This window comes from Panthera tigris, chromosome D1 (assembly GCF_018350195.1).
Source record: "Panthera tigris isolate Pti1 chromosome D1, P.tigris_Pti1_mat1.1, whole genome shotgun sequence".
NCBI lineage: Eukaryota > Metazoa > Chordata > Mammalia > Carnivora > Felidae > Panthera > Panthera tigris.
The window spans coordinates 103754716-103869705 of NC_056669.1; the positions used below are offsets into that span (position 1 = coordinate 103754716).

At 41.2% G+C, this 114990-nt stretch overlaps 3 protein-coding genes across 7 annotated transcripts; 2 read left to right on the plus strand and 1 right to left on the minus strand.

Annotated features, from left to right (window-relative positions):
- Nucleotides 1-9097: 9097 nt before the first annotated feature.
- On the minus strand, nt 9098-84148 carry LOC102963138 (membrane-spanning 4-domains subfamily A member 4A-like). The gene is made up of 8 exons (XM_042958558.1): nt 84109-84148; nt 76309-76410; nt 21273-21432; nt 20058-20186; nt 18046-18102; nt 16686-16844; nt 12243-12344; nt 9098-9321 (listed from the first exon to the last, which is right to left on the minus strand). Exons 2-8 carry the CDS (start codon nt 76383-76385, stop codon nt 9250-9252), a joined length of 756 nt encoding a protein of 251 aa, XP_042814492.1. The 5' UTR covers nt 76386-76410; nt 84109-84148; the 3' UTR covers nt 9098-9249.
- On the plus strand, nt 62260-84726 carry MS4A7 (membrane spanning 4-domains A7). 3 transcript variants are annotated; one of them, XM_007092022.3, is made up of 7 exons: nt 62375-62476; nt 71122-71281; nt 75896-76030; nt 77754-77810; nt 79535-79741; nt 83232-83333; nt 84430-84726. In XM_007092022.3, exons 1-7 carry the CDS (start codon nt 62469-62471, stop codon nt 84475-84477), a joined length of 717 nt encoding a protein of 238 aa, XP_007092084.2. In that variant the 5' UTR covers nt 62375-62468; the 3' UTR covers nt 84478-84726. The 3 variants fall into 3 exon arrangements, with proteins under 3 accessions (XP_015397526.2, XP_007092084.2, XP_042814491.1); XM_015542040.2 differs by lacking the exons at nt 62375-62476; nt 84430-84726 and adding an exon at nt 62260-62368 and having other exon boundaries at nt 83232-83554; XM_042958557.1 differs by lacking the exon at nt 84430-84726 and having other exon boundaries at nt 83232-83554.
- A 7313-nt stretch (nt 84727-92039) lies between these two features.
- LOC102963415 (membrane-spanning 4-domains subfamily A member 14) lies at nt 92040-113637 on the plus strand. 3 transcript variants are annotated; one of them, XM_007092024.2, is made up of 6 exons: nt 92040-92309; nt 93620-93748; nt 99684-99734; nt 101565-101714; nt 104274-104372; nt 111230-113637. In XM_007092024.2, exons 1-6 carry the CDS (start codon nt 92175-92177, stop codon nt 113447-113449), a joined length of 2784 nt encoding a protein of 927 aa, XP_007092086.2. In that variant the 5' UTR covers nt 92040-92174; the 3' UTR covers nt 113450-113637. The 3 variants fall into 3 exon arrangements, with proteins under 3 accessions (XP_007092086.2, XP_042814489.1, XP_042814490.1); XM_042958555.1 differs by lacking the exon at nt 92040-92309 and having other exon boundaries at nt 93707-93748; nt 101565-101644; XM_042958556.1 differs by lacking the exons at nt 92040-92309; nt 93620-93748 and adding an exon at nt 94005-94023 and having other exon boundaries at nt 101565-101644.
- Nucleotides 113638-114990: the final 1353 nt, after the last annotated feature.

A 114990-nucleotide genomic window follows, 5' to 3' on the forward strand; every position in this document is an offset into this window, starting at 1 on the left:
ATAAAAGGTTAGTATCCAAAATATATAAAGAATTTATTCAACTCAACACCAACCAACCAACAAACAATCCAATTAAAAAATTGGCAGGACACGAACAGACGTTTCTCTAGAGAAGACATACAGATGGCCAACAGACACAGGAAAAGATGTTCAACAGCACTACTCATCAGGCAAATTCAGTTCAAAGCCAGAATGAGCTATCACCTCACACCTGTCAGAATGACTAAAGTCAAAAACAGAAGAAACAAGTGTTGATGAGGATATGGAGAAAACGGAGCATTCTTGCACTGTTGGTGGGAATGAAAACTGGTACAGCCACTGTGGAAAACAGGATAGAGGTTTCCGAAAAAATTAAAAATAGGATTACCATATGATCCAGTAATTCCACTAGTATTTACCCAAAGAATATGAAAATACTAATTTGAAAAGATATATACACCCTTATGTTTATTGCAGCATTACTCATGATAGGCAAATTATGGAAGCAGCCTAAGTCTTCAATGATAGATGAGTGGATAAAGAAGATGTGGTATATGTATATATGTGTGTGTATGTATATATATATATATATATATATATATATATATATGGAAAATATATAGTGGAATATTGCTCAGCCATAAAAAAGAATGAGATATCTGTGTCCCACATATATTATTGGTATTTGTTTAATGGCTTATATCTGAAAATGTTTTGAAATATTTCCCTTCAAATTTAATGTGGCCCAACTGATAAAGACAGCAGTTTTATGGGCATGCCAAGGTTTATGGCTCTCTGAATAAGTCAATATCTGCATTCAACTTCCCAGCTTCTTAGGGAAACATTGCTCTACCTGAAATATATAAATGGGTTAAACTGTGCCATGACAGACTAACACAAGATCTAGGCTAATGTTTTCATGAAATAATAAACATTAAAACATAATTAGGATTAATTTATTTAAGAGAATTTGTTACAGTTATGCCTTCCCAAGAAAGATACAACATTTATAGCTTGATCTTAGAGTTTCTGAGGAACTACATACTGGATTATTATATTAATAAATTTTGGGATATAATTATAGTGGTAAGGTTATATAGGAGAATTTTAGGCTTAGATATGCCCTGGGTATTTAGGGACAAACTATCATGATGTCGAACACTTACTTCCAAATGGTTCAGCAGTATATGCATATATGTGTATATCTGTAAAACGGTTCTGACCATCAGTTCCAATGTGTGTGTTGTGGGGCGGGTAGTGTTTATAGGAACTAAGAACCATCTAATCAGAGGAAGAGGTGGAATTATTTTAGGATTTGAGGAAAGGTGGTATTTAGGTAAACTTTAAATGTAGTATTTTGATAGGCTTAAATCAAAGCAGAGCTATATATAAAGGGGTTACTGCTAAGTTTGGGCTAGAAGTAGATTCAGAGTCCTATGTCCTTGGAAACCAGAAAGTTAAGAAAAAAATGTGGAATGCTGAATCCCCAAACCCTTATGTGGGTGACTGCTGTTTGTTTGTTTGTTTTCCTTCCTTTTAAACCGGGAATGAAAATTTCAATGCTGGTGCAAATTTTTGTCCCTGCATAGACAGCCTGAAGAAACTGATTAACACAAAGACAAATTTATGTGTATATTACATATTAGGTAAATCTCTTCATATGTAATCTGTTTGCATTGAGGATGCAGAACCCTTATTTTTAAAATTAACTTTATTTTAATTAAAATTTTTTAATGTTTATTTTTGAAAGAGAGAGAGAGAGACAGAGACAGAGAGACAGAGCATGAATGGGGGAGGGGCAGTGAGAGAGGGAGACACACAATCTGAAGCAGTCGCCAGGCTCCGAACTGTCAGCACAGAGCCTGACGCAGGGCTTGAACTCACCAACCGTGAGGTCATGACCTGAGCCGAAGTCGGACACCCAACTGAGCCACCCAGGCGCCTCTAAAATTAACTTTTAATGGTCTCAGCCCAAGTTGTCCCTAAAACAGAGCTGGAGACAGGGATTTAATGTTGATATTTTAGTTAGAGGACTATCAAAAGTGCATAAATCATAATAGTCCAGCAAATCACCATGAAGGGAATACACCTACATTACCCTCTCCTAGATCAAAAATTAGACAAGTGCCAATGCTCAGAGGCACATGGCCCTTGAGCTCTCCTCCAGCCATTACATCCCCAAAGGTAACCACCATATTGATTTCTAATATCAGTGATTTGTTTTTCCTGGTTTTGATATTTCAATAAATAGAATCATATAGCATGTATTCTTTTGTGTTTGCCCTGGTAAAGGAGAAAACCACGGGCCCCTAATGGAATCACTTGTGTTAAAAATCCCCACATCAGCGAACCCAGACTTAACACCTAACCAATAATGTAACCTCTAACCAGTCAACATGGAATTTCCTGGTCAGCTCTAGGAAATTTACTGATAGACCCCTCCCATCCCCCCTCAGGATCATGACCTTGTCTAAAACAATGCATTCTTTGCTAATAATTTCCTTTTTCTGCTCCCTCTTGGCCTTTGAAAGCCTTTCCTTTTCTGTATGTAGCTTGATGGAGCACCTTTCTCTTTGTTGGAACGTGTGCTGCTTGATTCATGAACTGTTCAATAAAGCCAATTGGATCTTTTAAACTACTTGGTTGAATTTTGCTATTTAACAGCCTTCTCTTCAATGTTATTGTGTCATATCACTGGGTAACACATAATCTCAGGACGGAGGCATTAAATTAAATGTGTATTAACTCCCCTGAGTTTGCGGGTCAGAGGGGTTTTAGTATGGAGAAGGGAAGTTAATTATAATGGGGAAAATGAAGTTTAGAGATGATGTCAATTTTCCGTGGTCACTTTTAACTGAGAATTCTCCATTGAATGTGTTAAAACTGTAACTTTGGAAATAACTAGAATGTCAGCTCTGTGAGGTCTCAGACAGCTTGGGGAGTTCATTGCCACATGCTTGGCAGGTGGTGGGTGCTCAATAAATATTTGTTGAAGAAAGATGTTATAGAGATGGAGTTAATTTGCAGCCGTGCTGGGAAACCTCAATCTTTATCCCTGGGGATTCCTGAATGTCTGAATGAATGTCTGGATTTTGACTCCTGGTTGAGACAAGAACATTGGGGTTTACGATGTGCTGTTTAGAATCCCAAACTACCTTGGTGACCAGCCCCCCGCCACCATATCAGTTTCTTGACTAATAGTTTGCAACTAGCCTAACTGCTTTAATAAGCCTTGCCTGGACTACTTAAGGAGATACTGAGAGATTCTTGCACAAATCTGGGCAGTTCAAGCCAGAGCTAGCACGGTTCATGTATCTGGTTGGGTCAATGAGGAGCATTGGAATGTCTCCAATGCTAGCCTGCACTGACTCTTGCTGCACAGTACCTTTTGTCTTTAGATAAAAGTCTCATGGGAGACATTCTAGGCAGTCTGGTGAGTCCTTTCAAATGTGCAAACTGGTGAAACAAGACTGATTTGGGAAATCTAAGAATAGAGAAGCAATGATATTTGCTAACAAACACTTCGAACCGATGTTCTTTTGGGCCAGATGTCTTCCAAACAGAAAAAAAAAAAAATTTGAAATATGAAACCCCCATTGGCTAGGTGAACTAAAACTAAAACAAATTTCTCATAAAACTTCTACAGAATTAAACTGAAAGGAGAATACTTGGGTTGTATGCACATGACGGATTTGAATGCAAATTTGTATTATTTGTATCCCAAGTTCATCCCTTGTTCCAAAATAAATTTAAGTAGCATGATATTCTAATTAACAAATTGTCGACCTTGAAGAGGTTCCAAAGGAAGCCAAACACATTGTCAGCTTTGTTTAGACCACATCTCAAATTTAGAAGTCATATTTTTCTCTATCCACCAAGAAATCAAAAGAAGGTGGCAATTTAACCAAGTGTTAAATAACAAAATTTTGTAGTCCAGATATAATTTTCATCTGGTAAAGATAGCCTTTGTCAACAAAAAAGGACTCTGATCTTATACCCAGACCTTGCCATGACTTCATAACTTAAAAAATATATATATACACATATATAGTATATACTTAAAATTTATGTGTTTGTATATATATATATATATATATATATATATATAACATATATATTATACACATGTATATATGCAATATGCAATGTACTTCATTTAAGAACCTTGTTATGGGCACAGCCTCTGTGGTTTCAGAACTAGAGGTACAGTGGGAAAATTTTTATTGCTCTACATCATCTTTAATCAAATTTGGGAGGGAAGGAATACTTAGAAGAAAAAACAACTTAAAAAAAAATATCAACTTTTTTTTTTTTTATTTTTTTTTAACATTTATTTATTTTTGAGACAGAGAGAGACAGAGCATGAATGGGGGAGGGTCAGAGAGAGAGGGAGACACAGAATCCGAAACAGGCTCCAGGCTCTGAGCTGTCAGCACAGAGCCCGACGCGGGGCTTGAACTCACGGACCGCGAGATCATGACCTGAGCTGAAGTCGGCCGCCCAACCGACTGAGCCACCCAGGCGCCCCAAAATATCAATTTTCAAAGGTAGTCAATATGGACTGAGGCACTCTGGTCTGGTAGCTGAAGGAGAACAGCCTGGATGATAGCTGGGCTGCAAAGCTCCGAGAGGTGCGTGACCCTCAGCCAGACTGTGACTCTCCTCCTCTTGACCGTCAGCCCACCTGGCCCAGCTGAAGAAGTCCATTCAAGAAGTGGGTGATTCTGTGCTGACTTCGCTGGGAACCTTCTTGGGATTCTCTCTCTCCCTCTCTCTGCCCTTCCTCCACTCATGCTCTGTCTCTCTCAAAATAAATAAACTTAAAAAAAAAAAAAAGAAGGGGGTGGTTCTGGTGAAGCTGTATGTGGTAACTGAGAAGAATTGGAACAAGATGTTTGACCTTTCTCTGTGGGAAAATACCACACTTTGCTAACATTCACGATGAAAATGGGAACATCCACATCTGTAGGTGATCAGGGGGCAACCACAGGGACTTTCAGAACTTTCTCTGCCTGATGTCCATACTTATTGGACATGAAAAAAAATGTCTAAATTTTAGCCTACAGGTTAATCAAAATTAGTTAAGTTCCTGGGAATCACATGAACTGTAGCAATCCCACCAAATATCAGACAGTAAAAAACAAAGTGTTGACCCTGAAGAAGTTCCAGAGGAAGCCAAACACACTGTCAGCTTTGTTTAGACCATACCTCTAATTTAAGAGTCATATTTTCCCCCATCCACCACGAAATCAGAAGCAAGTGACTTCATATATCTTTTCTGTGTTTATCATATAGCTATTTAAAAAATCAAACCAAGGAAATTTTGATTAATTCAAAAATTTAAATATTTGTCCAGAAATTTGTATAGCTTAGTCTCATTATGTTACCACCATTTGTGTTGGTTGAAAACAAAAACTTTTGAACATGGATCAAAACTGTCCAGATATTACTATATGAAGACATTGGAAAATATCAGAACTTAAATATAAAATAACAACTGAAAAGTGCAAGTGTCTTTCATGAGTTCATTCCTTTTTTTTTAATGTTTATTTATTTGTTTTGGGAGAGAAAGAGCGTGAGCAGGGCAGGGTCAGATAGAGAAGGAGAGACAGAATCCCAAGCAGGCTCCATACTCAGCGTGGGTCCTGACATGGGGCTCAATCTCATGACCCTGAGATCATGACCTGAGCTGAAATCAACAGGGGGATGCTCAACTGACTGAGCCACTCAGGTACCTCTATGAGTTAGTTCTTAAGGAATCTAAATTGGGTGGCTTAAGAAAATGAGCATATGAAAATTGTTACACTTGAGCTCTATGGTTGAAGATTTTAGATGATCAGACGAGTATTGATTTAATGATATTACCAATTTAGACACCCTGAAATGAATTTTAAATATTGGAAAACAAAATAAAAAAAATACAACAACTATGTTTATAGAGATCCTTTTATAATTGAAGGAAAAAAAATCAATTCTTCCTGTCATCATGGCACCTGACTTCTTCTGCAGACTACTCTGTACAATTAGAAAACTGAAACAATTCTAAACAACTACTTTCAGACATTTGACAGCAGTCAATGCAGGGCTTTCAACATCTAGCAAAAGGTAACAAATGTGAATATAACAATCGTGGTCTGGTTTTCTGCATGAAGAAATTGTTTAGACCATGGCCGGGGAGATGGTTCCCTGCTGATCTTGCTATATTGAGAAGGCAGAATTCAGAGGTTGAGGGAGTGAGGGAGCTAGAATTAGTGAGTGGAGAACCATAAAGGAGGCAGCTGGGCAGAGATCAGAGTTCCCCAAACATGCAAGAAAATCCCCTTGAATTTGTTGTCAGATACTGAGCTGACATTTATGAGTTGAAATTGCAAAAGTCCAATCAAAGAATAACAGGTAGATAGCAGTTGCAAGCTTAGTGATTACCAGAACTCACACAGAACTCGGAGACATTCAAGTTCCTATAACTTGGAATGTAGAGTCTTCTATGAACACTTAAAATGTAAGGACCTCCAGAAAAGTTAAGCCTTAATAATAAATCTATGGGGCGCTTGGGTGGCTCAGTCAGGTAAGGGTCCCACTTCAGCTCAGGTCATGATCTCATGGTCCATGAGTTTGAGCCCCACGTCGGGCCCTGTGCTGACGGCTCGGAGCCTGGAGCCTGCTTCCGATTCTGTGTCTCCCTCTCTCTTTCCGCCCCTCCCCCGCTCATGCTCTGTCTCTCTCTCTCAAAAATAAACATTAAAAAAAATAATAATAATAAATGTAAACTGGCCTAAAATAATGACTCTAAAGCCTCCCTCTAAAGACTTTTAAAAACATTAAAATACAGGCTTAGAAATGCCATATAAACCCAAAGCTATTTTTTTAATTTTTACATACATATATGTATATATGTAAATACATTAGCAAGTTAACAATGCTTATCTCTAATGGTAGGATTATTGGTGAGCTTTGTTTCATACATTCCTAGATTTTCTGTTTTTTTCTGTAGTGAACTAGTATTATAATTAGAAGAAAGGTAAAGGAAAAATATCACAAATCATACTTTACTTTCCTTATAAATTTTAGGACTTATAAGGACTTACAAGTTACAGTGTTCTGCTACAATAAAAACCTAGATTAGAGAAAAAAATGCCTCAAAAGAATCAGACTGGTCTACAAGTTTAACTGCCTCCCCGAAATAAAGTGTAATACTCCGAAAAAAGAAAGTTTGAGCACTCAACCACATAAAAATGACCGCATCTAGCATCCAAAGTTATTTTACATGCCAAGAAGCAGAAAAATGGCAATAACCAAGAGAAAAACGAATCAATAGAAACAGACCTGTAGGTTACTGAGAAGTTTAAAATGATATGATGCGAAATGCGGCAGTCTTCTCTAAAAGTTAGAACCAAAACATCTTCCTCTAATAGGCTGGAATGTTCATACAAACTTTTTACAACTGAAAATGCACTACTCTTAGAGTGCTTATGTGAATATAAATATAAAAAGGTTTATGTATGCAAACATTCTTACCAAAGACACTCTCTGGCCATTTAATATGAACTCAAAGCAACATCTCAGCAAATATGAGTATAGGGTATTTTATAAAATCCAAAAACCAGCAAAGAATCAAGTGATTTAGGGTCTTGTAGGACTTAGTAAGAGCTTTGGCTTTTCATGTTCAGTTATTTTTGAGGGAAAGAGAGACAGAGTGTGAGTGGAGGGGCATCAGAGAGAGAGGGAGACATGGAATCTGAAGCAGGCTCCAGGCTCTGAGCTGTCAGCACAGAGCTTGATGTGGGGCTTGAACTCATGAACTGTGAGATCATGACCTGAGCCAAAGTCGGATGCTTAACCGACTGAGCCTTCTAGGCACCCCAAGAGCTTTGGCTTTTATTCTGAATTAGAGAAGAAGCCATAAGAGGATTTTGTGTGGTTACTGCAGTACTTGAACAGATCTATTTTAATTTCTTTATATGTCTAAAACTTCAGGGATTGGCTTGACTCCAGAAGTTGGCCCAATTCCAGGGACACCTTGAATCAGAAATTTGAAGGACTTGTTAGGGACTAATCTTTCACTTGGAAACTCTCAGTGTTGCTCTCTTCTGTAAGCACTTGCCTCTGTTAGGACTCATACAGTAGCATGATGACTGCTAACAGCATCAGATTTCTATTGGCACAGCTCCAAGCCCAACAGGAAAGAGAAAAGAGGAAGACTCTCTTTCCTGGTCCGTGGGAAGCAAAAATGCTGGGATTAGCTTTGATCGGAAATGTGTCGTTTATACAATTGGTTTTTCTTAGGTCACTAACCTACTACAGAAACAGCCACTTTAGTAGGGCTGATGTAATTCTGCCATTGCCCATATCTGGGAGAAGTTGAGGGTAGAGTAAGCTTCACCCTATGCATGAACTGGGAGTAAGGGAATGGTGGTTCTTTAGAGGAAATTCAGGTCATGATATCAGAACAAATGGGAATAAATGCTGTGCACCAAAAACTGTACAGTGTAAATGAAATACTGGAGAAAAAATGATGAGTGAGGGAGGGAGCTGTCATTTAAAAAATCAACACACATATGGGGTGCCTAGTGGCTTGGTCAGTTAAGCACCTAACTCTTGGTTTCAGCTCAGGTCATGCATGATCTCACCGTTCGTGAGTTCAAGCCCCACGTGGGGCTCGGAACCTGATTGGGATTCTTGCTCTCCCTCTCTCTCTGCCCCTCCCTGCTTGTGCTCTCACTCAAAATAAATAAATAAATAAACATTAAAAAAAAAACAACCCACCTTGCACTTCCAAAGGCAGGAGAAGAAAGTTAAATCAGAAGGAGGAGTGTTGGCCAGGGAAGCAGAAAAATGTAGTCTTCAGGGAGTCCTCATTTCAGCAATATCTTTTTGACCTTCTGCTGAATCTAACTTACCAACTTAATGTCTTTATCTAAAGTTTTGAAGATGGATAAAAACTTTCAAGCACCAGTGACTCATTAAATGCATGATTTATTTATTTAATTTCTGCTATTGTTGATAAAGAGCCAGTAAATGAGTTGTTGAGGTCTTGGGGGAAAATGAGAACATGATTCTGAAATATATATATATATATATATACATACATATGTGTATATATATATACATACATATGTGTGTATACATACATATGTATATATATATATATATATACACACATATGTATGTATATATATCAGAGTTGGATTCTGGTACTTCCCCAAGTGGTGTCCTTGCCCAACTGGCAGGATAGGTTTTCTGGAACATTTTGCTGTTGATCTGTTGGTGACATCAGACCTCTGTAAATGGTGTGGGAGATGCTGTTTCCGCCACATGAGGATTTGATGGCAGAATCAACACAACCTGTGAAATCAATCAGAATGGTGCAGGTGAGTGAGTCAAACAAGTAGCCATATCATCATCAGATCCTACTCTCTCTTCTCTGGATTCGATCTCTAGATCAACTTGGTGGGGCTTCTCTGGCATTCTGGAGATCAGACTGGATCTTGGAAAAATATGCATTGATAGCTCTTGGCATGAGATGCTGACAGTGACCCTGTAAGTGGATGATGCTGCCCAGAAAGTGGAGTAAACCAAGGTGTTAAGGGAAATTTAGTGCTCTTCTTCCAAATTAGGTTCTTTATGTATGATGGCAACAACACACCCAAATCCTGATTTGCTGGCCATGACTCAATCATTTCAAAAACTACGCCGACTCAGAATGGAAGGAATCATCAGGAAACGGAGGAAAATGCTGGTCTTTCTTCCACAAACTCAGTGTGAAATTGTGTGGGGGTGTAGGGGTGCGGGATGGGATGGAACCGGGAAGAGACGAAACTTAGGCATCACATGCCTCAAAGACCTTGCTCCTCCGGATCCACACCAAGAGAATTGTGGGAGCAGCATTTCCAGCTCTGGAACTCCAGGGGCAGAAGGGAGCTCAGGTCTAGACATTACGACACTAAAGCATTTGCTCCCTTGTGCAAATGCTTTGGTCAATGAAAATAAGACGCTTCACCTAATGAAATTGCAGTCATTACGAATTGCTGAAAACCCTAACTTCTAGGGCCTTGACATGCAGACGTCCACTAATAGAGTTAGTCCATCTCTCTTCTGTGGGGCAGGAGATGTGGTGAAGCATGGAAACCCCAAAAGAAAGTAAAAAGGCACAAAATGGGGGAGAAGAGCAAGAGAGAAATAATCTCTCCAAGTGATTACTGTCTTATGATTTGCCTTTGGGTAATCAAATTAATGAGCAGCTCCTGGCATTTTAATTCAGTTCATGGAAGGGATCCTTCTCCTTTTCTTCCTGGTGCCTCTTGGTCTTTTCTCTCTCTCTTCCCATGTACCAATCCTCTCTCTACGTGATGTTCTTTCTGCTCAGTGGCCAGGAAGATCTGCTGCCAGTCTCAGGGTAAGAGATGGGCAGATGTGTGCACATTGGTAGAAAAGTTTGAAAGCCTGACTTTCTGCAGTAGCCCAGGGAAGGTTGCTATGATAGGGGTAATGGGTCGAAACCTGGCACTCTCTGGGGTCCTCTCCATTGTGAAGTACTCTCTGATCTGGACTAAGAGAGGAGGCCCTTTGTGGGAGCGAGGATGGAGGAAATGAGCTTTTCTTTATTCACTGTGGTAGGCAAGATGCTAAGATGACACCCAGTGACCCATGCCCTCGTGTGACTCCCTCTCCTTGTGTATGGGTGGGACCTGTGTATAATGGGATGTCACTCCTGTGAGTAGGTAACCAATCAGTTGACTTTGAGTTTATCAAAGAGGATATTACTCTTTGAACATTTTGCCAAAGAAGACATACAGATAGCCCGTAGGAAAAGACGCTTAATGTCACTAAGTATCAGGAGAATGCAAGTCAAAACCACAATGAGATATCACCTAAAAACCTGTCAGAATGGCTAGAATGAAAAACGACAGGAATTAAGTGTTGACAAGGATGTGGAGAAAGGAGAACCCTTGTACGCTGTTGGTGGGAACGTAAATCGGTGCAGCCACTGTGGAAAATAGTATGGTGGTTCCTCAAAAAATTAAACATAGAACTACCATATCATCCGGTAATTCCACTATTGGGTATTTACCCAGAGAACACGAAAACACGAATTTGTAAAGGTATGTGTTTACTGCAACATTATTTGCAATAGCCAAGACACAGAAGCAACCCAAGCGTCCACTGATAAATAAAAGGATAAACAAGATGGGTACGTATGTGTATATGGATGGAACACAGCTCAGCCATAAGAAAAGGATGCTGTCCTGCCATTTGCAGCAACACGGATGGTTACGCGAAGTGAAATAAGGCAGAGAAAGACAAAGACCATACGATTTCCCTTCCACGTGGAATCTAAAACACAACACAAAACCAGATTCTTAAACACAGAGAACAAACTTGTAGTTGCCAGAGGGGAGGAGGGTGGGAAGACGGGCAAAATAGACAAAGGGGATTAAGGGGTACCAACTTCCAGTTATAAAATAAATCAGTCATGAAGATGCAGAGTTAGGGAATATATCCATTATATTGTAAGAACCTTGTATGGTAACAGATGGTGACCACACTTCCTGTGGTGGGCACTGAGTAATGAATAGAACTGTCAAATCACTAAGCTGTACATCTGAAACTAACATAACACTGTATGTTAATTATACACCAGGGGTACCTGGGGGGCTCAGTCAGTTAAGCATCCAACTCTTGATTTCGGCTCAGGTCATGATCTCAAGGTTCGTGGGTTTGAGCCCTGCATTGGGCTCTTAGTTGACAGTGGGGAGCCTACTTGGGATATTCTCTCTCTCTCTCTCTCTCTCTCTCCTTCTCTCTGCTTCTCCCCCACTTGCTCTGTCTCTCTCAAAATAAATTAACTTAAAAAAAAAACTAAAAAAAATTATTCTTCAATTAAAAGAAGGACATTATTCTGGATAGACTTGACCTTATCATGTGAACTTTTTAAAAGGAACTGAAGGCATCAGAGGTTTTCACTCTCTTGCTGGCCTCAAAGTGGCCGTGAGTTGTGAGTTCCACCGCTGAGAGGAAATAAACTGTGTCATGGGAGCATGGAAGAGGACAGGAGGGGTCTGCTGAGACTGCAGCCCTAGCCCGCTTGTTGACTACAGGCTTGTCAGACCCAGAGCAGGGGGGCCAGCTGAGGTGTGCCCAGGCTCGTCACCCATGGAACCTGAGAAGTAATAAATGTGTGCTGTTTAAGCCTCTACGTTTCTGTAATGTATTACACAGCAACAGGAAACTAATACAGACAGCTTCAAGGGAAGCCTAATACTCACCCCGCCAGGATGACAACAGGTGACTTTGCATCCAAAGACAGATAGGGTCAGAGCAACGAAGAATTCTAGCACGGTTAAAAGGAGCGCCACAGCATCCAGACTCTAGGAACAAATGCATAGCCAAGAACCGTGAGGAACAGAGATGACAAGTTTAAAACACTGACCATCTGGGGTACCTGAGCGCCTCAGTTGGTTAAGCGTCAGACTCTTGGTTTTGGCTCAGGTCATGATTTCACAGTTTGTAGGTTCGAGCCCAGCATCAGACTTGGCACTGACAGTGTGGAGCCTGCTTGGGATTCTCTCTCTCTCCCCCTTTATCTCTGCCCTCCCTAGCTCGCACGCACTCTCTCTCTCTCTCAAAATAAATAAATAAACTTAAAGAAAAGAAAATAAATCAAGCGCTGACCATCTGATTACAATGCCAAAAGAGAAGCACTGGCCTGAGGTCAGAAAAAATGGCTCCTAATTGCAGCCATACCCTTGGCCAATTCTTGGCCTGTTGAGTACCACTCATGCTTCCAGTGTTTCCATTAATAAAATAATCACTTTTCCCTACACTCTACCTTCCACTGCTATTGTAGGTATAGAATGTGAAAACTATTTAAAGGGGCGGGGGAGGGGTTAGGGGCATAAAGATAACTTAGTTCTTTCAAGCACCAGAAGTTCCATAGAGTTGACACAACAGTATCATCTCCTGTCTTGGTAGTTATAGGCAGAGTCATAATTGTGGACAGAATATCAATAGACCAAAGAGGTCCACATCTTCATCTCCAGAAACTCTGGAGATGTCTCGTTACATAGCCAAGCAGAATTAACTTTGCAGATGAAATGAAGGTTGGTTATTAATTGACCTTGAGATGGAGGGATTATTCTGAGATTATCTGGGTGGGCCCCAAATAGTTAGAGAATCCTTCTAAGTGGAAGTGGGAGGTGAAAGAGTCAAAGTCCAAGAGACATTTGAAGATGCTGCACTGCTGGCTTCGAAGATAGGATTTGACCACAAGCCACAGAATGTAGGCAGCCTTGAGCAGCCAGCAAAGGCAAGGAAACAGATTCTCCCTCGCAGCTTCCAGAGAGGAATGTAGTCTTGCCAGCACTTTGATTTTCACCCAGTGAGAATCATTCCAAACTTCTGACTTCCAGAATTGTATGATGGTAAATTTATGTTGTCTCAGGTCACTAAATTGGCAGTAGTTTGTTACAGCGACAAGAAGAAACTAACCTAACAATGAACACCCAGTTAGTCAGTCTGTGACCCATCTCCCCAGAGAACTGGCTTTGGGCTTATCTTCAGCCAATACATATGGTCAGATTTGAGAAACACTAGGTAGTCCTCTTACTACCCTAAAAATCTGAATTGGATGCCTGGAATTCTTTGCTCTAAATATTCTTTTTCTCTCCATGGATAGGGATCGTACCTATCTTCTTGTGGAAAAGTCAATAGACCCAAGAGTCCAGACACAGTGACACAGTGTGACACAGACGCAGCTGAGCCTTGAGAATATTTGCATTTGTCATTTCCTTATCTATTTACTCATCTCTTCAACATATTGTAGCCTCTATGTTTCAGGAATTGTCATAGGCACAGAAGACAGAACAGCAAATAAATAGACGATTTCCCTAACCTCGAGGATGCTACAATCTGGTAGGGTAGACCAGGAATTGACAAACTTTCTACAAGGGGCCAGCTAACACATATTTTAGGTTTTACAGCCCATAAGGTCTCTGTCACAAATACTCAATTCTCCTGTTATAGTACAAAAGCAGCCATAGATAATATGCAATCAAATGGATGTGGCTATGTTCCAATAAAACTTTATATTCAAAAAAAGAGTCAGGCTGGACTTCCAACAAAAAGTAGCTAAAATATATATAATACATGAGTCTGAGCCATATAAAGCCGCTGTCTTTCTAGATCAAGCAGAGTTGATCATTGGCAATTTCATACTGTTCTGCCTAATGACTCCAGATAGTGTGTGCTCTACTCTTTCCTACAAAGAGCTCACTTTTTCACTCTTCTTACAATCACATTCAAAAGTAAGCCCTTGGGCCCTCATCAACCTCTAGCTGCTTTCCAATGTTTATTTCTTTTAAAAACATTTTTTAATGTTTATTTATTTTGAGAGAGAGAGGATCCCCCAAGCAGTCTCTGCACTGTCAGAACAGAGCCTGACACGGCGTTCAAACTCACGAACTGTGAGATCATGACCTGAGCTGAAATCAAGAGTCAGATGTTTGGGGCGCCTGGGTGGCTCAGTCGGTTGGGCGTCCGACTTCGGCTCAGGTCATGATCTCACAGCCCGTGAGTTCAAGCCCCGCATCAGGCTCTGGGCTGACAGCTCAGAGCCTGGAGCCTGCCTTGGATTCTGTGTCTCCCTCTCTCTCTGACCCTCCCCTCTTCATGCTCCATCTCTCTCTGTCTCAAAAATAAACATTAAAAAAAAAATTAAAAAAAAAAAGAGTCAGATGTTTGACCGACTGAGCCACCCAGGAGCTCTGTGCTCTCCAGTATTTCTATATTTTCCTCCAAGGAGCTTCCTACTGGTTGGAGCCTGGTCCCCTTCTTTCATCTCCCAGAGTGCCATCTGTAGGACCCACCATAAAATATGGGCTCACAGGTCTGTGGAATGACTGTGCAGGTGCCCCGGTAAGAACAGACCAGATACTTCAGATTCCAGGAACCCTTATGGATTTGCTCTGCTGTAAAGCCAGGCAGAAAAAGTGTTCACGCAATAGGGATACGTGACAGCCTCTAGGAGAAGGTGATTGAGAAGAAGGTGGAACCAGCTACTTTATTTATAGGGCCTCTTGTTCAAAAATTATTAAGAACTTTACGACGGCAACAGTAGAGCAGTAAACCAGGTGTATCACTCTTCTAACTGGTAAGCCCCCTGTGCCTGCGCGGGTCCCACACCCAGGCAGCCAGCCCCGCGCAGCTGGTCCATTCCAGATTTTGTCCTCGTCTACTGTGCCCTTGTAGACCTCAAGTGGAGAGAACTGCAGAAACTGGAAGTAGGCTTCTTCTTCAGGAGGAGGAGAGAGGACACTTGAATATAAATACAAACAGGGGCATCAGAGGCAAGAAGGCACAGAATCTCATCTTGCCCTTGTCAACTTCTCACCATCTGATCTTAGGGGGGAAGCATCTAAGTTCTCGGAAGAAACCCTCTGATTCTGAGGAAGCGGCAGGAAATAAACTTGCGCTACATAAGAGCCGTTAGAAATCTTAAGAGGAGTAGAAATTAGTTTAGCAGAGACACTCAAGAGATTATTTTGGTGTGACTGGATGGCACTCAGGATATATCTAGGACTAGAGGAGGCAGTGCAACTGATCTGCATTCGGGATAAGTTCGGAAGAATGCGGAGGTTCCACGTGTGGGTGAAGACAAGGGTCAGTGAGGGAGAGATGAGGCAGCACAGTGAAAGGCCGGAAGGTCTCATGCAGGAGAGACAAAAGGAATTCAGTGGTCCTGAGAATGGATACTAGACCTAAAAAATTTTTTTTTAAGTTTATTTATTTATTGAGAGAGAGAGAGAGAAAGGCAGAGGGATAGAGACAGAGACAGAGATAGAGACAGAGATAGAGATAGAGGGGGGGAGAGAGAGAGAGAGAGAAAGAGAGAGAGAGAGAGAGAGAGAGAGAGAGAGAGAGAGAGAGAGAGAGAGATTGAGAATATCCCAAGCAGGCTCTGCACGGTCAGCCTGGAGCCCCACACCGCGCTTGAGCTCCCAAACTGCATGATCATGACCTGAGCAGAAATCAAGATCTGGACGCTTAATTGATTGAGCCACCCAGGTGCCCCTAGACTTTTTAATAATAAAGATTCTATTGCATTTTGGTCACAGCTGTGCCACAATAGCGCCCCCCTCCCCGTGCTTACCCAGTGGCCCACAGCTTCACAACCCGCACACTCTGGTGGAAGCCGCAAATTGGAGAACAGAGCCATTACGATAATACCTAAGTGAGGGCAGGTGTTACAGCCAAGTAGTGAAATACAGAGTGGAAATTGAGAATTTGCCAGGAGTGGGATATTGAGGCTCAAAGGGCTTCATCTTTCAAGAGCATCCAGAGAGGTGGGGAGGGGTACTAGGTCATTCACCACTCATTGGATAATGTTCAAGACAATTTTACTCTATTATTAGAGAACCAGGTAACTCCATCAGGGAGCCCTGGGGACACAGAGGGATTGACATCTGGGCTCCCTTTTTACAGTGGATTGCAGAATTGGTGATTTCGAATTAAACAGAAAGGAACAACAACAACAAAAAGATGAGATGTGGGCCTGCCTTCTGAATAAAAGATGGCCCTATTCTTCAGTCATTTCCAATTTCCCAAAGTGAGTCATTTATCAGTTAGGGAATACAGTGTGGTACTTTTGCCAGGGCCAGGGCTCCTGTGCCTGGCTTCCCCTACAGTATCGCAGGAAGAGAGGAAGTGCTCACCATTAAAATGGCCATGGCCATGGAACAACTCTCCAACCTCTGATAAAAGATGCAGGCAGAGACACCTGCTCGTAAGTCTTCCAAGGAGGAGATAGCGAAGGGGACCCCTACTCCGGCCAAGACAGAACTGAAGATGTTTAATCCTAGGCTAGTTTGAATCTAGAAAGAAAGGAAAATCAAGTCAACAATCCAACAGTATCCACGGTGGTGTTTCCATTAGCCACGTTGCACACATCACTTCTTGCCCGCCCCCCACCCCCGCCGCCCCCCCCCGCACCGGTCCCCCTTCTCTATCTTGATGACTGGACTGTCTCCTCACTTGTTTCTTCCCTGAAACACAAGCCCTTTCAGGTTGTCTCCTGCCCAAACACAAATATGATTCTGTTGTTCCCAAGCTTGAATCCTTCAGACAACCCCTAGGCCCAGGAGATAAACTCTTTTTCACATGCCAGCTGGACAGATCTGTCTGCGCCCAACTCCCACGGCCGTCTAGGTCAGGTGCCTGGCTGCACATTCTTTTCCAGATGCTGCTTGCCTCTGACGCCTCTGCGCTTTCTGTGGACGACCTCCCTCTGCTCTGCATTCCTTTTTCTACATTCTCTTCTCTTGGTGAAGTTGTGGAAGCTTCTTAGAACAACCAAACTTCTCCAAGAAAGCATGAGAGGCTTAATGTGGCTGTAGCGTGAGGGAGATTTTAACAGTTACAGCTGGACAAGATGCTAGGGAGACAGACCGAGGTCAGATTTGGAAAAACCATACAGATCATGCTCCATCGTCTGATCTTTATCCTTTGAGCAAAGAAACTCAAATATGGTCTCTAGCCAGCAAAAACATTGGTTGAGATCTAGGCCTTTGCCTTTTACTGGCTTTGTGAAAGGCATATTGGCATGAGAGTTATGTTTGAAATTTGTTTTTCCTTACTGAACAGACTTAACGTGAATTCCTTCCCCTACCAACCAAAAGAAAATCCTCTCTGTACACAGTCAGAATACACATTTTAATCAATAAGTCAATAAATATTTTGCCACACCAGCACGTGGTGCCACTGTTATGGGCTGAGTCTCAAGGTGCAGGCTCTGTTTGACGGGTCCCATTTTGACATTCCTTTTTAGGAATTCTCTTTATTTTCATAAAGAGTTTCTCAGCAACTGCCTTCCCATATCAGAAATTTTATGATCAGCCATTTTTTTATTATAATTTCTGGAAGACCAATGCAGCTATGTAAAACTTATAATCTCTCTTGATTTTTAAAAAACAAACAAACTCTATTTTCTACTCGGGCAGAATACATACTTGGTTAATCCCTCTTTTGGAACAAAAACACACACACAAACAAATGAAGAAAGGAAATATTACTCACCAGACCTTTTGTAGTTCTAATTCCTGCTACAACTGACAAGGACCCTGAAATAATAAACTAGTAACAAGAGAAAAAAAATGCAGTTAAAAAACCTTTAAACAAAAATTTGAAATCCCAACTTACTAACACTTACCCCTAACTGGGATAAATATGTTAAACAGACCAATTATATTGGAAGAAACACCAGAGATTGCAAATAAGTCTCCTCTTTTCCCAGAAACAACAGAGAAATTTTACCAGATGGATTCACCGGAGAGTTTATCAAGGCTTTCAAAAAAAGTGTCTCTGCAATGGTATTTAAACTGAGGGCCTTGAAACATAGTGAAAGTTTCTAAATTCCTGACATGAAGGAACCCTAATATGGTACCAGAACTTAATGAAATATTATAAAAGAAGAGAAACTAAAGTTTCTGTCTTAAAATATGACTATTAAAAGTTGTAAATAAAATAGTAGCAAAGAAAGTTTTTCAATTACATATTAGATGTTGATTATATTATTCCGTGGGGCTCCATCATTCGGGTAATTATTTTCCACATAGCTAAAACAGCTGGAATCAAGTTGATTAGACCTGCTGTCTTAAACTATTTGACTGTTGAATTTCTGGGTTTGCTTTCCAAATTTGATTTCAGGAGTTTCAAAAATTGTATCTTAAACGTTTTTTTTTTTTTAATGTTTATTTATTTTTGAGAGAGAGAGAGAGAGAGAGGGAGAGAGCAGGGGAGGGGCAGAGAGAGAGGGAGACACAGAATCTGAAGCAGGCTCCAGGCTCTGAGCTGTCAGCACAGAGCCCAACGCGGGGCTTGAACTCACGACCGTGAGATCATGACCTGAGCCAAAGTCACAGGCTTAACCGACTGAGCCACCTAGGTGCTCCAAAAAATTGTATCTTAATACCAGAAAAAAGACTGATCTAATGAAACAGTTTGGTAGATTTCTTCAAACATTTCTCAGTACCAAGACATGGAAATGGTTAGGGTAAACTAAGTCACTTCTGGAAAAAAAAAAAAAGCAGGGAGAATCATCCATCATATTATATGAGATGCATCATGACTATGTGGGGTATTCTTTCAAATGTCCAGATTTTTTAATATTGCATATTATTACAATTTACAAACACAGATTTGAGGAGAAAATTCACATGCTAATTGTTATTTATGTTTACAACGTGAAGACATTTTATATCATTCAACATTCTTATTGACTTAACCATTATTTATAAAACATGAAGAGCTTCATTTGCTGTAACATGATGGAACATTTGTCTCTAATATTAGACGTCTTTATCATGCTAACAGGGAAACACTAGGGCCATCTCTATGAGAGTCAAAATCAAGATAACGATGTAGATGGTTATGTATTACTCTCCTTAGTATATTAACCAAAATAACTACATAAGAGAGATATTTGAGGAGAATGTTTACAATTACTGTTAGTTAAATATGAATATGTTATACTGCAGACCTCCAAGAGTATCAATTAAAAACAACTATAAATGCTAGGAAAATTCGTTAAGGCACATGGGAAGAACATTATAAACAGAAATTATACACAAATATGCATGTATTTGTGTGTTTAAAGATAAAATTTAATAAGAGAACCTCATTTAGCATAGCAAAAATATATGAAGTTTCTGAGAGAAAAAAACTTAACAAGGAATGTGAACAATACAGATGAGTAAAACTTAACAGTGTTCCAAAAACCCACCAAAGTCTACTGGGTTTCTTGTTGTGAAATAATCAGTGCTTTCAGTGTTTAATCTATTCTGGTTTGGGTCTTTTGCTACATGCTGCTGTGATATCCTGATACATATTAAATATTTAATCTGCCTGGCTCTACGAGTCTTATGTTAGTATTCCTACCCGAAATATGAGAAAATGCAGTCAAAAGAAGATTAGATATCTTTTTCAAAGTTAGAGAACTACAAAATAGGGTTAGGATATAATTCCAAAGCTCAGGATGTTAGCAACTATGTTATGCTGTCTCCAACTATATCAAAAGGTACTCTACTCACCATCACTGGCCTCCCAATTATGTACACGTCCAGCCCTGAAACAGAATGTGTGTCAGAAAGTGGCAATATGGCGCTCATCTTTATTATTTGCAGGCTGAGGTTCGTCATGGCAATCAGGATCTGCACGACCTAGAAATGATGAAGCAAGTAAAAACTGATTAGCTACCACTCCCTTTCCAACCACTAGGTCACCCCTCTTCTCCGTCTTCTGAAACAGTCAGACGGTCATGATATTTCCCTGTCACTTTGCTTTCCTATAAAAAACTACGGATATGTTAATTCACTCAAGTAGTTTCTGGGGATGTCTATCCCAGTTGCCTCGGTCATTTTCAAGGTAAAAAGAATGTACCAGGACCTACCCAGAGGTGCTTTACTGACCCCCGGGGCTGCTAGTCCACCATAGCTGTTGATCTCCTTTACGTACTACACTCTCAGACGGCAGTGACCCAGGAATCAGGAAACAATTAAAAATTATTCGAGCAAGGGAAAATAATGTGAAGGAAGGAGTGTACAGGAGAAGAAAAAGAGAAGTGCAACGTGATACTTTCTCGGTGTCTAGGGCCTAAGGACACGACTGAGTCCAGGGCTCTAAAAATCAAAGTGCTGGAGTACAGTCATCCCACGGCATAAAAAGGATCCAAAGTGTGTTGTGATGACTCTGTCCCCTTGGTTTAAAGCTGGGGCTAGAGATAAACCCCTGTACTCACTGTCCTTCCACCTGCACTAACCTGTCTTTCCTTAAACTCTCCATTTCTTTTAGGCACACCGCCCCGCCCCCAGACTCCAGACAGAAATGCAGAGGGAGCTGAAGAATTTTCATCCTCTGAGGAGCAGGTTAAGAAAATTCCCCAGAGATAGTAACAATGTGGGGCAATCACCTATCAGGAAGACGTGCTGGGTGGACACCAGCTGGCGGACATGTGGCCTTTTTTTTTTTTTTGCTGCCTCTCTCCGCTGAAGCTAAAGTTATCACAGATGACGCACCACCCTAGAATCCATCCCAAGCCACTATATTCTAAATACAACTAAATTAGAAGCAAGATATAACAGAATATCATATCATTTTTGAGTGATAGGGCCTGAACACCATATACCCAGGCCCCTAGGGCTGGCTGATGTATTGTGAGGCTAATGGGACAGAATATTTGGCATTAAAACTCATCGGCTATGAGTTTACAACCCGACTGGCCTCTCCCAGATCTGTAACTGACTTACCCCAAGGACTTTGGGCTCCCCCTTCAAAAACTTCTCTGGCATCCTTTTCCACAGATGTGACTGGATAACAGGGGGTTGCTCCAGCTGGTACCCACCAGGACCAGCCTCTGATATGGTCCCTTCCATTCCTTGCATGGTTGCCATGGCGGCAGAAAAGGGGCTGCGGTAAGAAATGTAATTTAGGATGAGGTCCTGGAAATGACAGGATAACCTGGGGTCTACATTCCCTTCCTGCATTATACAGCTATTAGAACATCTTTACAAAATGTTGTTCTTTTTTTTTTAATGCTTATTTATTTATTTTACAAAGGACTTTTTTTTTAATGTTTTTTACATTTATTTTTGAGAGAGAGAGAGAGAGAGAAAACTCAAGTGGGGGAAGGGCAGAAAGAGAGGAGGACAGAGGATCCAAAGCGGGCCCTGCGCTGACAGGGAGAGCCCAAAGTGGGGCTCAAACTCACGATCTGTTAGATCATGACCTGAGCTGAAGTGGGACGCTTAACCGACTGAGCCACCCAGGTACTCCAAATGCTTATTTATCTTTGAGAGAGAGAGAGACAGAGGCAGAGACACACTGCAAAGGGGGCAGAGGCAGAGGGAGAGGGAGACACAGAATCTGAAGCAGGCTCCAGGCTCTGAGCTGCCAGCACAGAGCCCAGCGCAGGGCTTGAACTCATGAACCACAAGATCATGACCTGAGCCAAAAATCGGATGCTTAACCAACTATGTCACCCAGGCGTCCTTGCAAAATGTAGCTCTTGCAAGAGCCAGCCAGGAAAGAGGAACAAGAAGCACCTTAAGGACAGAAACAGAGAGAGAGAGAGAGAGAGAGAGAGAGAGAGAGAGAGAGAGAGAGAAGAGAGAGAGAAATGCCATGTGTCATCAAGATACCAGAAAGCACTGAAGAGAGGGAAATCCAGAGAGAACTGAAGTGAATACGCGGGCCCCTCAAATACATGGAGTCCGCACTTATTATCTCTGTCCCTGTTATTGTATATCCCCTTGATGTCAGCCATTTCTCCTTCAAAAGGTAAATTTTATGATAGGAATAAACTGTGTTCCTGTGTATTGTAAAATCTCCTTTTTTGACTCAGAGCACAGTTACGTTCTCTGAGCTGGAAACTTTCTCCAGGTTCATCTTTACTAAATATGATTTATTTAATCTTGGATCCTACTTTATAAACTCTGGACTTTGCGGAGAGAATTTACAATCCCAAATCACAGCCTTGGCACTGAGAATTTAAATCTCTTGCCCCCATTAAAATGTTTTAAATCCTGATTTGCTAATGCATAGCAAGGGCACATAAAATTATTTTTCTGAGACTCAGAGCACAAACATAACACTCTTATGCTGCTTCCTCTCCTCAATAAAGTAATCCCAGTCAGATTATGTGGCAATACATTTAAACCACCTGAATACTTTATTCATTTGCATCCGTATTCAGATGTCGCATGGCTCACATCCATAAATTTTGAGGGAAGTGAAACTTAAGTCTTTGCAAAGCCACCATCAATTTTGATACCATTTATGCTTCCCTGAAGCTCCATAAAAGTCTCAAGTTTGGACATGTGTGCTCTTTCATTTGTAGCACAAAGTCAAAGAGTGAACATTTTCTCTGGAAAGCATTATTAACCTTATTTACACATGCTAGGCCAAAGGAAATACATTATTAGTGATCTAGCAAAAAACCTGGTGGAAATAAGAAAAACAAACGAGTTCATTTCAGAAACAGGGGAAAAAAAGTCCAAATGAAAATAAAGATTAATCACTTAAAACATTAAGTTAGTTTTAGTGACATATGTTCAAAGTCTGGAAAGCAGTAAAATGAACAATACAAAAGAGTAAATCAGAAAATAGTAAGCAAAGTAAAAACCTTAAAAATAAGATGACAGAAACAAATAATTAATTAACTCATAAGGAATACGTAATATGAAGGAGAATAAAACAGAGGATATAACCCAAAAGTCATTGTTTCTTCTTCTGTTCTAGAAGATTTCCAAAAGTACTACAGAGAAAGAAAATCAGAACTCCATTTTGAAACTGGGACACAACTAAAATGATCATAACTCAGACGAAGTAATTGTCAAAAACAGTGAAGGTTGCACGAGGATGAGTTTGGGGCAAATGCAGAAAGAATATCAAAGCAGGAAGACACCACGCCTCGGATTTCAGAGTACACTTCTCAAAGACAAGAAGCCCGCTGAGGTATAAAACACACACTCTTGTTTAGCATCCTGAGAATGAATGCCACCTGCGGACAGCTGCAGCTTCCCTGGGCAAGCATAGTGCTGAGAAGTCAAAGTTGGGAACACCAGAGAAAACACATCAAAAGGCCACTTTTGTAGACAGCCATCGGTGTCTGAATAATTCTTATACAGGAGTCCTCAAAGAAGGAAGCAAGTATTCTTGATGGAAATCTCCAAGAAATCCTACAGATTAGATTCATCTGAGTGTATCATCAGAATCAAAGACCCGCCAAGTGCACAAAGACCAAGAGATTTTGCTGAGGAGAAACACCAAGTGCCTCAGATATTATGATAGTCGGATACAGAAGATGTAATAACTATGGATGAAATAGTCAAATAAGAACAGAGTCACAAAAATGAGAAAGCACAGATAAAGTGCAAAAGTGATGTGACAAATTCAAATGGGAAGAAAACAATGTTGATGTTAAACAAAACAAAACAAAACAAAACCAACTTGGTAAATGTGTTACACAGCAATGGACCACTGAAAACAGAAGAAGTGAACTAGAAGATAAATCTGGAAAAATGACCCAGGAGCCACAGAGACAAGGAAATGGCCATAATAGAAGAGATGTGAAAGATTAGAGGTACAGAATTACAAGGATGTTGCACGATACGAGAAGGAATGGTTAACAAAGAAACTGGTAAACATGCATGGACACACATTGTTTGTACAAAAATAAGAACTACAATACCTAACTCATTAGGTTAAACAAAGGACAAAATATAAAATACTGGACCCCCCAAAAAATCAAAACTTGGGACTGGCATGATGACAATTGGTCTTCTAACATCCTTGTTTTATTTGGGTGATGGGTGAAGATAGTAACTTTAGATTTCAAGTAAGGGTAAAAAAATCAAGAGTTACCAATAAAGATAAGAAGTGGGTTGTGTAATTTTTTCAATAAAGAATGGAAAATATTATGACAAAAGTGAATGATAAAAGATAAATGTGCTCTAATCAGCTAAAAAGGCAAGAAGGGAGATAAAATAAACAAATATAAACAAGACCAACAGAAAGCAAAAATATGGTAGAGGGACAATTGCCTCCAGAATTTCCCATTGAGGACATCTGAAAACCTACTCTTCTCTAAAAGCACTGAGATCCCCCTGGAAAAATGTTGAAAATCAACTTTTTCAGAACTCTAGACATTGAACAAGATCTTGCGACAATCTAAAAAGCATTTATCCAAGGAGAGTGGTTGAAATTTTGGTTAGCATATTGAACTCTGTCATTTTTCCTTTGTGGTAAAATATTCACAGGATATAATTTGCCATTTAAACCAGTTTTAAGTGTATAGTAGCTTTTTTTTTTTTTTTAACGTTTTTTATTTATTTTTGGGACAGAGAGAGACAGAGCATGAACGGGGGAGGGGCAGAGAGAGAGGGAGACACAGAATCGGAAACAGGCTCCAGGCTCCGAGCCATCAGCCCAGAGCCTGACGCGGGGCTCGAACTCACGGACCGCGAGATCGTGACCTGGCTGAAGTCGGACGCTTAACCGACTGCGCCACCCAGGCGCCCCAGTGTATAGTAGCTTTAAGTGCACTCACAGGATTGTGCAAGAATTATCACCATCCATCGCCAGAACTCTTTCTACTTGAAGCTGAAACTCTGTACCTACTAAACTCCCTGTGTCCACCTATCCCCAGCCCCTGGCAAAGATTACTCTACTTCCTGTGTCTAAGAACTGAATTATTGTAAAAATCTCATTTAAGTGGAATCATGCAACGTTGTTCTTTTGTTACTGGCTTGTTTCACCTAACAAGATGTCTTGGTCTCACCTATGTTGCAGCCATGCGTCAAAATTTGTTTTCTTTTTAAGGCTGAATAATATTCCATTGTATGTGTAAACCACACTTTCTTTATCTGAGTATTGCGTTGGTTCTATTCAATACTTACATCTTAGCAGTACTAAGTCTTCCAGTCCATGAACATGGAATGTCTTTCCATTTATTTGTGTTATCTTCGATTTCCTTTAGCAATATTTGATAGTTTTCAGTGTTGCATGTCTCATCTCCTTGGTTAAGTTTAAGCTTAAATCTTTTATTATTTCAATGCTTTAATAAACTGAATTTTTTTCTAACTTCCTTTTCATATTGTCCATGGTTAGTGTATAGAAATGCAGTTGATTTTTGTGTGTTGATTCTGTGTCCTGCAACTTTCCTGAATTTATTAGTTCTAACAGTTGTGTGTGTGTGTGTGTGTGTGTGTGTGTGTGTGTGTGTGTGTGTGTGATTGTTAGGGTTTTCTACATATAAAAACATGTCATCTGTGAAGAGAGATCATTTCACTTCTTCCTTTCCAATTTGGATGCCTTTTATTTCTTTATCTTGCCGAATTGCTCTGACCGGGACTTCAATTTCTATGCTGAATAAAAGTGGCAAAAGCAGGCATCCTTGCCTTGTTCCTGATCTTAGAGGAAAAGGTTTCATTCTTTTACCATTGAGTATCATGTTGGCTGTGGATTTTTTATATCTGGCTTTTATTATGTTGAGGTAGTTTCCTTCTATTTCTAGCTTTCTGAATTTTTTTTATCATGAAAGGATGCTGAACTTTGTCAAATGCTTTTTCTGCATCAATTGAGATGATCACATGTGATTATTTATATCATTTTGTTAATGTGGCATATTAATTGATCCATTCTTATATGTTGGACTATCCTTACATACTAGGTGTAAGTCTGACCTGGTCATGGTATATAATCCTTTTAATATGCTGTTGAATTTGGTTAGTTCTTTGTTGAGGATATCTGTATCAATAATTATAAGGGATAGGGATCTGCAGTTTTCTTGTCATGTCTTTATCTGGCTTTGGTATCAGGATATTTCTGACCTTGTGGATTGACTTACAGGGTGTTCCCTCCTCTTGAATGTTTTGGAAAAGTTTGATAAGGATCGGTATTAATTGTTCTTTAAATGTTTAGCAGATTTTACCAGTGAAGCTATCTGGTCCTTGGCTTTTCTTTGTTGAGAGGTTTTCAATGATTCATTCAATCTTCTTTCTAGTAATAGATCTCTTCAGATTTTCTGTTTCTTTATGAGTAAGTCTAGATAGACTGTGTGTTTCCAGGAATTTATCCATTTCATTTAGGCTATCCGAGTTTTGGGGAACCAATTGTTCATTGTACTCTCTTACAATCCTTTTATTATTTCTATAAAATTGGTAGTAATGTCCTCTTTCATTTATAACTTTAGTTATTTGCCTCATCTTTTTGTTTTAGTTACTGTAGCTAAAAGTTTGTCAATTTTGTTGATCTTTTCACAAAACCAACTCTTGGTTTCATTGATTCTATTGTTTTGTTTTGTTTTGTTTTGTTTAGCTTTGTCATGTTTTAACTTTTCCTTTTCCCATTATCCGCTCACAACTGTGTTGCCCTGAAAATTAAAAGTCTTAGAACCATGGCAGCTATAGAAACCAGTCACTTAAGATCCTGTGGATGAGCTAGAACAAAATTGGAAATCCTTAAAAAGCCCCATCTCCAGAGAACTGTCACTGTTTGACCTGTTTGGAAGACATCTGGAAAAGCTCCACTTAAAGATCTTATCTTTACTTGAGTGACTCAAGGCTCATTCAGTTACAGAAGCCCTAGCCTCAAGGTGTTTGTTAAAAGCAATCATCAGAAATAGTTTAATTCACAGCTTCTTGAGGCAGTGATACAGTTGGAATAAAGAAAAATCTGGTTAAAAAAATAATTAAAGGAAATAAACAGGAATGATATTTTTGCAGGGATCTTTGAAAAATTCCTAATAAATCCCTGGGAATCTAGAAGGCCATGCACATACGTATGTTGTATGTGTGCCCAGAAAAGACCTGAGGATTCCCTAATTCCTCAACTAAGACTTATTTTGAGGCTCTGTGCAAACAAGAAGGAAAGGCTAAGTTAGAGTTATAAATTAGTGGAGCATTAAAATTGCCCAGTGTGTGCACACGCAGAAATAAGTGACATATAGAATTAAAAAACAATAGAAGAGATTAACCAAATTAAGAATTGGTTCTTTGAAAACATAAACAAAATTGACAAACCCTTAGCTAGACTAATCAAGGAAAAAAGAGAAAAACCCAAATCAACAAAATTATGAATGAAAAAGGAGACATTATAACTGATACTGCAGAAATTCAAAGGATCATAAGAGGCTTCTACACCGACAAACTGAACAACCTAGAAGACATGATAAAATTCTTGGAAACCTACAACTTACCAAGACTGAATCAGGAAGAAATAGAAAATCTGAATAGACCAGCTACTAGTAAGGAAATACAATCACTAATAAAAAAAAAAATCTCCGACAAAGAAAAGCCCAGCGCCAAATGGCTTCTCTGGTAAATTTTACCAAAAATTCAATTAACACCAATTCTCCTCAAACTCTGTCAAAAAATCAAAAAGGGGGAAACCTCCCAACTTCATTTTATGAGGCCAGCATTAGTCTGATCCCCAAACCAGAAAAAGACACTACCAGTGAAGAAACCAGGGACCAATATCCCTGAATGATCCACAATTTCTCATTAAAATACGAGGAAACCGCATTCAGCATTGAAAGCATTGAAAAGCATTATTCACCATGATCGAGTGGAATTTATTCTTGAGATGCAAGGATGGTTCAACAGATGCAAATCAATCAGTGATACATCATAGTAACAGAATGAAGGAAAAGAATCACGTTCATCTCAATAAGATACAGAAACAACATTTGACAAAATTCAACATCCATTCACGATAAAAACTGTTAACATAATAGGCATAGAAGGAACATATCTCAACCTAATAAAGGCCATATGTAACAAGTCTATAGCTAACAACATATTCAAAGATGAAAGGTTGAAGGCTTTTCTTTTAAGATCAGGGACAAGACAAAGTTGCCCATTTTCACCACTTTTATTCAACATGGTACTAGAGGTTCTAGCTGGAGCAATCAGGAAAGAAACAGAAATACAAGATACCAGAATTGGAAAGGAAGGAGTCAAATTGCCCCTATTTGCAGATGACATGATTTTATATATAGGAAATCTTAAAGATTCAACCAAAAAATCATTAGATATAATCAATGAATTTATATAGTTGCAGGATACAAAACTAATATATACAGAAATCAGTACTGTTTCTATAAACCAACCATGGAATTTATGAAGAAGAAATGAAAAAATTGATCACATTTACAATAGCATCTAACTAACTAGACTTAAAATAAAAATGTGACAAAAAAGACAATAGCATCAAAAACAACAAAATACTTATGAATAAATTTAACTAAGAAGATTAAAGATCCTTATGCTGAAAACTGCAAGACATTGATGAAGGAAATTAAAGACACATATAAGTGGAAAAGTATTCCATATTCATGGATTGGAAAAATTAATACTGTTAAAATGGCAACACTACCAAAAGCCATAGTGCATTCCCTATCACGAGGCTAATGGCATTTTTTTTTTTTTTTACAGAAGTGGAAAACTCCTAAAATTTATATGGAATCACAGAAAATTCTAACTAGCCAAAGGAAAACTGAAACAAAGAACAAAACAGAAGGGATCACACTTCTGATTTCACACTTCCGATTTCAAGCTATACTATAAAGCTATAGTAATCTGTCAGAAAAACAAACAGTCCAACAGAACAGAATTGAGAGCCCAGAAATAAACTCAAGCTTATATGGTCAACTACTATTGGACAAGGGAGCCAAGAATACTCAATGGAGAAAGGACAGTCTCTTCAACAAACGGTGCTGCGATAATGGACGTTTACATGTTAAAGAATTACACTGGACCTATATGTTACACCACTCACAAAAATTAACTCAAAATATATAAAGACCTCAATGTAAGACCTCAACCCATAAAACTTCGAAAAGGAAACACAGGAATAAAGCTCTTTGACATGGGTCTTGATAATGAACTTTTTGATATGACATCTAGGGCACAAGCAGCACAACAATGAACAAGTGGGACTACACTAAACCAAAAGCTTCTACATATCAAAAGAAATCATCAACAATGTGAAAAGACAACCTATAGAATGGGGAAAAATATTTGCAAACCAATATATCTGATACGGGGTTAATGTCCAAAATACGTAAAGAACTCATACAATTCGATTGAAAAAAAAAAATAACCCAGTTAAAAAATGGGCAAAGGATCTGCAAAGGCATTTCTCCAAAGAAAGGACACAAAAGGCCAATAGGTACATGCAAAGATGCTCAACATCACTAGTCATTAGGGAAAGGTAAATTGAAATCACAATGAGATATCACCTGACACTCGTTAGATGGCCATCATCGAAAAGACATGAGAACAAAGCTGGTGTGGATGTGGAGAAAAAGAAACCCTTGTGCACTGCTGGTGGAATGTAAATTGGTGCAGCCACTATGGAAAACAGTATGGAGGATCCTCAAAATATTAAAAAATAGAATGACCATATCATCCAGCAATTCCACTTTTCCTCCTCTGGGAATATATCCAAAGGAAACAAAAACACTAATTTGAAAAGGTATCTCTACCTTCATGTTCATGGCAGCATCACACACACACACACACACACACACACACACACACACACACACACTGGATTACTCAGCCTTAAAAAAAAAAAAAGGAAATCCTACCATTTGCAACAAAATAGATAGACCTTGAAGACATTATGCTAAGCGAAATATGTCAGAGACAAATTCTGTATGATCTCACTTACGTGTGGAATCTTATTTAAAAAAACAAAACAAAACAAAACAAAACAAAACAAAAAACCCCAAACTCACAGAAAGAGATCAGAATTGTGGTTACCAGAGACAAAGCGTGAGGGAGGGGAGAAATGGAGGAAGGTGGTAAAAAGATGCAAACTTCCAGCTAAAATGGCTACGTGAGTAGAGGAAAGGTGTTAAGAGAGTAAATTCTAAGAATCCTCATCACAAGGAGAAATTGTCTTTTTCCTTTTTCTTTTTTCTTTTTATTGTATCTATATGAGAAGATGGATGTGAGGTGAACCTCTTTTGGTAATCACTTCACAATATATAAATCAAACCATCATGCTGTCCTCCTTAAACTTATACAGTGATGTATGTCAATTATTTTTTAATAAAGCTGGAAAAAAGAAAACATGTCAGTTATTTCCTTCTTACATCAGAGAGGCCAAAAGTATTGTAAAGGTAACTACTGATAATTCTTCTTAGTCCAGCTGAATGGGTACTTTGGTGTACTTCTTTTTAATGCAAATAAACGTCTGCATTGATCTCTCAGACATACCTTCAGACTGAGGATTTAGGAAATGTAGATCGTGTCTTGTCTAACATCCGTGGTGGTTCTTCCTCTATATCTCATAAGACTGTGAGCTTCCCTGAGCAGACACTATATTAAAATAATGCTTTCAAATGACTCTAACGGTCTTTCCATCTTTCTGTAGTAACATACATCCTGGTTACTCGGGGCTGATGCTCTGGTCTTTCTAAAGAACTCTGCCTATAAATTTTGTATAACTGCCTACTATCTTCTTACCACAAAAATCCATGTGCTAATTACTTAGGGAAGGAAAATGCCCTAAGGACAAAGTGTGTTTACCCCAGGGGATTCAATTTCCCTATATTCAAATATGAAGGAAGCCCAAACAACAGAGAAATTTCAGGTAGGTAGTCTTTTCCTCCGGATTGGGGAAGATTCCAAACCACAGTCTCACCATATCATTTGTGACACACATTGGGCTATTGACAATTACAGCATCTTTCTGTTGTTGTTCCTGTTATAGGTGTGGAGAAACCTAACAAACTCCCCACTCTTCTACTGATACCAAATCTCCTTGTGGGTGAGCACGAACACCCGTCTCTTGTTTCCTAACATTTATCACCATTTTTCTCCTGGGTCATAACTGCCAAGGAGGGAACATGACAACGGAGGTCTGAAGGGGCCACCTCTCCTTCTTTGTCACACGTATAAAATAGAAGAGAGGTCCAAAAGGAGCCCTGAACTTGGACAGTTGGTTGGGGATGATAATGGGGTAGTAGAAACAGGAACCTGGGTAAGGAAAAAGTCTGGACTAGGAATCAAGACATCTGGGTTCCAGTCCTGAATCTTTTACTAACTAGTGTGACTCTGGATAAATCATTTCCCTTCTCTGGGTTTCACTGACCTCATCTGAGGAAAGTGCATTGGGCATAATTGCCTCCAGCTTCTTTCTGATCTCAGGGATGTCAAGAATCTACAAATACTCTTTCCTTAGCGGACTTCCTCGGTTTATGGCTTGGTGTCTCACAAACGGTGCCCAACAGGGTTGGGGAACTAGGTCAGGCCACAGCCTACCCCAGGGCTGGAGTGAAACTAGCCACCCACCTTTGCCTGACAGCATCTCCACCAAATTCTGCATGAGGCAGAGCTTTTCCGAAGCTGAATTATAAAAATGACGTCAGAGACAGAGAATAAAGACCAGGAAGAAGGGGCCTTGTCAAGAGTACATGAAATATCTAGTGAAAGGCATGAACTACTGCTTTCAGCTTCCTAAGAGCACAGGGATGGAGAGGTCAAAAGTAACTGTGAAACCACCTCATCTAGCATCAGCCTTTTGGAGCCTGTCCTTACCCCCACCCTCTGCAGCAAAAAAAATGCTCCTCAGCCCTGCCCCCCAAACACACATTTGAAGGCGCACTACATGCACCCCAACCCAGGATACCAGCTCGTGCTGTGAGAAGTGACCTGATCCTCTCTCATTCGGCTCCCAGGGATCCTAGAACCAGCCGATGAGAAAACCATCAGCCCCAGAGCCCAGGAAGGCAGGTGCCTACCTTTCTTCAAGACCGCAATATCTACAGCGTGTCTTATGAGTGCCGGAGACTCTGGGCAAGTGCCTTTAGTCCACACACAACGCTTGCACCCGCTACACACCTCAGTCGGGTCAAATCTGCATTCCTCTCCTGCAGGTTTTCTGAAGCCCAAAGGCAGTGCTGAGTATTTCTGAGATGCACAGCTGGTTCCTTTTTTTTTTTTTTCTCGGAAGCACTAACTGATTCAGTGTCCCTAAAATGGGTGTGGATGTCTTTTGTGAAATTTGCTGAACAAGCAGTGACTGCTTCATACGGTCTTTTATAGGAAAATAATAGCATGCGTGAAACTGTGTCTATAGTCTACAGTGTATTATTACTATCTTATAGCAGGGGAAATCAGTGCTTGATGATTGACTGTGGATCAGACTGCTCGAAGGTCTTTACATACACAAACTAATTTAATGGCATTTAAAACTCATTTCAAAAGCTCCTCTTCACAATTTCACACATTTTCACCTGTTCTCATCTCCCTAGAAAACTGCATGTTACCATTCTATACACAATTTAAATATATTATTTACATGAAAATCCAACATTAGGGATGAATGTCTGTAAGATGGCAACAAGTTCATTGCACAGCAATTAATAAGACACATTTCTAAATCGAAGAGGCATCCGATATCATAGAAAGAGCCTGGTATTTGACTAAGACAAAGCCGGTTCCAACCATTTATTCATGGCCTTATTATTTCTCTGAACATAAGACTCCTCATTTGCAATATGAACTCAATATTTTATATGGAGGAGAAAGCTAGTGGTGTTCAGTTCTTATTCATTAAACATTTTCTTAAAGAAAAATTACTTTGAGTCATCAGTGTGCTATGTACTGAAGATAAAATGGTGAAAAAAAGGGGTGCCTGGGTGGCTCAGTCGGTTAAGTGTCCAACTTCGGCTCAAGTCATGATCATGCGGTTGCTGAGTTCCAGCCCTGCGTCAGGCTCTGTACTGACAACTCCGAGCCTGGAACCTGCTTTGGATTCTGTGTCTCCCTCCCTCCCTCTCCCTCTCTCTCTCTCTCTCTCTCTCTCTCTGACCGTCTCCCATTCGTGCTCTGTCTCTCTTGCTCTTAAAAATAAATAAACATTAAAATTTTTTTTTAAATGGTGAAAAATGATAGACACAGTCCTGCCCCCGGGTAGCTTACAGACTACCAGGCATACAAACAAGTAAATACGCCACCATAATCCAGGATAACCAGTTCCCTGCAAAGTAGAGTAGAATAGTCTAAGAGAGCTAATAGAATTGGATTAATTAACCCAACTCTGGACATGCAGAAGAGACTTCCTGATGAATGAGCAGGAGAATAGAAGCAGAGTTAGGGGATGAAGGGCCTTCCAACACCATCAGTAAAATGAAGAAAAACCAAAGGGCAAGAGAGATCATGGGGCAGTCAAGAAACTGAAAAAGCTTCATAATCAGTGAAGAGCAGAACAGGAGCAGACAGTAAGAATAGTCAGATAACCCAGGGCTTTACATCACCTTCAGGACTTTGGAATTTATTCTAGTAATGAGAATTTATAAAGTCTTCGTGTTAACGAATGCAGTTAAATCTATATTTAAAATTGATGAGATATTTACTATGCATTAGGCCATATGCTTAAGATGTATGTCTACTCTGGTTTTCACGGAAGCTGAAATTGAACATCAGAGAGATGCATAGAATTGGTGCAGGTATGATTGAAATACAGTCCTGTCTAATTCAAAAGACTCTTGTTTGGAATCCGCTGGAGTTATCACTCTCCAAATGAAAAAAAAAAAAAAAAGAGTTTTTCAGAAATATTGTCCTGGGCACCATGTAGAGAAACAATAGGAAGAAATAATACTGAAGTCACGGAGGTAGACTCATGAAAGCTACAGTTATACATGGAACAGATGATAGTTACTTGAACCGCCACTGGGGCTAATGAAGTTGGAGAGAAGCAAATGCATTTGAAAGATGATTGGGGAGTAGAAATGGTCGTACTTGGTGGTAGGAAGGATGCGTGGGACAAAGATAAGGACAGGAAAGAACGACACTCAGATTCTGTTTTAGGGAGCTGAATGAGTGATAGGACCATTCACTAGGATAACAGACAAGGGCAGGGACAAAATTACAGGTACAAATAGTAAAATTTTGAGTGTGTATAGTTTGAACTTTGTCAAGACCTTCAAAGAGGGTTGGCAGTTAGGAGTTGGCTACCTGGAGGGAGCCAGGGAGTGAGAGCAGGCAGCTGTATCAGGCAGAAGGATGAAATCACCCAGGGTTATAGGTGCAGACAGAGAAGACCAAACCCTTTGAGGGAAGATAAAACCAGTATTAGCAGAAGTAGAAGTTCTCAGAGGATAGAAAAAGGGAGCTAGGAAGGTATTAGGAAAGCTAGGAAAATGTGCCATCACAGATGCCAGAGGCGACAGAGAGTTTCATGACTTCCAAAGAGGCTGGGATGCCAGACTGATGGCAAGGGTCAGTCTCCTCTCCCACTCCAGATTGCATGAAATGCCAAAAAAGTTAGAGACAGCAGTAGCTGGCAAGTGATTTTGAAGAATTATGGAAACACAGTGAGGAGTAGAAATGATTTGACAGAGAAGCATGCCTAGAATCTCTCTACCCCAAAGTAAGCACAGAAGAAAACTTCCATAGAAATAAGAGCAAACACGGAGTTCAAGTTCAGTGTCAGAAACTATAAATAACAGGGGGGTGGGGCCGAGCTTGGGGCAGTTGTTTAGGTCACTGATTTTTAAAATAATGTTGGAAAGATCTGGGTCAGTTGTCCCTTCCTCCCTCACCCAGGCACTGCACAGCAATGTGGTTTAGCCCCAAGGTTGAGAACTGTTTCCCAAGCAAAATTACAGTTCTGCTCCACGCAAATACACAGGATGGGAGAAGCAGAACAGAGACAGGAATAACTTCAAACCTCTAAAATAACAGGGGAAGAAGAGAAAGTAGGGAGGAGGGTCTTATGGAATTGGCGTGCACATGAAAGTCCTGACTATAATTATACCCTCTAGAGCTAGGATTCTGATGAAGGAGGCTCAGAGGGCACCTTGGTCTAGAGAAGCAGGGTGCTCTCCCACTTAAGTCACAATCTACCTGCACACATGACCAGGCTCAGGGCCTACTCCTCCCTCATGGTCATCAGATGTAGGCTGTGGTGAGCAGAATGTATATTCACTGACATGAAAAAAGCTATTACCAAGTTAAAGTGTGAATAGACACAGACAATTTAAGGAAATCAGTACCATAAAAGAGAGTAAATAGATTAAACACATGAACAAACAAAAAGTGGTTTTTATTTTTTTGGCAACTGCTCTGTATTCTCTTATCTCCTCTTTATTGTATTATTTTCTTTTTTTCAACGTTTTTTTTTTTTTTTTTTTAATTTTATTTTTGGGACAGAGAGAGACAGAGCATGAACGGGGGAGGGGCAGAGAGAGAGGGAGACACAGAATCGGAAACAGGCTCCAGGCTCCGAGCCATCAGCCCAGAGCCTGACGCGGGGCTCGAACTCACGGACCGCGAGATCGTGACCTGGCTGAAGTCGGACGCTTAACCGACTGCGCCACCCAGGCGCCCCTGTATTATTTTCAATATGAGTATTTTTTCAGTATTTTTTAAATTATTGTATTTCTCCCTTCCATTAGTCTGACAATTTTATAGTCTTTGACTATGTGTTTACTTATAACTCTAAAAATCACAGCATGTATATCTGATTTATCTAATTCCGGTAAGAATTAAAACTTTTACTTTTCTTCCAGGAAAGACAATAGTAAGACTGTACATTTAATTCCAAATATATGAGTAAACGTATTATGTGTAATAAGTGACAAAGGTTTCAAACCAAATAAAAAAGCCAAAACTTAATTACTTACTATTTTAAAGGTAAATCTTAATAAATACAACATAGTAAAAAGTAAAAGAATGAGAACAGATGTATCAGGCAAATCCTAAACCAAAGGCTTATTAATATCAGACAAATTTAACCTTATAAGTTATATATAGTATATAAATATATAGATATAATATTTATATCTATATAGTATAAATTATATAATCTATATAAATTATTATAGTCAAAATCTCCAGGAAGATGGAACAACTTTAAATGTGTATATACTTAAAAGCAGAACCTCTAAAAATATAAAGCAAAAATTGACAATCCACTGAATATTAGATGACATTTTAAATATACATAATCAAGAAAGGATATACAACCATAACATAGAAAGAACTCATGTAAGTATCAGCTAGAAAAGAGACAACCCAGCAGAAAATTGTTCAAGGGACTTGTCCAGGCATATCACACAAAGAGAATACCCAAATGGCTACAAAATATATGAAAACATGTTTAATTTCATTAGTAATCAATAAAATGAAAAGTAAAACCAGAGTTAGACGCCACTGGACATGCACCAGAATCAGCAAATGTCCTTGAATAAAAAGCATCCCAAATATCAGGCTCCCTTCTCTAAGTTTCCTTATTATTTCCAGTCATTAATGAAAAGTCCCCAGAGATGATGAGCCACCCTTGGCTCTATAAATTCCTCCACCTATCTCTCCTCCTGTTCTTCAATTCCTGCCACTGGTGAAGCCCAACCAGATGGCAGAGGTCACCTCGACTACGACCACTTGGTTCCAAGATGGATTATTCTGGTATTTCCAAAAGTGTTTCAGCTGAAAACTAGTCTCTTGAGATACTTTGAAGGGTAAAATAGGAACGGGCAGATTCCATGGATCATTAAGGTTAGAAGGTGCAGAAACTTCACTACCTTCTGGAAGGACACAATGAACAGTAACTCTAAGAAGTCCTACAAAATATTAACACTCAAAAAAGCAAGGACAAAAAAACGTATTATCTAAGAAACATCTGGACACAAAAGGCCACCTCAGAGTTGCTTTGAATTATTAAAGGATATAATCCAGCAAAAAGCTAGTATGAAATAATAAAACAACATGAAATAGCATTGAACATATAAAGCAATAAGACATTGAAGCGTAAGTGCTTTTTCATGTAAAATATAACATATACAACAACTGGAACTCAAGAACTGCATGATCCCAACTTAAGAAATAGAAGGAGTGAGTATAGGTATCCTAATACACCATTTGCAATTATGGAGGGGAACTTCTCTTTCTTTCTTTCTTTTTTTTTTAAGTTTTATTTATTTATTTACTTAGAGAGAGAGAGAGAGAGAGAGAGAGAGCGCGCGCGCACAAGTGGGGGAGGGGCAGAGAGAGGGGGAGAGAGAGAGAATCCTAAGCAGGCTCCACAGTGTCACTATAGAGCGCGATGTGGGGCTTGAACTCATGAACCTCGAGGTCATGACCTTAACCAAAGTTGGATGCTTAACTGACTGAGCACCCAGGAGCCCCATGGAGGGGTATTTCTAAGAGGAGAAAATCTGGATATGTTTTCAGAAAAATTAGAAAATGATGCTGGTCAAGTCATAGCCACATGTCCACTCTTTTCCATTCCTTGAACATCTAGTTCATAGACCTACAACTATCAAAAGCTTTATTCATCATTAATCTATCTCTTCTTTTTAAAAATATGCACATCTAATATAATGTAACTATCCCCCAGAGAAACAAAAATGCCTTTTTCCCTCCCCAAGGGGAGATAAAGCATAGACAGATTCATCATTGCATGTAGTCTCATTATTCTTACCCAATGGTAAATTTCAACACCTTAACACATTCCACATATCACAGACGGGGAAAGGAAGACAAAACCGAAGACAACATGAAAACAATAGGAGGCAGATTGTGATTTTTCCTATTGGCCCTGGATTTATTTGAAACAAAAATCAGAAAATAACAAGTACCTCCAAATTAAAGACAGCTTTGGGTCCATTTCTCCAGAACTTAAAAAAGTTAGCAAAACTACTTAATGACCATCATACCCAACAACCCTTTTCAGAAAATCCTAGAGATTCATCATCAAGAAGGATTTTTGAAGGGAATTTAAAGGAGTGTAGAAGTTTTTGGCATGTCTCACATTAGCCCTCACAAAAAGACAAGTGCGTGGTCAGCGAGGGAACTCTCTGAAAGTTTTGGAGGAAGGGGTTGTCAGAAGGCAAGTGCAGAATTTTACTTACTGAGGTTCAGAAAACCGTAAGTCAGCCTCAAGCTGCCACCAGAGCAGAGCATAAGCAAGGTCGTGTGTTAACTGGCACATGACCATTTGAGTTGCAATAGCTTAGAGATTCTTGCCTAACTTGGCCCGGAAGATGTCTGAAGACAGGACAGTGACACATTGCTGCCTATGGCAGAGGGAGCTAAAGAGTGGGGCAAACTACATTGGGATGCGTGGAATTCATATGGGCCAAGAGGTTGCTGTAGGAGGTGGCCAGGTTAGTGTTATTAAAAAAATAATCATGGAAATAAATTCACATGGCAATTTTGAGAATCAAATTATCCTTAAAGGAAGAGAAAGGGCCAGAGTACTAGGAATCATGAGTGTAGAGTCTGGAATCACACAGAGCTAGGTTTGAATCCCATTCCTTGTGTGAGCTGGGGCTAATAAACTCTCTGAACTTCAGTTTTTTCATCTGTAAAATGTAGATAATATGTCATACGACTCTTAAGCAGATTATCTTAGATAATATACATAAATTGCTTAACACTGTTAACACAGGAAGAAATATTTCCAGTAATACTAAAGAATTCAGAGAAGCAAAACAACAACAAAATGTTCATTGGATTTAGCCTGAAGGAGGTCATTAGTGTCCCCTTACCCTGGTCTCAACTAATTTCCTTTGTCTAGAAGCAAGTATTTAAATTTTTAGTTGTTCTCTTTTTGTGTGTACTTCCATATTTCTAATGTATTAGAATTCAATGTATTTAATACTATTTTTAATTTTGGGCTTGTATAACTAACTCCCCACTATTAAAGACAATGGACTAACCCCTACACCCCCCTCCGTTACTCTGGAAGCCCCCCCCCCCCCGCCATAACACTTTCTTTTCCCTCAATCTCCCAATAGAGTTTTATCATAATTTTTAGTTGGATCAATATATAGTGTCTTAGTCATTAGCGGCTAAATTACTACACATAATTGTATCTTCTTTCAACCATTTCTCTTCCCTGGAGTTAATAACTGCCTCACATTTCATACGCTTGGTTTTTCATATACCTAAAAGCAATTAATTCCCAAACATTCCACCATGAATGCAAAACTCTCAATGTCTACAGACTCAAAGGGCAATTCATCAGTTTCATTTTTTTCTGGAGACGTTCCTCTGGAGCCCCGTATTCTGCTGTTCCAGTTAGAACTGGTTACCCTCTAGGCCTGCTAAGATCTTAATTCATTCTTCTTAGTGAGTTTACTTAATTTACTGTATTCACTAACTTCTTAGAACCATCAATGCACCATGTCCAGTGACACATCCAACTGGGGGCACTCCCAATTCTTGAGTCTTACTGACTTCTACCAATGGGGATCACTCCTTTTCCAGGCTTCTAGCTCCAGCAGTCAGATTTATACTTTCTGTGGGCTGCTAAGTTATTGGCTACATACCCATCTGCTTACTGACATCTAAAAGAAAATGTGACACCATTTTCTCCCATAGTTTTTGGATTTGTAGATCTATAACTTTCTTCCTACCTCTTGCTATCATCTTTGTTAGGTTTCATGAGAGAACAGAATTAGATGTGTTTAATCCACCAAGAATAGCCATCAGTTTAAAATGATATTGTATCGGGGCACCTGGGTGCCTCAGTCGGATGTCGGCTTAGGTCATGATTTCGGGGTTCATGAGTTCGAGCCCCGTGTAGGGCTCTGTGTTGACAGCTCAGAGCCCGGTGCCTGCTTCAGATTCTGTGTCTCCCTCTCCCTCTGCCTCTCCCCTGCTTGCACTCTGTCTCTCTCTCACAAATAAATTAACGTTAAAGCCAACTAAATTAAACTAAAAGGAAATTATATTGTATCTGTTTTCTTCCCAGTCTATTATACCTTTGAAGGTGTATCTTACTTATTTGTCTGATTTCACTTAGTGGTGCCTGATATCACATGGGGACATTTCTATTGGACGTTATGTGGGTAAAACAGAGTCAAATAGAGGCGGTGGATGCAGGTGGTGCGTTAGGAGGCAGTTGAGGTAGCTGAGATATATCATCAGAGGAAATTATATTTCAACCTCAGCAAAAGAGAAAGGAAAAGCCTCAGACGTCTGCTATTAAATAGTAGAGCAAACAAAAAATGTGAGAGCAAATATATTAGAAACTGGGGGTCATGTAAAGTTGAGGTGATATATTTAAGCCCTGCTCTGCATTATTTTGAATCTAGGAAGGATATTGCCATGCTATCTCTCAAGAAAAGATTTTTTTCCCCAGTGTTTGTATAATTCCAAGTTAAAAACACAAACATAGCATATTTTTCTGTGTGGGCTTCCTCCATTATTATGGACAGAACAGTTTTGCAAAGAGTGGATATGCAGCAAAGAAAGGTACCTTTCTTAAGAAATCACTCTTGGGGCGCCTGGGTGGCTCAGTCGGTTAAGCGTCCCACTTCGGCTCAGGTCACGATCTCGCGGTGTGTGAGTTCGAGCCCCGCGTCGGGCTCTGTGCTGACTGCTCAGAGCCTGGAGCCTGTTTCGGCTTCTGTGTCTCCCTCTCTCTCTGACCCTCCCCCGTTCATGCTCTGTCTCTCTTTGTCTCAAAAATAAATAAATGTTAAAAAAAAAAAAAGAAATCACTCTTAACATGCTTAACTATAATCCCAGACACCTGTGCCTATACGTTACTAACACATAAAATAATTGTTAGAGATGCATAAGGACAGGGTCTGTTCAGTGACAATAGCCCAACGAACCCCTGCCTGCATCAAAGCAATGTACGAATATCACAGTCTTCCTTACCATTGTCAGCTCACTCAACTGCACTCATTTACTGCCCTGCAATCATTTTGCCGATTCAGCAAACTAGGTTTTTATCTCAACTTCTTAGAGAATGGATTTCAGATGAGTCAAACCACTGAAACTGAACAAATGTATATGTTTTAAAAGGAAACACAAGCATTGTTTCTTATTTTTTTCAAAAGATGAATTCTAAAGGCCTACAATTTTTTTTTCGATGTTTATTTTTGAGAGAGAGTGAGAGACAGAGCGTGAGCGGGTGAGGGGCTGAGAGAGGGAGACACAGAATCAGAAGCAGGCTCCAGGCTCCGAGCTGTCAGCACAGAGCCTGACACAGGGTTTGAACCCACAAACCATGAGATCACGACCTGGGCTGAAGTCGGAAGCTTAACCCACTGAACCACCCAGGCGCCCCCCCCCCCTTTTAAGTTTATTTATTCATTTTGAGAGAGAGAGAGAGCAGAGCAGGGGCAGAGAGGGAGACAGAATCCCAAGCAGGCTCTGTGTGCTCTCAGTGAGCACAGCAGGATGCGGGGCTTGAACCCATGAAACCGTGAGATCATGACCTGAGCCAAAATCAAGAGTCAGAAGTTAACCAACTGAGCCACCCAGGTGCCCCTAAAGGCCTACAACTTGAGGGAAATTTAATCTCCCTTTCTTTGAACACCGAATTCACAGAAAATAATAATCACCAACAGTCTACGGCAAATAATTCTCCCCACACTTCTGTTTTATCAAGAGCGATAAAGACATTATTTTTGGTACATTGGATTTTATCTTGTGACTTTGCAGCAGGAAAAAATAAATTCCCAAAAAAGCTAAACAAAATATCTTAGCACTTCTCCAAATCCATCTTCAGTGGCTTGATACAGTATTTCTCACAGTGTCATTTCCTCTGGCCCCTGAACTTGGAATGATCAGCTATCTCAAGCTTCCTAAAGTAGATTCATTAATCCAAAGAAATGCTACTCTCCAGCAACCATTCATTATAATTTGTTTTAATACATAAAATAGTAGGTGACTTAAAAGTATATACATTTTTTTTTTTTTTTTAAAGCTCAAGGGACTGGGGCTGTGAGTTCTGCCCCTGGATGTGCCATTGCAGTAACAGAAGTTGACTCTGGGGGTATCCGAATCTGAGAACTAGCTGCTGTTTATCGAGGGGCTCATCTGAGCAGGGGGCTAGACGAGATGCTTTACAGACATATCTCTGTTTAATTTCCTCAACAGCTCTACAAGGAAGGTTATCATTAGCTCCAAGTTAGAGCTGAGGCTCAGAGAAGTTAGGACACCAAGCTAGGATCACACAGCAAGGAAGTGCGAAGTCCAGATTTGAAATTAGATGGGTCTCTGAAGAACCCCCACTCTTCATGGGGGAGGACCTCTGCCTCTATGCCAAGCTCAGAGGGCAAGCCCTAAGAGTTCTTCACAGCCCCAGCACATGGCAATTTATCTGCCCTCCGCTTGAGCTCTGGCGAGGGAGGATCCTGTCTGTGATAAACCGAGACAAAGAACATCCAAGTGTTTTGTAAACTGTGGAGTGATATTCAAATGCAAACGGATTGAAACTTGTCTGCCCATTCACGCCCCGCCCCTGCCCCCAGCACAAGAACTCTTTCAATTGAATTAGGAGGTTGGATTTCTATATCTGATACTTCTTTTTTGAGAGATCGTTGACATAGGGCGTTATATGAGTTTCAGGTGTACAGGAGAATGATTCAACGTTTGCATGGATTGCAACAGGATCACCACAATGTCTGGTTTACGTCCCTTACTGCACACAGTTAAAACAGTTGTTTTCTTATCATGAGAACTTTGAAGATCTACTTTATATGGAAACATTTTGAGGGGCCAATGAAGCCTGAAAGCCTGATTCAATAAGATTTTAGCTCTTGCGGATGGCTTTTAGGAAAAGGGTATGAAAACCGTAGGAGCAGGAGCTAACAGGGGGCAGAGATGCGCAGTAGTAGCCAGAGAAAACCAGAACACAGAGAATCCGCTGGACTCTACCCCAGAACTCGTTTCTGTGAAGACTGAGGAGCAAGGGGGCCAAAGATGAGAAGGTACAGAACTGGGAGTGAGATGGCCCCAATTCTCATCTCTGCTCAGCGGCTACACTCAAAGCGACGTTGAGGTTTTTGTTTCTTCATCCTCCAAGTGAGGAACCGAAAGAGACACGTTCTAAGGACCAGCCCCCCTGGCCCCCAGTGCTTCCACATTTGGTTAGCTGCCACATAGATTCTTGCTCCTTCCCATCTGACCATCTCTTTGTCAGTATGAACCAGCTGATTGGAACACCTCCTCCCCTGCCGTCTATACCACCTTCCACACAGTATCTCATGACTACTCCTTCTGCAGACCTGAGCCTCTTGAGCCATAAAGCCCAGGCCTTGATACACCCTGGGGCCAGCTGAACTCTTGAACTGGGAGAGCTCGAGCTTAGCTATCTGCAAACACAGTAGCATTTGCACAGAGGACTCCAGGAGGTGAGGCCGACATCTTATCCAGTCGTGTGTCTCCTGTAACAAAGAGTAGATGGTGTCTAAGCCAGAAGCACCAGGACATTCTTCTCTGGTCTTTACCCTGTGAACCTGGTGGGGCTCCTGGAGGTAAACGGCACACAAGTGTGCCCCTCCCGCACTCTAAGTGAGCCGCAGCCTTGACCCTCTAGAAGGTGACTCTAGACACAAGAACGACTACATAAAACATCAGCAATAGCAATGGAGACACCGAAGTTGGTTTTTAGACTCACTGCCACCTCTTTTTTTCTCCCTGGAGGGGCAGGAAAGGAGCGAGTGGATACCCTGTCTTCCCATCCACCCGTACTGCCGATTTCCACATTCATTAGCCCTGTGAGCCAAGGCCAAGTTTCGTCTCATCATTTCTCCCAGGGTGGGACCCCATGTGGTACAATAGAAAGGTCCCAGGGCAGCAGATGTGAGCTCTAGACGTAATCTGGCCACTCGCCAACTGTGCCCCTGGGAAAATCTCAAATCTCCTATAAATTTGGGATAATAAAGGAAACCATGTGGCGTTGTTTGGAGAATTAGGGGCAAAGCATTTCTTCCCCTATGCTCTCCCTGCACCGGCACGGCCTCTGCTGTAGCTGTGCCCTTCACAGTTAGCCTGCAGACCATCTCCTCTTCCCCGACTCCTGCTCTCATTGGACTCCAGTAATGCGGTCGTCCTCTCCTGCCTTCAGCCCGAGAGGGGGCGCAGCTTTGCCATTTCTCATCTTGGGTGCCTTCCACCCCTTCTAAGTTTCCCTAATGGCCTTCATCAAAGCCCCTTCAAATGAATCCTGTGGGATGAATTGTTTCCTGGGGAGACCCTGGCTGATAACTGGGTATCCGATAAGGCTGAACGTGGGGAGGCAGAGGGGAAGAAAGAGAAGTGCCTAACCAGCCTCCCCAGGTTTGTTCTGAGCTGCCTCACTGTGGTCTGAACGACCACCCTCTCTCCTGGGCCACTACATAGCCTCCTGACCGTTCTCCCCACGTCTCCTCTTGCCCGCCTGTGGTCTGTTTTCAACACAGCATGGTGGCAGAGTGATCCTGAGAACCCACAAGTCAGATCCTGTCTCTCCTTGGCTCAGAATCCCCCGACGCCTCCCATGTCACTCGGAATGAAAGCTCGAGTCCTCAGTATCTTTTTATGATCTGGCCCCCAGCCAGGGCAGATGGGCAGACAACATTGCCCTGTCCCCTTCCACCCCCTGGCCCTCCACTTCAGAGTCACCACCTCCCCAGAAACACCAGGCGCACACTGGCCTCAAGAGCTTTGCTCTTTCCATTTCCTCTGCCCAAAGAATTGCCGGTGAGCTCTAGGGATCTGTATTATCAGGTTCCAGAAAATTGTTTGATTCCACTCACGATGTCCAACATTATTAGAAGAATAATAGTACTTGTATACTAAGTTAGATTCAATTTTATTCACCTCAATTCCTTGTGAAAAAAATCGTTTATTAGCTTTTCTTTTTTTAAATTTTTTAGAGATGAGAGAGTACGTGTGTGCCCAAGCGAGACTAGGGGAGGAGCAGAGGGAGAGAGGGAGAGGGAGAATCCCAAGCAGGCTCCACACTGTCAGGGCAAAGCCCGACAATGGGCTTGATGCCATGACTGTGAGATCGTGATCTGAGCTGAAATCAAGGCTCAGACGCTTAACCTACTGAGCCACCCAGGTGCCCCAATTAGCCATTTTGGATAGAGAGTGAGAACCGTAGGGGGCATTCGGGGAACATAAGGTGGTTGGTTATTTCATGGCTGGCCTAAGAAGGGGTGTGGGTAATTTAAAATTCCTGTGGAGGAGGCAGGGCTGCAGAAGAGTCAGCATAAAATGGTGAAGCTCCGCAGTGTGTGAAATAGCACAAGAAACCAAACGAAACAACAGAACACTCAACGGCGGTAACGGCCCAGCCATGAGGGACCTGGGTACTGCAGAACTATTCAAAGTCCCGATTTCATTTTACTTTGTAATTTCTTCCTGACTCTTCCCCTGGCCCACTCCATGGCATCGTGCAAGTCTGTTCTCATCTGTCGGCGTCATTAGAAAGGACCAGGTGAGCTCCATCCCTTCCGAAGACACCCCTAGCTCCAGAGATCACGAGTTACTCCAACAGCTCCTCCTTGACAGATTTCCATGGTGCGTGGTCCAGATGCCCAACTCCTGGCATGCAGGAGCCTCGGGCTCTGGTTCAAGCTGTTTCCTGCATCCGAGGCCAGTGGCTGCTCCACCAAGATGGAAGGAAGGAAGCCAGGCATTGGTGGTGCCACCTGGCCATTCATCCTGGAGCGTTCCTCAACCCTCACCTTCTGCAGCAAGGTCCACTTTCCACAAAAAGGACAAGAGGGCATGGCAGTGTTTCTGGTGTCCCATCCATCCACAATCCAAATCCCACAGAATATGAGATCAGGTGAGGTTTTAGTGTCACTCTCTCCTTCTACCTTAATCCAAGCCCACTTCCAGGCAGGTGCTCAGACTTTCCAGAATGTGGCGATGGGGAAGAGAGGAGACTGGAGCACATAACAATCAGACAAAGTCCAAATGATTCCTTTCACCTACCCTCTAGAGGATGAGATGTAGAGGATATGCAGAGGATGAGATGGGATGGAGGGCACAAAAAAGTGCTCATTGACATGAAAGCCTTGTCAGTATCATCTGTCATCATCGCGAACACCTATCTTGAGAATCAACTCTGTGCTGAGCTTTTTATCTGCAATCTCAATTATCCTCACAAACAACTTTCTATACACTAGTATCTCCGTTTAGCAAACAGAGGAAACAAGCTCAGAGGGCTAAATTAATTTACCCACTAAGTCCGCAGGTTAATATAGGATAGAAGTGGGATCCAACCAGATCTAGTAACACACAACCCCAGCTGTAGGCCTGCCTTTCTGGAGAGCCTCCCTGAGCCTCCAGACACGGGGGTTAGGTGGAAATTCAGAGCACGTTTTCTTGCCCACTGCCTCCCTCTTGTGGCTCAACTGCATATATGAACTCAATGTGAAGGAGATAAGGCAGGTTACCGAGGAAAAGGAACGGTCAGGGAAACTGGGTTACAAATCCATTACCTTCATGATCTGAGTTGCGTTCTTTCTTGGGGCCACGGTTTTCTCCTACTTCAGTTAGGGAGATCTCCGAGTCCCTTCCAGCCCTGATGTCCCATATTTCTAAGACGGATACTGGTCTCTCAAGTAGAGTCCAGTCCTGCACCTTTACATTCTAAGAACTGTGTGTGGTTGTGTACGCGTTTTAAGGGCCTCCTCAGTGAGGGTCTCCATGACGTTAGCACTGCTCTGGCACAAAAAAGGAAGTGGAACGTGCAGGGCTCTGCATTCATCCAGTTTATCACAGGTTCACAAGGGGGCAACCCTGGGCCACTCAGGGCACTGCCTAACCGCAGCGAACTTGGTCAAAATGGCTGGTAAGTTGCAAGATCCAGGATTTGAACCTAGGTTTTCCGGCCCCAAACTCAAGTTTATTCCTTCCACACATATCTATTCTAGACTGAGTAAGCTTCAAAATGAAGGAGCTACAGACAGAAAGAGGCACAAAGGGAACTAGGACGTACGGCGTGGCAAAACACCTCGACAGCACTATGAATGTAGGTCCACTATAGTATACAACACTAGGATTTACTCGAATCCTCTCTTGGGGTCATACAAGGCGTTAAACATTCCACGGATGTGAATCACGTACATGCTCTGTCACAGAAACAAAGCTGACTTAACAATAACTAGCTTGCGGAATTGTTTCAGGGCTAATACAGGTCATAAGAAGGTGCTTGGCAAGTAGCCATAAAGATGATTGTTTGTTTTTCTAAGCTTCTAGAAAAGCTACCCAAAGGAAACTGACTAGGAAGTTCCATCGTGTAGGAAGAAAAAAAAATAAAACAAAACAGAACTCACAAAGAATCTTGAAGGAGAGAGAACGGGGTGTGGCGGCCCTGAGGTACAGGCTAAGCCAACAGGGGAAGTTTTGTGAGGGAATATTCGGGGACAAAGGGTGATGAGAGGGAGGGAGATGGCAAGAATCAGCATTACAGGGCAGGTGCTAGCAGAACTGTGCGTCTTTGTGTTGCTGGGCACTTGAAGACGGCGCTGTTTTCCGCATGCCTGTAGTCGGTATGGTGCAGGCTGTGCCTTGAGCACTAGAAGAATTCTCCTGATGCCAGAGTTTGAGTTTCTATTGCTTCCCCCATCCTAATTCGTCCTCCAAACCATTATTTCACACGTTTGTTGCAATATGAACAAAATATATTCACTTCAGATTTTAAGTTTGGTTGTGGAGAGTTTAAAAATCTATACATTTTCATAAGTCTTGAAATTTTTTATAGTGGTAACAAATATTTGTGTTATTTATTTCCACTTCTCTTGCAATGGGGTTAGTGAATGTGACCTGGAGTTTTTTGTTTTTAATTGAATGAGGTCTTCTTGGGGATGAATTTATGGTGAATTATCATCAATGTACCAAGTGAGCTTAAAAACCATGTTTCCTTTATACTGGTTAAGTCAAGCATTTTATGATTCAAATACTGGGTTTTTTTGTTTGTTTGTTTGTTTGTTTGTTTGGGGTTTTTTTGCTTACGTTTCTCAAAACTTGCAAGACGCACGTTAAAAACTCTCACGACTGGTGTTTTTGTTAGTTTCTCATATCTCTAGGCAAATCTTCAAATTATTTTTTTTTATTATTTGTGTATTGTGTGTTTTGGTCATAAGGACTTTTTGCTGTCTAATATTAATATTACATGCTTTGCCCTTTTATTTTGCATCTTCTGACCTTCTTTGCCTCTCCTTGCCCTTGCAAACACTACTAATTAGGGACCTCTGGAAATACAATTGCAATTTTGTCATCACCGTGCTTAAATCCTCTGGTGGCTGCCGACTGCCTCCCGGACACAGCTCAGTGCCTGCAGGAAGCATTCAGTGCCCTGGGCATCCAGGACCTGCCTCCCTCCCAGTTAGGTCTCTCACTTGTCACTCTGTGTTAGAATCGTAACAAATTGCTTCTGCTTTCAAGGCGCTGACCTTTGCTCAGTGCCCTGGGCATCCAGGACCTGCCTCCCTCCCAGTTAGGTCTCTCACTTGTCACTCTGTGTTAGAATCGTAACAAATTGCTTCTGCTTTCAAGGCGCTGACCTTTGCACACACTGATCTGGATGGACAATGGTGTGACCAAGTGTCAAATGCCAAACATCCAAGCTGCGTGAAGCAGGGAAGAGGAGAGGCAGCAAATCTGTCTTCAGGCACCTCTTCACTCATGGAACAAAATGCCAACATTTTAAGGGAGCAATGAAGTGGCAGAGAAGATAATTTAAATTTGGAACAAGAGCGAAACAAGACAAGGTAGCAGTTGTAGGCAGCATACTTATTCGATATCAGCATTAGACATCCTCTTAACATATTTCTTTTGCGCCATCGAGCGCAAAATAATAAATAATCATGAATTGTCACTAAGCTGATTCCTCAGCTTAGTATCAATTTTCTACGGCCTGGAAAAACCTACCAGCCTAGGCACCGTTGGGTGAGCCGAAATTCCTGGTGGGAGGGGAGCCCAAATTTTCCCCTTGGTTGTACTAGAGAAGACAAACTCTACTGTCTCTTTCCATCTTCACTTCCCATGTCTTTCCTCATGAACAGCTGGTTGCTGGTCTTCTCATTTTCTAGCCTTAATTTCTAGGGCCCAGTGTACAGTATTTAGACAATTTGCCCATCTGAACTGCAATTTGAATCAGAGAGACAGTGATCTTTGTCACAGTAAACAAATCATTTTTGTGTTTTGTTTTTGTTTTTGTTTTTGAGAGAGAGAGAGACAGAGCACCAGTGGGGGAAGGGCACAGAAAGTGGGAGAGAGAGAATCCCAAGTAGCCTCTGCTCTGTCAGCACAGAGCCTGACCTGACAAGAGGGTGGGCGTGGGGGAGTTGATCCCTGAACTGTGAGATGGTGACCTGAGCCAAAATAAATCAAGAGTTGGGGGCTTACCCAACCGAGCCACCTAGGCGCCTCTGATCTTTGTGTTTCTAAAAGCAATAGAAAGCAATAGAAAGAAAGCACATTGTTTATTGTATTAAAAAAGCTTCATACAAATGTATAAGGCATATTTAATTAGTTTAAAATATTCTAGATCCAACAGAACACAGGTATCTCCCATGTTTCAAAAGTTTGCATTACGCCACTTGGCTTTTATGAGAGACCTACATTAGTATCTGTTTTCGCTCAACAAAATAAATTCGAAGAGGGTTTTTGCTTTTACAGAGGACTCTGTGGCTCTTAACCTCTTGATGGTTTTGTTTCTTCGGCTACAGGAGGACCTCCCAGCGCCTGTTTTTCTAGTGCTGCACACCAATGACCAAAGGAAGGAAAAAGTGATATTCTGTATTTCTGACTGATCACACCGGAGATATTTAGATTTTATACCAGGTTTGTGGGGTTTTTTTGGTTGTTTTGTTTTGTTTTGTTTTATGTCTATTTTGGTCGGAAGTTTTAAAACAAGACTACTGACAATCATTCTGATTGGACCCTGCTGGGTCACATGTCCAGGCCGAACCAATCACTGCCATGGGAGGGATCAAAGGCACTGACTGACAGCCTCGGACTAGAGCACCCTGGAAGGAGGGGAGAAGTCAGCTCCTTAAAACCACGTGGATCTCCAACCACAAGTCACGGACTGCTGAGAAGCACAAAGTGGAAAACGGATCTGAGGAGACCAGTGTGTTACCCCATTTTCATCTGGGCCGCATTTTCTGATCTAACTCTCACCCAGGGATGCTTCCCTCAGACTCTGCATAGAGTTGGGGATCCTTTGGCAGCATTCCAACTTTCCTCTGCTCCACGTTTACAAAATTTAGAAAACAAACCCCAAACGAACCTTTCAAACAGTTATCCCATGAAAAGCTCTGTTTCCAGATTCCCCATAGGTAACCTAGATCCTACAACACCGTTTCCTAACCAAAGGGGTAACTCGGAAGTATCTGAAGGAAGGATGGAGATGGAGAAAAAGCAACCTTGATTTTCATGCTCAAGGATGTCAATCAATTCTGGCTTTCTAGAATGGACGATGGCTGAACAAAACTGAATTTGGGCCCTTTTTTTAAAATGCTGTCTGCGGTTGGGTGAGGGGGCACGGTGCTTTCTCTTTCAGGGTAGGCTTTGAGACATTATGGGACTATGTTACCAGTTCTCTAGAGAAACAGACCCAATAGGAGGGAGAGGGGACGGGGGGCGGGAGGGGGAGAAGGGGAGGAGGGGGGAGAGAGAGAAGATGTAGTGCAGCAACTGGTCACGTGGTTATATCCTACAGGCCGCTGCCCGCAAGCTGGAGAGCCAGGAAAGCTGGCTGTGTCCTTCAGTCCCAATGGAAAGGCTTGAGAAGCAGGAGTGCCAATGTCTGAGAGAAGAATAAATGGATGCCTCCGCTCAAGCAGAGAGAGCACAGCCACCCTTCTTCTCTGTTCTGTCAGGCCCTCGGCATATTCAATGAGTCCGTACTTAGCAGTGGCGGCCATCTACTTTACTTAGTCACCCGATTCAAAATCCAATGTTAATCTCTTCTGGAGACACCCTCTGGTAGGCACCCACAGAAATAACGTTTTACCAGCGCTCTGGGCCTCTCTTAGCCTAGTCAGGTTGACACATAAAATTAACCATCACAGGTACTTCTGCAAAACATAGAAATCTGTGGTCACCCCAGGTTATGAAGTCACTCCGGTGGCACTTCTGTCCCATTGAGCTTATTCAGAACCTCTTCGTGTCCTTTTCCTCTCTGGTTTCTGCATCCCTGGAACCCTCATGCTGCATCGAGTGTGAGATCTCTGTAGCGGTATGGTCTTTTTCCACAGTAGCTGTGCCCACTTTCTCTTGCAATGGAATCACTTAGGCCTATAAAACCAGGCTCGTAGGTGCAGTTTCCTTTGTCCTCATTGTAATTCAGCCAAAGAATCCCTCTGATGGAAATCCTGGACTTAAACTTCTATCTATGCCTGTGAAGCCACAGGCTGGGGGGGAGGCTAAGGATGGCCGGACATGGGGCTCTGGGGCTCAACCTCATGACTGTGAGATCGTGACCTGAACCAAAATCAAGAGTCAGATGATTAACTGACTGAGCCACCCAGGCGTCCCTTTTCTTACCTTTTAAGTCCACAGGCGTTTAGTATGGTACTTCACACTAAAATACCATGGTCTCTCAAAGTAGTGGAAATGTTTCTTTTCTCTGCAGCCTCTTTTTCTGCAGTAATCACATATGACCCTAATATTCTATATCCTTCTTTCCTACTTTCTGAAAGACTCCACTGAGCTACGCCTCTTAAATTGGCCCATTCCCTTATCTATTCATGAAAGGTTGACGTTGTTCGTTGGTTAGACTATATTCTGTTTTCCTTACCCTTATCTTCTGGCCTGGGCATTTTTGTCTTCCTAAAATACTCCTGCTATTAGCCTTTAATACTCTCAACTGCCCCAGAAGCATCCATCGTCCAAATGAGGCTTGGTCATCTCATCTCCCAGCATTACCTGACCCGTCAAAGAGACATATTCTCATCTTGCCAACTTCTAACCAAGACTGAACTCAACTGATTATTGACCTGAAGCCACCCAATCAAGGCTCCAACACATGCCTCAAACTCCCCCAAATGCCAGTTTTTACTTTTATTTTAAAGTTCCTAGTCTCTGGAGACAGATTTTAGGGGGATTAGGGAACCACTAAAAAAATAACCCTTTCTTCTCATCCCATGGTTAGAAACCACTTGAAAAATAAGAGCAAATATTCAGGTGAAAACAAAACAAAACAAATCACTTTATTCGTGGCAAGCTGAAAGAAAAGCATTCCTTCAGTTCAAGGCCAAATAGAATTTAATCGATGTAACCAAACAATCACTGGCAGAGCTGAGACAGTACAGGTCTCTCCTCTAAGAGGAAACATCTAGTAGAAGAGGAAGGAAGGAACGAGTGAACAAATGAACGAATGAAGTCATGGGGGCTGAGCTGTATGAACCCAATCCCTGATTCCAAACTCTGCAGTTACACATACCACTCCTTCTCTGAAGGAGAGTTGGGGGTGAAGGAATGGAAAGAAGGTGTATTTCTCTATGGGAAGTTTTGCCACAGGAAATGTGGACTTAGAGATCAAGGAAGTTCCCTCCTCACTATGGACACCTCTAGGGAAGGAGGAAAGGAGACAAAAATAGAAGCTTTAAGGCTGTGTGCAACCGTTAATTTCTGAGCAGGGAAAGGGTGAATCTAAATAAATACAGAAAATAAATAATGAGAATGCTTGAATCTCTAGGGTAAATATGTAGCTATCAGTTTTTATCATTTCCTATACTTGTGTGTATTTTTTAAAATTTTTTTAATGTTTATTTATTTTTGAGAGAGAGAGAGAGAGAGAGAGACAGAGTGAGAGAAAGGGAGGGGTTGAGAGAGAAGGAGACACAGGATCTGAAGCAGGCTCCAGGCTCCGAGCTGACAGCACAGAGCCCGACGCGGGCTCAAACTCACAAACCGCGAGAGCATGACCTGAGCCGAAGTCGGACGCTTAACCGACCAAGCCACCCAGGCGCCCCAACTTGTGTGTATTTCAAAAATGTCATTAATTACAATATGAACATTAAAAATTCTTCTCAAACATTTATCATCCTACCGTTCTGTGAAGCAGACCTGATCCTTTCAGAACCACTACAAGAACAATAAAAGAAGAAAAAAAGAAACTATAAGTCTCCTATGGACACTGGAATTATGTCATTATTGTTCAACATACCAGTTTCATACTGCTTTGCAGCTTATGAAAGTCTCTGAATGGCATGTATAAATATTTTAAGAAATTTAGGATATTCAAGAAAGAATGTCAAACAAGAAGCATACGTATGTGTGTGTAGACATATATTAAGTACATGTGTTAGGTGTACATAAATAATATATATACTTCCTTTTTAAAAAATTTTTAATGCTTATTTATTTTTGACACAGAGAGAAAGAAAGAGAGACAGAATGCAAGTAGGGGAGGGGCAGAGAGAGAGGGAGACACAGAATCTGAAGCAGGCTCCAGGCTGCGAGCTGTCAACATAGAGCCTAACATGGGGCTCGAACTCACGGACTGTGAGACCGTGACCTGAGCTGAAGTCGGACGCTTCACTGACTGAGCCTCCCAGTCACTTCAATAATACACATACTTCTTGTTTGATCTTCTTTCTTCCTCTTCTGTGTTTCAGGGTACCCTCTTGAACAACAGTGAGAGTACTCTTTGCGGGACCAGATGTCATTGTCATGCACATGAATCATCAAAGGCAGAGGGACTGCTCTCTTCAGAACTGATGGGAAAGAAGGCTTTCAGCCTCAAAGATACTTTACATTAATCAAGCAGTAGGCTTCATCTCAAAACACTGAAAGTAGTTGGAAGACAAGTCTCATGAAAACATATCAAGTTTCCATTCCCCAACAGTCAGATATGGTCATGCCTTCCTTTCCCTCTTCACCCCCCCCGCTGAGACAGGATAAATGTTTTCCGCAAACTCAGGAGGCAAAGACGTTCAGTCTCAGAGGCATGCAGTGACCAGTAGGTGACATTCTGCTGTGACCTCCGGGGTGAGCGCTAATGACAGAGTTGCAGCCGGCTTGGTGTAAGATTTGTTTCTATTTTCGAAGGCAGAAGCAAAGGACACTCCCTTCCTCATGCCCTCACAGAAAATGGAAATTGCTCACCTGCATTCGTTTCTGGGGGAGCCGCAGCAGAGAGAGAGGCTGCTCGCGTGGGCACGTCCTGTCCTGGAACCTCGGGCTGCTGACCTGGGCATCACCGTGAGTCCCTCTGCCAAGAGTGTCCTCCCAGAGCTCACTCAGGGTCAGGATGGGCTCAGAGAGGGCAGGGCACGCATGTCTAACCCCGCGGATCGGATGCCTGAGCACCTTTCCTCCAGAAGCCTCGCCATTTACTTCCTCAGACCTAAAACAATCTTATCTTGGGTGAGTCCCTTCACTCCCCCGTGTCTTCCTCTCTTTGCACAATAGGGAGAGTGAAGGGGGTGAGAAAATAATGAGCCGATGCTTAACAACAGTGCCCGGCACCGTCCTTCCTCTGTACGCGTGAGCTGCCTTCTCCTCTTCCTTTCCTTCCCCGCTGTGCTCTCCTGGACAACAAAGCGAAGCCCACCCAGCCACAGCCTGACTCCTTCACTTTCTCCAAAGCGTCCCGCCTCCTCCTTCCCCGCTTCCCGCTCAACACTTACCCGGAGGCCCACCCAAGTGATCTCCTGGCACCATTCCCGCTAGGCCAAACGAAAAGAAAAGCAAGGTGGAAGATTTTCATGGAATTCTTTATATGTTAGACAAAGCCAAACGTTCCATGTGCTTTCTGAGTTGCGTGTACGCCCGCGCGCACCCGCACAGCAGCGCCACATAGGAGCGCGCGCTCGCACACCCATCTGTGAGGTTCTTCACTTTCGCAACCATCACGGATTTATGTGCTTTTCGCAGTTTCCCAGTAGATGGCAGCAAAGGGTCCCGCGGAAGAGCAGAAAGTATTGGAAAGGCTAGAAGCTGAAGCTGTCCCTTCCGGATGTTTACAGGACTCACACAGCAGGGGATTGTGCTCAGGTTCCAATAGATGGCCCGGCGTCCTGCCAAGGACGGAGCAGGCGGGAGGGATCTGCCCAGGAACGGGCCGCTTTTATTTCAGAATTTAGATCAACGATTTTTTTTTTCCCCCGGAGAGTATTTTATTACCGGTATTGTTTAGAATTGCTTACACGTGGATGTTATAAGGCGGATGGCAGTTTTGTTATTATTTTAAAAATTTCTACAGGCCATGCTTCCCCTTACTTCCTGCACTTGGGGGGACTACTCCCAGCACCATCACCACCCCCTTCTTGATTTGCCAGGGGACTTATTTGATGATTGCTCCCTATCTACAAACGGAAGTGCCATTCACCGGAGCAGAAGTTGCAAAAGAAATAGCCAAAAATGGTTTTCTCAACCAGCCTATAAAAGAAATTTAAATATGGAGTTGAAACTCAGAGAATTTCATTAGCAACAGACTGTCACTTGAAAACTTTACTGACAATCTAACCGGAAGAAAATCGTGGAGGTTCTCTGAGTTTCCCACCCTCCCCCTTCCCACTGTAGGAGAAGGAAGGAGAACTCCCTCATCTCTAGGCTCAGAGACAAGTGGCAAGGGGACCCCCCCCAGGGGGAACTTAATGTGGAGCCTCACAGTTTGGGGAAGTTGATAGACTTGAGTCTAATACACTCTGAGGAACTAAAAGAGGCCAGGGCTAGGGCTTTTGACCCTGATGGCCAGTGTATTTATCTATCACTGCATACAAATTACCACAGCCTTAGAGGTTTGAGGCAACATGGCTTTATCATCTCACAGTTTCTATAGGTCAGGACTCGGCCCGGTTTAACTGGGTTCTTTGCTTCAGGGTCTCACAAGGCTGCAATCAAAGTGTTGGCAGTGCTTTGGTCTCAACTGAGGCTTGTCTGGGAGAAGGATTCACTTTCAAGTTTCCCCAGTTGGTAACAGAATCCAATTCCTTGCAGCTGTAGGACAGAGGGACGGAGCCCCACCCCACCCCCTGCCCACCATTTTTTTTCCCCCCTGAGTAATTGCCTGGAAGTCTTTGTAGGCTGTTGGTTAGAGTCTACTCTTAAGTTCCTAAAGGCAGCCCACAGTCCCTGGCCACGTGGAGCTCCTCAACATGGCTGCCTGCTTCCTCAAAGCCAGCAAGAAAGAGAAAAAGATGCCAGGAAGACATGCTGGCCTCCTGTAATGTGATCATGTAATCACATGCACATAATCACACACATTCTGTCACTGTGCTGTATTCTATTTACTCAAAACGAGTCATAGGTCTCACTTATACTCAGGGGGAAGCAATCCCAAAAGGGCCAGAACACCGGAAGCAGGAAGCAATAGAGCACCCTAGAGTCTGTCTGCCACAGCTAAGCGGGAACAATAGTATTGGGATGGCCTGTCCTTCCACATGTAAGCCATGTGAAAGAAACCACCTGAGTGGTCTTAGACCTTGCTGCAAAGGGACATCAGGTGAAGCAAGGAGACCTGAAGAGAATGAGACTGGAGATTTTCGATGAACAGTCTGGGGTGGGATGTAGGGGGGAATCATGAGCACCTAGCTAATAAGTGCCTGGAATCCCAAAGGTGCCAAGCCAAGGAATCCCAGTGATGGACCCCCAGTGCACTCAACCCCTACCAGCCTGACATCAAGGTGGGAAGGTACCAATCGAGGAAGATGTTTTCTGCCCTTCAGCTCTCCTCATTTCTGCCCCTTAGTCTGCAAGGAACAGAAATCTCCCTTAGCAAGCTGGGGAGGAGTGTCAGATAAAAAGAGAGAGTACTCTTTCCTCCAGGAAGGAGGTGTCCTGTCTAAAGCAGACCCAAACTGAGAGGTGTTTTCACAGTAAATGACAGTTGAAATTTTGATTCTTGCTACAAAAGGCCATATTTCATTCTTTCTCATTGCCAAGTAGTATTCCATTGTGTATATAAATCACAATTTCTTTATTGTGTACGGAACTGGAGAGTGTTATGCTAAGTGAAATAAGTCATACAGAGAAAGATACCATATGTTTTCACTCTTATGTGGATCCTGAGAAACTTAACAGAAGACCGTGGGGGAGGGGAAGGAAAAAAAAAGAAAGGGAGGGAGTCAAACCATAAGAGACTCTTAAAAACTGAGAATAAACTGAGGGTTGATGGGGGGTGGGAGGGAGGGGAGGGTGGGTGATGGGCATTGAGGAGGGCACCTGTTGGGATGAGCGCTGGGTGTTGTATGGAAACCAATCTGACAATAAATTTCATATTTAAAAAAAATAAAATTTGATTCTTATGTAAAACAGTACATTTTAAATACTCAAGTGGCTTGAACTCTTTACTCCCTGAAAGCAACTTGCCTTAGATTTTAAATAAGAAGCTGGGGAGATGCAGTCCTATTGAGGATGTTTGGACAGAACTGCTGTGGGGAAAGAATAAGATTGTTTTCTTTGCATTCTTTGAATCCCGCTTTTTCAAGTACAAGGTACAAAGATTTTGAAAAGCCAAAGAGAAAAAGTGCTATATTATTTTTCTTTTCTTCGTATTGCTACTATACTCATGCTTGAGGAATTGAGCTGTTAAATTCCTTAACACCATGGGATGCTCCTTAGAGAAGAATTGGGATGTTCTTCCTCAGAAAAAGTGCTGTAGCCCCAAATTCTATAATTAAAGAAACATGACTGTACACCAGTAGTAATTTACCTATTTTAACTACCTCACTTTTTCTACTTAAATAAATGCATTAAAATAATGTCATCACTGTACATATTGGGGCAGTATTATTTACTACAATAAAAATAATCACAAGTAAGTGTAATTTTAAATGAAAATCATTACAGATTAAATAAATAAGAAATATCTGTAGCAGTAAATCTAGTTGACTATCGAATGCCAAGAATTAGTATGATTATAATCAGTTAAGTGGTGAAAGGGTTTTGTCTGAATCCCACTTACTTAAAATGAAGGTGACATTTCATATCAATAAGATAGCTTTTCAAAATTCAATATTAAGAATCTCACATCACATGTATATTGAATCAGAAAGTTCATAAGATTTTAATCCCATTATCTGGTAAGATTTGACATGTGTCAAAGAGTAAAATAAACATCATCAGAGCTACCAAACATGAGAGAGAGAGACAGAGACAGACAGAGAAAGAAAGAAAGAAAGAAAGAAAGAAAGAAAGAAAGAAAGAAAGAAAGAAAAGAAAGAAAGGAAAGAAAGAAAGGAAAGAAAGAAAGAAAGAAAGAAAGAAAGAAAGAATAAAGAAAAGAAAAGAAAAAAAGAAAAGAAAAGAAAAGAAAAGAAAAGAAAAGGAGAGAGGGAGGGAGGGAGGAAGGAAAAGAGAGAGAGAGAGAGAAAGCAAGCAAGCAAGCAAGCAAGAAATCTGCTTTGTGTTTATACATGTGCCTGTAAGGAAATACCCCAGAGAGGAAATTCATTAAGAAATCACTGAGTGGGGAAAGTCAGGGTTTTTCCAACTGCTAAGAAGGCCGTTTCATAGTGGTTATGTAAACTGAAGACTGAAAACTAGCACTCTTGATGGGGAAAATGAGTTTAGAATAAGTCCTACTATTCAAAATTTATAATCATTTATCAGCTTCAGTGGGTTGAATCAGTTGTTGTGAGACACTATATTCAGTTTTGATTTATTTCCTAGAAATATTTACCTTTCACACTCAAAATTAATTGCTAGTCAAAATTATAGGAAAAAACTGACGAAGAAATTTTTCTCTTTAAAATGCCATTAAAATTTGATATAACGTAGGGGTGTGTGTGTGTGTGTGTGTGTGTGTGTGTGTGTTTAAAAATGAAATATAAAATTCTTCCAAATTCATTTTTTTAAGTTTATTTATTTATTTTGAGAGAGACAGACACAGTTTGAGCGGGGGAGGGGTAGAGAGAGAGGGAGAGAGTGGATCCCAAGCAGGCCCCATGCCACCAGCACAGAACCCAATGTGGGGCTCAAACCCATGAACCGTGAGATCTTGAACTGAGCCAAAACCAAGAATCACATGCTTAACCGACTGAGCCACCCAGGCATCCTTCAAATGCCTTTTAATAATATCTGCTAAGTGATAGTAAAATGGTTTCATATCCTTACACAGCTACCATTTGGTTTAAGAAAATAGAAAGAAATCTTATAAAGTCTTAAATGTGTTGTTTCATAGTTTTTCAAATATTTTCAGCTATATCTTCAAATGAGTTCATAATCAGCTTATGTGACCCCTACAAGGAATCTAGCTCACCAAGATGAATACACATACATCGATAGAAATTATCTTGCAAATTCAACACTAATTGTAAGAAGATAATTTGCTTCTTCATTCTTGGGTCTCCCTATCTTTCTTACAGACTCATGGTGACTTTATTCAAGAATGGTGTAGTGCACAGCTAAACATACACACACACACACACACACACACACACACACACACACACACACACAACAGTATTTTCTAGCCTTCCTTGTGGATAGAAATGGCAATGTGACATGGTTCTAGCCAATTAGACTTAAGAAAAATTTTGCTGGAGATTCTTGGGAATGCACTAATTTCTTATTTAGGTGCTAGGCTTCCTCTTTGTTATCTTTCTTCCTCCCCCTGAGCACCCAACTTGCTCACTGATGATGAAAATCTACATTATGGATAGCTGAGCAGAAAGACAGAAAAGAGGAGCTCATCTGGAAAACAGTCTGGAGGTTCCTCAAAAAATGAAGCATAGAGCTACCCTACGACCCAGCAATTGCACTACTAGGCATTTACCCAAGGAATACAGGTGTGCTGTTTCAAAGGGGCACATGCACCCCCATGTTTATAGCAGCACTATCCACAATAGCCAAAGTATGGAAAGAGCCCAAATGTCCATGGACAGATGAATGGATGAAGACGTGGTACACACACACACACACACACACACACACACACACAATGGAGTATTACTCGGCAATCAAAAAGAACGAAATCTTGCCATTTGCAACTACATGGATGGAACTGGAGGGTATCATGCTAAACGAAATCCATTAGAGAAAGACAAATATCATATGACGTCGCTCATATGTGAAATTTAAGACACAAAGCAGATGAACAGAAGGGAAGGGAAGCAAAAATAATATAAAAACAGGGAGGGGGACAAAACAGAAGAGACTCTTAAATATAGAGAACAAACTGAGGGTTGCTGGAGGGATTGTGGGTGGAGGGATGGGCTAAATGAGCAAGGGGAATTAAGGAAGACACTTGTTGGGATGAGCACTGGATGTTACATGTAGGGGACGAATCACTGGAATCTACTCCTAAAATCATTATTGCACTACATGCTAACTAACTTGGATGTCAATTTAAAAAATAAATAAATATATATATTATTAAAAAAAGAAAGAAAGAAAAGGGCAGCTCAGATCCCAAAGAGAATAATGAACCGTGCTCTGGGAACCTCTCCTGGATAGTCAGAGTCCCCTATTTCTGGAGAAAAAAAATGTCAGTCATCTCTGTTCAAGGTCATAGAGATCTGAGATCCACTTCTATGTTTTCTAACTTCACAGTCAGCCTGGGGTGGAGAGGGTGGAAAATTGGGAAATCACTAGTCTGCACCCTTGAAGCAAGCTCAGCACCATGAATCATTTGCCGTCTAGAGCACTAGAACTCTGCAAAGGGCTAAGGATATTTCAATCGATACCCAGGAGGATGGATTTAGAGTTAATGTAGAAAAACTATTGAGACCTGAAATACACTTTTCTGTAAAGGGGGTGGGAGAAGATGTTGGGCAAAGAATACAGATTTTTTTGAATTCTAATATATGTCAAGACTCTCTGCTGAGCACAGTATATAGACTTACATATGTGACAATATAGGACTGAATCCTCACAAAAATTCTGAAAATCTTTTCATTATCCCTTTATATATGAGAAAACTGACTGGATATTTAACTGATTTTCCCATGAATTCCTTCTCAGACTTAGAAGAGATGTGAGAGAAGCCCAATGACCAGCATCCTCCTTTGACAACTTGTTTAGTAGTTAGCAGACCCAGAGGAAGGTCTGGACCATGAAGGTTTTCCTCAATGACGATGACATTGGCCATGGGGATGAAGACGATGACAAAGTGACAGACTGTTGCCCTGGTGCACACCTGGACCCAGCTGCCAAAAGCCTTGGATTCTAGTCCCATGATGAGTGACCTGTGGTGGGCTCCTCATCTGGAGAATAAAAGGATTGGACTAAAATTCTTTCCAAGTATCCTATGAGTTTCTTAAACACCCCTGGCTTAGGTTTGCTCCTCTCCCGGCAGAGAGCCTTGCCGCCATCAGGAAACTGAGAAAGTATGGAGAATGTCATGCCACCTGCTGTTGCTGCAGGCCACACTTCCTAGAATGATCTGAGCAGAGGTGCTGTGCAAGCAGCCTTAAAAGGCTTTGACAAGTGGCAACAATGTCTCCCCAACACCCGGTACTTCCCAGAATGTGAGTTGTATGTAGCCAGGGTCTCTGCCTCTGACCCCCATCCACTGAATCCTTCCCAAGATGTGCCTGGACTTCCCAGAGCACAAAGAGATGAAGCCAGAGGCACAGAACAAAGAGGCACTCAGAGAAGTGACAGTTGGGCAGCAAGTCCCCATACGTTGCTTTCAGTCTGCCCTAAGAGCCTGGGAAATGGGGAAATATATAAATTCTCCCAAATCCAAAATGAACATCATTGTTATCACTGGTTATGGAGTGCCTGGTTTTTGTAAGCTTTTCGCATCCTTTCTCTTTGATTCTCCCAAAAGCCAACAGTGGAATTATTGTTGTCCATCCCTATTTAGTAGGCAGAAAACTCAGGCGAAGATAGAACTGACTGACTTACTTTTACGATGCGGGGAATAAATTCTAACTGGGACCATCACTAGTTTTCACAAGCTCTTTATTCTTAGGTGTTACTTGTAGTCTGTGTTATTTTCCAAACTTTGAAATTTATAAAGAGGAAGCAGAGGTATTTTTCATGTGTTGAATGTAAGTACACTGAAGCCCATACCTTGTGTAATCATAACTACTATTCTGAGAAAAGGGCAGGAAGTCTCAGAGGCTGGAGAGCAAAGGACCAACAGTGTTCTGGCAGGAACAGCCAGTAGGAGGTTCTGGCTGAGAGCTCCCAAGCAGAAAGCTGGCCCGCCAGCCACCACTCAGAGGACTGGGCTCCAGGAACAGGTGGGCATGTTCATTTGCATCCTGAACTTTGGGGGGAGATGACTGTCCTTGGAATAGCCAGCCAGGAATCAGATTCTTACTCTCTCTTCTGAGCACCTGCATGAACTGGTGAGTCAATTCCCTGCTCCGGTTTGTAGTTTACTCACTTTCCAAACAAGAGAATTGCGTGAAACAATCCTTAGGTTTCCTCCAAGACTTGAGGTGACAATTTTCTACAGTTCTCCGCATTTCTTGGTATGTTGCTCAGTCTTACACAGAATATGCTCTCGGAAAATACTGTGCAATTAGCCTGGATCCTGCATTAGGATGCTGTTGTTCAATCTATTTCTGTCATAGAGAAAATCGCTGTATGCAGAGCAGTCCTCTAAGCTATGATTTATCTCCAAAATGGGGGTTTTAGAACCATCTGGAAGTGTGGTGGGCCACCCCAAGTTTTCCTCCACTTGAATGTAGAGGGACAAAGTATCCCTCTCAGAGTGTGGAGTCTGAAGATGATGGCATTAGTCTGGGGACTTCTTGTGAAACCATACAGAATCCTGGTTCTACAGCATTCCCTCTAAAAAGCAGCAATACAAGTATCACAGCCTTAAACTCAGTAAATCCACTTCTAAACGTTACTCTAAGGAGATGACTGAACAGGCGAGGCACCACAGAAGTGCAAAGATGTTCACTGTAGCACTGTTCATAATAATAAAAAGAAGAGAGAGAGAGAGCGAGAGAGAGAGCGAGAGAGAGAGAGAGAGAGAAATAACCTAAATAACACGACTGGTTAAAAGAATCTTGAAATGTCTATTAATTTGAATACAGTGGCTTTTTTCTCGTCGTGATGAAATATATGTAACACGAGATTTAGCATTTTAACCATTTATAAGTGTAGAGTTCGGTGGTGTGGTACATTCACATTCTCGTGCAACCATCCCCATGACTGAACTCCAGAACTTTTTCATCTTCCGGAACGGAAAGCCCATGATCATGACCATGGAGCACTAACTCCACATTTCCCTCTCCTCCTAGCCACTGGTGTCCATCACTCTACTTTCTGTCTTGAGGGACTTGGGTACTCTGAGTGCCTTCCAGGAGTGCAATCAGACAACATCTGTCCTTCTGTGACTGGCTTATTACTTCACTTGGCGTATTGTCTTCAAGGTTCATCCACACTGTATCAGGTAGCGGAATTTACCACGTAGCTTTGGAGTTTAGGAGTTTTATTATCTGCATACATGACTGTCAGAGATGTCCACAGACTAATGTTGAGTGCAGAAAGATTTCTAAATGGCCTGTATAGAACCACTCTGTTTATGTAGAACAATGAATGTGTGTAAACATACAGAGAGAAAGACAGGGAGAAAATGAGGGTAGAAAGGATATGTATGAAACGCTAGTTATTGGGTGGGAGCTGAGATTTAAGGAACTTCCTTTTCTTCTTCAAAATGTATTCCCTATTTTGACTGTAATTGCTATGTGATACACTCTTTTAAACAAAACGATTAAAAATAATAAAAGAAAATAAATAGACATGTTATCAAGAATCTGGTAAGGGTACCAACCAGGCATCCGGGTCCTGGCTAGATGTTCAGGACTAGAACCCAGTAGATCCTGTAGTCCCTGGGTATGAGGACTGAAAAATATAGGAAGGAATCCTATAGGAAAGAATCCAGAACTACAGAGATTTTGTTTTTAAATCCTGAAGTTGGGAGGCAATCTTTTTTCTTTCCTTCCTTCTTCCCAATTTTATTCTTTTAGGTTTTTATTCTGGTAGGAACACTTAACGTGAGATCTACTGGTTAACAGATTTTTAAATGCACAGTCCAGTATGTCTACCTGAAGGCCCAGTGCTTAACAGCAGATCTTTAGAACTTATCTTGCACAGTGGAAATTCTCTACACAGGGTACAGCAACTCCCCATTTCCTCCTCCCCCAGAACCTGGGAACCGCCCTTCCAGTCTTTGCCTTGCACATTTGGGTTAGCAAACCACAGGAGTGCAGCAGAAGTCAAGTTTCCAGAATACGGGAACAAATCTCCAAGGTCAGAAGATCTCCTGTCGATGAATATGGAGAGTGGCAGTCAATGGACCTTGGCTACAAGGGAGGGAAGACAGAGGGGCTGAGCATCATGTGTGGCTAGATGGGCACAGCACACCCACCCACAGAAGAGCAATGGCATTACACTGCCCGGGTTCAAGGCTTGCCTCCATCATATGCTAGATATACAATGCTATGCAAACTATTTACCCTCTCTGAGCCTCATTTTCTTTCTTTTTTTTTAAAATTTAGATTCCAGTTAGTTAACATACAATATAATATTAGTTTCAGGTGTAGAATTTAGCAATTGAACACTTACATATAACACCCGCTGCTCACTACAAATGCCCTCCTTAATCCCCACCACCTATGTAATCCACCCCACCCACGTCTCCTCTGGTAACCATCCGTTTGTTCTCTATGGTCAAGAGTCTGTTTCTTGGTTTTCCTCTCTTTTTTCCTCCCTGTGTTCACTTGTTTTGTTTCTTAAATTCCACATGAGTGAAATCACATGGTATTTGTCTTTCTCTGACTTAGTTCGCTTAGCATAATACTCTAGCTCTATCGATGACACTGCAAATGGCAAGATTTCATTCTTTTTGATGGCTTAGTAATATTCCATTGTGTGGGTATATACACCATATCTTCTTTATGCATTCATCAGTCATGGACATTTGGGCTCTTTCCATAATTTGGCTATTATTGATAATGCTGCTATACACATCTGGGTGCATGTATCCATTTGAATAAGTATTTCTGTATCCTTTTGGTAAGTATCTAGTAGTGCAATTGCTGGGTAGTAGGGTAGCTCTATATTTAACTTTTTGAAAAACAATTTATTTATTTTTGAGAGGCAGAGAGAGACAGAGCATGAGCAGGAGAACGGTAGAGAGAGAGACACACACAGAATCAGAAACAGGCTCCTGGCTCTGAGCTGTCAGCACAGAGCCCAACGCAGAGCTTGAACCACAAACCATGAGATCACGACCTGAGCTGAAGTCAGACACTTAACCGACTGAGCCACCCAGGCGCCCCTCTATTTTTGACTTTTTGAGGAACCTCCATATTGTCTTCCACAGTGGCTCCACCAGTTTGCATTTCCACAACATCCTTGCCAACACCTGTTGTTTCCTCTGCTGTTAATTTTAGCCATTCTGACTGATATGAGGTGATATCTCGTTGTAGTTTTTTTTTTATAGTTCCAAAAGTATTTTATTCCATATTTACATTTTTTTTCTACCAGATAGTATATATCTGAAATCTCTTTTCAGATTTGAAATCTCTTACGTTCTGAAATCTTTTATGCAGCTTTTCAAAATCTCCAAAGGCAAATATGGTGCCTAATATAGGATAGGTATTTGATAGTACCCTCTCTTTTTCTCATTGTCGTTTTGATTTGAATTTCCCTGATGATCAGTGATGTTGAACATCTTTTCATGTGTCTGTTGGCCATCTGTATGTCTTCTTTGGGAAAATATCTACTCATGTTCTCTGCCCATTTTTTAACTGGATTCTTTGTTTTTTGGGTATTGAGTTTTATAAGTTCTTTATATCTTTTGGATACTAACCCTTTATCAGTTTATCATTTGCAATTATATTCTCCCATTCTGTAGGGATGGGAGCTTCACTGTACAGAGTTTTTTATTTTGATGAAGTCCCAATAGTTTATTTTTGCTTTTTTCCCTTGTCTCAGGAGACATATCTAGTAAGAAACTGCTATGGCTAATGTCAAACAGGTTACTCCTCTAGGATTTCAATGGTTTTCTTTCTCACATTTAGGTCTTTAACCCATTTTGAATTTATTTTTGTGTGTGGTGAAAGGTGAAAGGTGGTCCAGTTTCATTCTTTTGCATGTTGCTGTCCAGTTTTCCCAACACCATTTGTTGAAGGGACTTTTTTTTCCACTGGATATTCTTTCCTGCAATGTGGAAGATTAATTGATCGTATAGTTGTGGGTCCACTTCTGGGTTTTCTTTTCTGTTCTATTGATCTATATGTCTATTTTTGTCCCAATACCATACTGTCTTGATCTCTACAGCTGTGTAGTATAACTTGAAGTCTGGAATTGTGATGCTTCCAGCTTTGCTTTTCTTTTTCAAGATTGCTTTGGCTATTTGGGGCCTTTTGTGGTTCCATATAAACTTTAAGGTTATTTGTTCTAGCTCTGTGAAAACTGTTTGGTATTTTGATAGGGATTGCATTAAATGTGTAAACTGCTCTGGGTAATGTAGACATTTTAATAATACGAACCATATTTGTTCTTCCAATCCATGATAATGGAATGTGTTTCCATTTCTTTGTGTCATGTTCAATTTCTTTCAGCAGTTTTTTATAGTTTTCAGAGTACAGGTCTTTCACCCCTTTGGTTATTAGGTTTATTCCTAGGTATCTTATTGTTTTTGGTGCAATTGTAAATGGGGTTGATGCCTTGATTTCTCTTTCTGCTGCTTCTATTATTGGTGTACAGAAATGCAACAGATTTCGGTATGTTGATTTTGTATCCTGCAACTTTACTAAATTCATGTGTCAGTTATAGCAATCTTTTGGTGGAGTCTTTTGGATTTTTTATGTAAAGTATCATGTCATCTGCAAATAGTGAAAGTCTTATTTCTCCCTTGCCGATTTGGATTCCTTCTATTTCTTTTTGTTGTCTTATTGCTGTGGCAGGGACTTCCAGTACTATGTTAAATAACAGTGGGGAGAGTGGATATCCTTGTCCTGTTTCTGACATAGAGGAAAATCTAAGCCTCATCTTCTTGAATTTAAAAAAAAAATTTAAGTTAATTAATTAGTTTTTAAATTTACACCCTAGTTAGCATATAGTGCAACAATGATTTCAGGAGTAGATTCCTTAGTGCCCCTTACCCATTTAGCCTATCCCCCCTCCCACAACCCCTCCAGCAACCCTCAGTTTGTTCTCTGTATTTGAGTCTCTTATGTTTTGTCTCCCTCCCTGTTTGTATATTATTTTTGCTTCCCTTCCCTTGTGTTCATGTGTTCTGCATCTTAAAGTCCTCATATGAGTGAAGTCATATATTTTTGTCTTTCTCTGACTGACTAACTTTGCTTAGCATAATACCCTCCAGTTCCATCCACGTAGTTGCAAATGGCAAGATTTCATTCTTTTTGACTGCTGGGTAATACTCCATTGTGTGTGTGCACGTGTGTGTGTGTGTGTGTGTGTGTGTGTGTGTGTGTGTGTATACCACATCTTCTTTATCCATTCATCCGTCGATGGACATTTGGGCTTTTTCCATACTTTAGCTATTGTTGATAGCGCTGCTATAAACATTGGGGTGCATGTGCCCCTTCGAAACATAATACCTGTATCCTTTTGATAAATACCTAGTAGTGCAATTGCTGACTCATAGGGTGGTTCTATTTTTTAATTTTTTGAGGAACCTCCATATTGTTTTCCAGAGTGACTGCACCAGTTTGCATTCCCACCAGCAGTTCAAAGGAGATCCTCTCTCTCTACATCCTTGCCAACATCTGTTGTTGCCTGAGTTGTTAATGTTAGCCATTCTGACATGGGTGAGATGGTATCTCATGGTGGTTTTGATTTGTTTTTTCCCTGATGATGAGTGAAGTTGACCATTTTTCATGTGTCGGTTGGCCATCTGGATGTATTCTCTGGAGAAGTGTCTATTCATGTCTTCTGCCCATTTCTTCACTGGATTATTTGTTTTCAGGGTGTTGGGTTTGATAAGTTCTTTATAGATTTTGGATACTAACCCTTTATCTGATATGTCATTTGCAAATATCTTCTCCCATTCCATCAGTTGCCTTTTAGTTTTGCTGATTGTTTCCTTTGCTGTGCAGGAGCTTTTTATTTTGATGAGGTCCCAGTAGTTCATTTCTGCTTCTGTTTCCCTTGCCTCCAGAGACATGTTGAGTAAGAAGTTGCTGCCGCCGAGGTCAAAGAGGTTTTTGCCTGCTTTCTCCTCTAGGATTTTGATGGCTTCCTGTCTTATTTAGGTCTTTCATCCATTTTGAGTTTATTTTTGTGTCTGGTGTAAGAAAGTGGTCCAGGTTCATTTTTCTTCATGTTGCTGTCCAGTTTTCCCAACACCATTTACTGAAAAGACTGTCTTTATTCCACTGGACATTCTTTCCTGCTTTGTCAAAGATTAGGTGGCCATACATTTGTGGGTCCATTTCTGGGTTCTCTATTCTGTTCCATGGATCTGAGTGTCTGTTTTTGTGCCAGTATCACACTGTCTTGATCACAGCCTTGTAATATAGCTTGAAGTCCAGGATTGTGATGCCTCCTGCTTGGGTTTTCTTTTTCAAGATTGCTTTGGCTACTGGGGTCTTTTCTAGTTCCATACAAATTTTAGGATTGTTCTAGCTCTGTGAAGAATGCTGGTGTCATTTTGATAGGGATTGCTAAGTCTCATCTTAAAGATGTGCTGGAATGCTCATCCATGGCCTCTTTGCCCCAGATCTACTGCAAAGGTTTCAGTGTCAACACTACTTCCCTCTTCATTCATCTTACCTCAACCATACTTCTGTCCAGACTCCAAAATCCCCCAAAGTGAAAATTATCTCCTTAGACAGGGAGAACTTTGTTTTTAATAACTTTTCAAATTAGGTACTTGATGCCCAGAGAGCATGAGAAATGACCAGGGCACAGATCTAGGAGCAGAAATGGAGTGGAGGTCACCAACCTTTTATTGAGCACAATGGAGCACCTGATAAAGATCACAGAGACACAACAAAAGGCACTCACCTAAATCACCTCATCCAAATCCTCACAAGCATCCTTCATGATAGCCTTATTATCCCTATTTTGTAAGTAATGAAACTGAGGATAAATGAGGGGAAATAACCTGCCTGTGGCCAACTAATAAATATCTGAGCTGGAATCCCAATGAGCTTTAGCTATAACTAATACGTATTGAAAGTATATCATGTGCCCTGCTCTATACTGAACCCATTACATGCATCATCTCATCTCTCCCTCACTGTGAACCTATGAAGTGGCTAAAAACAACTTGCTTATCGTGAGTTTAGTAATAATTGGTAGGTCTAAAATATGAGCATGGGACTGGACTCCAAGACCTATGCTCAGACATGCAACTAGATGCTGAGGCATTGGACTTCCAGCCCAGTGCCCTTTCCCATCACCCTCACTAGTAATGAGATTGTGGGTGCCAGTTCTAATTTTTGTATGTTATGCATCCCATCCAAAAGAGCCCGGACATTGAGGAGAAGGATCAGGGAGCAGAGACCTGTGGTACCACCAGATTATCACAAGCCTTTATCCAAACTATGACTTTCAAGAGGGAGGATGTTGTGCTAAGAACAGACCTAAGGAGCATCCCAGGGGCTGGACTCTGCTACCCACATCACAGAGACCAGAAACACTGCTGAGCTGGTGGGCAGCAGATGCTATGCTCCTTGAGTCTATGTTGAAATTGCCAGTGTTAGGAAAGAAGAATGGAAGATGAGAATTAATGTGATATTTAGAAAAATATCACAAGCTTCTGAGCTATACTGACTTGGTTCAGACATTTGTGCAAACACGGAATAATAATAATTATATTTGGGGCACCTGGGTGGCTCAGTCAGTTAAGCGTCTGACCTCTTGATTTTGGCTCATGTCATGATCTCATTGTTCGTGAGATCGAGCCCCACGTGGGGCTCCATGCTGACAGCACAGAGCCTGCTTGGGATTCTCTCTCTTTGCCCCTCCCTAGCTCACATGTGTGCATGAGCTCTCTCTCTCTCTCTCTCTCTCTCTCAAAATACATAAATAAACTTAAAAATAGTGATTATTATTATATTTGCTACCACGTGTTAAACACTTTCAATGTGCCAGGCTAGGCACTTTGTGTATTTGAACTTGAACTTATTAGTCCTGAGTTTCCAATGTATACAGTGAGGTTAATAACACCTAAGTTGCTTTAAAGACCAGAGTTACAATGGCCTAGTTCCTGGAATTCAGCAAGCATTAAATAAATGTTCATATTAACAATTATTAAGCTATTATGGGCAAGGGAGTCATTCTCTGTGGGACAGGACCTATACAAGAAAGAGATGTGGAATAGGGTTAATCAGCATCTTTTTTAAAATGTTTATTTATTTATTTTGAAAAAAAGAGAGAGAGAGAGAGAGAGAGAGGCAGTGTGAGTGAGGAAGGGCAGAGAGAGACAGAGAGAGAGAATCCCAAGCAGGCTTCATGCTCAATGCGGAGCCTGACACAGGGTTAGATCTCATGAGTCCTGAGATCATGACCTGAGTTGATGTCAAAAGTCAGATGCTTAACTGACTGAGCCACCCAGGCCCCCCAGCGAATCAACATCTTAATGGAAAGAAAACGAGACTCTGAAGGAAGACTGAGCAGCAAAGGTGCAGCATAAAGGTACAATCCTGGGGCGTGTGGTGTGGGAGTGCGGCACAGGGGAAGCAGAGGTACACAGGAATGAGAGGGATGTTGGAAGCAGGGGCCATTGGAAGGACAGCGAGGTGGATCCACTCAAGGCCGCAAGGAAAGTTCTATATGAATGGTTCACCTCTCAATTGTGTTCACAGTTTTCTCCCAGTGACACGCTTTCTGTCCACAATGGATGGACTATGCCAAGCATGCTAGCTTTCCAGACTGCTCCCCACATTAACTTTTGTTCCTAAAGGACAGGTCACCTCTTGGACAATGGAGAAAAATCTTAGATGGTTTCATATCTTTAAGTCGAACCTCAGGACCTAATTGAGTTCACTGCCTCTTCCAGCATCGTCAGGATCATGCTATCAAAGCCCAAGACCAAGGGAGCCTTTGACAGCTTTACTCCAAATGGCATCATCATCCCCAAAAGAGAGAAACCTAGACACAGCTACCAAAAAGAGGACAACCCACCAAACACTCTGCAAAAAGAAACTACAGTCCTTGGAGTAAGTCCACGTCACTGGAAGGGAGACACTGTGGAAAATACTGCAAACATACCCACACTACATATCTACAGTGGATCTGGGAGAGTCTCTCATTTTTTTCTCTGACTCCAGGCCAACTGGGACATGAAATGGCGCTTTATGGGAAGACTGTGTCCTACTCAGGCCTTTCTATAAACTAAAACCACTAGGTCTCCACTTGAAATCTACATAAGAAAGTCTCCTGTAATTTGTCTTTATTGTAGTAGATGTTGGATTTAAGCACATGATTTTACTCAGTGTGATTAAATTAGATCTGTCTATTTTGAGCTCATTTCTTAACCATTTTGAGATGAGACGATCTGGACTAACCTCACCATACATTTTCTCCCTGTCTGCCTCACCGTAAGACATCCGAATGTCCCCAGTCATCATCCTTCATACTCAGGACTTTAATGTCCACCTGGTTCTGACTATCCCCTTTTAAGACCCAACTCCTATTCATTTCTGACTTTGGAAACCTGCCTGGTTGTATCCTCTAGAATTCAGGGTCCGTTAACAGCATAATCCGATTCATTCCTGGATTTGTTTCTCAAAGGCCTCCTCATCAATCGTGCAAACAGGAACCTAGCTCCCAAGGGCACTGTTTCCACTGTGACCCTCTCTTCTGGGCATAGAAGTGAAGGCAGTCTCTTTGCTTCTCGGGGCACTTCCAGATCAGTCCTCTCCTCTCAGTCTCTAAAAGCTCCTATTTTAGAATCTCATGTCATCCAGGGGCACCCGGGTTGTGTAGCTGGTTAAGCGGCTGACTTTTAATCTCAGCTCAGGTCATGATCTCACAGTATGTGAGTTCAAGCCCCGCATCGGGCTCTGCACTGATGGCATGGAGCCTGCTTGGGATTCTTTCTCTCCTCCTCTCTGCCCTTTCCCATCTTATGCTCTCTCTCTCTCTCTCTCTCTCTCTTTCCCTCAAAATAAATAAATAAACTTAAAAAAAATAATCTCATGTCATCCAACTAAGTAATTCACTCCCACTTAAAAAAGAAAAATAAAACAACATAGTTACCCTTTTTATGTAGTATCTGAAAAGTCCTACTTCAGTCTTCCTCCCAAAAGAGATATTTTTAAAAATGTGACCTATATTTTGAGCACTGGAAACAAATAATTATTTCAAGTAATTGTTAATAGTCACAAACTTCAAAAGTTCTTTTAGGTAATCCTAATATTAAGACTAATCAAGAATTGATAGGAGAATTAAAATTTTAGAAGAATGATTTTCATGTAAAAACCTAAAAACAATCAGTGTTTTAGAAAATAACATTAAATGACGTAGCGGCAATTTTGAAAAGTGATCATCCTTAGAAAAATCAGTTTATGACTATGTTGCTTGAAAATAAAACCAGTTAACGTCTGTCATTCTATCATTTACCAATACTCACTCCTTAATTTACTTCTTCCAGACAACTGGTTCTGTGTAGACCTGTCCTGCTCCCTACAATCTAGCTTACCTATGGCCTAGAATCACAAACACATTTCACTGTGTGCTTCGGTAATCAGTAAGAAATACTGGACATACATTTATTCATTTATATATTCAGCTGTCATTTTTTGAGCACCTTCATTGTGCCAGTCACTATTTTACACGCTTAGGGTAATAGATGAACTATACAGTTAAAAGAAAAGAAAACAAAACAAAACAAGAGAGCCCCATTCTCACAATTCTCTTGCTCTATAGAAGGATTCCAGGTCATTGCCACTATTTTTGCTCTCCTGGATAACGTGCCTTTTATCTTCAAGATACTGACTCCTCAATTACTATCACTCCCAGGGTAGAGTTCGTATCGTAAGTCTTGGCTATTTCAATACTCATGTATATGATCCCTCCAATATCATGTCCTGTCTGCTCCTTGACCTCTTCTCCCCAGGTATGTTGCCCATCCTTCCATAGACAAACATTTCCTGAGTCGTACCCTGGACCTTACCAATACCAACGGCAATAAACCCAACATTATCTACATTTCAAGCATCCCATAGTCCATCACTTCTGATCTTTCCAGATCACTCCCTCCAACTCTATGTCGATGCTAACTTTCTCTAACCTCTCTGGGAGTTACTGATAATATCCCTATTTCATGGAGCCTTCCTCACCTAACCACGATCAACAGCTTTGTCCTCCTTAAGGAAAAACTGCCACATTGGTTTAATTCTAACTCTGCCCCTTTGCCTATTCTGCCCCTGAACCCATGCAACTAACCTTGGCAAACACACACACGGACTCCACTTTGGATTTATGACCATAACCTCAAAGGGACTGTAAAGGCTGCTTAAAAAGAACACGGTATTTCTTTCATCCATTCACTTTCCTGCTACCCCAGAAAACTATTTCAATAGGTTTCAATCCTTCTCCATTGATTACCTGGCTTCCTAACATACTAAGAAAACTGAGGCAATCTGGAGAGAAGGTCCACAAGCCACCACACATCTGCAATTACTCCCATCGGTGCCATATACTCTCTCTCCCTTCCCCATTACTAAACAAATGCCCATCTTCTAATTAACGATGAGCCTCCCTTGTGCAGTGAATCCCATCCCTCATTACTCGTTCCAGTAATCCTCCCCATGCTCTCTGCAAATGTTTTATGATCAGTTCCATGAGCACAGAATCTTCCTGCAATTTCTCCTATCTTGAGAACAAAACAGCAGAAACAGACACTTATAACTTCGCAGGCCCTCTAGCTAATGCCCCACCAGCAACTTGCCTTCTCAGCAACACTCCTCTATGGGGTGGGAAGTCTAATGTTTCCAGCTCCTCTTGAATGATATTCTCTCTTGAAACACATCCAATGAGATTTGTCCCCCTTGCTCCACATTAGTAACCCAATTTCCAAGTCTCCACTGTTAATGTTCTTGAACTAATAGAAGTGTTGGATGCAGCGACTACCCTCTCCTACTTGAAACATTTTAATCATATGGCTTCTTGGACATCACATTCTTCTGGTCTTCCTCCTTCCCTCTTGGCTGCTTCTTTTATACGCCTTGATTGTTTCTATTTATTTATCTGACTCTAAATTTGGAGTGCTCCATTGCTCAGTCCCCATTTTGTTGCTACATCTGCTACAGTGGTAAATTCACACAGTAATATAGTTTTAAATATGATCTTCACTGATGACTTGGGAAGAAAAAGATTATTTCCCTTAACTGGCTCTCTCCTCTAAAGTTAAGACTCCTATAACCAACAGCCTATGTACGTTTCCACTGAGATATCTACACCTCTCCCGTAACCTGTCCCAGACGGAAATCCTCATTTTTGTCCCCCAACCCACCCCTCATACAACATTCCCCATCTCAGATAAATGTCAACACCATCATTTCAGATGCTCAAGCCAAAACCCTTGGAAGCAACCTTCATTCCTTTCTTTTATAATCCACATGCAAACTGTCAGCAAATCCTAGAGGCTTAATCTTCATCGTGCAACTAGAATCCAACTACTTCTTACTACCTCTACTATGAATGTCGTTTTCAAGTCAACATCATCTCACCTGTGAATTACTACAATGCCCTCCTTATTGATGTCCCTGCTCTGTTTCCTTATAATCTATTCTCAATGGGGCAAGCATTAGAATGATCTTTTAAAAATAGAAATCACTTTCTCAAAATTATCCACTTCACTTCCCTTTTTACTCAGAACGAAAGGCAAAGTTGATAAAATAGCCTACAAAACCCTACAGGGTTTGCACTCTGTCCCCAGTACTCCTCGGGCCTCCTACTACTTTGCTCCTAACTAATTCCACTTTCCAAGGAACATCTCTGTAAAGGACATAATACATGGCCAGTGGCAGTGACTTTCATCTGCTTCATTTCCCTGGTGCTGGCACAGGACAGATATTCAATAAATATTAATTGTATGAATGGTTGAATTCTCTTGACTTTACATTATTTCTCCTATGTTTTTGTATCATCTTTCAATTGCATATGCATTAAACAGTGGGTAAGAGTGTGGATTCCAGATCAAAGTAATAGGGCAAAGTCCTAGTTCCTCCACTTGGCCATTTGTGTGGGTTTGTACAAGCTATTTAAACTCCCAGTGCCTCATTTTTCTCATCCATAAACAAGATGAGATAAATAACCAGAGTGTAGAAAGTGTTCAACAAACGTAGACTATTACCACTGGTGTCATAAAAACAGTAATTACTATCAAAATTCAATGATGAAGAAGATAAGATGAATTATGGCTTTATTTTATTTCAATTGAAATTGAGCCCTTTATTAACTCTCCCTTGGTAAGTTTGCTTTCTACATCCATCCAACTGGACTATTGTCCAGAACAATTTTCTCCACCTACTTTTCCTAGAACAACAACAACAAAAAATGTCAACTATATTTTTCAAAATAAAATTAAAATGTATATATTATCACTTCCTGATTTGCTAGTTTACTAATCCTATCAGAAAGGAAGAAGTTAGGTATACATGAGTTTCTCTTAGAGAATGCTTACTGGCTCCTTGTAATACTCCCCCCCTTTTAATATGACACATTATAGCATATTTTATATACCTTATAAACACAGTGTACATTCAAATAATCACTTTCATCTGTTCAAAGTATGTTCCTAGCATTTTCCCTCTTCTCTCTTGTAGATTATACAGATTATGTGCTGCCTGCTGATTTCAAGTTTGGGGGCGATTTTGGTTTCTGCTCCTTACTCTTCTCACTTCAAGCCAACAACTTCCACCATTTTGATGTCTGGGTACCCATTTGTAGCAGCTACATGTGTGAGTAGAATGGGGTCTCCAAGAAAGGATATGCTCTTTAAACGCTAAGTGGGTACTAGATCATGGAGTGACTCAGTCCCAAGAGGTGGGGAGAAAGGAGCAGGTGGCCAAGGCCTCTAGCTTTCTCTCTGTCATCATCCCATGTCACGTTTCTCCCATTCGGGAAGAGCAGCAGAGGAGTCTAATCCCTCCTCCTGTGTCACCATCCCAGGGAGTAGCTGGCCAGGGCAGGAGGCAAGAGGGTAATACAGTGGGCATACCAGCACAACACTTCTTACCTGGCCTCACAGCCGACCTCTGGAAAAGTAGAAGATTTTTCACATTCTTCTTTGGGTCTTTGATGAGGCCATTGCATTCCCTCCAGTGTAAGAATAATCCACCTGTCAGGTAAAGAGTGAAAATATCAATTTTAAAATAAAATGAGCACCATGGGTAAATGCCACAGGTCTGCAGAGAATCAAACTGGTGATGGTAAGATTCATGGGAAGCAAGGACACTCTTGCTATGTGTTCAGAAGTAACCCTGAGAATTTGGAAAACTTTTTTTTTTTTTGCTACTTTCCATCTAATGGCTCATGGAAAGGGGTCCTTTTCTTTGGAGACTAGCCAGGGTCTAGTCATGCCTCCCACAAAGGGTCACTTCTTTTCCATGTAGTATCCTACACAAAGGAGGAAAAATCATGCATTCTGGGCAGATGAATTCTAACAGGGCATCACCTCTGTATGGATACAGCCTTTATGTGAACGCAAACTATGCAGTGATGCAGGCCCTGCTCCTGACCCCAGAGCACAACTTATCCTTACTTCTCTAATCAGTGGTTGAGCTCCCACATTCTCTTATGAAAGGCAGGAACAGCTCATGCTGGACCCTCTTTGTCTGTGACTACTACTAATCCCTAAGGCACAAGCCTAACCAATGTTCCAGCTTAGAACATTCTCCCTCCACCAGCCAGATCCTTACACTACTGGGCTCAAATACTGACTTCTGGGGGCACCTGGGTGGCTCAGTCGGTTAAATGTCCAACTCTTGATTTTAGCTCAGGTCACGATCTCATGGTTCACGGGATCGAGCCTCTCATTGGGCTCTGTGCTGAGTGGGGAGCCTTCTTGGGGTTCTCTCTCTCTCTCTCTCTCTCTCTCTCTCTCTCTCTCTCTCATTCCCTCCCTGCTCTCCCCCCCACCAAAGTAAATAAATAAACTTAAAATACTGACTTCTGGGGCTTCAGGATGAGAGACTCTTCACACCTGACCCTGTACCTCCCCCTTTCTTCAACTCCCAGTCTAACTCAGGCCCCCTACACCAGTGCTTGAAGCTCACGTGTTTCTGTACCTTCTGTCATCGGAGCCCCTTTCCTACGTGCTTCTGTCGGCTGCTCCCACCTTCATATCCCTTCAAGTCATTGGTCTTCCTCAACCTCCTCTCTTCCCACCTCGTAACTTAGCACTGTTCTTTTTCTGCGTATACCTCCGCTCCAGGCCACCTCAGCTCACAGTGATTTTCGCTAACATAAATCCCAATCCTCTGTGCATCTGCCCTTTCTCTAAAGTCAATGTTAAGCATCCTGAGAGTAGAAATAAGGCCTCTCTCTTAATATGGACCGACACCATTCCTACGGTGTTATCTCTCTAAGAGTTTTACATTACTTATTGATTGATGGATAGTAACATGGTGCACACATTTCCACAAGACAACTGAACTGATCATTTCTCTCTTCTCTGAGCAGTTTGCCATTACTGGATCCCTCTCGATCATTTCTGGGAAAAAGGCAACTATGCCCTTTGTAAGTATGAGAGCCGTCGAATCTCAGCTCGCCAGAATAAAAAGAACTTCAGAGGCAATAACTCTAGTTCAAAGTGTCCATTTGACAGCTTAGGGAAATAGGGCTCTGAGCAGGGGAGAGAGTTCTCACTGCTGGTCCGGTGACAGAACTGGGTGTAAACGCCAAATTCCCTGTTTCCTAGACCAGTACTCTTCCCCTATGTAATGTGCTCCTGGGTCATATTTCAAGGTTTACTTCAGTTGCTTGAATGGTAGACAATTTTAAATAAACCATGGAGTCTTTGCAGTTTGTTAGCTTGTTACCCTGAACAGGGTAGATGACCTTCTAGAACCTAGACTTCCTTTTCCGGAAAAACCTGTCTCAGAATGAGCCAATTTCCCTAAACAGCAAGGTCAGAGGCAGAGGTGTGTGGGCTTAGATCCTGTGGCTAGCTCCCCCACCCCCTCAGAAACAAGGAATTAACAGACTGTAGCCACTTTCCTGACAAAAGTCAGGAGTGTGTGGGTGGGGTCTTTGATACTCTAGCAACCTTTCCCTCTGCCTTGCCACGCACTCACAAAGATGACTTAGGGAAGGGCCACATCCTGACTCAGGAAGATCCAAGATCTAGTTAACTACGGTTGAGGGCACAGAAGATGGTGTTCTGAGGCTGGTATATGTTCCTTATACTTGAAGCTAGAATCTAAACCCCAGAACTAGAGGACAGAGTTCACCCCACTGGATGGAGTCAGAGTTCTGGACCCAGCACCAGGAAACTCTCGTCTCAGATCTGTCACTCAGATCTGTGTGCTTGAAAAAGTTCCTTCCTTTTCTGGGCTTCAGTTTTCTCATTTATAAAATGGGGAAGAGGAACATGTGGCTGTGGCTCTCACGGGTGGCTTCCCAAGCGTCCTGAATACCCTGAAAGGGAAAACCATACTTGGGATGACCCAGCATGATGTGGGCTCCGCACGCAGGACACAAGACAGTACGTGGGCTCCAGTGCGCACGTGGCAGCTCTGGGCAAAGGCGCCGCCCATTCCATCGGCACTTCCTTTGGGAACTCAGCACTTGAAGCCACATGGCTCCCAGGCCAAGGGAGAAGGAAGGGCAGAGCAGTCATTCCCCCAGACGCACAGTATCCTTGAATGACGTTCAAAGAGAAATGAGCACATGCTGGGAACCTGGCACAGAGTCCGGCACCTCAGTGTCTTTGCAGAGGCATCATATTCTGCGAGAACCCTTTGCCCCAAAATATAGAATGTGACCCAAATCAGAATGTGGTGAACGTGGTTCTTGGGCCTGATCCACCTACAGGTAGGTATTCTAGCTTCTCCAGTTCTCTCTTTCATGGAAATAAAAGCCATAGACTGGTGTAGAAGGGACCAAAGGTCCTATTCTAGAAGGGCTGAAAGCAATAGAACGACTCTAAGGCTGTTGGGGAAGTCAGCAAGCCATCTCTGTCTTCAGTGCTGCAGAGAGCCAAGGATCCAGAACTCCTATACCGGAGGAGGAGTTACATGTGCATTCTCTCACTCGACAAACATTTACTTATTGTATCAGGTGATAAACCAGGTAGTGAAGAGGGATACAGAGGTGAATAAAACATAGTCTGTGCCCCCTACGAGTGCACAGATTACCAGGGAAACAGACTCAGGGAAGCAACTGTAGTACAATGGATGGAGGGTTAATAGCATCACATGCTGCTCCTGTTGTGACATCCCAATGCAAATTTTCTTTCTCAGGCCATGAGCGCCCTGACCGCAAGTGCAGCGAGTTCTCTAGCTGCTGGAGCAGGCCTCTTCCTCCTTGCTGACAGCCTGGTAGCCCTGGAGACGGCCTCTCGACAGTGTGACTCAGAAAGGGAATACCTATCCTCACTGCCTTATTCGGGGTACTATTATTCAACTTATGAATTCAAGGACTGTCTCCTGGCTAGTGTCAGTCTGACGGTAAGTAGTTTCAGACTGAATATCTTGCCCGTGAAATTCTTAGTTTCTCTCCTTTGCATAATCTCTGCTTTTTCAGCAGTCTGTGCCTTGTTGATCTGAATGGCTGGAAGCAGACCAAAAAAAAAAAACCCCAAACTGTGGTTGAGTCCTGTCGGCAGACTGCAAAATATAGGCGATGCATTGTGCCAAGTCAAAAAAGGAAATAAAGAAGACTTGTGGGTTCTAGACATGTCTCCCCTGGCATGAGAACTAAGCAAAAATAAACTATTGGGGCTACACCAAAATAAAAAGCTTCTGCACAGCAAAGGAAAACATAAACAGAAAGACAACTTATATTTGTAAATGATAAATCCTACGAGGGGTTAATGTCCAAAATATATAAAAACTTATACATCCCAACACTAATAAAACAAATAATCCAATTAAAAAATGGGCAGAAGACTTGAATAGACATTATCCCACATATGACATACAGACGGCCAACAGACACATGAAATGATGGTCAACCTCACTAAGCAGCAGGGACATGCAAACCCAAACCACAGTGAAGTATTACTTCACACCTGTCAGAATGACTAGTATCAAGAAAATAAGAAATAACAAGTGTCGGAGAGGGTGTGGAGAAATGGGAAAACTCGTGCACTGTTGGGTGGGAATGTATAATGGTGCAGCCGCTGTAGTCAACAGTATGGAAGTCCCTCATAAAATTAAAAATAAAAATACCATACGATCCAGCAATTCCATTACTGGTAATTGACTCAAAGAAAACAAAAATTCTAGTTTGAAAAGATATATGCACCCACGTATTTACCGCAGCATTATTTACAATAGCCAAGATACGGAAGCAACCTGAGAGTGCACGGATAGATAAGTGGATAAAGAAGATAAGGTCAGCAGTCTTTCTTGCATAGAAAACATTCCATTCTCAATAGGTTTAGCTCTCGGAGTGCCTCCTTTGTTGAAAAGGCATTTTCTCCCCCCCTCGACGCAGGCAGAAATAGCCTCTTTATTTGAATTTTATCCACATTAAGTTAGCTACAGAATTTGGACTTTTTAAGCCCAAACACATAATTATACTTTGGCCCAGCTGGGCTGGCAGAGTGAGAAGGGGCTGGGAGATGAGCCTCCAATGGATTCAAATCCTAGCAGAAATGCCATCATCTCTGCAACATTTTCTTGCCACTTTCCCCCCCCCAACACTGGATGGTCACCAGTGGTTGACGATAAAAATATTGGCTTCGTCAATTCTCTATATACAGGCTCGTAGTTTTAAAACCATAAACTTTGGCCTTTTAGGGAGAAAATTTTCTTCCTTTGTGACTCCTCTAGCAGGAGCCAGGGAGATAGATGAAATCTCTCTTATTCCCTTGGACGTGTCTCAGGAATCCCAGAACATGTGTGCAAGTTTCCAGACTCACAGACTTCTGTGAGTCTGCCTGTGTGACCCAGAGGTTGCCAAAAGCAACCCCCCTGATACAGGAGCTTGAGGAAGTGGAAGGGCACAGAAATGCATCTGGTTAGAAATCAGTGCGAGGAAGCCCAGGATATGGCATCAGCCTGGTGCAGAGCAAAGCCAGGAGGGTGAGGGAGACATCCTCCCTGCTGGGGCATGAGGGTTTAACTCAATGGAAACTAAACTCAATACATCAAACTGACTCCTACTCTGAGACAACCAGAGAACTTCCTGCAGAATTGGAGAAGTTGCAGTAGGACTTGACTCCAAATGTCTGCTCTGTATTAACACAAAGATAACCTGAGCAAAGTAACACATCAAAAGATTCAAGATGTATATCTGAGGTTGGAAGAAGGAAGGAAGAGAGGGTGGAAGGCAGAAAAAGATCAAGGAAGAAAGGCATCGTTGCTTCCAGGAGCTAAGAAGGATCCTGCAGCCGGGCAACCAAGTTAAGAGCTGAGACCAGAAAGCCAGGGAGGCCTGGATGGGAATATAGGTGTTACAAGCTGGGATAGTGGCATTTCAATGTCCATGACAAGTCTGAAGCTCTTCAAGCCCACACTGAGTGTCCTGCAAAAATGTTAGAAGCAGAGACTGAATATGTACCTTATTTATGAAAATAAGACAAGGAAAACTCTGCCCAACATCCCAAGGAGCTTAAAGAAACTCCACCATAAAGGTTTCTAGGATGAAATCATCTCACCAAGCCATGTGCAGGGATGGACAGTATCCAAATCCAAATTCCATATAAAACAAACGAACCTCAAATACAGGGATTCACTTAAAAACTGTTCCTGGGTCTGGATCTCCTGAGGTTCTATCAGAATCAAACCTAAAGTTTCCATCTAGGGAGTCATCCATAAACCCAACTAACGGGTCTGTCCTACATATCAAAAAATCCTCCCCCATCTCTCTCTGCTCCTCCCTTGTTCATGCTCTGTCTCTCTCGGTCTCAAAAATAAATAAACGTTAAAAAGAAAATTAAAAAAAAAAAAACAACTTGGTCGGTTAAGCATCCAACTTCGGCTCAGGTCATGATCTCACAGTCCATGAGTTCGAGCCCCGTGTCGGGCTCTGTGCTGACAGCTCAGAGCCTGGAGCCTGTTTCAGATTCTGTGTCTCCCTCTCTCTCTGCTCCTCCCCTGTTCGTGCTGTCTCTCTCTGTCTCAAAAATAAATAAACGTTAAAAAAAAATCCTCCCCCACGCACCCATATACTGACATCATCTGAGAGGAAAAATATTTTGAAAAACCTAAGAAAAAAACGGGTTACAGCAGCAAATATGAAAGTTTAGTTGCTCAAGAACTGGAGGTTATATACCAATTTGGAAGACCATAATGAAAACATATTTTCAACAATAGAGACATAAAGAAAAGGAATTAAAACCAACATGAGATAACATGACAGCAAGAAAAAAAAAGTAGATTTGAAAAAGAACTAAGCAGTAGGATTAGAAATGCAAATTATAATCTTTGAAATGAACCATTTAGTGTTATCAGTTAAAAAGGAGATTCAACATATCCAAAGAAATAAACAGTGAAGTGAAATTGAGGTCTGATGAAATCACATGGAGCACAACACATCACGGTAAAAATCTGAAAGATATGCGTGACGGGTTAACAGACAGGTAGGAGGCAGCGAACTGAAAAGAACCAGCACACATCTAATGTGAGCCCCAGTAAGCCTGCCAGGGAGAGAGGACGTGTGCAAAGAGAAATAAGTGGGGTGAATTTCAGAATTAAAAAAAAAACCAAACATGAGATTTCAGATGGAAAGGATGAACTGAGACCATTTCTGGATAAGTAAAAGCAAATCCACACTAGAAATATCACACCAGTGAAAACAACTAGTGATAAAAGGAAGGGTTACTCTTATCTCAGAAGGTGGGATCCCACGGTTCTGAGAGGAAACCGTTGCCGCTTATTTCTCTGCTTCTGTGCCTTATTCTCTCCACGGCTAGAGCCTTCACCCCCAGTCTCCTCTCAGTCAGGCACAGGGCTAGCTGATGGCACCAACTGTTCCTGTCTTGATTCACAGGGGGTGCTGGTGGTGATGCTCATTTTCACTGTGCTGGAACTCTTAATGGCTACCTACGCTTCCATCCTTTGGTGGAAACAGCTGTACTCCAAGAACCCAGGGGTGAGTACTCTGACATGTCACATGACACCTGCTGGGTCCCAACATTGGAGCTGTGATGTTCCGGGTCTAAACAGTGGCAGAAAGAGGAGGCAATGAGGTTCACGTAGCAGTCAACCTTCAGAGTGAGGAGAGAGTTCTATGAATGGGCTCCTTCACGATGACACTGGTATCTGAGATTATTAGTGCCTTCTGGCCCGCAAACCAGAAGACCTGCTTATTAGAATGGCTAAAATGGTTTTAGAAATCACCTGCCCCAAGGGCGCCTGGGTGGCTCAGTCGGTTAAGCGTTCAGCTTCGGCTCAGGTCATGATCTCGTGGTTTGTGAGTTCGAGCCCCGCATCGGGCTCTGCCCTGGTGGTGCAGGGCCTGCTTGGGATTCTCTCTCTCTCCCCCTGCCCCTCTCTCTACCCCTCCCCCATGTGTACTCTTTTTTCAAAATAAATAAACTCAAAAATAAGAAAGAAATCACCTGCTCCAACCCCTTATAAAAGAACCAAGGCTCAGATAAAATCACAAGGAGAACAAATGATGTAGGCTGACGGGCAGAGAATGAAAAGCCTGTATCTCCTTCTTCTTGTCATGAACACAGCCACCTGCCTCCCTAGAGTCTCCATGACTCTGTTCCCTTGCGAATGCAGTCGTATCTTACTAGGGCATCTCTGTTCTGCTGATGGTGTCCTGTGTTCTTCCTTACTTCCCCTTAGGTCATGACTTTACAATTTGAAAATGCTGGTCTTTTCTCTAAAACCCATTTTTTTCTACAGAAATTACTTACAGGGCTTAGATCTCTGGAGAATGATCTCCTCTGGGCCCACCGGTGTAAAATAAACCTCCTGCCTTCCAAGACAAAAAAAAAAGAAATTATTTCAAGGGAAGGAATACATTATGACTCAATTATGATCTTATTGGTAAATGGTAATATGATTAGCAGATCACAGCATAGCATTTGTTCGAACTAATACTGATGCATTTTATATTTTGGTAAAGTTGGAAAAGCTACTACTATACATTTGGGGGAAATGCATTTCAAATATGGATCAAAAAAAGCTTCCAAAATCAGAGTTTAAAACCCACTAATAAACTTTATCTTTTCCAGAGTACATTTTCCATGCCTCAATCACAAGGTCATATCCAACATGTCTAAAATCCTTCAAGGTCATGCATAGGAGTAACGCCTCAGAAGAAAAAGGAGAAAGCCAGGACTCCTGGCAAAGTGTGGTTAGACTTTCCTGAAATTTCAGCTACTTTAGAAGCTGAAAGAAACCTTTAGAAAAATGGTTTTTGTTTTGCACTTGCTCAGTCAGAGTCATTTTATTGCTCTTGAAAGTAATCTCTTGGGGTGCTTGGGTGGCTCAGTTGTTAAAGCGTCCAACTCCTGATTTCTGCTCCGGTCATGATCTCATGGTTAGTGAGTTCGAGCCCCGCATCGGGCTCTGCACTGACAGTGCAGAGCCTGCTTGGGATTCTCTCTCTCCCTCTTTGTTTCCCTTCCCTGCTCATGCTCCCTCTCTCTCTCTCAAAAAAAAAAAAAAAAAAAAAAAAAAAAAAAAAAAAAAAAGAGAAAAAGAAAAGAAAAGAAAAGAAAGAAAAGAAAAGGAAAGAGTCTCTCAAATCCCAGGTGGGTAAACTGAACAGAAAGTGGTTCACCCACCCCTAAATAAGAAGAGAAAATGTGCACGCTTGTGCTGGTGCAAAGTGGCCAAGTCACATGGCTATGCAGTCTCCACCTCCGTATTATTTTCACACTCATATTGCTTAAATGTTATATAGTAGGGATTGCAAGAACTTTTAAATTAAAAGTACTTCAAAAATATACAGCTCCGTTTCTGTCAATTGAATGAAATGCATGTCTGTCAATTGAATGTGGCTCAATATTCTGTCTCATGTAATGACTTTATTCTGAAATATCTGGCTTCAAAGATTATAACTTACCACAATGCTCTTCCCCATCTAAGTTCTAGACCAAAGAAGAAATTAGCCATGATTTTATTACTGTACTGGAGTACAGTACACCTACCCAGTAGGTGTACCTACCCAGTAAAGACCCAATAAAGGCCTTGGGTCCTATCCCCAGGAGAATATACTACAGACATGCATACACGTGTTTTCCAAAAACATGTACAGAAATGGTCATATAAGTAATACACATAATTGCCTCCAAAAGGAAACTATCTAAATGACTATAAACAATAGAAGGGAGAAATAAAAATTCTGGTATATTCATACAATGGAGTACTAAACAGTAACATGAGTGGACAAACTATAATTACATGCAGCTATATAGATAAATCCCACAAACATAATGTTTGGGGGGAAAAGGTCATGCATAAAAGAGTCCATTGACGGATGAATGGATAAAGAAGATGGATATTACTCGGCATTCAAAAAGAATGAAATCTTGCCATTTGCAACTACGTGGATGGAACTGGAGGGTATTATGCTAAGTGTAGTCAGCCAGAGAAAGACAAATATCATATGACTTCGCTCATATGAGGAATTTAAGAGACAAAACAGATGAACATAAGGGAAGGGAAGCAAAAATAATATAAAAACAGGGAGGGGGACAAAACAGAAGAGACTGTTAAATACAGAGTACAAACTGAGGGTTGCTGGAGGGGTTGAGGGTGGGGGAGGAGCTAAATGGATAAGGGGCATTAAGGAAGACATGTTGGGATGAGCACTGGGTGTTATATATCAGAGATGGATTGCTGGAATCTACTCCTGAAATCATTACTGCATTATATGCTAACTAACTTGGAGTAAACTAAAAAATAAATTTAAAAAATTATAATAATAAATAAAAAGAAATTGGTTACATAAAAAGAGTACATACGGTCTGATTCTGTGTATGTAAAGTTTAAACACAAGCTAAGCTAATAGTGTCAGAACTAGGATAGTGGTTACCTTTGGGAGTAGGTAGTTACTGGAAAGGAACCCAGAGGGTCTACGGGTTCATGGAAACATTCTTTTCCTTGATCTGGATGCTGGAGTTATATACATATAACTGTGTTCTCTTGTTTCTGTGTTATAATTGAATAAAAACACTTTTGAAAAAGCTACTTTGGACCCCTTGGCCCATCTAGTTATTGAGCCATCCCCCACTTCTCCATAGTCAAATCCCTTTAAAACATGATCTTCCAAAAGCCTTGGGGTCATCTTTGGCTCTTCTGTTTTTTTCACACACCACATCCAATCTAGCATTAAAACTTGCTAGTTTTAACTTCAAAATATATTGAGTCTGATTGCTTCTCACCATCTCATGAGCACTCTGGTTCATCATCCCCCATTGGCATTATTGCAATGAGCCAACTAGTGGGGCACCTACACCACTCGGTCTGTTCTCTGCATGGCAGAGAGCACATTTTTTTTTTCCATCTCAAATCAGATCATATCATTTCTCTGCTCAAACCCACTCCATTTCATTCCAAATAAAAGCCAGAGTCCTTAAATACCCTTATAGGATCTGAACTCTCATTTCTGCTCTGACCTCTAACTATTCCCCTTTGCTCTCTCTACTCCAGTCACTTGACATATTCTTTCTTTAGAAATTTTACATCGGGGGGCGCCTGGGTGGCTCAGTTGGTTAAGTGTCTGACTCTTTATTTCAGCTCAGGTCATGATCTCACGGTTTGTGAGTTTGAGCCCTGCATCAGGCTCTGTGCTCATTCTCTCTTTCTCTCTCTGCCCCTCCCTCTCTCTCTCTCTCTCTCTCTCTCTCTCTCTCAAATATAATAAACATTTTTAAAAAGTTATTAAAAATAATATTAAAAAATAAATTTTACATTGGTCGGCCCTCTGGCTGGAATACTTTTCCTACAATTATTTCCATGGCTTCCTTTCTCACTTCTTTTGGGTCTTTCTTCAGATAGCTTAGCTTCAGTAAAACTTCCCCCACCAACCTACATAAAATTACAGCTCTCTCTCCCTGTCACTTGCTTATTTTTTCCTCAAATCACAATGATCTGACATACTATGTATTTTATTTGTTTGTTAATTGTATGTCGACCCCCACTAATCTAGAAGCTAGGGCACTCACTAGTCTCTTCTGAGGTTTTCAACCCCTATTTGTGTGTTTTCAAACGTGTGTGTATTAGTATTTTTACACTGGGGGTGGAGGGCCTTGGAGAATCTTCCTCGTTCTGTAAGCCAAGCAACACAATAAAATATTTTTTTAAATTTATTTTTAATGTTTATTTATTTCTGAGACAGAGCATGAGTGGGGGAGGGGCAGAGAGAGAGGGAGACACAGAATCTGAAGCAGGCTCCAGGCTCTGAGCCGTCAGCACAGAGTCCGACGCGGGGCTCAAACTCACAAACCGTGAGATCATGACCTGAGCCGAAGTCGGTCGCTCAACCGACCGAGCCACCCAGGAGCCCCTAAAATATTTAATCCAGGATCCATTTCTTATTTGTTTGTTTCTCTGGCAACAGAAAGGTTCTTAAGAATATCTGGAGAACTATATTTGGAATTATCTGGAATAAGATTTCAGTAAGATTTCAAATAATACTATCTGGCATATATTCAGAATTATCTGGAATAATATTCCAAACTGACAGCAGGCGCAGTCAAGACATTGTGTGTTTCATTTGCAACTTCCCTCCACTCCCCCCACCTGGTTGTCTTTCATAAATGGTATGTCCATCTGTTCAATCTCTAAAGCTAGGGATTTGGGCGTCATTTTTTACTCCCTCTTTTGTCTCACTACTGTATTCACTTTGGGAACTCAATCAGGCAAGAACCACTACCAAGAAGGTCTAATAAATTCTCGGCAAGAAAAGGAGTGAACACTTTCGACCCAGTCTAAGCAGACATTGCACATATTTAACATGCATATTAGAACTCTGTGTTCTCTCAACTTTTTAGAATAAAATTGCAGGTTCCCCAAAAGGTAACTCACAATTACTGGCTGAGCCACACATACTCAAATCCATACCACGAATTCTTTATCCTTCTTCCCATCTTCACCAGCATGGGTGAATATACTCCCTGGTGGCCTGATGGGAGCGGTCATGTTGAGAAAGCCGGGAACTGAGGGCAGCCAGCCAGCAAAACCCGGGGCCCTGAGTCATACAACCACAAGGAAATAAATTCTGTCAATAACCTGACTGTGCTTGGAAGTAGGTTTTGCCCACTTGAGACTACAGATGAAAATACGGCCTGTCTGACACCTTGATGATAGGTATCCATGTGAGACCCTGAACAAAGGCTCCCAGCTAGGCCCTGCTTCAACCCCTGATCCATGAAAATGGTAAGATAACACATTTGTGTGTTGTTTTGAGCCACTATATTTGTGGTAGTTAATAGCAATTTAAAAAAAAAAAAAACGAATACAGGGGCATCTGGGTGGCTCAGTTAAGCGTCTGACTCTCGATTTTGGCTCAAGCCTCGCATCGGGCTCTACACTGACAGCTCGGAGCCTGCTTGAGATTCTCTCTTTCTGCCCCTCCCCTGCTCACATTTTTTCTCTCTCCCTCTCTCTCTCCCCGCACCCCTCTCTCTCAAAATAAATAAACTTAAAAAAAAAAAAAAAGAACACACACACTAGATTGTTGCATGGAAGATGTAAGGGAAAGCCAAGCTCAAATTTCGGCCTCAACCCTTACCAGCATTAACGTTGGACCTGTTTCCTCCTCTTTAAAATGGGTGTGATAATAAAACCTACCACCCAAAGTTGTTGCGAGAGTGACATGGTAGGACGTGCACAAGGGTGACTCTAGGGAGGGAGTATCTCATGTTATTTAAAGCAGCATTGGCACATGCTAAGTGCTAAATGTTTCCTGCCAAACGCTAAGAGTGGTCTTCTGCAGGTTGAAAGCAAGAGGGAATAGAGGGAATACCATTTCCACCCAAAGAATATCATCCTGTTGGCAGCTGTCCCACAGAGATCCTCTCACCTCGCCTCTCCGTGGAATAGGCTAGTTTCTGCCTTCTGGTCTGAATTCATAGACTGAAATATTATCAAAGGACCCATCTTTAAGAAGAAGCAGGGGGAAAAGGCAGAGGCTGACAACTATAACCTGCTCAAAACAATAAAAGGAGATGTGTTTTTTTGAAAGGACCAAGGCAGATAAAATTGTAAGTGTCTCCTGTTTATCATCAGTTATTCTTTCCTAAAAATCAGGTATTCTTCATGAAGACGCTTCTTTCGCATCATTTTACAGGAAAAACCATATGCTATTAGTCAGCCCAAGCTCCCATACAATTTCCCCAAATGTTAAATAAAAGGCAATAAAATATCTATGTGTGAATGGCAAACCAACATGTCAGGTTGCAAAATGCTTAATCTATTGTAATTCCTTGACTGCCAAATAATCACAATGTTGGTAACAGGTGCTTTTCTTGCAGAGTGTGGCTGCAGTGTGAGTCAGCACTGCCCTGGGTCCACCTCCCTTTTATTGCCACGGCATGCTTTTCATGACTTCTCCACGTGATTCTGGTGATCTGTCACTTCTGGTTAGAATTTAAGTACAGACCTGTCCCACACTTTGTTTCGTTTAAAATGTTGCCTTGCCAAAAGACATGAATAGACACTTCTCCAAAGAAGACATCCAGATGGCCAACCGACACATGAAAAAATGTTCCCCATCACTCATCATCAGGGAAATACAAATCAAAACCACCATGAGATACCACCTTACAGCTGTCAGAATGGCTAACATTAACAACTCAAGCAGCAACAGATGTTGGCAAGGATGCGGAGAGAGGATCTCTTTTGCATTGTTGGTGGGAATGCAACCTGGTGCAGCTACTCTGGAAAACAGGATGGAGGTTCCTCAAAAAACTAAAAATAGAACTACGCTATGACCCAGCAATTGCACTATTAGGCATTTATCCAAGGGATATAGGTGTGTTGTTTTGAAGGGACACATGCACCCCCATGTTTATAGCAGCACTATCGACAATAGCCAAAGTATGGAAAGAGCCCAAATGCCCATCGATGGATGAATTGATAAAGAAGATGTGCTTATATTATATATATATATAATATAATAATATATATATTATATATTATTATATTATATACTATATTATAATATATATTATATTATTATATTACATATAATTATATTATATAATTATATATAAATATATATTTAATATATATTATTATATAATTACATTATATAATAATATATTAATATATATTATTATATAATTACATTATATAATAATATATTAATATATTATTATATAATTACATTATATAATAATATATTATATACAATTATATTATATATATATATACCTCATATACTCATATACTCATATAATGGAGTATTACTCAGCAATCCAAAGAATGAAATCTTGCCATTTGCAACTACATGGATGGAACTGGAGGGTATTATGCTAAGCGAAATTAGTCAGAGAAAGACAAAAATCACATGACTTCACTCATATGAGGACTTTAAGACACAGAACAGATGAACACAAGGGAAGGGAAGCAAAAAGAATATAAAAACAGGGAGCGGGACAAAACATAAGGGACTCCTAAATATGGAGAACAAACTGAGGGTTACTGGAGGGGTTGTGGGAGGGGGAATGGGCTAAATGGGTAAGAGGCACTAAGGAATCTACTCCTGAAATCATTGTTGCACTATATGCTAACTAACTTGGATGTAAATTTGAAAAATAAATAACATAACATAACATAACATAACATAACATAACATAACATAACATAAAATAAAATATGTTGCGTTGCACTTTGGGCGCCTAAATTAAAATGTATCTGAATAAATGTTGGCAGAAAAATGCTGTATTGAGAAATACATACTCTCTCTGGAGTCTAGATGTGAAAAGGAGTCATTTTATCAGGAAAAAAAAACAGAGAACACAGTCTGCAATTATTTCTCTATGTCAGTGGTTCTCACCCTGAAATGATTTTGTTCTCCACCCCCAAAGGACATTTGGCAATGTCCGGAGACAATCTGGGTTGTCATAGCTGGGGATGTGGGACCGGCATCTAATGAGCAGGGGCCACAGACGCTGCCAAGTGTCCTACAGTGCACAGGACAGGTCCCCACAACCAAGAATTATCAGGCCCCAAATGCCAGCAGTGCCGAGGCTGAGAGACCCTGCTGGCCATGGTTGCCACCAACTAGGAAATACTCAAGATGACATTTGTACATACATGGTTTTTGGGTTTGTGAAACCATTCGCCTTTATGGTTTAATACTTAAAATCAACAAATACAGGACTACAAAGAATTAAACATGAAAAGCAAAATTCCAAAAGGCACTTTATGTTCCTTTCATCATACTTGTATTGTTTAAACCACAAAGGCCTTGAGTAGGATGAGCTTTAGGCCTTTTGGAAGAGGGTGGAAAAAACACAAATTTTAGAGACAGACAAGTGGAGTCTGGCTCCTTTCCCTACCCATTAGTATGTTACTTTGGGCAACGTAATATTTCTGTACCTCAGTTTCAGCACTACAGAACTGTTAAAAGACTAAACGTTAAGAGATATCAAAACAAAACACTATCTACAGAATCTAGAACAGAATAGATATTCCGTAAGTTTTAGTTCCTTTATATCTCATGAGCATAGGTACTGGGATTTGTTTTCACGTACACCATCTTTTTTTTGTGTGTGTTTGCCACTTGTTTATACACAAACTGACAAGAAAGTAGGTCTTCTGGACAAGTGGATCCCAGGGGCTGGATGTGCTCTAGAATTCTAAGACTCTATGACTCAATGACTGTGATTCTGTGGTGGTAGGAGTGAGTAGGGCAACTGCTAAGGCTCATTGCTAAGGACTCCATGGGAGGCTAGTGGAAGACCATGACTCTAGCTGTGCTTTTCAATCACTTACTCTTCTAATAGAGCTCTGCCATTGAATCATGGAGTCTTCATCTGAGGACCAAAGATCATCCCACATCACGATACAACCAAATGAAACAGTACTGACTGCCCTTCCCTATGAGCCTCAGAGCTCTCTGCTGGATTTCCTGAAGGGAGAGCCAAAAGTCTTGGGGGTAAGTGCTCTCCTGTCCATGGGTTTTCCTCGGAAGGGAGAAAAGAAGCTATTTTTCCAGGTGTGTCTGAATAGACACAGGAAGGGACTTGATTCCTTTTCAGGAAGGGACTTGATTCCCCTTCTTTTCCCTCACGTTTTGCCTACAATTTTTCCTTCTTCATTAATCATAGAAACCTCTAAGTTATTTGCTTGTACAAATAAGCAGATCTTCAGCAGAAGAGCCAATATGTAGCCAATAATACCATTTTCCTAGATTTTGATGAACAAGAGAAATAAAAATTCTGTTTAGAAATGCACACAGAGTGCCTTAGAAATGTCTTATTTATGAACATGTCTTAGAAATGTTTCTTGGTGGGGGGGGCTCATTTAACCCTGCAATTAATAACTTCCCTAACCCTGAGGAAATCCTAGGGCTGTTTCATGTGGAGTTAATACTGTTCTTTGAATCCTGGCAGAGAGAAAGGCAGGAAACTGGTATAATTTCCCCCAAATATTTTATTGAGGAGGTGACCTCAGGGCGTGGTGGCATGTCCCTTGGAGCTAAAAGCCATGTGAGGAGAGGTTAAACTTCCCCTTTGTGCTGTTCCAGGCGTTGGGGGTTCTTTGAAAACTCTCTTCAAAGCTTCACCGTGAGCCACAATGTGGACATACAGACAAAACATTTTTCAGTCATGCATGTACCGAGGGGAGGGCTATGTATACAGCCTCTATCTTTAGTACAAGAGTAAAAGTACCACTTTGGGTGGTGCCATAGAGGTGTGGGCTGGGGGAAAAACCCAGAATGCTGGAGGAGAAGCTGTATCCTGAGAAGAGCCACCAGCCCTGCCAGACCACCAATGGTGCAGATTCCTCACAGGCCCGTGAGCCCCACTGGGTTACTCTCACCTCTGGACAGGCCCTTGCCGGAAGAGCAGACGAGACATAAACCTCATCCCAGCCCCTCCACTCTAGATCAGCAAACTTCACAGATTTCAGAGAATGGGGCTGAGCCGTAATTCCAAAAGCACAGACTGGATATGGAAACATGTACTCCTATCTGTCCGGCGCAAGGTAAACTGGTAATACAGGGGCTATAATAAGCAGTGAAGGGTGAAAGTGAAAGACGTGAACCTGTAGAACCCAGGTAAGCGAGAAGAAGAAAGAGACACCGGACTTTCTGAAGCTCTGAGGGCAGTGGGCAAACGGAAGAGGAAGGCATTCGTGTCGAGGGAGGTGTGACATAAGCATAGTGGGATGTCCCAGGGGCCCGGGAGAGTCCCAAGAGGCTGGGGCACCAGTGACCTCATGTACCCATTTCTCTCCTCCCAGGCTCTCCAGATCCTGCTTGCTCTGATCATTGCAGGTGTTGGAAGCATATTTGCATTCAATTACTTCCATTTCTCCCAGAGATTTCCCCTCGTTTTCCTCACGGGATATCCATTCTGGGGAGCATTTATTGTGAGTACTACCAGTTAGGAGCTTTTGCGAAATTACTATCAAGACTGGTTTGAACTGCGTCAAGTCAGGTCCCAGGATGAAGAATCCCATGAATATGGTCCCCAAGGAGACCAGATAGTCCCTTGTGTGGCAAGAGAAGCAACTCCATTTGGTCATTGCATCTACCATCATCACAGTAATAACTGCTCTTAGGCATACAGTGTTTAAAAGTTTCCAGAGCCCTGTGTGTAGAGTAAGTCATCTGCTCCTTACTACCAACCTGGGAGATCAGATGGGTAAATATCCTACCTTCTCTTTTGCAAATATGGAAACGGAGGTTGAGAGTAGACAATCTTTGAGTATAGCCAGCAAAAAATGTTCCATTAGTTTCAGGTGTACAATACAGTGATTTGACAAATTTATACATGATGCTGTGCTCACCCAAGTGTAGCTAGCATTTGTCAACATACAACACTATTACAGTGTCACTGACTGAATGCCTTATGCTGTGCCTTTTATTCCTGTGATTTATTCATTCCCCAACTGGAAGCCTGTATGTCCCTCTTCTCTTAACCCATTTCTCCATTCCCCCTACTCCTCCCCTCTGGCAACTGTCAGTATGTTCTCTGTATTTATGGGTCTGGATCTGTTTTTTGTTTTGCTTATTCCTTTTTTTTTTTTTTCAGATTCCACATATAGGTGAAATCATATGGTATCTGTCTTTTTCAGTGTGACTTATTTCACTAAGCATAATATCTTCTAGTTCTGTCCACACTATCTCAAATAGCACAATCTCATCTTTTTTTATAGTTGTGTAATATTCCATTGTATATATACTGCGTCTTCCTTTTTTTTTTGTCTATTGATGGACACTTAGGTTACTTTCATATCTTGGCTATTGCAAATAATGCTGCAATAAACACAGGGGTGCATTTATCTTTTTGAATTAGTGTTTTTGTTTTCTTTCGGTAAATAACCAGTTGTGGAATTGCTGGATCATATGGTGTTTCTCTTTTTACTTTTTTGAAGAAACTCCATACTATTTTTCACAGTAGCTATACCAATTTACATCCCCACCAACAGTGTACAAGCATTCCTTCCTTTTTCTCCACATCCTTGTCAACACTTGTTATTTCTTGTCTTCTTTTATTTTAGTCATTTTAACAGGTGTAAGGTTATATCGCATTGTGGTTTTGATTTCCCTGGTGATTAGTAACGTTGAGTATCTTTTCATGTGTCTATTGACCATGTATATGTCTTCTTTGGGAAAATGTCTATTCAAGTCCTTTGCCCATTTTTAAATCATATTGTTTGCTTTATTTGGTGTTGAGTTGTAGAAGTTCTTTATATATTTCAGTTATTAACACCTCATTGGATATATCATTTACAAATGCCTTCTCCTATCCAGAAGGTTGTCTCTTAAATTTTTGTTGATGGTTTCCTTCACTGTGCAAAAGCTTTTATTTTGATGCAATCCCACTAATTTATTTTTGCTTTTGTTTCCCTTGCCTTAGGACACATGTCCAGAAAAATGTTTCTATGGCTGATGTGAAAGAAATTACTGCCTATGCTCTCTTCTAGGATTTTTATGGTTTCAGGTCTAACATTTAGATATTTAATACATTTTAAGTTTATTTTTGTGTATGGTGTTAGAGAAAGTAGTCCAGTTTCATTCATTCTTTTTTTTTTACATATAGCTGTCCAGTTTTCCCAGCATCATTCATTGAAGAGACTGTCTTTTTCCCACTGTATATTCTTATCTCCTTTGTCACAGATTAATTGACCATATAATTATGGATTTATTTCTGGGGTCTCCATTCTGTTCTATTGAGCTATGTGTCCACTTTTGTGCCAGTGCCATACTGTTTTATTACTATAACTTTGTAGTGTATCTTCAAATCTGAAATTGTGATACCTCCAGCTTTGTTTTTTTTTTTTCTTAAGATCCTTTGGTTATTCAGGGTCTTTTGTGATTCCACACAAATTTAGTGCTTTAGTATTATTTGTTCTGGTTCTGTGAAAAATGCCATTGGTATTTTGATAGGGATTGCACTGAATCCGTAGATGGCTTTGGGCACTGTTATTAGTGTATAGAGACACTGCTGACTTGGGGGTATTAATTTTGTATCCTGAAACTTTACTGAATTCATGTATTACTTCTGGTTGCTTTTGTTTTGTTTTTTTGGTTTTTGTTTTTGGTGGAGTTGGTGGCATCTTTAGTATTTTCTACATGTAGTATCAGGTCATCTGCAAATAGTGAACATTTAACTTCTTCTTTACCAATACGGATGCCTCTTATTGCTTTTTCTTACCTGATTGCTCTGACTAGGACCTCCAATATTATGTTGAATAAAAGTGGAGAGAGTAGACATCCTTGTCTTGTTCCTGATTGTAGCAGAAAAGCTCTCAGTTTTTCACCACTGAGTACGACGTTAGCTATGGGTTTTTCTTACATGGCCTTGATTATGTTGAGGTATGTTCCTCTAAACCCACTTTGTTGAGTGTTTTTATCATGAATGGGTATTGAATTTTTTCAAATGCTTTTTCTGCATCTATTGAGATAATCATATAATTTTTATCCTTCATTTTGTTGATGTGGTGTATCATGTTGATTGATTTGCAAATATTGAACGATCCTTGCATCCCTGTAATAAATCTCACTTGATCATAGTGAATGATCCTTTCACTGTATTATTGAATGTGGCTTACTAATATTTTGTTGAGGATTTTTTAAATAATTTTTTAGAGTTTATTTATTTATTTTGAGAGAGAGAGAGAGAGAGAGAGAGAGAGAGAGAATGGAGGAGGGGCAGAGAGAGACAGAGGGAAAGAGAGAGAATCCCAAGCAGGCTCCACACTGTCAGTGCAGAGCCCAACATGGGACTTGAACTCACAAACCATAAGAGCATGACTTGAGCTGAAGACAAGAGTTGGATGCTCAACTGACTGAGCCACCCAGGCACCTTTTTTATTGAGGATTTTTGAATCTATATTCCTCAGGGATATTGGCCTGTAGTCTTCCTTTTTTTTTGGTGTCTTTGTCTGGCTTTGGTATCAAGGTAATTCTGTCCTCATCAAATGTATTTGGAAGCTTTCTTTCCTCTTCTATTCTTTGGAATAGTTTGAGAAAAAGAAATACTAACTCTTCTTTAAATGTTTGGTAGAATTCACCTGTAAATCCATCTGGTCCTGGACTTTCACTTTTATTATTATTATTATTATTATTATTATTATTATTACTGACTCAATTTCATTACTGTTAATCAGCCTGTTCAGATTTTCCATTTCTTCCTGATTCTGTTTTGGAAGATTGTGTGCTTTTAGAAATTTACCCATTTCTTCTAGGTTGTCCAATTTCTTGGTGTATAGTTTTTCATGGTATTCTCTTATAATCCTTTGTATTTCTGTGGTGTTAGTTGTTACTTCTCCTCTCTCATTTCTGATTTTATTTATTTGTATCCTTCCCCTTTTTTTCTTGATGAGTCTGGCTAAAGGTTTAGCAATGTTGTTTATCTTTTCCAAGAACCAGCTCTTGGTTTCACTGATTTTTCCTATTGTGTTTTTTAGTCTCTATGTCATTTATTTCTGCTCTGATCTTTATTATTTACTTCTTCTACTCACCTTGGACTTTGTTCTTTTCTTTTTCTAGTTCCTTTAGGTATAAAGTTAGATTATTTATTTGAGCTTTTCCTTGCTTCTTGACATAGGCCTGTATCACCATATATTTCCCTCTTAGAACTGCTTTCACTGCATCCCAAAGATTTTGGACCACTGTATTTTCATTTTTATTTGTCTCCATGGATTTTTAAAAGCTTATTCTTTGACTGCTTCATTGACCCATTAGTTGTTTAGTACCATGTTGTTTAATCTCAAGAACAGATAATAATTTAAACATATCTAGCTAGCACTCATAGAATCATATACTCTCATAGCTTAAGGAGAATTTTAAAGATGACTATTGTTGTTTAGTCCCCTTATTATTCCCAGAGATAATTTTATGAGTGTCACTCATCTAGTTATTTATAGAGCCATAATTATAATTCTTAGTGTACTGCTAGTTCCATTCAATCCCAACAGCTCTGGTTCCTAATCTTGTGCCACAATATTTAAGGGTACACTCAACACAGCTTTCCTCACTAGAACATACCCTCCCAAGATGGCAAAAGTATTATCTATTTTAGTTTCTGTTACATTCTCAGAAGCTAGAACCATGCTGCATAGTAGACATAACTCAATGAACAAAGGAATTAAATAATAATTCATTAAATAATTAAATGAGACTATTGTCTCTATTAAAAACCTGCTCTTTCAACAAACATAAATATTCCATGCTTTTTCTATAATCTCCAGGTCAAACACAACTAGTAGTATTTTCATTTTCCAAATAGAAATACTGTAATATGAACTATAATCTTCAAACTATACATGCCACACTGTAGAGAAACAAAAAGACCAACTCCCCACCTCCTTATTTCACAACAAAATTTCCCCAGTGTGACTCAGTGTGACCTGCACCGATGGATTCTAGTGAGGTTCTGGCATGCTGCTCTTTAAAACTCTACTCTTCACTGAGAAGATATTTACTGAGCACATAGTCTATCTTTGGCAGTGTTGTAGGTGCTGAGAGGCAAACAAGGCCCTCTTAGGGAGGTGGTGAAATGCTCCTCTTAGAAACAGATGGGGTTTGCCATATGATAGGGAAGCTGGAAGTGGAAAAGTAAAACTGACTCCACAGATATGTTATTTCACTTGCACTAAGTACTCTAAGAGACAAGTTCCAGATGCCCTGTGAAGATTTAATGGGGCACTCACCTGGCATGGAGGTCAGCGAAGTGCTTTGCACATAGGTGTTCACTGGGTGAAGTGCAAGGAAAGCCTCCCCTGGCAAAGGCAAAGCATGAGTGAGAAGCTTGATATGGGAAAGAACAGCAGAAAGAAGACCAATGAGTCTATGGCACTGGCACAAAATGAGACCAAAACTGTAGGATGGAACCAGGTTGTGCCAGCCCTTGTGGTCATATTAAGAATGTGGCCACTCTAATATGAGAGCAAGGGGAACCCATTGATAATCTTTAAACACGAGAGTGACATTTGAAGACTTGTTATCTTTAAAACATCATTGGGTTTTCTGAGCTATAAACAAATTCAAGGATGGTAACACCAAACCTGGGACAATCAGTTGAAAGGAGGCTGCAAGAAGCCAGGGGATTCCCTGACCTAGACGGGCCGCAGTGGAGATAGAAAGAGATGGGAAGCTTTGAGAGCGCTTTGGAGGTAGAATCGATCCAGTGGTGATCTGTTGTGGGCAGTGAAGTGGAGGGAGGAATCAAAGGTAACTTTCTGATCTCCGTGTGTCACCTTGAGGTCCCGAACACTGAGACCCAGATGTCCTCAAGGTCCAATACCAATTCCGACAGAAGTTCTCATTCCCAGAATATTCAAATGAGTAAGGGGCTCCACTTTGGGTGACAGAGTTCTCCGTTTTCCTTGGGTTGTACAAGACTCTATGTTCCAGATACAAGAAGTGGCTGAGATAACTATACTAGATTCCAGCCCTGATATCAGCCGTTAGAGAGTTCTGCCCTGAACGTCTTCCTCCATCTGCTGAGAGCAGACACAGCTCACCATTCCCTCTTCCAGGCCCAGAGTCCAGGATTACCTTTCTGTGTAGAGCCCAGCTGGGCCAAACATCTGGGTGGTATTTTGTGGACCTTAAAGAAGGGCCTGCCTCTCCCAACTGACCCTGGCAAAGTGGTGTTGTTCAGTGCATATCCAACACAGTATTTCTTCTTACATCAGTGCCTGCCCTCCTTCCTCCCTGATGCTCAGGGGGAAAGACCATGTAGTTGGGGAGATTCACAGACATAGAGATTACAATATAGTCTCTGAAGGAATTTATACTGTAAGAGAGTCAAACACACTACCTGTTAACTTTTATCTCTTTTCTTCTTAATAGTTTGTTATTACGGGATACATCACAGGAATCAATGAGAAGAAAAAATGTATGGTAAGTTACTTTCATGACTTCTATGTAGTTTAAAACCTTCTGCTTGCTTTGCATCATCTTTCTATATAAAGCCTTTAAAACAAAGGGTCTCCCAAGAATATCTTTAGACATCAAATTTGCAGTTCAGGTCATCCCTACCTGCCAACGTCACCATTAGCTCTCACCCCCACCAACAGAAGTTTTTCTTGGGGACCTGCCCAGGGTCTGAAAGAAAGAGTCTGACATTGATAGCAGATCATTCTGGGATAGAATCAAGGCTATCACTCATTGCTGTGTCAACTTGAAGAGAAAAGTACCTTCTTCAAAAGGTTATTCTGAGAATTTAATAAGATATTACATAGAAAAGACACTTAGAAGTCTGTACTACCTTCCAATGACTCGTTTTTTTTAAGGCTATGGATATGTGAGTCTTCTCTTAAAGCCATTCTGACACTGTTTTTTATGGTCCTCTGCCACTTCCCTCTAAGAATAGCTACAGACTATAGGAAAGTTCTGGGGGAACTATGGGAAAGCCCCCATCTTTCTCCACCCATAGAAATAAGCACAGACACTACAGATAATGACCCAATGCTGTTCTTTTCTCTGTATTGGTTCCCTTAAGAGCTGAGGAATAAACTAAGGATAGGCAGACCTAACCCTGACTCACTGAGAGCTAGGTAGACAGAGGCAGGCATGATGCCTTGAATATATATGTTCAAGTTATAAAGGAACATATATATATGGAGTGAGTAGGAATATATATATACATATACATACATATGTATGTATGTATGTATGTATATGGAGTGAGTAAAGGGAATTTGGTAGGGCAATCTGGTAGGGAATTTGGTAGGGCAATACCTTCCATGCTGGGACACTGAAATCAAGAAAGGAAATCATTAAACCCCAGTCCAAATTTGTAGCGATCTGTAAATATGTTAGTGATTTGGTTGATTATTGTTTGAATCCTCTGGGGGAATGAATATAAGCCACAGGAAGGCAGGACCTCATCTACTGTGTTTATTTTTGTGTCCCAGGGGCCTAATTCAGTGCTGGACACATAGTTGGGGTACACTAAACATTTATTAAAATAAATAAATAAATAAATGGATACTGCCCTAAAATTAGGTGACATTATTCTCATTTCTCAAGGTAGAAATTGAGCTTCCCAGAGATTAGTTACCTTGTGCAAGGTCCTAGTTCACTAGGACTCAAAATTAGGTCTGATTATAAGGCCAAGATATCTTCTAACACACCATTTTGCTTGTAGATTATGAAAGATGATGCATTAGGATAAAATGAATGTCTTCTTTAGCATTAACCATACAGCACTCCTTCTCTACCCGTTCCCTTTCGTGGCTTCCTGGCTCATTCTAAAACGTAGTTTGTCTGCTGACTTTGATGAATCAGAATTTGAGTTGTCTTGCCTTTTAAGTATACTGACCTGATGGAACAGTTCATCCTTGAGGCGTATCTGGAAAGACAAATGCACTAAGAATTTCTTACAAGGAATTTTTTTAAATTTTTTTTAAGCACATGTTTTCTTAAATTATTTTTTTATTTTGTTATTTTAGAGAGAGAGAGAGAGTGCAAGCAGGGGAGGGGGCGGAGTGGGGGGGGAGAGTCACAGAGAGAGAGAGAGAGAGAGACAGAGAGAGATAATCTTTAAGCAGGTTCCATGCTCAGCACAGAGCCCAGTGAGGGGCTCAATGCCATGACCTTGGAATCATGGACCTGAGCAGAAATCAAGAGTTGGATGTTAAGCCAACTGAGCCACCCAGGTGCCTCTTACAAGAAATTTTTTATTTGGTTTGGTTTTTATTTAATATTATTTGAAAACCTATTTTCTAGGGACAAGGTGTCACAGCCATGAATGTCATCAGTTCCTTGGTTGCGGTGGCTGGGATTACTCTAACCATTATCAGCTACAGGTACCAGCACAAGTACTGCCAGATGCCTTCCCTCGAAGGAATATGTGTTATAGGTAGAAACCTGTTCAATGTAAGTGGTCCTACTCCATACGGTGACTCTGTATGATCTTATCTAAGCTATGTTCACGATGCATCAAGTCATTAATTTTGATTCTAATAATGGAAGTCGAGTCAGCATTTGAACAGACTCTTGAGAAGACACTGTGATTCAGGATCTGAACCCTGCTTGTGTGACTTGCACACTTGTGACCTTGGCCTAATATTGTAACTTGCCTAAGCCCCAGTTTTCTTTGTGTGGAAAATGAAGATAATAAGAATATCTCCCTCATTGGGCTGTTCTGAGGGTTACTTAAATTAGAACACTGCCTGGCACAGTGTAAACAGTCAAATAGGTTTTGGCTATTACTATTAGTACGGACGTAGATTAGATTAAATTTTACCTTTCTAGAATTAAAGAGGAACAAAATGATCTAAAGAGTTTACTCAACTAATACTAGAAACAAAATACAGTGGGAGAAGGTGTTTAAGCCACTTAATATGTATTCTAATAATTTTAGAACATAAACTATTTTACATAAATGTAGCAATGTTACTCACTACAGCAAATGAGATGTATCTTTGCCGGGAAATGCAACTGTAGGTGTAATTTTCAATATTTATCTAGTAAGTATTCAGTGACATTATTTTTATGCATGTCAGTGATTCCCAGAGGCCTCTCCCTTTACTTCCCCAAGTACATACTAGGCTTTCATTCTATTTCCGTCAGCCACATCTTGAAGGCTTTGGTCCCAGGATGTTAGTGAGACTTGACCTTTTGGATTGAAATGAAATAGAATCATGGGAAATTGTATCCCCAAATGAAGAGGAAAGAGAAAAGAACTACCAGTCACTGCATATGAGATCTTTTTAATCCTCATAATCACCTGTAAAAGCGAACCTAAGAACAATCCCATATATTCTGAGGTCAACTCCAGAATTAGACTCAAAAAAACTTACTAAGGAAAGCCAGAACACTACGTAAGGAACACAATCCTGTCCTAATTGGGCCAAGAATACAATATATTATAATCCCTTACTCTTTTTTCCAGTGGACAGGAGACCACTACTGTTCATTATGTTAGTAAGAATCAGGGAGAAACCGTGTACCAAAAGGGTTAAATCTCCAGATTTATAAAACTCTGCTGTCTACTTTCAGCTCTGCACAGTTAGGGATTTTGCAGGATTAGTGCCTACATGCAGAATCATGAACAATCCGTTCCAAGACCTCATGTGTATACAACTCCACAATTCCTTAGTGTAATTCAAACATCACAAATAAGCTTTAAAACACACACACACACAAGCCAGAACAGTGGGCTCTAGACATCTCCTGAATGGATGTCTTCTGTCTCAAAGACAAATCTACTTGTGTACTACACTGTGGCCGGAGTCATCATTTAAAAATGCAGATCTGAGCACATTACTAAAGGGCTTCTTGTGAAATACAGAATTAAGACCCAAATCTTAAAAGGCTTACAAGACCCTATAACACCTACCTTGCCTACCTTTCCAACATTATTCTGCATCATTACCCTTCCCACTCCACACTTCTGGCACTTCCCCAAATTCCTTAATGTGTTAAATACCTACTGTCCCAGGACCATAAGACGAGCTTTCCCCTGCTTCCAATGTTCCCCAGCCCAGTGCCTACCCTCTTCCACCTACACAATTAAAATTCCCCCTCATTCTTTAACCTCGGTTTGAATTTCACTTCATTAAGGAGGTCCATCCTGATCCCGCTTCTACCCTTCCCAGGGCTGACCTGTTCAGATCTCCCACTATAGTAGTGCATGGCTCCCAATACTTTTTCATGGCAGGTAATGCAACGTAGTTAAAAATAACTGTCTAATTACTTGTCACTCTTTGCCCCCCTTATTTGATGCAAATCCCACAATGACCAGGAGCAGGTCTATCTTGTTCAACAGCAAATTTACAGTAGGCACTTCATATATTTCAGTCTTACCAACAAATGGGGGGAAATCCAGGCTTCTGAATGGGTTATAGGGAAACCAAGAATTAGAGACACAGTCACGTGACCAAGTTAAGTTTGGCCCGACTGCACCCAGCTCTTTCAGTCTTCACAGTCTAAGCTTTTGGACACCATGCTATTTCATATGCTGCTTCTTCATCTAACTATTATCTTGAAGCAGAGTGTGCAAAACAGCAGTCTGTGAGCTGCATCCAGTCTGCAGATAGGCTCTATTTGCTTCCCACAAGTGAAGGAAAAGCTGGAGATTTTCACATTAAAAATCTGTATATCCAGCTTCCTTAGGAAAGAAGAAAGACTTCATGGGGTCCTTGTTCCCACACGGTAACTATTGCTCAGAACTGGGAAATGGACACATTCTAGGAATATCTTTATTCTCTTCACTTATTTGGGATGGTTGCCTGGCCCCTACAGGCATTAGGGTTTGTTATCTCTGCTTGTCAAAAAGACATAAGATGAAAATTGTTCAGTCACTGATGGCATTTAAAATATGGGTTTTCCCTTCCTTACTTGGTCATACAATGTAAATAGTCCTTGGCTTTTACCTTTAAAATGATACAGCTTTCATTCCAAATGCCATATATTTATCCTCACTCTTTGCAGGGAATTTTGTCAGTCTTACTGGTCATCAGCATAGTAGAGCTCGGCATCTCTGTGACTATCTCCTCCTTCAGAAGCAAGTGCTGGACAACCTCCGATGAGGTGCGTTGGATATTACTGCAAGAATGGGTTCCTGTGGGGACACTGCAAGGTGACCCCCAGCCTATTAGTGGGCAGAGCAGTATTCTCAGATGTTGAACTACAACTTCTGAGGTGAGGCAGGTCAAGGAGAGACAAGCTTAACTAACAGCGATGGCTGGCTCACTCCACCCTTTGAGGCATCCATCCTGCCCTCTTTGCTATCCAGTCATCTCTGTTCAGACATAGCTCCTTCTCTCCCTGCCAGAGTATATGAAGAGAAACAGACTTAATGGGAACCTATATTACTGTGACACGGAGAGCTTCTCCCTGGGCCACAAGGCTGTGTGAGTCAATCCCCTCACCAGAGGAGAGGCAGAGAAGAAAAATATTTCAGAGCCATACTCCTGTTATTTATAATTGTTACAGCTTACACTTACTAAATGTTTACTCTGTCAGTCACTGTTATAATCACTTAGCACCAACTTAATGCTAACAAAACCATCAAGACTCCCTTCCTTTACATATGCAAAACTAAAACACAAAGAGTAACCTCCCCAGGTTCACAGAACATCAGGATTCTGACTCAAATAATGTGGTTCCAGGGATGCCTGGGTGGCTCAGTCGGTTGAGCCTCCGACTTCAGCTCGGGTCATGATCTCACGGTTTGTGGGTTCAAGACTTGCATTGGGTTCTGTGCTGATGGCTCAGAGCCTGAAGCCTGCTTCAGATTCTGTGTCTCCCTCTCCCTGCCCCTCCCCCTGCTCGTGCCACCTTTCTCTCTCTGTCTGTCTCTCTCTCTCTCTCAAAAATAAGTGACCATTAAAAAAAATTTTTTTTTAAATAATGTGGTTCCTGAGCCTGCTCTCTAAATCCCAAAAGACAATTCCAGGACCCGTGTTAAGTGGGGTTTTTCCCCCACTTTTCTTTTACATCAACTTCGTAGAAGTATAATTTACTAACAATAAAATGCACCCATTTTAAATGTATGTAATTCAAGGGGTTTTGACAAATTGTACACCCCTGTTTAGCTACCATTATAATCAAGATATAGTGAATTCCTATCACCCCGAAGGAGTCTCTGGAACCTCTTTGCAATCAGTATCTCCATCACCTCGATTAGTTTTTATTTTTTCAAACTTCACATATATGGATCATAAATAAGTACATTTTTGTGTCTAGGCTTCTTTCACTAAGCAGCATATTCATGAGATTCATCCATGCTGTCTCATGTATCAATACTTTGTTCCTTTTATGTGAGGGCACACCACAATTTGCTTATCCGTGTACTTCCCGATGGGCATGTGGTTGCAATGAACATTTGAGTTCACATCTTTGGGTAGACATATGGTGTCATTTCTCTTTTACATTTCTCAAATCCATGACCTGGTTGCTAGATGGGATGGAAAATGGATGCTTAACTTTGTAAGAAAATATCAAATGGTTCTCCAAAATGGCTGTATCACTTTGCATTCTTATAAGTAATATGAGGGGTATGGCTGCTCTCTATAACCAGCAACACTGGGAATTGCCAGTTGTATTAATAATTTTGTTATTCTAGTGTGTATGTAGTAGAATTTCATTGTAGTTTTAATTTGCATTTCCCTGATGGCAAATGATGATGAGATTCTATGTGTTTATTGTCCTCTTTTTTTTTTTCTTGAGATGTGTCTCTTTAAATTGTTAGCCAACTTTTATTGCATTACCTTATTGAATTACAAGAGCTTAAATGATTCTTAACACAAGTCCTCTTTTGAGATATATGTATTGCTACTATTCTTCCCAGCCTTGGCTTGCCTTTTCATTTTCTTAATAGTTTCTTTCACATAACAACTTGTGATTTTTTTTCTTTTATGGTTAGTCCTTTTTGTGTCCCAACAAAGCTTTGCCTACAAGACTGTAAGGATTTTCTTCTCTATTTTCTTGTGGAAATTTTATAGCTTTAGCTTTTGTGTTTAGATCTTTAACAGATGTCAAGTTAACTTTTACACATTATATAGCTCTGAGGTGAGAAGTTCACGCACCCCTGCCATGGAGATATATAGCTATGCCAACGTTATTTGTCAAAAATGCAATGTCTTCCCCCATCACCTTGGCACCTTGGTTGAAAATCAATTGACCTCATATAAATATTTATATTTATATGAGGTCTCATATGACCTCATATTTATATGAGGTCTTTTTGGATGCTCTATTGTGTCCCACTGATCTGCATGTCGATCCTTTCACATATTCTATGCTGTCTTCATTTCTGTAGCTTTCATGTAGTAATCCTTTTTTAGTGGCAAAATATACATAATATACTATTTATCATTTCAGCTACTTACAAGTGTACAATTCAATGGCATTAAATTCATTCATAATGATGTGTAACCATCAGCACTATGTCCAAAACTCTTTCATCATCCCCATACAAACTGTGCCATAAAACATAACTCCCCCTTTCCTCCTCCTTCCAGCCCCTCATACCTTCTAGGTTATGTCTCTACATCTACTTTCCATTATCTACTGATGATTCACGTTTCGTGAGACCACAAAATGTACGATCATAACCTGAGCTGAAATCAAGAGTCGGATGCTTAACCAACTGAGCCAGCCAGGCGCTCCCTGAAAGGGTTATTTTTTAGTCGCATGGCAATGTGAGAAGTACAAAGAGAATGCAAAGATGTTATGTAATATGCACCCTGATCCCAAGAAGAGGAAAGAGTTATTTATCAAACAACTTCTCTGTGCAAACCACCGTGCCCCAAACATTATTTTATATAGTCTTCAGTAATAGCCACTCTGGAGTAAGGTGTAACTGAAGTGGTTATTATAAAGCATATATCAGAGATGAGAGGGGAGGGGAGGGGAGGGGAGGGGAGGGGAGAGGAGAGGAGAGGAGAGGAGAGGAGAGGAGAGGAGAGGAGAGGAGAGGAGAGAGAAAAGTGCAGGACCTCGAATTCAACTGCAGTGTATGACTCCTAGCCTCACCAGTTAATAGTTCTGTGACACTGGTCAGGTTACTTAACATCTCGGAATCTCAGCTCTCTCAGTTATAAAACAAGGAAAATAACCTCATATAAATGTCATAATAATTACTTGAGATGACTTTGGAACTCTGTCCAGCACCTGGCAATCACTGTTACCATTAGAGAGGAGTACATTTAAAATCATACACTTAAAATCTTGAATAAAGTTAAAGAAATTCCAATTCATGCCTCCAAATCTTTCTTTTATCAAATGAAAAAAATTACAATTCAAATGAAACGAAAGTTTTAGGGTAAGTGAGAATGCACAAATCTCCCCTAAAGTACTATTTATCCTCACATAAATATCCCTCCAATGGTGATAAAATATAGATGTGAAAACAAATTAGAAGGTGGGGAATGACAATGATCATACAAGAGAATGTGGCAGGCATTTTATTTTAGGCCTGCCATCAATCAGAGAGGTAACCATCATTAGGTCATTTAACCACTCAGAGTTCCAATCACTTCATCAAACAGAACAAGTAGTCTATTCTGACTCTATGGATGACCTTAGGAAGGACACAGGATGGCAAAACTCAGCAGACTGAGGCTGTAATGACAGCCCCTTTCAAAAATAAATAAATAAATAAATAAATAAATAAAGACTGGGAAGCATTGGCTAAAGGTTGTATCAGATGCTGTCACTTAGTTGTTTAAAAAAACTTCAATAGATCTCATTTACCTGTAAAGGAAGGTCCAAATTTCCTGGCCTAGTGTCTTGGTACCTTCAGGCTGCTATAACAAAAATATCATGGACTGGGTGGCTCGAACAAGAAAAAGTTCTCAGAGTTCTGGTGGCTGGAAGTCCAAGATCAAGATGCCAGTAGATTCAGGCCTGGTGGATTCCAGATGGTTTACAGATGCCATCTTCTCACTGTGTGCCCACCTGGTGGGAAAGACAAAGGCGCTCTCTGCGTTTCTTTTATAAAAGCACTAATCCCATTCATATAGGCTTCACCCTCATGATTTAATTGCCTCCCAAAGGCCCCAACTCCGAACACCTTCGTGCTGTGGATTAAGTTTCCACTTATAAATTTGGAAGGGGCACACTCAATCTATAGTATTCCATCCCTGCCTGTCCCCCAAATTCATGCCCTTTCACATGAAAAATATATTATTTCCACCCCAACAGCACCAGAAGTCTTTATCTTGTTTCAGCATGAACTTTAAAGGCTAAGTCCAAAGTCTCATCTAAGTATCATCTAAATCAGATAGGAGTGAGACTCAATGTAAGATCCATCCTGAGGCAAATTCCTCTCTAGCTGTGAGCCTATGCAACCAAATGTGTTATGACACCAACCTTCCAAAATACGGTGTTGTGACAGGCATAGGATAGACATTCCCATTCCAGAAGGGATAAATAAGGGGGGAAAAGGTCAGGTTCCAAGTAAGTCCAAAACCTAACAGGACAAACAGACCTTAAGGCTCAAGAGTAACCCCCTTTGGCTGGATGCTCTGGCTTCCAACCACACGTGGCTCAGCAGGAAGGCCCCACAGGAACTCTCCGCCTGAGCTCTGCCCCTGCAGCAGCTCTCTGCCTGGGCCCTTTGACTCTTCCAGGCTGGAGTCCCATGCCTGTGGCTCTGCTGGGGTGGGGCCCCAAGCCCATGCTCTGTCACATGGCAGATTCTGAAACCTCAGTGGGGGTGGTCACGCTCCCACGGCTCAGCTGGTTGCAGCCCATGCGGTGGTGCCCACCTCTGAGACACTGGGAGGGGGCATTCTGGCTTGGCTTGAACCAGAGAGATGGTCCTAGCCTTTGAAATCATTCTTCTTCCAGGGCTCTTACACTGTCAGCCCCTGTAGGAGTGGCAGCCCCTGAAGCTCTCAGAATCACCTTTGGTGTCATTCTTCCATTGCTTGGAGAATAGGTTCTGGCTATTGTTGAGATGGCTGATCTATACTGATTTCCTTATCAAACAAGTCACGGCCATACTCTTAGTGTTCTCATTTTTTTTGCAGAATGGACAGACTTGGTCCTGCTTTCTTTTTGCTTAACAATTCCATTTTTAAGTAATGTCTCTCTTCTCATATTTTACCATTAGCTAGCTATCTGAAGGACTCAAGCTTCACTTTCAACACCTCTTAGGAATAGCTTAGCTAGGGGTGCCTGGATGGCTCAGTTGGTTAAGCATCTGACTCTTGGTTTTGGCTCAGGTCATGATCTCATAGTTCATGGGTTCGAGCCCCATATCAGGCTCACAGAGCCTGCCTGTGATGCTCTCTGCCCCTCCCCTACTTGTGTTCTCTGTGTCTTTCTCAAAAAAGAAAGAAAAACTTAAAAAAAAATAGCTTCAGCTAAATTTCATTATTACATAAAATATTTATCATTCATTATTAATAATATTCATTATTTACTACATGAAATTCCATCATTTCCTTCACTATTGTAAGTTCTACCTCCCACAAAACATTAGGACACAAACAATTCAGCCATGTTCTTTGCAACTTTATAGCCAAGATCACCTTTCTTCCGGTTTCCAACAACATATTTCTCATTTCTGTCTGACACCTCATCAGGATGACCTTTATTGTCCATATTTCCAAGAACATCTCATTCAGGATTACTTAGGTATTCTCTAAGAAGACCAAGGCTTTATCTACAGCTCTCCTTTTTTTCTTCCTGGGCTCTCACCAGAATTGCCCTTAATGGTTCATTCATAGAAATATAAGTTTTTTCTAGTATGTAGAACTCAAAACTCCTCCAGCCTCCAAACATTACCCATTTCCAAATATACTTCCACACTTTTAGACATTTGTTACAGCAGCACTCCCATTTCCTGGCATCAATTTCTATCTTAGTCCATTTGGGCTGCTATACCAAAGACAGAGTGGCTTAAACAACAAAAATGTATTATTCATAGTTTTGAAAGCTGGGAAGACCAAGATCAAGGTACCGGTAGATTCAGAGTCTGGTGAGAACCTGTTTCCTGGTTCATAGCTGGTAGTCTCACTGTGTCCTTACATGGAGGGAAGGGCACGGGAGCTCTTTGGGGTTCCCTTTTATAAAACCACTAATTCCATTTACAAGGGCCCCACCCCCAAACTAATACCTCTCCCAAACATTCTACCTTTAAATACCATCACACTGGAGATTAGGTTTCAACGTAGAAGTTTGAAGGGACACAAACATTCAACTTACAGCAGCTAGCATACCACCCAACAATATCTGTTTATCATCTGCCTTCACACTATGCTGCATCATAGCCTTGTTTTTCTACCCACTGCCTCTTCTATCTGCATTTTGACTCCTATCTTACTTCATCTTACCTTTTTGCCCGAGGAATTCCTGTCCACCCATCAAGACATTGATCAAACATTCCTCAATGAAGCAATTTCCTGGCCCTCAGAATTAGGTCATGACTTCTACATTCCCATAAAGCACTTAGCACCTATTTCTATAATAGCATTTGCTAAACTGTATTACTGTCTATTTATATCTTGGTATACCTATAATTGTGAGCACCTTATAGACAACACCCACATCCAATTAGTTTTCATCTCCAGTATCTAGTTCACCTAGCAGGTGAACAGTAAATCATTATAAAACTGAATATATGAATGCTGAGAAGATTATTTTAAATTTCTTAGAAGCTTTATAATATTAAGTACGGGAAGAATATTTCAGACAATCTTAACCAAATTCCCCTTTTCGATATTTGAGGTAATAGTGATAAATAGTGATAAAACCAGTAAGTCGATGGTAAAGACAATGTTAGTACTGGTATTTGTTTTCTAACTCTTTGTGTAGATGTTGTGTCCTCCCTACTGTCTTAAGGCAGAGGCGAAAAATAATTTGGGAATACAAGAAGAAAAGAACATCCAAGGTGATTATTCCATTAATGTTTTCTATACCCCTTGGTTTTATAGATTGTATTTTTCTTGCCTTCGGATGTTACTCAAGAGAGTGAACTCTCTGTCCCTGAAGAAAATACTGCAGTACAATTTGAGCTTCAAGAACAGTCCTCCACTGCTGATTCAACGACAAACATACAACCTGTTTTCATTGGAGGCTATACTTTCTTCAAGTTAAGAGTCACAAGAAATCCTTTAGCCTTCAGACATTCAAGGAGGAGAAGCAGTAAAACTTACTACACATCTTCTGTGTCTGTGCTAGATGAACAACAGAAAAGTATTTCTCCACCTTCACAAGTTTATGAGGAAAGACCTAAGCTGAAACCTTTGCTTCCCACATTGCTGGAAAGGTCCACAGAAAAGATCCCATATGCCAAACAGCTGAAAGATGAAGACCTAAAATCTGCTATTGCACAACGCCCAGAAAATCAAACCCAACTTCTGCAGTCCCGCGCTTTGCCACTCCAAGTTTTCCCATCCAGTTACATAAAAAAACTCCAAATGTTACCACCCCAGGCTCTGCCAGTCCTGGCATCTCAAGCCCCAACATACCATGACACACAGTCTCAAGGCCTGACATCAGAAGACATGCCATCCCAAGACATATCATCCCAAGAATCACAATACCAGAGCATACCATCCCAAGATACACAAGCCCTAGACATGCCGTATCAATATGCCCCATCCCAAAACACACCCCCCCAGAACACATTAGCCCAAGACATGCCATCTAAAAATATATTATCCCAAGACATGATATCCCAAAAGCCGCCATCTGAAGGCATACTTTACCAAGATCTGCACTCCCAACTACAAGCTCTGCCAGCACAATCCATGCTACTTGCAGCCCCAGCATTTCATGCAGCCCAGTCCTCTAATATACAACGCCTAGATCAGCAAGCCCTAGATCTTCAACATCGAAACCAGCAACTTGCACGTGTATCATACCAAGACATGCAATCAGAAGTCATGTTACTGACCCAAGAATGGAAATCTCAGGAGGAATTCCAGAGCAGGAAATCCAAAAAGTGGCAATCCCTAGACTGGCAAAATGAAAACCTGCAATCCCGAAAGTCACATGATTTATACAGGCAAAACAAAGGCTGGCAAACTCCAAAACAGAAATCCCAGGACTTGCAAATGCAAGGCCAGCAATCCCCAAGAAAGAAATCCCTAGACCAGCACATCAAGGACTGGCTATTCCCAAAGAGGCACTCCGTAGAGAAGCAAACCCAAGTTAAGCAAACCAGACAGAAGTCCTCAGATCAGCAAACTAAAGACCAGCTGCTGGTCTTAGAGGAACAATCCCTAAGGCAGCGATCCCCAAGTGGACAACGTAAATATCAAGAGGACAAAGAGGAAAAATCCCCAAAGGAACAGCCCAAAGATAGGCAAGATAAAGCTCAACAGACTGATATGGAGAAATCCCCCAAGAAGCAAACCCAACAGGAGCACACTAAAGATCTGCAAGTCCGAGAGGAAAAATCCCCAAAGGAACAGCCCAAAGATAGGCAAGATAAAGCTCAACAGACTGATATGGACACATCCCCCAAGAAACAACCCCAGTATGAGGAGGTTGAAAACCTGCAGGCCCAAGAGGAGAAATCCCTGAAGCAGCTACATCAAAACTGGCAATCCCAAATCCAGGAATACCAAGCTTGGCAATCTTCAAGCCAACAATTCCAAGACCGGAGAATTCAAGGCTGGAGAAACAAAGAGTGGAAAGCACAAGAATTGGCACTTGAAATGCCACATTCCCTGAGGTGGGAATCCCAAGCCTGGCAAACCCAAGATCTACTAGAGAAAGAGTTCCTAAAGCAGAAAGCTCTATACCAGGAAGCCCAAAATGTGCACGTCATAACTCGACGTCAGCAATTACAAAGCATTCCATTCAACGACAGTCAGTATCAAGATGAGGAACAAGACCTTAAATCCACAGATATCCAAAAAGAAGGTATGCGAACAGAAACCGTGCAAATAAGAGACAACAAACCAGAAAGCACGAAATACCAAAACCTACACAACCAGCAGTCAGAAGACAAAAATCCAGATTGTTGTTTCTCCTGCCAAAGCTCAGTACAAGACACAAATCTGGCCTATCTGTCTGATATAAATTCAGAACAAGATGTGCGAAAAAACATTTCAATTTGCTCAGCTTCATACCAAGATGATATGACTTTAACTTCTACCTCGTGTTCCCCAAAAGACCAACAGCAATCTGAGGACTCTGACTAACATGGAAAATCTACCCAAACGCCACAATGCTCCCAAGCATGCAACCAAAATAAGGAAAAACAATATAGTCTCCTCCAACCTATGTTCTCCAGTATGGTTGCTACCTATTCACTCGCCAGAAAACAAAGGGCCTGCAAAACACTCAAAGGATTTGCCCTTAACTAAAATAAAATGACAACAAACATTAACACCATAGTAGAATTTTCTGGGTTTGAAGGAGTAACTCACATTTAAACTTTGGTGTCGGTGTTAGTCTTTCAACTTATGATCGCCAACTCATTTTACAGCTTAATACATTTTTACTGAAGTATAGTTGACATACAATACTGGCTGCAGGTGTACATCGTAGTGATCTGACAATTCTATACATTATGAAATGCTCACCACAGCCAAGTGTGGTCACCGCCTATCACCATGCAAAGTTATTACAATATTATTGACCATATTCCCTCTGCTGTACTTTTCATCCCCACGTCTTATTTATTTCAAAACCAGAAGTTTGTACCTCTTAATCCCCTTCACCTATTTCTCACACCACCCACCTCAACCACCGGTTTCTTCTCTATGAGTCTATTTCTGTTTTACACCTTAATACTTAATGGACCTGCTTTTCTATGGCGCTGATATTCCTCGCCTCTCACTCTGTGTATTACAGGGGCTCAGTAAGTCAACCAGAAAGAAGTCTGTGTACGCTCTCAAAAGGTGCAAGAACCAAATGAGTCTGTGGGAAATAAAAACCAATCCCACCACTCCCCTGGTCTGCCGATTCCAATCACCCACTTTACTCCCTGCTCTGCAAATCTACGTGGAGGATATATACTCTAAGTTTGCCCAGTTATTAACGAGGTATAATGTGGCAATGCGTACAGAAGTAGTGGACAGGGAGAGAACAAAATGTACTTAGAGACAGGGAAGTAGGAGGCAGGGGAGGGCAGGGATGCAGATGGCAAAACAGAAAGTAGGACAGACTGTGATACACTGAGCAAACTTCTACTCCCCTCCATATGCTTACACTCGCTTCTAACTCACTACACTCACACATCTAATTTCATCCTCAATGGTCAAAGAAAATTGACCTTTGATGGTCAAATTTTCTGGTGAAAAGCCATCCGCTACCCTGTATCCTCCAAGCTTAATAACATTTTTTTCAATCCTCTTTCTCCTCAACTTCTCTGATACATTTGGACCTGGTAACCCTCCTTTCTCTTCATCTCGCTTGTTGGCTTCTGCATTTTTCTTCCCATTTCAAAAAGTCTAAGATGAGTATTTCCAGGGATCTCTCTCCAACCTCCTTCTTTTTTGAAATCTCACACTCTTTTAGTTCTCTCACATCCTTGTGAGTCACCCCATACTGGGTCATATCTGTGTCTTCAGAAGAATCCCACACAAAAACTTGTTTTCAAGTCTTTTTCAAAGGCATTCAGTCATTTTTAAAAACATAAACTCTCCACTTAGAGGTGAGTGAAGTTATCTGCAGTAGAATAATGAGGCATAGAGCCAGAGACACTGGTAATCTGCTCCTTGTTGCCTTTGCCTCTGTA

Excerpts from the sequence above, each read along its gene's own strand:
- MS4A7 (XM_042958557.1), top strand. Across the intron at positions 76,031-77,753 it reads CATTTGTAGCAGCTACATGT|TTTGCCATTACTGGATCCCT; the intron begins GTGAGTAGAATG and ends TTCTCTGAGCAG. Across the intron at positions 77,811-79,534 it reads AAAAGGCAACTATGCCCTTT|GCCATGAGCGCCCTGACCGC; the intron begins GTAAGTATGAGA and ends TTTCTTTCTCAG.
- LOC102963138 (XM_042958558.1), bottom strand. The coding sequence starts at position 76,385 with ATGCAATGGCCTCATCAAAGACCCAAAGAAGAATGTGAAAAATCTTCT. Across the intron at positions 20,187-21,272 it reads GGGAGCCCAAAGTCCTTGGG|GTCGTGCAGATCCTGATTGC; the intron begins GTAAGTCAGTTA and ends CATCATTTCTAG. Across the intron at positions 18,103-20,057 it reads TAATTGGGAGGCCAGTGATG|TTTATTATTTCAGGGTCCTT; the intron begins GTGAGTAGAGTA and ends TCTTGTTACTAG.
- LOC102963415 (XM_007092024.2), top strand. The coding sequence starts at position 92,175 with ATGGAGTCTTCATCTGAGGACCAAAGATCATCCCACATCACGATACAA. Across the intron at positions 99,735-101,564 it reads ATGAGAAGAAAAAATGTATG|GGACAAGGTGTCACAGCCAT; the intron begins GTAAGTTACTTT and ends CCTATTTTCTAG. Across the intron at positions 101,715-104,273 it reads TAGGTAGAAACCTGTTCAAT|GGAATTTTGTCAGTCTTACT; the intron begins GTAAGTGGTCCT and ends CACTCTTTGCAG.